At 43.2% G+C, this 144,179-nt stretch overlaps 2 protein-coding genes across 4 annotated transcripts; one reads left to right on the top strand and one right to left on the bottom strand.

Annotated features, from left to right (window-relative positions):
• Positions 1-1,801: 1,801 nt before the first annotated feature.
• On the bottom strand, positions 1,802-7,569 carry lman2 (lectin, mannose-binding 2). Its single transcript, XM_046406561.1, has 8 exons — positions 7,188-7,569; positions 6,216-6,334; positions 5,847-5,964; positions 5,399-5,481; positions 4,568-4,729; positions 4,332-4,446; positions 4,088-4,207; positions 1,802-3,429 (listed from the first exon to the last, which is right to left on the bottom strand). Exons 1-8 carry the CDS (start codon positions 7,321-7,323, stop codon positions 3,269-3,271), a joined length of 1,014 nt encoding a protein of 337 aa, XP_046262517.1. The 5' UTR covers positions 7,324-7,569; the 3' UTR covers positions 1,802-3,268.
• Positions 7,570-39,145: 31,576 nt separating this feature from the next.
• Positions 39,146-141,454, top strand: htr4 (5-hydroxytryptamine receptor 4). 3 transcript variants are annotated; one of them, XM_046405811.1, is made up of 8 exons: positions 39,146-39,472; positions 39,730-39,852; positions 73,046-73,124; positions 95,195-95,317; positions 101,143-101,343; positions 109,513-109,666; positions 113,843-114,414; positions 139,887-141,454. In XM_046405811.1, the coding sequence occupies exons 3-8, from the start codon at positions 73,069-73,071 to the stop codon at positions 139,972-139,974; spliced, it is 1,194 nt and encodes a 397-aa protein (XP_046261767.1). In that variant the 5' UTR covers positions 39,146-39,472; positions 39,730-39,852; positions 73,046-73,068; the 3' UTR covers positions 139,975-141,454. The 3 variants fall into 3 exon arrangements, with proteins under 3 accessions (XP_046261767.1, XP_046261769.1, XP_046261768.1); XM_046405812.1 differs by having other exon boundaries at positions 39,162-39,472; positions 95,204-95,317; XM_046405813.1 differs by lacking the exon at positions 73,046-73,124 and having other exon boundaries at positions 39,161-39,472; positions 95,204-95,317.
• The last annotated feature ends 2,725 nt before the right edge of the window (positions 141,455-144,179 follow it).

The following is a 144,179-nucleotide window of genomic DNA, read 5'->3' as shown; positions in this document are numbered from 1 at the left end:
GATGGTTGCGGCCCCTCTCACATCAAAGCCCCTGAGCTCGAACACAGCACCTTCAAGAACACGGAAAAACGAGCCTGTTGTCAGCGTGACCTTCCTCCTCCTCCTCAGTCTGTTGGCAGGGCTTTAGAAAAGAGTTCACACAGAAGCATGAAGTCCTGAGATGCATTGTGTTAAAGTGTCGTTTCTGGAGGTGTGAGACGTTGACTCTTGCCCAGCCGTCACATCTGCTGGGTTATAAAACCATCTGATAACAAAGTGCTGATCCTGAGAGGATTTTCTGTCCCTTCAAGGACACAGAATGAAGATTCAAAGCTGAGCACACGGCGTACAGAAACCTTTAAAGTGTGCAGTCCGGCTGCGTCCTGCCCCAACATCCTGTCCTACGGGTTCACGTCCACATTAACCCACAGCCCCTCTTCTCTAACCTCCGTCAGTTTCAGTAAGTTACTGCCCTGAATGTGATGCATACCTGCCTCACCTGTCAGCTCAGGTGTGCAGGAGGAAGCACACAGCATCAAACACACAGAACACCTATTCAGGTGGGCTGGATTGATTGTGTGTGTGTAACCTGTGGGCTGCCAGCTGCTCCGGCTTGAGCAGAATTTCAGTGTAGTGTGGGAAGTGATGGAGGATGCCGACAGACAGATTTTTACATGATCTGTTGGACTCAGCGCTGACGTGTGTTTCTGACAGGAGCTGGAGACCAGTTAATTGGGGACAGCCTGTCCACCCTGGGGACAAAAGTCACATTTCAAACCTGGGTCAGTGGTTAAGGTTGGGGTCAGGCAGCAGTGGTGACAGTTAAGCCTCCAGGAAATGAATGAATGCTCACCGTTAACGTTCTTCACCATGTCACGTTGGAATCCAAAACCATCGTCCATAAATCTCCTCATAGCCAATCATAACAACAGCCCAGCATAGCATCAGAAAGCTGCCTGTCCTCCACCATCCAGCAGCACCTGTCCCGAGTAGCGGCTCCCACCTGTACTGTAGATGAGACAAAGCTCAGAGGTGACACCTGCTGGACACTGTGGTGTCCTACAGATGCTGAGCTGGAGCAGCTTCACTACAACTCGGTGACTTACGGTGAGATGTTAAGGAGCATAAAGGGACAGTACGTGCAACATCGGGCCATGACCGGGAACGCAAACACACACACACACAGCTGTCCTCCTGCACTAAAACCTGACAGAGGACAGAAATCAATATGAAATGCACGACTTGAGCTCAACAGTTTACATGTAAACCACAATGACAAATGAACCCATTGTTCTGAGTTTCACCTGAAGAGGCCAGTCGAGACCAGCAGCTCACAGATGACAGGATGTATGTTTCGCCATCGTGTGAACCAACAGCAGGGGAGCATCACAACACACCTGTCAGACAACAACCTGAGGGCTAACGATTATCTTCGATGTCCATTAACTGATCTGACGATTACTTTCTCTATTCATTGATTAGTCGTTGGGTTTGTAACATGTCAGAAAAAGCTGATTAGCGTTTGCATAAATTTCAAGATGACAACCCAAAGTTAAAGAAGCCAAAACATATTCGCATGTAAGATGGAATCAGATTATTTCCAGATATTTCAGAGGGATTACTGTACGTAGACTGTAGCTGCCATGTAGACACAAACAGATCATCTCACTACTGAACCTTCATTGCAGACTGAATACGCCCCCTTGTGGCAGCAGCAGGACTTTTCACAGTATTTTTACCCGTACTGTCCGAGTACCTGGGAGGGATTTCCTGGGAATGCAGTTTAATTAAAAGGTGGTTAAAATTCGGCAACACACCACAGTTCACAGTCAAACAGTTTTTCACTTTAATACATCATCTCTGATGAGAGAAGCTGTTTCAAGTCTCATCACAAAACTGACTGACGTGGCAGAAATAAACAGAACAGTTTCGAGAACATGGGACAGGAGATAAAACTTAGAAATTAAAATAATAAGGACAACCTGCAGTTAAGTACACGTGTGTTATCAACTCCTTACGTTGTCATTACTGATCCATTATGGAGAGACACAACATTTAGAGAAGTTAAAGTCAGGGCTGTCGGTGTTCGTGGGCCTTCAGACAGTCCAACATCTCTTCTGGAATCTGAAAGAGCTTCATGATTCACTGCATTCATTTATCACACCCGTTTCACTCCAATATTCATTATACCACAGCACTAAAGTTGATCACAAGTTTTTACCACAATTTAGTTTTGTTGAGCCAAAAGAAAAACGCACTGAACGTTATGTTCAGGATGCAAAGCTCAAACTGCAGCTCACAAGAGCCTGCAGGGAAAAGCCAGAAGCTTGGACTTCGACATCCTGTCAGATGGTAAAGCTTTTCATCCTCTGCCACGTGCTGCGAAATATTTCTGTGTAATTAAACAAAGCGTTAGAGGATTGGCAGACGTGGTGCCACAGTTTTTGGAAGGATGAAAGTCAATCAGCTGACTAACTCAGATCTGAGGAGTTTTAATGTGTTAGTTAAACAGTTTGCATATACAGTGTCGACTTGGGCTTTGGGAAACTGTCATATTTTCTAAGATTTCTGACAATCTCTGGCTTCAATGATGTGAGAACGACACCTGATTAAACAGTCGTCAGTTTCAGGCTGAGTGAAAACCTTATCCTGGTACCCGTCTGAACTGAACCGAGGAACTGGGAGGAGGACAAAGCGTTAGCATGGCTGAGGAGTCCAAAGAAAGCAGCTACAACAACAAAACTCTGTCATCACAAAAGACAAAAAACAGAACAGGACTGACAGGAGACCAAATCAAAATCAGACAAGAAGACAAACTGCAGGATCATGAAGTACTCAGTACTGCTGTACGCATGAGTACGCTTCCATCGTGGTTCCTTCAGTGTGTACACGGCGTGAGGGAACTCGAAACTGAAAATGTTATCTTCTGAAAGTCAGAACAAAGTGAAGGTCAAATCAGCAGACACGACGCGACGCGTGACCGTGTGAGCAGCGAATGTCCTCTTCCAGTGAACAAACGCACAAAACAAGCCGGAAAGAAGAAAACAAAAATCTAAAATACCACCTGGTGCAGCAGAGAAAAGCTGAAAAGGCTGCAGACTCCAGTTTCACCAACTATCTGAAGACAGTAAGTCTACTTGTGCTCACAGAGACACGGAGGACAGGAACAGCATCGATCACACACGAGTTACCGCAACTTCCTCCAACGCAGTGCTTCAAACGTATAAACAATTTGTACAATCTTTAGAAAAGAATTCACAGTCCAGCACGCAGCTCGTCTCGTCCGTCCTCAGTAAAACCTCTTGTTCCTCTCCTGTCTCTTCTGGAAGACCACGGCTCCCACCACGGCGCACACCACGATGCCCAGCAGGGCGCACAGCAGCAGCAGGAAGACCTTCCAGCCGGTGAGGGGCGTCCCGCGGAAGTTTCCGGTGGGATCGTCAATGTTGTCTGCGAGGGAACAACAACAAAGTCAGGTCTCGTTTTGCTTGTGATGGAATTTAAGAAATGAACGAGAGCGAAACAAACATCACGACAACCGTCTGAGTTGTGTTCAAGTACGCATGACGTCTCCTTTAGTTACTTCTTATTTTAAGCTTTGTCTGTCTGTCAACCTGTCTGTCTGTCCCTCTGTCCGTCAACCTGTCTGTCTCCATCTGTCTGTTTGTCCCTGTCAGTCTGTCTGTCTGTCCCTGTCTGTCTGTCAACCTGTCGGTCTCCATCTGTCTGTCTGTTCATCCCTCTGTCCCTGTCTGTCTGTCAACCTGTCGGTCTCCATCTGTCTGTCTGTCCCTGTCTATCTGTCTGTCTACTGCAGTTGTCCACACACAGATCCTGGTCCTGATGAGGAGTGTCTTCAGCCTTTGGTCTTTGTAGGGGTTGGATGTGTGTGTTCATGTTTGGGCGATGGAGTGTGAACACACTGAAGTGAGATGTGGCCAAAACAACCTCCAGGGACGTTCTGTTGGTTCCACTGATTTTATTTTCAGCTCACTGATCTTTGGCGACTGTTTGTCTGTTCTTTGACGTCGTTTCTGAATCTTAAACATCTTCGCTGCGTGCTTCACGGTTTCCTGCTCGACTCGCCTTTCCTGGAACTTGAATCTACCTTTTGGGGACTTGAGGAGGCTGACGCTGGGCTCGATCTTGGTCCAGTCCAAGTTCTCCTCCTCGGGCGTGTGCTCCACCATCAGCTGGTACAGCTTCATGGAGATGATGTCGTGGTTATCTGGAAAACAAGGCAAAGAAAATATTTTGCGATCTAAGGCTGAGTTAAAGGGAGAAAACTGAATTCATTAGAAGAAAGAAATCATTTAGGTCACTCTGAAGTGGATCTCACGACTGTGCGTTACCAGAAAGATCTCCCGTAGCTGCTGAGGCTCCAAAGAAATATCCGGTGGGAAGACGAACTCCTCCGATGTCGATGCACTCCTTCCACTCATTCTTGTCATCCACATCGACCATCACCTGCAGCAGACACACTGGACCTCAGTGACTCAACACAGCACTGCAACAAGTGGGACCTGATTCATTGCAAAGGAAAGACGTCATTGAAAACCAGACAAGTGAAGCCAGTTTGTCTACACACGGTGAGTCTTCCTTTGGAGTAGCGGATGGCGAGGTACGTGTCATGCTCCCGGTTCCTGATCTCGGCCGAGCAGCCTCCCAGCTCTGACGACCGGCCGTCCTTGCCGTGGTCGTAACTCACCGAGCCGTTGTTGACCATTGCAGAGATGAAGGGGAAGGAGCGCTGGTGAAACAAGCGACAGGAAAGTTTTAAGAAGAAGGCTTTGAACACAGCTTCTCTCATAGAGACCGTGGACACAGTAACACTAAAAGTAAAATGCAACGAGCCCACATGTCAGCTGCCTTCACACCGCAGGCGTTTCCAGGATCACAACCGTTAATATGATGTATTCAACCTCTGGACTAAGTAGCTGAAACAAACTGATCTGTGCCTTTAAAAGTCAGCTGGCTCGATCAGACGACCGCGTAGGCCGAACTTTAGATTGGACACCATCCAGCTGCGGTGTGAAACAAGCCGAGATCACAAGACGGGTTGTGGTGAAATAAAAACAGGCTCCTTTTACAGAAGCGTCAAGCTCAACAACTCAAGGGTTCAATTTGCTTTAATACTGTAAAACAAGCGCATGAAACAAATGGGCGAAAATATGGCAAAATAAATTAACATGAGTAAGAACTTCTGACAACTTGGTGACTTAAAGCGAAGACAAAGAGAAACAAGTCGGCATGCGACGAGTAAAACCTGAGCCACCACTCACATCCGTCGCCTCATCGTTAGAGTAAGTATCTATAAACACAGCCAGCCCGTGGAAGAGTGCGTTGTTGGAAAACACAGGCCCTGCAAAGAAACAAGCGGTCAATCTCCTCCACACACACACACACACCGCACACTTACATCCATTCCATGGAGGTCATTGCGGAAGGTATCCAAAAAAACAGCCAGGCCAACAAACTGATCCTGGTTTCCAAACACAGGGCCTAGGATGGAGGCAGAGGTGGAGGTGAGACATGACATGATGAAGAAAGCTCACTGATGGAGGAAGAGTGGTGACAGCTCTGACAACTCTGAGCTTCAGATTTTGTGTTTAACACCTTCACGTGCTCTTAGTGACCCCGATTCGTTCTGTTCTACTGACACCTGAGAGGAAAGTGTCTTTAAATCTTTTTCAGCGCCCAAAACTGGAAATGAGAAGAAAAGGAAACGACTGCTGCACAAAGTCACATGAGCTGTTTTCCCTCAGGTGACAGCATGCAATATTGGAAAATGATGGCCGATGGTGATGGTTATGTTATAATTGAAATAAACAAAAGGCAGCAGGTGACAGGTGAGTTTCTTTCCTTACCTGGATGCAGCCTGTCCTTTGTGTACCAGATAGCGATGCCGTCGCCGTGGAGATTCTTTTTTCCCGACCCGTGAACTTTAAACTGCACGTGCATCTCCCAGTCTTTCAGGTGACATGGCTGGCAACCAGAAACACGACAAGTGTTGTCGTCAAACAAGTCTTTACGTCAGCATTGCGAAACAAGCACTTTACGCAGCACAAAGTCACTTCAGTGCAGCAACAAACGCACACTGAGGCGACTTTTGAAGTGTCAAAGTTCAACTTATTAGTTACAAAAAGTGCACTTCATCGTTCGGATCAAAACTCTGAGGCTGCAGACTGAGTGACTTCACATGGAAAACATGGGAGTCAGACCGGAGGTTCCCTCACCACTGTGTTCCAGATGGACCCCTGCTTGCTCCTCTCATCCGGAGTGAGTCGAACATACGAGCTCGTCACCAAAGTGCTTCCCCAGAAATCCCACTGACTTGTAGGGCTGCTGCCAACACCTACGAGACAAACAGGCGAGACATAACCAGACTGACCGCCGCGTATGTGGCGGAGACGAGAGGAAGCCGCAGTCAGTCTTGCTGTTTCCTCAGCTACGAAAGATTAAACATTTACAGGACGGAACTCACGTTGTTTTCTCGTGGAAACATTAACACGCAAAAGCACGTAAGAATTGAAGAATTTCCCTTCAGGTATAAATAAAGGAATTCTGATTCTGATTCTGAAGCAGAGAGACGCCACTCCATTCTGATTCCTTTTCCTCCACGCCCTGAACCGACGCCACCACTTCATATTCCCGCAGCAAACTATTTGTTGGACTGCAGGGATAAACTTGCTTAACACAGTCCTCAGTTTTCAGAGCTGTGTCGCTTTCTTTTTTAGAGGGTTATTTTACCCCATTTAAGGTATGGTCCTTTATTGTACCAACATTTAAAGGAGTCCATTCATTTCTGTGCTTTGCTTGTGTAATCCTTCACAGTGACCCGCATCCCGTTTTCATTATATCACTGTAATGGATTACACACCGGAAAACTAGTCTGAACATCCTGCCAACAGAATATCACCTTACACGGAAACTGGCAGTTAAATCCCGTGCGGCACTGTGTTTTCTGTGTTTTGGGCTAGAAAGAAACTTAACTAAGTTTTCATGCAGCACAGCCCTGACTGTGCACACTGCATGTGTTTTAGGACGCGGAGTTATACAGCAGGTTCATATAAGTGACCCACAGTCACTTACATTAATCACACAAACTGTAGCACAGGTCGTCAAATAACGCGTGCAACGCAGCGAAAGGTGGAAGAGTGGACGAAGGGAAGCGCGGCGAAGCTAACGAGCTAGCCGAGCCACCTTACCCTGGTACGGTTTCATTAACGAGTGCTCCCTCTTCAGATGTTCTGTGTTCCCGTCTGTTATGTCGCAGCACACCAGACACGACTCGAATATCAGGAACACCAGTGTTGTGCTCACAAACGCTCTCAAGTGTCCCATTTTGCTCAAACCGCCTCGGAGAGAAACTCTCACAACAAATACGTTCGTCGAAACTCCATAAATCGAGCAGTCCGTTCTCTATTAACTTCCGGTAAGAAACCACACAGGTGCCACACGTCCTAAGCCGGCAGGGCGTATTTTTCACTTGAGTATTTCTAAAAACATACTTGTTTAAATACCAAATTTGTTGCGCTACAAAAACATTGATTGTAGTTGTACATTTAAACTGTGATGATACAGAGGAAGCGTTAAACAATGTGTGTTTCCACACGGAAGACTTTTGTAAACGATACTAGCCAATCAGAGACAAGCACATCGCAAATTAAGCCAATCAGGGAACACTTGCTGTGCACCTGTCAGCCACTAGATGGCGACAGAAAGCAATAAATGGAAAAAAACAGGTACTGTGTAGTTTTCAGTCGTGGCTCACACTGTCGCCTCACAGCAAGAGGGTAGCAGGTTCGAATCCCGGTCTAAGCCCTTCTGTTTGCATGTTCTCCGTGTGTCTGTGTGGGTTTTGGCTGAAACCAACCAACCCCCTCTCACCTCTCACCTGGTGGGAGATGCTCCACCACCCACCCCCAGTATAACACATTTTATATAAATAACAAATGTGTGTCATAGGAGGACATGATCTTTTGATTGGCTTTTTGTTTTAAGTCGTTCTGTTTATTTCACATACAACAGCCACATGGCCAGAGGACAGAATCTTTTAAAGCTAATGTTTTAATAGTCATTCATAAGTTTTGTATAGTGCATGCAAAACAAGCAATATATGAATAACTTTAAAGTCAACTGTCCAAATAAATGCTACAAAAGTTACAGTATCCTGCTCTGAAGTCCGGTGTGGGTATCATGGGATAATGATGCTGGTTTTGTGTCCAGTGGTGCCAGTAGTATAAACCAGCAGCATTTGTTGACGTGGATGGTGCATAAGAACGATTCTTTTAGTGCTCAAATTGCAGAATACTGACCTCAACCACGAATACTGATGGGTACTGGACCAAGAACAAAGAGCCGAGAGTTTGTGTGTCTGCAGTTACCCTCAAACAGAACAACTGGACCAGTTGTTCTGGAGAGAGACCAGTTCCTCATGTGTTCTCAGCAGTTCAGTAAAGTATCTATGTATTTATTTATCTGTCTATATAATCAGAGCTTCTCGGTTGGTCGGCTGTGCTTGTGCAGCTGCCACAGTGCAGCCACCCCCTCTTCTCTTCGCACAAGCTGCTGACTGACAGGTGTGCCTGCAAACATGAAAATCTCCTGACCGTACTGGTCAGAGCACATGCACAGTCTCCCAGGTTACATTTGAGTGTTCCAGCTTAACTATAAAGGTACGAACACACAGTTTTCCTCACAGTATCTCCATGCTTTGAATGCAGCACTAAGCACACGTCAGGTGAACAGCAGCCACTGCTACATGTTGCCATCCATTTTAATTTCTGTATGTAGAGCCCCTGTGGCTTTTCAAAATTGTCAGAAATCCTGGTTGTGGTTCAGAGAATCTGGACTCACCTGTACAGGCTTCACACTCGTCAGCTCTCCGTCCAGCTCTCAGATGACTGAGCTGTTGACAACCGAGTGTTATTTAGACGAGATCACTCATGACTGAGTTTACAAAAGGGCCTTCAACAAACTGTTGCCACAAAGTTGGAAGCATAGCATTGTCCAAAATGTCTTGGTATGCTGAAGCATTAAGATTTCCCTTCACTGGAGGTCAGGGGCCGAGAACAAACCCTGAAGAACAGCTCCATAAAGAGGGATGTCTGGATATTTTTGTCTATACAGTGTTTTTTAGTGTTTATGTATTATTAATTTAAGTGGAATTCGGTGGAGAATTAGGCCATGACCTGAGGAACAGGTAATGAGGTTTTGTAACCAGTATTTCTGGCTGTTAGAGGGACAGTTGGGGAGACGGAGTTTCCACTGTTTCATTTGAACTTTACCGTACAGTTAAACCTGAATTAACGTGCTGCTATTTCATTTCTGCAAGATCACAGTGAAAACATGAAAATGTTAGTCTGAAATGAGTGTAAACTGAACATCACTCCTTTAGTCTGAAGCTGCTTCTTTATTTACACCTGAGCTTGTCTTCCTGTTGTTCAGGATTCATCTGTGATTTGTTTCTCATCTGCTGTCTTTGTTTTTCTGTGATCACCACCTCCAATCCTCTTCTGTTTGCAGCACTTTGTCGCAGCAGTTTGTTTTCAGTTTGTCTCTCCATCGTCCAGATTTTCTTCTCCCAGTGGATCTGGGAATTTAAGTCCTGACCTTCCAGTCACAAGCTGGCATCTGTGTCCCCGAGGCGACTGCTGCTCTGCTGTGTTTCCCTGTGAAATGAGCCGACATGTTGTTTGGGTTCCTCATCTGATTTGGACCCTTGTACATATGTCTAAATGCACTGGATTGGTCGGCTCTGATGTGGATCAGATGGAGCCAGATGGCTTTGTGGTTCAGTGGCTTTAGAGGTGTCCTAGCTGGCCTTACGGGAACGACTGTCATAGCTATCTGACAGGCCGATACGTGTTGTCTTTACAATGATAAAAACAGCTGCTGTTGTCTTTTCGTATGACGACTTATTGCACACACATTGCTGAAGTCCTGCAGTGATGGAGCCATCTCGCACAGATTTAGATTTATTCATTCAGTGGATTCCTCCTCCCTCTGTTCAGTCTGTAGACGCACACATGCAGAGCACATGAGCACACAAATCAATGTGTGGATGTAAGCGCCCTGAAGGCTGTCACAGCGGAAAGCGTCTGTGGAACCGATTGATGCGCTGACCTATCAGTGGGAATATCGATCAGGGCCCACAGGATTAGAGAGTGGTGTAAATCTGATGGGATCACAGACTAATAATTCTGCCTCAATAATCCATCCATCCATTGATCATAAAGCCATTACATAAAGAAATCTGATCAATTAATGCAGTGCTCTTCTGACTAAATGCCTTTGGGGTCGACCTTAACACTCTCATAGTCACCCTTCCCCATCGTCCTCCCTGTCACATCGTCGTGTTTGATTTTAATATTTTAATTTTATGCTGTCAGTCATTTAAAAATAGCTGCCGACCTCTTTTTGTCACAGTGTACGTCTTATTTCAGAGCAAGTCCCTCTGTGAGTAATGACAATCCAGTGTTTGATAATTACAAACACCTACTGTTATCTGCTGCTGTCACTGTTCAGGTCAGCTGATAAAACCACACAATGGGAGCATTTAGGTTCATATTCCTGCTGCATTCATGCGTCTGTCTGGATGTTTGAGCTCACCTGAGTGTATCCTGGTCAATTTTATAGTTGCTATTATAATAACAACGCAAAACATGTTCCACATCCAGCTGTTACATGAGCTCCTTTCTGTCCTGTTGGCTACTTTCTCCAGCAGTGCATCGGATTCTTTAAGGTCATCTGGGGAGTCAGCAGAACCCTCACCAGATTCTACCTGTTTGAGTACTGAACACCTGCAGGAAAGAGAAAAAAAACAGCCACTGGAAATGCAGTGCGGTCTGATTGCCACAGGAGACATTAAATCTCTGCTCATGATGAAGGCAGCTAGCTGTTAAATTACCACTACAAAAGCACATTTTGGATGACTTTTAAAACATCACAGCATGTCACCTTGTCCACGTTAGTTTACTTTCAGACACGCCTGAAAAACTCCTGTAATACCTCATTCAGACTGACATGGGTCAGTGCTAAGGAGTGTTTCCAAATGTGGACCTCACATCTAGAAGCCAATGGCAGCAGAGCAGGTTGCCCCTTAGGTTCACTAGACTAGAGTGTATGTATTTTTTAGCAGGTTTGAAAATGTTCATGTTAATGTAATCTTTTCTACCAGGTAAAAAACTAGCTGAAATACTTCAACTAAACTAACAATAAGCTCTTTAAATAAGTGTAAGCACGCTTTCCTTATAGAAGACTTGGTAAACTGAGTGACATTTACCTGTTGTTCACCTCGTGATCATCACAACCCAAGCAAAAAAAAAGCTTTAAAGTCTTGGTTCAGTATAAATTGCTTGTTAAGTGCCTTCTGTCAGACCTTGGATCTTTATATTATCTGAACTTCCAGGATCACATTTCATTCTTACCTGAAGCAGTCATGTTATGAAGGTGTGACAGCCAGCATGAACCATGGAAGAAAAAGTGGGTTCAGTCCCACAGAAGCTGCTCACTGAGTGAGTACAAGGTTCTGTGTTGGGGTCCTACTCTGTCGATTTGAGAACAGACGTGTTGGACTTCCTGTTCCCTTCCTGCATGCAGGAATGGGATGAAATAACTTATTCATGCAGCTCCTCCAGGCTTGAACATTACACATCGAATTCTGATCAGACTCATTTTGAGAAAACGCTTCTTGACTGTTTCACAGCTGCTCCTTTTCTAATGATTGTGTTTGACAAAAGTGCTTCCTGTGCATCACCTGATTTTGGTGGTCACCTCACAGCACAGCGAAGCTCTTGTTGAAGCAGTTCCTTCCTTTGTTATTTTCACCTCTTTCCTCATCTGCCTCTTTGTGAGCTCCATTCACCTGCAGAGCTTTGATAACGGTTGACTCTCGGACTGAATGAAGTGATTTAAACCCCTGTGCACTTTGAAGCTGAAGCCAGCTGAGTCCTGGCTGCCTGAGATACAACAGCAATGGATGACGGCACACATGAAAACTGGAACATGACACTACAAAAGCATGTAAACACGGTTAAATAAAGCTTAATTATTCCAAACGAGGCTGCTGATGTGACAGGGTGTGCGTGGTTTCATCTTCTCTTCAAACAGGGTCTGAACAGTGAGCTTTTGTCAGTGAACTACTGGTTAAGAGAACATATATCCAAATACTGCACCAGTGTCAGACTTTTTAAATGTTTATGCCTTAATGCAGTTTTGATCACAAGATGGCCTACAGTAAATAAAATATGAGTGATCAGTAAGTGAAGAGCAACCAGTTTTTCATAAAATACGTTTTAAGGTTCTCCGAATCATTACATTCTTACTGCAGTGCTGCCAACAGACACAATGTCAGTACTGTCTTCTGTAAGTAGGACGCCATTTTAGAAAGTTAACAGTTTTACGGACAGCCAGGTGCTGGTTGTTAATCCACAAATTTCCTCTGACTGTCGCCTCATAGCAAAGTCAGTCCAAGATCACACAGCTTAGTGACCAGCCTGGAGGGGACTTTGGTATTGAATACTGAGCTGTAGTTCACAAACAGTACTCTCACATAGTTCCCCATCCTAGTGTCAATAACACCGCACTGTAGAAATACTCTCTTACAAGGAAAAATTCTGCATTCAAAACCTTACTTCAGTGTAAGAAAGTATTCGAAGAACTCAGTATGCAGTAAAGCGTCCGCTGTTGTCCTGTTAGGGTGGCCTGACCTCAGATCAGCTGGTGATTATTTGCTCCATTTATGGGTTCAGTGCAAACCTCTGTACTGTTAAAAACAAAGTTGAATAACTCAAAGGAAGAGTAGCAAACCTTCACTTTCGAGCAGCCAAAACCATGAAATGTGTTTATATGAAAAATGACTTGAATGATTGATGAGAGATAATTGATTTTCGATCAGCTTATTGATGGACGCATTGTTTCATCTGTGCTTGGGTGCTTTTCATGTTCTATGTGCAAAAATATGAATCTCTAAAATAAATAAAACTGTAAGTTAGAGCAGCAAATATTTAGACTAGAATAGAATAGTAGAATACTGATTTCCCTCCCTGAGATGAAGTGGAGTGACAAGACGAAAACACTTGTTATATTTCACCACTGAAGCAAACAAGGATTTTGCTTATCAAAAACACAGTTTAATTTCACTTAGACAATCCTCAATGAGTCTCAGAATAAAGTTTCTTGTTACCATAGACGATAAGTCCAGAAGATCATGGGTTACTTCATGGCTTTTCTTCTATCTGCCCTTTGCTTCTTTTCCTTATTAGCCTGCAGCTTGGTTTGGCTTCTCAATAAAGGCTCATTTCCTCTCCCAGAGGATGACGATAAGCCCTTTAATCTTCCTCACTTCTCTTGGCCTTATTTTTATAAGGATTCCTGCAATTTAGACACCCATGCACATCCAATTTCAAGTCCAGTGTCTGTAGTCATAGTGATGGACCCATGAGTACACCCAACCCCCAACCTTCAGACAGAATTCAGCCCACTTCACTTTGGCAGAAGTCTCCTCTGAGCCTTGGGAACCTGGATATTTTCTCTGATCCTCAGTCATTTAGTGAGCTCTGACCTCTCAGGACTTTTGGTCCAGTCACACTTCAGTGTTTTTTGGTTTCATATTCTTGATTTAATCTTCATCTGAGTCTTGGATCACAAGTGCTCGGAGCTGGTTTGTAGTCACCTTCTCCCTGTCGCTAAGAACTTCATCCTCCTTCATCACATGGACCGTGTCAGCCAGGTGATCAGTCCTACCTGACATTTTTCACTCCTGACGTTCAGACCAACAAGTGCCACGGGCTTCTGTTGTTTATCAGTGGTTTGTCACGCTGACTGATGGGCAAATGGACATTTTTTAAATCATGCCTTAAAAACTGTACATATGTAGATAACACCAGCACCTTACCATTACAAACAAACTCCCCATGACTTACCTGATGACGAAGAAAAGAAGAACACAAAAAGGACAAGTTCACTGGTTCCTCCTCCTCCTCTCAGTCTGCTGCCTCAGATGATAATCGGTCAAATCATGTGGCCCACAGGAGACTGTGACTATGTGGAGTCTACTATTTCAGTCGGACAGACAACATATTTCCAGCTAGGTGTGTCTTTTACATATTCAGATTTCTAATGACTCCCCATGCACAGGCCCCTCTCCCTGTCTTCTGAGTAGGACAAACCTCAGCAGGTGGAAGGAGGGGTAATGAGGTGCAACAGGGTTCACTCTGTGAAGCCAAAAAACAGTGTGAACTCCAACTCTTTGCGTTTCAGACGGCAGGCTGCTGCTGCTGAAGACCGACGTGTCCTCGTTTGTCTGTCTGCAGGCCTACGGCACCAGAAAAAAGTTTTAATGTGAAAGTTAGACCAGCATAAATTATAAAGTGTCCTCTCCTCAGCAGGGATGAAGTTTGAGATGCGTTTGTAGGCACCTGTGACCTTTGAATTTCTTTCAAGTAGAGTTGGCGTCGCGGGCGGCACGGTGGTGCAGTGGTTAGCACTGTCGCCTCATAGCAAGAGGGTTCCAGGTTCGAATCCCGGTCTGGGCCCTTCTGTGTGGAGTTTGCATGTTCTCCCTGTGCCTGCGTGGGTTTTCTCCGGGTTCTCCGGCTTCCTCCCACAATACCAAAAACATGCACATTAGGTTAATTGGCTGCTCTACATTGCCTCCTAGGTGTGAGTGTGAGAGTGTGTGGTTGTCTGTCTTTGTGTGTTGGCCCTGCGATTGACTGGCGACCAGTCCAGGGTGAACCCCGCCTCTCGCCCGTAGTCAGCTGGGATAGGCTCCAGCTCCCCCACGACCCTGACGGATAAGCGGTATAGAAAATGGATGGATGGATCCACATCCAGAAAATGAGCATTGAAACTCAGTCCCGTTCAGTCCAGTCAAACTGTACGATGCAATAGAAATTAGTTATCGGGTTAAACTCTTCTCCACTCTGTCTGACTTGTGTGTGACATTTTGAACAAATAAACTTGAGTTTGCAGCAGAGATTAGGAGGCAAAACAATCAAAGAAAACGGTTTTCTTTTGCTGAAGTGTTCTGACTGCTGAGTCACATGTTTGATAGGTGCTTTTAACCTTCACTGGGTTCTAATGTGAGACAGAATGAACTGCTGTGGTGTGTATAAAGCTCTGTCACAGTGTGTCCTCAGGCGGCAGGAGGTGAAAGCAGCATTCATATGAAATAATCATCTGTTGTGGCCTGCCTCTTGTTTTCTGCTGTGTGAATAGAGACTGACAACTGATGCTAAGAGTAACAGCTAAGCTTCTGTGCAGACCTGTGAGCTCATTTGAAAGGTAATTGTCACCTCATTTTGATGTGTCATTCAATGACTTTCACCCTCGTCGCCTGTCCTTTCTTCCCTCACTTGACTGACATACAATGACTTCTATTGGTTTCCTTCTTTAACGGCCTCTTTTAGAACTTAAACTCAAGGTTCAGCTTAGCCGTAGCTGCAGCCACAACATCCTTTTAAAATAGAAATCAAACTTGAACCTCCAACCTTCTGCACTTGTAGAGGCTTGTGTTGTATCAAAGTGCTTTGCAAAAGGAGGAAGACAAAGCAAGTCCTCAGTTCAACAACATGAAAATATGCTGTTTGTCTCGGAAAGACACACAGAAACTATGCCACTGTTGTATGATGCGACAATAATGTAGCTAAGGTTAAATGTGCAGAGATGAGTAACTGAGGTATCAATGTAAGTTTTTATCTTCAGTCAGCGTATGGAACCATGGAGGAAAACCTTTTACTCCATGTTTCATGTTATTATCTATCTATCTGTATCTTACAGTGACTGACGCTGCTGGCGAGCAGCTTATCATGATGCTGGAGCCAAAGTGCAGCAGCAGGTGTGGAAAGTCTCAGGCACTACAATGGAAATATCTTCAGATGGGATTTCCCATTGCTGTTGCTTAATTGACTGTAACTGTCTTGCATCTGTCTTCTCTGTGGACAGCTGATCCTCGTGGATCTGTGCTGCCATGTGTAATAAAGTCCTGATTAAACCACACCAGTCTGCTGCAGAGCTGAACATCTGGATGCACTAAACCAGGGACACCAGTGAAGAAAATCTACACTTTAAACTTTGGCAGCAACAGCAGCTCAGGGAAACAACACTTGGCCTCAGTCCACCCATGATTTTACTTTCCACTACTTATGCCATTAACATGTTTCACTGTCGAAGCCAGCTGGGCATACCTACCTCATTTACACAACAAAGATGTTTTCCACTGTTATCTAATATTTCCTCAACACCTCGTCAAACCTGCAAATCCACAACATGTCACATGAGGGACTGGGCTCCATTTATTGTTCATGTGCTGCTGTTGCTATGAAACCTAAAATCCGAATCAGAATTGTCTTTATTGCCACGTAAGTGAAGAGGTTTCACTTGCTATGAATTTGTCTTGGTGATTGGTGCGTACATAAAACGTAAGAACGAGTAACACATAATAATAAAATAAAATAAAATAAGACAAAATAGAAAAAAGTAAAACAAAATAAAATAAGATAAGTAAAATAAATTGTGAGGTAGTGCAGAGTGGGTGAGGTAAGCAGCGCAAAGCTTGCATTCAGACTGATGTAGTCTTTCAAGGCCAGTGGAACCAAATCTCAGAAGGTCCAAGCACTGAAATGTTTGATGTGCTGGTGGTGAAAGAGGCACTGATTATTTCTTTGGTGAAACAAAACATTCAAATGAGTTTCTGTAGAGTTACTGAAATAATAAATTTGTTTAATTTCACACAAAATAAGAAAAAAAGCTTGAAAGATGTGAAGACTTACTTATGTTCAACTGGTGGTATTTAAGATGCAGTCACATTCATTTACTGCTCTCTGCTCAGTGATTCAGAACAGGATGGGAACACCCGCTCTGATGTCTTTACCAAAATAAAAGCTCAGAGCTCGTTCTGCTGCAGAAACTGCGCCTGCTTGCCAAACCTCACCGACTGTCCAGACCAAACCCTCCATGTGCAGGTGCAATCTGTTCTGTGCTAAAAATCTGCCCTCCCTGCTCTGGCTTTCCTCTTGTTTTTGGACAGAGGAAATTTGTTGTGTAATGAGAGAACCGCAGCACAGCTAATAAAATAGTGTGGCCCGAGAAAAAAAGGCTTCCTGTCTTTAACACCACAGATTGCAGAGTAAGACGCTTGTGGATCTTAAAATTAATTTTTTTCCCATATAACCCCAGTCTGTAACACATAATCTGCAGATAACACATCATCTGCTGTGATGCGGATGCTGTAGTGGTCTGCTGTGGCAAATAGAGAGCTGAGCTCAAAGGCGAAGCTCTCGATTTACCAGTCGACCTACGTTCCAACCGTCATTGGTCATGAGCTGTGGGTAGTGAGTGAAAGACCAAGACTGCAAATACAAGCAGCTGAAATAAGTTTCCTCTGCAGGGTGGCTGAGCTCAGCCTCAGAGACAGAACGAGGAGCTCCATAATTTTAATGCATACTGTGGACATTGTCATTTAGGACAGCATCCTGTTATTGTCCCTTACAGGAACCAGACACCCACATGTCAGCTATCATAATCAGAAAAAGAATGCATGTGAATGTTTATGTCTATAACACAATGAAGAAGGAAGGCATTGGGTAAGGCAGAAAGCAGAGAGACGACAGAGTGTACTAGTCACAGCAGCTGCAGTCAGGGATGAAGACAAACAGTTCCTCTAATGTCCACAGTTCAGAGGACGAAGTTGGACAAAAAAAACAAACAAACCATCTGAGGTTCAGAGTGATCCTCTGTCCATGGAGAAACAAACCAACCTGTCCTCTCATTTATCTCAGAGGACTGAAACAGACCGGACAGGACAGCAACATGTGACTTTCCATCTGGGCAGCTGAGGAATGAAGATGATGTGAAAGCACACAATTAAAAGTTTTCAGTGTTCAAGTGCTGCATCTGCACAAACTCAGTACTTGAAAAATGTCTGCATGTGCAGCAGCTCCTCCACACTTTTACAGTGGCTGACAGCCTTCAAACAGATCAAACTGCTGGACCAGTTTACGTTACGGAGCAGCAGCACTTACTGGAAGACGCCAACGTCATGCGATGTGTTCCTGCACTGCAGCAGACTCGGCCCATTGACTGCAAAAGATTTAATGAGGCAGTATGTCTCAGGCAGCAGGTCTGACCAGGTCAACCGCTCAGAGAATGAAAACCATGTAGATGTAGGAACACAGAAGTTTCACAGAAATACTGTTCCTCTACCCCTGTACTACTAATACTGCAGTATTAAATAGATAGACTGATGCACTGAGAGAAGTGGTTGGTTCTGTTTCACCTGGAGTGATGATCATCATCAACACCAAGTGAGAGTAAGAGAGTAAGAACTTCACTCAGCACGCTGAGTCAAAAGCTGCCCTGCAGCTGGCACAGGATGAGTTTTTCTCAGTCACAACAGAGCAGTTGTTTGCTGTCAACAGCTTCAATCTGACCTCAGGTCTGTGGTCACTGCACATCACTGCTGCTTTTCATACCAAAAATCTAATCTAATCACACAAAACACTGAGCTCAGAACAAAAGCGTTTCACAAGGATTTTATGCTGAACCACTTCAGCTAAGTTAGTCTCAACTCTGAGGTTGACAAACACGTGGAGAAGAAAGAAATATGCCATCCATCACAGTGCAAAAATATAAAGAGACTCAGAATGTGCAGTCTGTACAGCAGATAACAGCCTCTATCCTCAGTTCAGACAAGAAAAAACAAGAGTGACAGGGAACAAAGTAGGAAACGACCAGGAGAGGAGCAGAGGAGGACAGACAGACTGTAATCAGCCGTGTGACAGATGACCAAAAGCCACAGTATGTACAAAGAAACATGTAGACTGTAAAACATATGTGAGACTATCGATCCAGGAGGACCCTGAGCAACTTCAGGTGTCAGCAGACTGGTTGAAGCCGAGTCACATGACCTCCTCTTCACCACGGAGACCTAGAAAGAGGACAGAAGACAGAAACAGAATACAAAACGAACAGAATACTTAGTTTATGTTCCAAATGTTCAGTATTTAAAATCCACAAGATAAAGAAAATCTTAATTCAGTGTTAACTTGTTTTTAAATGTAAACTCATTAACACCATCATGTCCTTTCTGACAAGGCTGCACAGGCTGCAGAAAGAATTAAGCTGACACACTCTGGGACTAATTAATGTTTCCCGAAAGCCTGCCAGCCTCTTACAACGACTGGCAAACAGCCACACAGCATCATTCATCCTGTCTGTGGTGCTGATGTGAGGAGACACAGCTGGCAGAGACATCTTTAAGTTTTGTAACAGTTCAGTCTCAGAGCACCAGCTGAACTGTTTGATCAAATCATAAATCCAGTTAGAATGGACAAAAGCTTCAACAAGTTTGTTTTTCCGAATAACGAACAATGTGAGCATAAAATCCCATTAACTGAGGTCTGAACTGTGGTTCTGTAGAACTAAAGTTCTAGCACTGCAATGTGCTGTGAAACTGCAGGATCATGCTGAAGCTGGAACTGGAAAGCTCGGTTCTTGTTGTGCGGAAAAGCTCTCGGCTTCGTCTTGTGGGAGAACTGAGTCTGACAACATTATTAATGAACACTGAACAGCTCTAAGGAGTCTGACAGGAGGAGGGGAGGACGTAGGCTGGAGGGGAAAAGTGATGGGAGACTGGAAATGTGACGATAACTCTGGTGGGTTGGTTTACTGTGGAGTGCAAGATGCATGCGTGTTTTTAGTTTCCGTAGAAATCACTTGTGGCAGGATTTGTCTTCCTTATCGTACAGTTTTAGGACTCTCTTTATAGGACTGAATATTTACTATTCAGCCTCAGTGACTTTGTCAGGGTAGGGTATTCCACCCATTTTTTAATAAACTTGAGCGAATAACAAGACATAGATCAAAAAAAGTAAAAATTTGATACCTTAAAGAAGGAGATATACTCATTTTTAGTGCTCTCCTCCATGCCCCCAAGTGGCCAAACTGTGTCATTACAACTTCAAGTGAAGCACACTCTCTCCCAAAGACTTTTGACCATAGGTTTACATGTAAAAGAAATGGGTGGCTTGTGCCACAAACTGTTTCACAATCAGAGTTTGATGCATTCAAGCCAATGACATTTAGAGAGTCCAGAAGAGCTACTTGATTAAATAATTTTAGCAAGTTAGCAAAGGCCTAAAGCAGAAATTAGCTGCTCAGCTGGCAGAAGTCTGCACATGCTCAGTGGGCTCCACAGTGTGGAAACTCCATGTGGAAAATCCAGGAAGTCAAGCTTTTTTGGCTTCATGAGGATTCATAACGTCAAATGGTTTCAAAGGAGAAGAAGACAATCATGTCATCTGTCTCTGGCTGTTATGTCTCATTTACTTCTACAGTGGACACATCATGTGTCTGCCTTCTCCTTTTCCATGAGTCCAGTTTGAACCTGTCAGACTCATCAAATCTCAGAAATCCTTTGGGGATTATGTAAGAAAAGTCCAAGTGTTTGGGTAAGAAAGGGTTGCATTTAGCATTGGCATTTACAGAGGTTTTTAACCTGACAACAGCGTGAATGTACATGTGGTGTGTGTGTGTGTGTGTGTGTGTGAGAGAGAGAGACCAGTCAAAGCAGGATCAGAAGTCAATGTTAATTTAAAGGACTTGAATCAAACAGACATTTAACAGATCACAGCAGAATGACTGACGTCTGACCTCTGAGTTCCCTTGTTCAGGGAGACGTTTGGACCATTCAAACTGCCTCTGTCCTCTGAAGGTGTGTGTGTGTGTGTGTGTGTGCGTGAGTGTGTGTGTGTGTGTGAGAGAGAGTCACTTCTGTTAAATGTCATAGCTGAGATTGGCTGATCAAAGCGTTGCTGTCTGTCTGTGCCTCAGCAGTCTCAACACAACCTTTAACATTATATGTTCTTTGTTCTTTTATATGTTGTCTTAACATACAATTCAGTTCAATTCAAGTTATTTATACAGCACCAAATCACAACAAAAGTTATCTCATGACTCAGTGATTTAGTTTTTAGTACAGAGAGAACCAGTGTTGAGGGTGAGGGGGGATGATCTATGGGTGCCCACGCGTACCACCTGTTGTCTGCCACTAAGGAAGCTGTGGATCCACCTGCACAGGGAGGAGTTCAGTCCAAGATCACACAGCTTAGTGACCAGCCTGGAGGGGACTATGGTATTGAATGCTGAGCTGTAGTCCACAAACAGCACTCTCACATAGTTCCCCATCCTAGTGTCTACGTGGGAAAGTGTCTTGTGCAGCAGGAAGGTTATGGCGTCGTCTGTGGATCTGTCTGGGCGGTATGCAAACTGTAGGGGGTCCAGGGTGGGCGACAGAGAGGAGGTGATGAATGTTTTGACCAGCTTCTCAAAACATTTCATCACCACAGATGTGACGGCTATGGGGCGATAGTCATTGGGGTTACTGAGCTGGGCTGTCTTTGGGACGTGGGCTACAACAGACTCAAATCAAACACTCAGAGGGAGAGGTTGAATACCGTTGTAAACACCGGTGCGAGCTGTTCAGCGCAGGCTTTGAGGACCCGACCGATAATGCCGTCAGGCCCTGCTGCTTTCCTGGTGTTCACACTTCTACACATCCTCCTCACCTCCAGCTCCGTCACAGTGAGCGTCACCTCTTCACCGGCTGGGAGCGCAGCTTCTTGCCTGCTGTCCGACTCGAAGCGTGCAAAGAAGTTGTGGAGCTCATCAGCCAGAGAAGCGTCGACTCTCATCGCGGGTGGATGTGTAGCTTTGTAGTCCGTGATGGTGCGTAGCCCCTGCCACAGCGCCCTGGAGTTGCTCCCCTCCATCTGCAGCTCCAGTCTTGTGGCGTAGCGGCGTTTAGCCTCCTTCACCGTCCTACGGACAGCGTAGGTGGCTGCCCTGTACAGCGTCATGTCTCCGGTGGCGAGTCCCGAGTTGTAGGCAGCGGTGCGGACCCTCAGCGCGTCGCGGACAGTTTTGTCCACCCACGGCTTCTGGTTGGGAAAAGTTCTGATGGTGGCTGTTGGTGTTATGTCTTCCACCATTTTCCCGATAAATCCCACAACCGCTTCCGTGAACTCGTTGAAGTCACCGCCCGAGCTGCACCGAAACATCTCCCAGTCCGCTGAATCCAGTGCGCCCTGCAGAGCGGCCTCTGATTGGTCAGTCCACCGTGTTACTTCTCTGACTGCAGGAGATTCCTGCTTCAGCCGTTGTTTATATTTCGGCATGAGAAGGACTGCACTGTGGTCCGAAAGGCCAAACGGAGGCAGAGACTTGGCCTTGTAACCATCCTTGAAAGGAGAGTAACAGTGATCCAGAGTCCTCTCTCCTCTGGTGGGGCAGTCGATGTGTTGTTTAAACTCCGGTATCACCTTCCTCAGGTTAGCACGGTTAAAGTCCCCGGCCACGATGAGGGCTGCATCAGGCTGGTTAGCTTGATAGGTGGATATAGCCTCATGTAGCTCGGTGAGAGCAGTGTCCGTGTTCGTCTGAGGTGGGATGTAAACAGCGCTGATGATGACCGAAGTAAACTCGCGGGGCAGGTAGAAAGGACGGCACTGGATGGTCAGGAGCTCCAGGTCAGGGGAACATGAGTGTCTGAGAGACACAACGTTCCTGTTGTCACACCAGTTGGTGTTCACCATCAGACACACACCACCTCCCTTTGATTTACCAGACTCGCCCGTCCTGTCCTTGCGGTGAACTGAGAAGAACTCCGCTGGTTGAACGGCGTGGTCTGGAGTCAGGGGGGTCAGCCATGTCTCAGTGAGGCAGATGACATTACAGTCTCGTATATCCATATTGTATATCTCGTATATCCATGGGAACCTGTGAGACAAGAAAGCACAAGGACTCCAGGGAAGAAGTTGGGTTAGTGATATGCATTAATGGGACATAAATGTGTGCAGAAGAAGAGAGAGAGGAAGAAAGAGCTCAGTGCGTCATGGGAGGGCCCCCGGTAGTCTAAGCCCATAGCAGCATAACTAGGGGCCGGCCTAGGCCAGCCCTAACTATAAGCTTTATCAAACAGAAAGGTTTTTAGTCTACTCTTAAATATAAAAAGAGAGTCCGCATCCCGGAGCGAAACTGGAAGATGGTTCCACAGTAGAGGAGCTTAATAACTAAAGGCTCTGGTTCCTTATCTGCTTTTGAAGACTCTAGGAACCACAAGTAACCCTGCATCCTGGGAACAAAGAGTTCTGGTTGGTTAATAAGGTTCTATGAGCTCTTTGAGATCAGATGGCGCCTGTCTGTTCAGGGCTTTGTATGTGAGCAGGAGAATTTTAAAGTCAATTCTGAATTTTACAGGCAGCCAGTGTGGAGAAGCCAATACAGGAGAAATATGTTCTCTAAGTTTATGTGAGTCCGTGTGCAGCAGCATTCTGGATTAGCTGGAGAGTCTTTAGGGACTTACTGGGGCAGCCTGATAACAGTGAGTTGGATTATAAGGAACAAATGCGTGGACTAATTTTTTTGCATCTTTCTGAGACAGGATTTTGTGATGTGATGTTTGATGTGGTGCAGGTGAAAGAAGGCAGTCCTTCAAATTTGTGTTGTGTGTGAGTTTAAGAACATCCAAGACTTGAGACAAAACAATATCCTTAGGAATGTGTTTCTGTTGGATGCTTCTGCAATGTGTGTGTAGAGCTCAGGGTGGTGAATGTGCAGACCAACAACCTCCACTTACTTCTCAATTAAAACAGTAACCACAGTCTGTTCTCTGACAGGAAATGCATTTAAAACGCTGGAGTTTGATTTAAGTTCTGCAGAATACTTTTTGCATATTGTCGCTGGGGTAATGCAGTGGAAACACTCAGATTAAGATTAATAATGATTTATTTTCTCAGTATTTAAGCGAAAGCTTTCCTTGTAAACTTTGACACCACATGATGCAGGCTCATTTACTTTGCTGTACTGAGGAGCCACATATCACTTCATCACTTCACCTGGACAGGTGTGTCTGTTCACCCAGTCCTGAATAAACACTGTTTTCTTTAGTGTTATGTGAATAGGTTGGAATGGATTTTTTTTATTAAGTCTTCCACTTCAGTTCTCTCCAGCTTCCACAGTTTTTTAACTTTTGCGTGTTTTCAGATTCCATTATTACAAATGTACCCTCACTGCTTACTGGCAGTTCTTATCTTTCATGTTCATGGCCACTCTGTCACAGATTTCATACATCACAATGTTTGTGCACAAAAACACACAATGCTGCAGGCTGCTTTAATGTGGCATCATAAACAAAGGTTATAGAAAGATTTGAATTACTCAGTGATTTCCAGTTTTTTTGCTTTTGATTGACTGTTTTGTTCAGTTACTTTCCAAAACAATATTAAACTCATTCCTGCGGGCAACTACATTTTCTCTCCTAATCTGTTCAACTGAAGCAGAAGTCCAGAGAGAAGCTGCAGGCGTCTTGAGAAAAGTCTTTTATCAAACTCCTTGAAGTTGCACAGACCAGTTTTTGATATTAGATGTGCACCAGATGTAACAGGAAGTGCACGTAGTGAGAAATATCTAACGTCTCGACAGCTTGGTGTTCTGATGGTACAGCTTGCAGGTGGTTAGGCTCAGTCTGACCTCTGATCAGTAAAGCTTTCGCACAGACAGAACAACCACATATGTACCAGACTGTGGACAGGGCGACCACACTCTGAACAGCGTTACTGCTGCCACAGGGTGTCATTCAGTTAACAGATTGTTCTGTACATCGGGAACTTGTGTAACTCCTCGCTGCTTATGAAAACATTGACATATTAAACTAAAAACGCATGAAACAATCTCCCTCACACAGGAAAAACACACACTCCTCTTTCCACAGAAGTACAGTAAATATTTTCTCTCCTGGGGGATGAAGGTTCACCCTGGAGACGTCACATTGTTTCCCTTGGGTCAGGAGATGCTACCTGCCTCCAGCACATCCTTCACTGCCGACACTGACTGGAGAAAATGAAGAAATAACAAAGATCCGTCCTGCCTGCCTGCTGGAGCGAGGCAGAGGAAGACTGACAAAGAAAATGCTCCGAAGGCATTTGTGATTTTAAAAGCGATAAACTGTAAACTATTTGCTTTAAATGAATTTAATTATCTGTGTGAATGTGTTAGAGAGACTGAATTAAAGAGGTATTCACAGTGAATAAGAGTGGTTGAGAGTAAAATGTTAAAATGAGTCCCTGGGCTGCTATTTACCCAGACGTTATGAGAAGACTGCTTGGCTTTAAAGAGCAGCCAACAAGTCTGTCCCAGTGGACTGCTGGGGAGAACATATATTAAACCCTGACATTCAGCTGTATTAGCACGCCATATTAAACTGCTCTTTTCACATCAACTCAGCACCAATGAGAAGAGACAGGAGATCCAACAAGGGGCTGACAGGCCGCTGCAGCTCCTTTAAATGCCATTTGTAAGATGTTCGGATTCTTACAAAGCTGTGACAGGCTGCAGACAGAGACTGTCTGCGGAGTCCAAACAAGATTTTTGAAAGGATTTATGAAACTGTAAGTTTTTTAATTTTCTCTGCTGATGACAAAGTAATTATGTGTTGGGGAGATTTTCTCTGCTTGCTTCCTGCTTCTTGTGTAGTAGTGAAGTCCAGAAGGGAGGGCTGGGGAGCCCCATCGATCTTTTTCTGCTGTCCTTACTGTTCACTGCTGTCTGTCCCTGTCATGTTTCATGACTGATCTAAATCAGACTGTAATAGCACACTCAATAAAACACTCCAATCTGTACAGGCAAAGCAGCCTCGCAGTTCCTGCTTTGCTCCAATTCTTCAGTGTTTCGACCACAGGCTTTACAGACTGTAGGTTTTGCCAGTGTGTTGGAATAAGATGAACCAAGCAATGAATGGATTCTGTGAGCCAGGTTTCAGTGAAACAAAGTCCTTGTTCATGCCACTGAGGAGAAGCAGCTCATCATTTTGTTGGGCAAGAAACGGAGATTCGCCAGGTGAACTGATGGAAGCAAAGTTCAAAATCTTGGTGAATGGATCTTCACCAGTGCGTCTATTCCATGTCTCACAGAGAGCTGCTGTTCCTCCAATTAAGACCTCCTGAAAACTTGGAGTAAAACTATCTGGAGTTAACTGCCTGCTGTTCCACAGTTCTTCTGTATTGAATGCTAGCAGACTTGAGAAACCAAACACACACAGAATGAATTAAAAATTCAATTCAATTCAGTTCAGTTTATTTATATAGCGCCAATTCACAATAAATGTTATCTCATGATACTTTCCAATTATAGCAGGTTTAGATCAAACTCTTTAATTAAATTGTAATACAGAGAGCCCAACATTCCCCCTCGAGCAGCACTTGGCGACAGTGGAGAGGAAAAACTGCCTTTTAGAAGGCAGAAACCTCGGAGCAGACCCCGGCTCAAGATGGGCGGCCATCTGCCTTGACCAGTTGGGTTGAGAGAGAGAGAGAGAGAGAGAGAGAGAGGGAGAGAGAGAGAGAGAGCAAGGGAGAGAGGCAGAGGGGGTGGGGTGTGAGAGAAGGAGCACACAAGCAGAGATGCATAGCAGCAGTAATAATACCAGAAGTATTGGAACTGTAGATAATGATACTGATAATGAAGTATACAGAAGGTACTATGGTGATTATGATAGCAGTATTAGTAACAGTAATAATGGTAGTAACTGTACAGAGCAGTAACAGAATTAAAACAGATTATGCCTAAACAGTAGTAATCGCAGTAAGTTTTGAGCAGGACCGCAACAGGAGGTCCAACCACGATCCATGAGAACCTGAGAGACGAGAAAGCATAAGGACTCCAAGGAAGAAGTTGGGTTAGTGATATGCATTTGTGGGACATAAATGTGTGCAGAAGAGTTAGAGGAGGAGAGAGAAGCTCAGTGCATCATGGGAGGGCCCCCAGTAGTCTAAGCCTATAGCAGCATAACTAGGGGCCGGCCTAGGCCAGCCCTAACTATAAGCTTTATCAAACAGGAAGATTTTTAGTCTACTTAAATGTAGAGAGGGTGTCCGCCTCCCGAACAACAAAACACACAAACAAAACAAAGCAAGAACTAGAGAGTGCAGTACCGCGGCTGCCATCTGCTGTGCCATATTGGTCATAATAAAGTATATACCTGCAAAAACAAAATGATGGTTTGAAAAGCATGTGCAGCAAGCATGGGCTCTTTGACAGCAACATCTACACAGGAGCAGCAGAACATTTAGAGTTTACCCAGTCCTAAGGACCGGCAGGGGTCGAGACGTTAATCCAGTGTGTCAGTACCTTTCAAAGGCACATCATAAAACAATGTGGAGGTTAGTGTATAGGAGCAGTAAACAGCTGACTGCCTCAGGGATAGAATAAAGAGCAACATGAGGCCCAGGTCACAGATCTGACTTCCATGCCCTGAAGCAGCAGCTGATTCATGGCCATTGTTGTCACTACACACTACAAACACTGTATATAGACAAAAAGACTTGTGTACAGATACAGGGACCTCGACCCTGACTGCTCTGCCACAATGAAAACATTAATGCATTATGGGTTCCTCCAAGCAGCAGCTATTCATAGTGCCTCCTGTCAAATGTCACTGGTACACGGTTATTGACATTATTATATCAGAGAGTCCCACAGCAGTTCCTTAAAGCTCAAGAAACCAGAAAGCATCCAACCGAAGAAATCCCTCCTCCTCCCTCCACACACATGAACCGTGGAAACACATGAACCTTCACCTCCTGATCTGCAGTTTTAGCTGAAAGCAACCCAGCGAATTCGACACAATCCACAAACTGTCCCAGGTTTTTCAGTCTAATAAACACAAACATGAACAACTCGGCTAAATCATCACCAGATTTGACGAGGCCATAAGAATAATACTCACTAGATCATAAATTAGACATGTTTATGCACCATAAGTCAGCAGCTCTGTCATATATAATTGCTGTGTGTAATAACACAGAAGCAGCTTTGGCTCTGGTACAGAACATTACAGGTCTTTTTAAAGGAAAACTCCACTTTAATTCAACCTGTGGTTCCCACAAATGTGCTCACTGCGGCTCTATGGGTCGTACTGCCTTTGCCCTTGAAGCATCATTGTAGAGATTCAGAGAATGGAGGTCTTGTTTATTTCCAAACAATCATTTTTCAAACTCTTGTGAAACAAGGACAAAATAAGTTGAAGAAGAGCTTTTCATTTCATTTTCTGTTCTTCTGTGCCTGAAGGCCACGATGTGTTCCTCTGATTTATCATTTTGTAATGTGACCAATTAATAGATGAAAGATGAACCACAGACATCCACAAGGACAAAATGTGCTGCTGTTGCATTTTTTGTAGACTTTTATTCCTCCGACTCTCAGCACTTTATACTGATTAAGTAGAATAGAAACAGAGCGGTAGCAGGTAGGTAGAGCGAGGCTGAAACAGCCTGAGATAAAGAGTGTGAAAAGGTTCAGCGAACAATGTCTGTGAGAGGCGTCACGCTGTGTCCTGTATGTAAATCTGAGTCATCAGACGTCTCAATCATCTTCTCCTGAATAGAAAAACGGGAAAATTAGAAATGCAACAATTCATTTTCCTGCCTCTTGCCACCTACGCAGCACAGATGGTGTTTGTGAAGACATTCAGCCACCAAAATACTCACGGAGCAATCAGAAAGTCTTGAGAACTTTGGGAGTTCAGCTGCTGAGGCCTCCGACTGGAAGTCCCTCTTTCTGATGCTCAATCAAATGTGAAACTCTGGCCTTTGTCAAACTCTCGTACCTTCCTCCAGCACTGGGGAAAATGATCTCTCTAAAGTATGAAAATATTTGTGTAACTGGGAAAAGTGGGGGAAATGAAATGGTGGGAGTGTAATGGGTGAAACAGCAGCTGTGGTCAGGAGTGGTGAAATTACTCGGAGGAAAGGTAAAGAAAAATGTCGGTGAGCAAAATGAGAAGAAATAACAAAGTCTGTAGCAATGGAGACAGCAGCCATCCTTTTGGTGAACTTAAATGCAACACAGAGGAGCGAATGAGTGCAGTTTGCTCTGTCTGCATGTTTCGTTTGTTTTGCTAATGAAATGGGTTCCATTTAAAGAAAAGACGTCTCCTCAAACAAAGTCTGTCTGCAGAGGGAGCATCTGGAGGACGTGATGACAGCAGGACGCTCCTCTTGCTGCTCCTGTGTGTCCACTCAGAGCAGCCATCAACACTGTTAGCTTCAGACAAAGCTGGTCTGGATCATTTGAAAACTTCTGTCCCTGGCTGCTACACTGTGGCCTGGCTCTTTTGTTGGCAATAACAGAGGTGCGATTTTGGTTGGATTTGCACCCTAAACGTTGATTTGAGTCATGAGTGAAGAACAGTGGTCATTTTGTCCATCAAATCACTTTCTTTTTCTGCATTTGTGTGCAGCAGGCAGCAAAACGTTTTACCTTCTTTAACCAGCCATCCCTCTCATAGCCATAACCGATAGCATCTTGGTGCAGCAGCCCAGGAAACTAACAGACTAATTACATGTCTTGTAAATGTAACTCAGTCAATCAAATCTGTGCGCTTTCCCCTGTGGATTGCAGGCAGAAAGGAGAGAACAGAGGACAGACAACAGACTGAGAAGCAAGTGAATCAGAACAAAATAATTTCACATGGTCTGCTCTAAGAAGACAGTGAAAACAGATTTTAATCAACATTTGTCAAAGAAAACCCAATACAAAACACAAGTACTATTTGTTTAAACCCAACCAATCTGTGGGAGGAGAAGCGGAATACAAATCACATCACTCTGCCTCCACTGGGGATAAAATGCAAAGGAAAACAAGAGAAAGAAAGAGAGGAAGTGTGAGACAAAGAGGCCCGTGAAAAATGTGAAGACCAAAAAATGACAAAGACGAGAGCAAGAAGGGAAAAATGGACGGATGAAGGAAAGATTAAAACAGGAAGTAGACAGAGAAAAAAACAAGAAAAGTTTGTCACTTTCTTGGTTTGTAATTTAGATTTGTAATACAGACAGGAATTGGACGCGAGTACAGAAGAAGAAGGGGAACAGGAAGAGGAATCATCACTCAGCCAGCAGAACGTGCAAAATAACATTTAACAAATCATTTGAAGGCATTGCAGGATCTTGTTTGTCTGCTTCTTGTGTTTTGTTTTGTTTGTAGAGTAACTACACTGAATTGTGTCCAGACTAGAATAAATGAAAAGATGAACTTTCTCAGAACTTTGATCTTCCATTTAATGAAAAACCTGAAACAACTGAAGCAGAACCCTGAAACTGGACAAAGCAAGTCAAAGTGCGGGAGCTTTTAAAGCAAAGCTCGTTCACTCCCAGGAGCCAAACAAACACCAACATCACTGCAGACACACACTGAAAACACCAGGTGAGCTGAAACCTGCTCCTGGCTGGCTTTTATAGCTTCTCTGCCCAGGTGCCTCTTCAGGATTGGAGGGAGGGAGAAGTAGTGGGCGGAGCCTCCAAAGGAGAAGCCAGTCACACACCTGGATCAACATGTAAGACAAACCCTTCCAGAGGGTTGAAGTCAGCAGTTACTTTCTGTGTCTTCTGAAGCTTTCACAGTCGACCTGATCTGAGACTTTCATTCTTCACCTGTTCTCATTAACATTCATATGTGCAGAGAGAGGCAACATCCATCCATCCATCCATTTTCTATACCGCTTATCCGTCAGGGTCGTGGGGGAGCTGGAGCCTATCCCAGCTGACTACGGGCGAGAGGCGGGGTTCACCCTGGACTGGTTGCCAGTCAATCGCAGGGCCAACACACAAAGACAAACAACCAAGTCGACAACAAAGACAACAGACAACCACACACTCACACCTAGGGGGCAGTGTAGAGCAGCCAGTTAACCTAATGTGCATGTTTTTGGGATTGTGGGAGGAAGCCGGAGAACCCGGAGAAAACCCACGCAGGCACAGGGAGAACATGCAAACTCCACATAGAAGGGCCCAGACCGGGATTCGAACCTGGAACCCTCTTGCTATGAGGCGACAGCACTAACCACTGCACCACCGTGCCGAGAGGCAACATTAAGGTAAAAATAGAAAGAAGAGTAAAATGGTGTATGAAGTAACTACAGAGCACCAAACGGGAACCGTTTCAGACACAGCTGAAAACCTGCTTTCCGTGTTTATTAAATTACTCACTTCTGTTCCTGCTGTCCTGATGGGCTGTTATCATTTTACGATACATTTACTGAATGTAAAACCACACTTCAGAGCCTGCACTTTATTTGGTAAAAGAAGAAAACATTTGAGCAAAAGCAAAGAAAAGCAAGGATGGGATGTGCGTGTGTATGCGTGTGTTTAATTACAGCCCACAAATTAGGCAGGCAATAACGTATGTACAGTGAAAGCCTTCTGTGAAACTGAGCCTAACCCTAACCCCATGAAACCACAACAAGAGGAGAAAGAAAGCGTTAAAGAGAAAGGTTATAAATGAAGAGAAAAATAAGAACAAAACCAAGAAAGGAGGATAAAGAGAGGGCGTCAGCTGGAGAAGGCGATATGGACCTCCGCTGGTCAGACACTCATTATCTGCCAGCACTCACTCACAGCATTACAAATGGTAGAAAAACAGCCAGACTGAGACAGAAAGAAAGACTAGCCAGGGTCACAAGGCTGATGGGATGAAATAATGTCAACACACAACAACAGTGTGTTTCTATGGCTGCTCAGGATCCCCGCCAAAGCTGTAACTGAGAGTGTGTCTTATTTCCTGCTTCAGAATAACTAAACAATCTGTTCGGCCATCGGCGTACAACATCCTCCAACCCAGTCGCCAAACCACACCACATGCTGACGTGGCACATTTCTGCAGACCACTGATACGTTGCCACTTTACCTTTCAGTCATGTGTTGTGATGGTGCGTCGCCTGAGGTGTGCTCCTGCAGATGTTCTACCGGTCTGTCATCGCCGGCATTCTCTTCTTTGCTGTAGTGTGTTGGGAGGTAGCAAGAAGAGGGACGTCACAAGGTTGGACAAGCTGGTAAAGAAAGCTAGCATTGTGGTGGGCACAGAGTTGGAGTCTCTCAAGTCAGAGGACCCCAGAGAGACTGCTGGCCATCATGGACGATTCCCATCACCCTCTGCACAGCACAATCTCCAAGCAGAGAAGTGTGTCCAGTGGCAGACTGCTGTCTCTGTCCTGTTCAACAGAGAGACTGAGGAAGTCCGTTGTCCCCAAGGCCATACGGTTACTCAACTCCTCCCAGCAATGGAAAGATGAAAGTGACTTTTGGGCTCGATGCTCTGCGGTGCCATCCATGCTCACTTATTTACAATAAATCTTGTGGCTGCTAGACTGATCCAGGATCCAGTCGTTGTACTAATAGTCATGTACTGGCACTGCATTTACCGTACTGTGTCTGAGCGACAGCACTGTCTAACGCCTCAGGAGGTTGACTTATCACTCACTCACTCAAGCTTCTGTGCCATAACTTTTCTCAGGTTTTTATAATGTTTTTTATTTACTTGATTCTGTATATTTGATATACAATTTTATCCCTCTTTTCCTGGACTTTAAATATCTGTCAAGTGTGTTTTGCTTTGCGTTGGTGTTCTCCCTGTATGTCATATGGAGCTGCTGAAAGCCTTAAATTTCCTTCAGGATCAATAAAGTATCTATTTCTCCATCTCTCTATCTCTATTTGGTTCGGGGTTAAGATACCTGGTTTTGTTGCCACAGTGTGACCCGGTTTTGTCTGTTCAAATGACAGGTGATCTCGCCGAATTGTCACGCCAACACCATCCCCTCCTCTGAACATAATATGATCTGTATTACCTGATGGATTTCATTCATGGTTCCCACTCTTTCATTTCTCAGGACTTTGGTGAACCCCTCTGGCACGGCTGTGAGGTCTACATTTGTGTTTTTTTAAATAAATATCTGTAGAATCTGTCGAATAGAATGTGTGTGTCTTTGTGTGTCACTCAGTCCAGGGTGAATCCGCCTCTCACCTGTAGTCAGCTGGGATTGGCTCCACCCCCCCCCCCCATGACCCTCACAGATAAAGCGGGTATAGAAAATGGATGGATGCTTTGAAATGAGGCACAATTCAACTAATGGCACTTAGACGTGACCGAGTCTGAAAGCTGCAGTCAGATCGCAGAGATGTTCAGGATCTCCGTCAGCTGAAAGTCTGTTTCAGAGCAAGTCACAGCCGAGTCACAAATTTGAAATTTGTTTTCAACAGGAACGTGATGACTGAGTGGATGGACCCAGAGTCTCTGGACTGTGGAAAAGGAGCATTGGCAAGCAGAGAAGTACAAAAATAAGCAAATGTTTGAATGAGCGGTGAGTGATGCATAACATTTTACCTAAATACATGCACAGTTTTTATCTTGTGGTAACACGTCAGCAAACTGAAATAGGAAACTTCTGATCAGCTGAAATACCGTGAGCAACACGTACTGTTTCTATAGCAGCTCTCTCTCTCTCTATATATACATATATATATACACATATGTATATATATATACATATATAGGTCACATATTGATTCATTGGCTTTAATCAATATTCGCGTGTCAAAGCTGAACTTGCCATTAGAAAACCTCTCACTTGATTATGCTAACACTTTGTCCACTGACCTCTGCGTGACAGGCTGAACATGTGACTGTTTGACTGTGGATGCTTTCACTCTCCGACTCAGCAGATTACAAATGACACTCAGAGATGTTCAAGTACCAGTACCAGTTTATGTTCTTTGTTTGGCTTCCATGCTTGCACACAACCTGACAGAAATGAATGAGTGACTAAGTCCTGTATGTGAAAGCATTTATTTTTTCTCATGGCGTTAAATATGCATGAAGTAGAGAGACAAATTGTATCATAAATAAGATAAGAAATTCACTTGCCATGGCGGCTCAGTACAGTACAAACAACAGAAAGTGTGCAAAACAGTTTCAATAACACAAAGTTTTAAGTTAACAGTTTTAAAGTAAACACTGTACAATACACTGCTATACAGGCTGTACACATATCAAACTATTCTAATTCTGTGGCACTGAAACTCGTTTTTCTGTAAGTCGCTTTGGATGAAAGTGTCTGCTGAATGAAGTGTAATGTAATGTAATGCAAACAAAGAAATGCATTAAAGAGTCTTGTAATTTAATCATATTTATTAGACAGAAAGAGGGCAATATTTCTTTGAGGTTGTAGCTCAGTATTTGTCCTTCAAATGGTCTTCAAGACTTTGATTTTTAGCTGATGGTAATTTGATTTGAGTGCAGGTTATCATGCTGGGTTGACACTACACGCTGTTTCTGTAGCAAAGCTCACTGTGTTAGATATGATGATGTTAAACTTTCTCTTGTAGAATTAGAATACATGTTGGTCCCGTGGGCTATAATCATATTATATCATATCATATAACATTTAGCACTGCAGATACGAGAACATCACAGCATAGTCTGGGTGGATTCTGAAAATACATTGATAAAGAGAACAGTGAAATGAGACAATGAGAAACCTTCAGAACTTGTGTGAACAGATTTTGATCTGCAGACTCTACTGGGGGGATAACTAATAATCTACTGCATGAAAAGTAAGAAATGCTGGAGAAGAACTGATATCAACCAAGAAGGTGGAGATCATTCATTGCATTAATGTTTCAGGACTGTTGGCAACATTCAGAGAATCAAAAAGCAGCAGAGATTCTGCAGGTCCAAACCCAAAGGACTGTGACTGTTTGATTGTGATTGATACTGTGATTAGCTGGCTAGAAAGAAAGTAAAAAGAAAGTGACATATTTTGTCATTGGAGGGAACTCACTCCAACGAAATTTGTGCTCTGCATTTAACCCACCCAAGTGACGTGCACACACACACAGCAAACCCGGGGCAGTGGGCGACCGCGTGCAGCGCCCGGGGAGCAGTGGGGGTTAGGTACCTTGCTCAAGGGTACCTCAGCCATGGACACCGGTACGGGGAATCGAACCAGCGATCCACCGGTTACGGGTCCGACACCCTAACCGCTGATCCACGACTGCCCACACTGGCTAGTGTCAGAATGATGCGGCGTCATTGACGCAGAGGACTGAACCCTGATGTAGAGTCCAAAAATGGGCAGGCAGGCGGAGGTCCAAAATAATATTCTTTTATTTAAATTAAAGAACTAAGAACAGGCACACACTGTGGCATGATCAACAAAAAAAACTGTGGCAAAAAAATCCTGGCATGGCAAACAATTCCTGACGAGAAGACAAAACAAACAACCTGACAAAGAGTGACGGGGAGGACGAGGGCTAAATAGACAACATAACGAGAGACAGGTGAAACACATTAAGGGAGGAGAAAGCAATCAGGATAAACCAAAGTAACGTTACATGGAACAGACACATAGGGGAAGTAACGCTTTCAAAATAAAACAGGACATGACAAAAACCTTGAACATAACACATGGAACAAATGCACATGACAAGACAACATGAAACATGGCACATGGACCAGAAACCAAAGGACAAAACATAACCAAAACACAAGGTGTGACAGCTAGATATTTACATTATGGACATAAAATCAGACTCAAACATGATCACATTCAAACAAACAGCACAAAAACACTGAGCAACCAAGGCTGCAAAGCTATTTTTAGAAACACAACCTTTAGAAATGATTGTCCTTACTAGACTTGAAATTCACTTATGTAGGAGTCAGTCTGCTTTGATGAAGTCTGCTTCCTGACTGAATTATCAAAGTAACTCACTCAAAAAGAATTGTCGATAGCTTTTGGAAGCTATTTGAGAGCTTGTTAATGGCTGATTAGGGTGAGTTATGTAGAAATGATCTGCAGCGTCTGACCTGGAACACGAGTCAAGAGATGCTCTCAGGATGGAGGCAACTTGACTTCATTCTTCTTCTGTCTGGTGTCCACATTTGGCTTTACAGTAAGCTGTAACTGTGAGTTTAATGGTCATTTTTTTAAATTTAGATGTGTTTTTTTCCTTTGATGTGAGACCACTGAGGAGGCTTGTGTCTGCTTTTTATAGTTTTGATGCTTTGCTGCCTTCATTCCATATTAAAATATATCTTACTCTTATTCTTGCTTTTATATCTCATGTGAGAATCAAATGTCTTTGGCAATAACAATTCATTTAAGTTTCATGTAATTTTACTATTTGTGACCCCATCTGGTGCAGTTTCTCCAGCTATTAAACTCACACTGACAGGTCTGCCATTTTGTCAGAACAAGACTGTCAGTAAGCAAAAATCAAAGTGTATTTCTTCCACTCTCTCAGTGTTGGGGTATCCATAGTTACCATTAAAACTGGTCCCATGTACAAGCACAAAGCTGTTGGGTTTCTCTCCACCTGACAACAGAGAGAAACCGGTGGATGGTGCTCAGAGAAGTCTTCTTGGGTTTGGAGACTGACGGTGGCTCCGAGTTTATAAGATCCTGTTGTAAATGGTGGAGTGCTTGTTTTGAGAGCAGCTTTCAGCACAAGCGAGAAGCCCAGGAGCCTTCAGAGCCAGACAGCATGTAGCATGAAGGGTGAAGCCAGCTGGAGACCTGGCTTTGTATCCTGTCTTTTCTTTTTATTATTAGTCTATAGTCTTGTATGGTATATTATATATATATTTTTCTATTTGTCTATTTATTTATATATTTTAGTCTGTTTTACGACTACTGCTTGGTACTTTCTTTCTTTTCTTCTCAGTTTTTATATTATGCTTTACTTTTGATATTCTACCTTTCATTTCTGTTTTTACTGACTGTTTTGGTCTTTTTTTGCTATTCTGCATTTTAAATTGTTGTCCCTCCTCTGGCTTTCCTCTGTTTTACTGGGTCCCTTATTTATAACATAGCATGCTGTTGGTCAGTGTGTGTAGATATATGTGTGTGTGTGTGTGTTGTTTTATTGATTTTCAGTTGAGGTTGGTTTGGTTCAGGCAGCAGAACTACTGGGTTGGGTTTAGGAAAACACCAGTGAGCTGCACTACAGCCATGAGCTACAGCTCATCTTCCCCATGAAATGCTGTTGGTTGAATCCAGGCCCGTTAGTGTTTCACACTGCTTTCAGTTAACACTTCTTTTACTAATTCCTCTCTGGAGCCTTTTGGCTGTCCACCTACAGGCTTAGTGAGAACAATATACTGTGCAGGGTTAGATACTGTGGACTGCACTCGGACTGATAAATCTCCCTTTTACTGATTTCCAAATGCCAGTTAAAATTCTGAACCAGACTGTGATTCAGAGTGAGAGGAGGTTCACTCTTCACTGTTCTGGTGCTTCTTCTCCTCAGTGTCTGCTGAATGAACCGTGGGTGGGAGAATCGATGGACCTCAGGCCATCTGTCCAGCTCTCATGCAGCAGACACCACTGATCATATTTTGACAACACTTGAGGGAATACTACGAATTTTATCACTCTTAAAATGACAGTTTGGCCCAGAAGATATTAATTTGTCATGCTAAATATCCTTGAGACCACTGTGTGGTCAACATGAAAGAACGATGCGAGTCGTTGCTCCTCTGCAGCCTTTGGTCCGAACAACATTCAGTCACTGAAAGTGTTAATAGACTTGGATTAATATATAAAACTTTTCATGTTAACCAAATGTGCTTTACAGCACCACATTAACACACACTTTCTTACTCGTACTCTACCTCCTGAGCCACAGAAAAATGTAATTTTCAGAGATCACATTGTCAGCATTGCCAGCTGTATTAGTTCATTCTTCCATGAGTTGCACTGGACGTCTCACATGCCACTGACTAATCCAAACCCCCAAACCCAAAAAGCCCTGGTAAACGATGCATGTTTCTGTTGCAGTCAAGCATTAGTAACGGCACTGAGAACGGTCAACGGCAGAATTATGGTTGTGTGGCTCATGTATGGAGATTCATGGGAAGAAACACACTGAAATCAGATCAGCTTAGAAGATAGATGTGATGGATGGACAAAAGAGCAAAGGCTGAAAGAAAGGAGGCACGTCATTGGACGGTTCAGGCAGAGATGAGAATGGGAGAGCCGGAGCTCTAATTATGAGTGGGTGTAAACGGCCTGCTCACCTACGTTCCCAACTTGTGGCAGTGACACTTTTATCTGCTTGCTGATACACAGAAAACGGAGCTCATGGAACTGTTACTATCAGGCTTTACATGTTCACCGTATACAGAGACAAAGAAGCATCGTTTTATTGATGTGCTTTTTGTAACATGCCCTCTGCAAAGTAAAAATGTTATAAAATAATTGGATGTTAGACACAGTGGTGCTCAGTGTTCAGATAGAAACTAATTGAACTCAACAAGTTCCCAAGACTATAAAACGCAGAATGAAACAAGCCTGAAGGCATCAGAATAAGAATCAGAATTCCTATTTATTCCTGAGGGGAAATTCTTTAAAGAATCACTGAAGGGCCAGTCAAAGGTGTCCATTTATGTGCTACCCTAATAGAACCATAACTTTCTAGCAATCAAGGCTGATGGCTGCTCATGTCGAGCCAGGGTCTGCTCAGAGGTTTCCGCCTTGTACAAGGCAGTTTTCTCTGCCCACTGTTGCCAGGTGTTTGCTCATGGGGGAATGTTGGGTGTCTGTGTAGGCTAAACTAAAGCAGGTGAGTTTGGTCTACACCTGCTCTAACTGAAAAGTGTCATGAGATACCCTTTGTTGTGATCTGGAGTTATATGACTAAACTGAACTGAATTATTCATCATGCAGTATTGTGCTCGTTCTCAACACTACGCTTTAAGTGTCACTTAATATTTAGGACAAGTACAGCCAAAAGCTACTGAATAATGCAATTTGTAGATAACATGTTCACCATTAATAGTTAATAGTAGTATAAATAGATGAATTTTTAAAGATGTAATTTTATTATTTATTTTTGTATGCATTTGTGTTTTGATTTCCCCCTCAGCCTTTCTGGTGGGTGCTTAGGCCCCGGAGCCTATGAACCCAGTCCACCAGTTTAAATGTTGGCACTGTAAAGTTTTGCAAACCAGGGCTTGTGTTCAAACTGTCTGGAAACTTTCTGGACCTGGTACCTGTCCCTCAAAATATGGCTTCGTGTTCTCAGCCCAGTGAAAACACGAGTCAGCTGTGAATCAGCATAGAGACTGCCTGCATTCAAGATCACATTTAGCAAGTTCCATTCAGTTCAGGGTTCAAAAGAACATAACAGTAGGAAATGAGCCTCTGCATGGGCACATCGCTGCTGTCACTCCAGCAACGACATGAATCGTGTGGGCCAGAGGAGGGAGGGTGGATGCTTCCTCCGCAGCAGGGTTGAAGAGGAGGGACCAGCCCACCGCGGAGAGCGCGTAGCTCGACATCTCTCCGCTCAGACTCCGCGCTGCCCCCTCCGGGTTCTTCACCAGCCTGCTCCTCCCCCTCTCGCCTTCGGTTCTCTCTCTCTCTCTCTCTCTCTCTCTCTCTGTCTCTCTCCACAGTATCTCCCGGTGTCTCCAGGTGCGCACCGGGCGTCTCTCCTCGCTGCTCTTTGCGCACGGACGCTTCAGACTCCCGAGCGTCCTCCTCTTTCTCTCTCCTGGTTCACTGATTTGTTTCGGACTGAAGAACAATACGACCGTGGCTCATGGGGATTTAGTGCCGTGACACGCTTTCAGGACCCGGTGTCTGAACGAAGGCATGGTGAGTTCAGTTCTGCTTTATTCCGACAGGATCAGCCGTTTGGCTCCGTGTGACCTCCGCAGAACTCAGGACATCAAATCAAACTGTGCTTTTTAATGTTCTGCGTGTTCCTGCTGTCATTTGCGAGTATGAAGTCACCTTTTTCTTTTTCTGTCTGAGTAAATTATAGAAATGATGCTGACAGTTTTCACCTCCCCACGTGTCTAAACTCTCATTTCTCCGCTTCGTATCGACTTGTTTTTATGTGGACCGCGTAGTTTTCCGTACATGGGAGTCCGGGGGTGTGAAGCTCCTGATCAGCATCAATCACGAGGGCGACACGAGTGACTGTCAGCTGTGCGCGAAGCGGGAGGCTACAGGGACCGTCACGGCTGCATCCTGTAAGTGAACCGTCACTACTGCGAATGTCACTTTAGAGAATTGATTCCTCACTTTTTCGTGGCAGTGACGTTTTGAACGAGGCTCTGCTCTCTTCTCTGTGAAAGATGCTCCTCAGCGTGTGTCTTAAAGTTTACGTTTTTTATTTGAACTTCCTTTAGTTTTCTGCTAAATGAGTCAGCACCTTCTTTTACAGGAAAAACCTACCTACTTAACTTACAAATTTCTGTTTTTGAGACAGAAATACATACAATTCTTAACAGCTTTCTGGCTGCTTTTCACATTTGATGATATTTGTGTCTACACTGGTGTAAATTTAAACTGATGTGAGTCGTTCTGAACTGAAATGTCTTCAGTGAAACACTTGTTCCTTGAAGGCTTTGACTGCTGAGGTTATGTAATATTTATGATGCAGGACTTAGTGTGGCTCGATCAAAGGTGCAGGTACAGCGAGCGTATTGACTGATATGGTGATCAGAGGATCACAGCTGTATCAGCCACAGTTCACACTCTGCTCAGCTCGCCCACAAACACTCAGAGCCACATGAGCTGGACTGGAGCGCAGCCAGTCAATGCAAATGACTTCTCCTTGTCAGTGTGGATGCCAGACTGACCCTGAAACGCTGACTTAAAAACACGGCTAAACTCGGTTTGTGAACGCAAGATGTCTACTTTTAGAGGAGATAAATGAGAGATGGTTGCTGAGCAGCAGCTCGACTGGTGGACATGAACATCCTTCTCCCACTCTGTCAAGGGGAAGCTCTTTTGTGATCGTGTCCAATTATATTGCTTTGCTCTCCTGCAGAGCTCCAATGGTGCTGCTGCATTTTATTTGAAGGTTTGTGTGTGATATTAACGAGTGGATCCAGGATCCCCAAGAAGCTGCCTGACTGTGTGACCCACACAGCGGTGAAGAGGAAGAAACCGCACAGACAGAAAAATGTTAATATAGTGATAATAACTGTGTTAGTTCCACTTTTCATTATGTGCCGAATGAGGTCACCATCCCACAGTTAAATATGTTGCAGAGCTTATAAATCAGCGTTACATGGAATCGTGGACAGTATTAGACTTTTATTTCACCCAGTCAGCTTTTTAATGATTAACTGATTGATTGATTGATTGATTGGCTAATTTTTGTTCACAAGAGCGCAGAATGTAGACTTTACAACAGACTCACAGCGGCAAACCTTGACTGGACCAACTTGCATATTTGGAGCCAGTCAATGTGTTCATACTGTACAGAGCAGTCAATACAGGAAGCGGTTGTAGTATTGATATCACCCAGGCTGGTACATGAGGTACAGAACATCAGGACATGCAGGATTGTACGTCACTTTGTCGTTCAGCTGCAGTGAACTGATCCACCATGGGGTACATGGGATGAAGAAAAGAACAAAATAGAAGAGATGACATTGTTAATGAACAGCCACATGGAAGTCGGAGCTGAAGATTACACTGAGAGATGTTAAGCCTCAAAATAAAGGCTGATTCATGTGCAGCAGATCATTTCTAATATTCCAAAATAGTCTTAATCTTTGTGACTTTGGGTTGCAGAAAACAGACTTGTGCTGTTATGGTCTGCAATCCTGCTGCAATGCTGACCCTCAGGGTTCAGTGACTGAAGCCAGTGGTGGGACGTGCGTGTCCTCCTGGGAAAAGTGATGATGCTGTATCTGACTGGACTCACTCTAAGGCTGGTTTTGTTGTTTAATGATCATTGCCTTGAATGTTTGCCATGAATGGATATTGTCTGATGTCTGAGCAGGAACACACTCTTTGATGGCATATTTATTGGTTTTGATCAGTTCCCACTTCAGAGTGTGAATTGATCACATGACTTCATTCAAGATTCAAGATTCAAGAGTCTTTATTGTCATTATGCAAGCATAACGAAATTTTGTGCAGACTCTCGGCTTAAAAGCACACCTATAAATAGCAAATTCATTGTGACTTTACTGTGAGCAGTAGGACATCCTGATGGATCCTGCATTATTTCTGGCATTAAATCATAAGTCATCAGTCATGCTTTAGTTAATCAGTATGTGATGTTTTACTACTGCAGCACAAGCTCAATCTGAATTACTTGACAGTGACGATGAGGAGACCTCATCGGATAGTTCAGCTCAGCCCACTGCCCTCCTGATGTCCCACGTCCACTGACATGACCTATACTCTGTGATGTGAGGTTATCTGTACTCGCTCACTGAGGCAGAGCTTTTCCAGCTGAGCTGTGTGCACAAAAATGACATCCATCCATCCATTTTCTATACCGCTTATCCGTCAGGGTCGCGGGGGAGCTGGAGCCTATCCCAGCTGACTACGGGCGAGAGGCGGGGTTCACCCTGGACTGGTCACCAGTCAATCACAGGGCCGACACACAAAGACAAACAACCACACACTCTCACACTCACACCTAGGGGGTAATGTAGAGTAGCCAATTAACCTAATGTGCATGTTTTTGGTATTGTGGGAGGAAGCCGGAGAACCCGGAGAAAACCCACGCAGGCACAGGGAGAACATGCAAACTCCACATAGAAGGGCCCAGACCGGGATTCGAACCTGGAACCCTCTGGCTGTGAGGCGACAGTGCTAACCACTGCACACAAAAATGACATAATGTTACTAAAAATTCAGCTTTTGGATCTGTACAGTGGCTGACCAGGTGTTGACCAGGTGTTTCCTCAGGTTGCTGCCCTGGACAGCTTCACATCCACATTACAGATATTTCGACCAGTGTTGTCTGAGTGAAGTTTTTGGGTGAAGCTGATTCTGCTTGCAGGTATTGAAATCTGTTACCAGTTGATCTGCTGTGGCAGCTCTTGACTTTCCATGCAGTAGTGTTTTGCACAGAGAAGCAAACACAGAAGCACACGCCAACTAATTCAAACGTGAGAATAGACTGTCAGGGGCAGAAGATGTGATTTGCATTTTCTTCAGCAGTGTCAGCATCTCTTCTCAGACTGTGGTGGACGTCACAGCTGCTGAACGGTGGTGATTAGCTCCAGTGCTCGATGCGCTCTGCTGTCAGATCTACTTCAGCTAAACACAGCCAGGCTCTGATATGATGCCAGCCTTTGCAGGATTCAGGCTGGTGAGAGCTGACAGTGTAGAGGGAATCTCCTGAGGTGATGAGGACTTTACAGAAAAAAACAGAAACGGAAAAAGCACAGAATTTTTGGTCTGGGAACGGAGACCAATACATTCAGACTACGACTCAACACACAAGTTTCATGACAGCATGTTAGAAAATGTCAAAACTCCATTCACAGGAGGCTTTTGTCACATTTAAAGCACATTTCTGCTGCTGTGTATTTGTCTTTGCTTGCGTGTGTGTTTTTGAACGTCGACGTCTGGACTAACTAATTGGACACCTTGTCCACACTGTAAAAGAGAGGCTGTCAAGTGGGAGATGAAGACTGAACCGCAGTGGACATGCGTCCTCACTTCTCCAGAGGGAAGTTAACTCAACACCAGCTGAAAGTCTGGTTGTTTCACTGCTCACCTGGCTGCAGTGAAGCACACCTTTGCTGCAGGCACTGCTGACATCACTGTTGGGTGTGGTTACAGATGCATTATCTCTAACCACACGCCATCACACTTGGCTGTTAGCTTGTGGGTTACTAGCAAAGCGTGTATGTTAGTCAGAGCTGCGTGTACATGGTTGAGGTGTAATTTATTCATTTCTTCCTCCTCCTCCTCCTCCTCCTCATCAGTGTGAGTGAGGCAGGCCAACATTCTTCTGAGCTCCATATTGTGTCCACTGTCCTTTGAATGATCAGCATTTGGAAATCTGAAACTCTGGTCATCTGTCCTTCAGTTTGAACAGCTCCATGTATGTGATTGGACACCACAACATGAACACGGCTTGTAATCTGTGTGTGTTTGTGTGTGTGTGTTTGTACATCCCTAACAGGCTGCGATGATGAATCCAACAGAGCTTAACTTGACTTCGGGAAGCAGATTAATTGCATCTTGCTGCGTAAATGTTTTCCAGCTCTCATCTGGCAGAGATACTTTTTCCTTTAAAGCAGTTTTTAGACTCTGCACAGAGATTTGGTTTAGTAATGCACATGTATTTGAGAGGCTGCACTGGAAGTAGAAAATAACCTCACTGCCTTTACTCTACTTTGTTCTGCAATTTACCTGCAAATGTTAAAAAAGGTACCGACAACACATCAAACATCTTCAGGCTGACGTCTGACAGGTCAAATCTGGTTCTGTTATCCATCTATGATTGGTAGCAATGTTTGTATTTGTGATATAGAATGTAAAGGGGTTGTGGGACAGTCAAAATCAGGTTCAGACTGGAACAACCAAAGCCAGTATGAGCATGGTCTTATATCGTGGTACCTGGTACTGTTGTGGTGAACTGATACAGACTATTGATTATTGTAGTAAGAGGTTCAGTTTAGCCTAGCTTAAAATTAAGCCTTTCTAGGCTGAGGCTTTCAGTGTAAATGAATATCAATGCAGTCATGTACATTTTGATGCTACTAGTGCCAGTTTGACAGTAAGTTAAGTTACTCTGAACCACTGTGGTTGTGTTTCAGGGCAACGATGTGTTAAAGCTTCCTAGTTAGCATGCAGAAGATCGCAATGTGATTGGCACACATAGTAGATTCTTGTTTCCATTTCCCGTGACAGTGATGGGATATAAAAGAGCAGTGAAGACGAAAGTGCTGTCTGAGCCACCCGTCCACTGCCTTCAGTCCCAGTGAGCTGGCATTTACATACTTATATATGATTCTTGACTCGTGTAATTACAAAATTAACACATTTTTTTTCAAGTAAAATCATGGCTTTTCCTGAACCTAACCAAGTAGTTTTTCTCCCTAAACCTCAGTCTAAGTTTTAGTGCCAGCGCATCACCAAAGCTTTGCTGTCATTGGTCATTCTCGACTTATACAGGAATATTATTCTCAGTTTGGTATCAAACTTCGTGAACTCACGTGTTTACACATTTGTTTTCCTGTAAAGTTGGCATGTTGAATTCATTCATTCATTCTGTCTAAGTCACTCAGAAAAACGATAAATTCCCAAAATGTGAGCAAGCAGATGTATTGCAGTTATTTATGCATGTTGAAGTCTGCTTTCATCTCAAATAAGACTTGGGACTTGAGACTTGCTTTCTTCAAGCTGAAACGAGGAGAAACAATGAGCGCTTAGGTCTTTGTGTTCGCTCTTCCCTCACTTAATCCTCTTTCCTTTAACTGAGTTCTTTCCAGTTTGGAGCTATGAGACGAGAGTCTGTAGTCCGAGCACTTGGTACAGGAAGCTGTCCACTAATGATTTATTTAAAAAAGTCCAACGGTCACATGGGGACGTGACCACAAAGGTGCTTGTGTTCAGGGTTTTAATTTATTCCCTTATTTGTTATTGTGATCTTGGTTTGATCATTGATGCTTCAAACAGCCTCCAGTGTCACAGTAAGTAAGCTTTAATAGAGCCAGAGCAGGATGGAGGCAAAGAGGCTTTACTGACTTGATCTGTGATCGAGTCTGTCTGTCTAAACCTGCCTTTTTATTGACGAGATGAAGAGGATGGACTGAATTTGTTTGTGGCTGATGAACAACAAACCCAGACTGCTGCTGCTGACCTTCTGTCTCTCCCATTTAGACACATATGCAAGCACACACATTTCTGTTCTGCTGTCTTCTCACTTACTTTTTACCCATTTAGCAATTGTTTAGCAAATGCTGTAAGGTATTTGGTTACTTCTAAACGGCTGTGACTCTGAAGTGAGCAGTTTTCATTTATAGTAAATGTTACACACTTTTATGGCCTAAGAAACGACCTGTGATCCCCACTTCATTTCACCATTTCATGTTCATCCAGAAGAGCAGACGTCGAGGTACACTTTGATTTTAACAAGCTTCGAACATCAAACCCAAAAGCCATGCAGAAGAGAACGAAGCTGCAGAGGAAGTAGACTGAAACATGGCAGCAAGAAAAATACAAACTGCCACAGGAGGGAAGATTTCCAACAATAACAAACAGTCATGTTTTTTCTTTACTCTTCAGTCTCATGAAATCTTCACACAGGAAGAATGAAGAAGCTGCAAGTTGTAGAGATGTTTTCTCTCACAGGCATAATTACAGTTCACAGCGAAGCATTATCTCTGCCTTTTGTTGGTCTGTTGGCGTGTCGGATTGTCCACCGCTGTGGTCCGGACTGTGTGTGGAGAAGCCAGAGCCCTCGGGCCAAATGAAATATCACTGCAATTCTAAATTGTGTTTCTCAGTTGCTCTTCATCAAAGCTCACTTCAAAGAGACTGAAGAGTGTGTGAACATTATTCAGGCTGCCCACCTGCAATCAGAACACACACACACAAACACACACGCACACACATGCAAACACTGGGATACTAGTGTGATACTAAGAATTGCAGGATTTACTTTTTCGTCCTGATGACCCCCGATATGATATCAGAATCCAGCTGCGAGCCATGAACTGATGCTGTGATCTTTGCCAAGAAACAACTCAGACGTTCATCACACACAACTGAGAGTGAAGTCTGCAGGAGGGTCAGCACAATGCAGCTCAGAGCGCCTGTCACTAGAGCAATAACAAATGTAAAATATGGAAAATCTGCTTAATGCTGCCCCCTCAGCGATGTGCTTTAGCTCTGAAACCTGTCACCTGTTCACAGAGTTCAGGGTGTTGTCTGACAGTCTGTAGTGGAGCCATTGTTCCCTCAGTCTCTCTGGGAAAGTTTATGCGAGAGTGCTGGAAAGGAGAGTCAGTCTGTTAGGCGAACACTCAGAATCAAGAGGAACAGTACGGTTTTCGCCCTCACTGTGGAACACTGGACCAATTTTACAGCCTCGCAAGGGTGCTGGAGGGGTCATGGGAGTTCACCCAACCAGTTCACATATGTTTTGTGGACTTGAAAAAGGTCCCTTGGAGTATCCTGTGGGGGCTTCTCTGGGAAAATGGGGTGGAGATCTTAAATCTCTGTATTGTTGGAGTGAGAGCTTGGTTCGCATTGTCGACTTGTTCCCCACCAGGGTTGGACTCCGCCAGGGCTGTTCTAGAGAAATGGAAACAATGATTTGACTTTGGATGCAACTTGTGTTTTTTCTTTCAGAAGACAAACCCCTTTATCAATTTTCATGGATTCTTCTGTGAATTATCACAGTATCTAAAACAACAACAATATAGCGCCATTAAGCTGTTAGTTTTTGGGTAACTCCTAGTGAACTGAAAAGATGAAGTAAGTTTTAAAACATTGTCAAAATCATTTGATTAAAAAAATGTCTCATTCTAAACAGGCAGCACAGACGGGTGATTTAAAGGACATAAAGGTGACAAAACAAAATGACGTCTTTGACAGTCTGATTAAGGGAAGGGAAATGATGAATCATTCAACCCACAGGGCAAATCATGGTGACGTCAAGCTGAAATGTCTCCTAACCTCTGACAAATCAAATCAGTTTGATAGACTGTGTTTCCTGGTCACTGAGCTCTACAACTGAAACATGCCGCATCTTTAAGGTCCATTTGGTGGCTCCTAAGTTTGTTATCACATGATGAGGCTTTTCCAGTTCTCATGGGATTGCAGATGCGCATTTACATTTTTCTGAGCATTTCGGGGACTTTGTGGATGCAACACTTGCAGCCAGCCAGGTTTTTCTGGCGAGTTTCAGCTTCTTAAACCCTGCTGTCCTGGAACCAGAATCAGATATGATATGATCATGTTTTTAAGGACTCCTAGCTTATCAGTGAATCTTGAACATACGAAGCCAGTCTTTATTTTTGTTCCTAGCCTCTTTACATTTGCTGTTAGTGATTATTTAAAATGAGGGGAAAGTCACTGCACAAGTTGTTCATAACAGAGAATATTATCTAATATGTTGATCTGGTGTGGAGCTTCACAAAAACTGGAATCATCTAACAACAAACAATAAAATGACTCCCAACCTGGGAGACCTTCTGAATTTCTATCTTTACATGAGTGCTGGTGTCCGGCCAGTGACTGGCCGGATGTGGAGGATGAACCAAATTGTCTCTAATCTTCCATTTTCAGGCGGAGAAGCTACAAAACAAAGTGGCTTCCTGCAATCTTTTAGTTTTACAGGTATTTTGTCATGAATTAAAATATTTACCGAATTAAAAGTTTGACCTGAAGACGACATCAGATTTTGGCTCATGAAAAAGAATCATATCCCAAATATAATTCATGCATTTATCCTGCAAAGAATGCTTAGCATCATCAGAGAAGTAGATCTTAATGTCAGCAGTCTCTCTACTGGACGTTTTTATGACGACCAGCTGAAAGCATACTGTTGACTTTTGCAAACAGCTGCTCTCAAAGTGCAGCAGCAGGTAGAAAAGCAGTAAGTGGGGCTCTTCATCCTCTTCATCTTCATCTCGTCTCACTGTCCTCGAGCTGTCACGTCATGATGGGAGATGTTGGAGAAAGAATAACTAGAATGAACATGAAACACTGACACAGGATATCTATAAATGTCATAATGAAAACTTAATTAGATTCCTTACAGATGTTCTTTGCTGCCTGTTTAGCGTAACAAACACCCTCCTTGTGTGCTCTGATGAATGACTTTCATTATCTCTGTCCAGCAAGGTGACCGACACTAACTGTGCTTGAATCATCAGCTCTCCAGGTGAACATTGACAGCCTGGTGTAGTGAAATCAGCTTTTAATTATAAGGTGTACAATTCTGAGAGATAAAGGTGGACAAACGGCTTCAACAAGTAGATTTTAAAACTTTCAAGGACCCATGGAAACCCAAGCTTTTTTAAGCCAACCTCTCAGTCATTTTTGGACTTTATATTTGAACATTTTAGCATTTGGATTTGTCACTTCCTGTGGATGTGTCGACAATAATTTGATACAAGTCAGCAGTGAAGAGTAAAATTCCTCCCTCATGTGAAGACAAACCTATGCAGGATTTATGTAGCGGGAAACTCCTTAAGCAGATTCAAACAGCTGTACACATACTGAATACATGCCAAACTCCTGGTTTGGATAGGCTCAGTCCTGTGCCACCTTGCTTCACTCCTCATCAGTCCTCCAACTGTTCTGTCCCTGCTGAATACAGACCCTTTCCAACTGTTTGCTTTTCTGTGTCTATGTGAAGGAAAAGTGGTTTCAAACAGAGCAGCTAAAGAGAGACAGCTATTTTATCATAGAGATGTTAGTCTGATTTGTCTTGTGTATCGCAGATGACCTACTTGTTCCTCTGATTGTGTCTCTCTTTTCGTGGCTCCCTTCTTCAGTTCAACTTCAAGTGAGCGTTCATGCACACCACAGGCAATGTACAGGGAGCAGATGGAAGGAGAAGGAAAAAGGAAGAGAGGGGGGTGTTGAGAGAAGCTGAATCAGTTCGAGGAGAGTTAGCCCGAGGAGAGCTCGTCTCTGCTCTGCAGGTCCCTGAAAAGGAGACAGAAAGAGAGCACAACATGGAGCTGACACTGGTCATCAAACACCTGTATGCAAACTGCCCTGATATTTACCTTCAGCTGTGAGGTTGGTGAGAACTCATCAGTTTGTTCTGGCAGGGCTGTCTCAGCGCTCAGTAACTGCAGACTGCGGAGAGGGCAGCAATAAGACCTCGGGACCTGGTTGCCTGAAAAACCACACTGCCTGAAATCACAACATGTCTTTGGTTTTTAGCTTGAACTCTCACTATTCAGGAGTGTAGCAGTCAGAGGATCACCAGCATTCAAAGGGACCTAACAGTGTAAGGCTTAAGATCACAGTGAGGAAGGCACTATGAAGAATTGTTACACAGATTACCTACAGATACCTTTTTTAAAAAGGTCAACGGGCAACTAACTAACCAAGTGACTGACTGACTGATTGACCAACCAACCAACCGACTGACCAACCAACCAAGCAAACAACCAACCACCAACTGACCGACCCACCAGCCAACCAACTGACTGACCAAACAACCATCCAACCAATGGACATACTGGCTAACCAATCAACAACTTGCTGACAATTATCCACTTAAATTTACTTTATCATCCTTTCTTATATCCTGGAAAGCTGATCAGAACCAAATATCAGTCTGGACCGATGCACAGAACCTCCCACATTCGCTGTTGAACTTCTACTTTTGAACTTACATGAATGAAGAGTACATGGCAGAGTCCTGTGTTCTGTAAGAAGTTGTAGTTATTCATAGTAAATAAATATTTTTCCTCGACTAGCAGTGAACCAGACTGAGGTGCTGTGCGGGAGGACTTTATTTTTATTGGAGATGATTAAAGAGGACATGGTTCCCATCACACATGGTTCCCTGGGAAAGCTCGCTGTCGTCTGCTAATGTATTAGTAAATTAGTCTTCTGATTTAAGAGTGGGATATTTGTGACCTAAGAGCCAGTTATGTTATAAATAATAAAAAATGATCCATTTTATGCATTTTTTTTAATCATTACTGGTGAGAAACTGAAAGGAGGGAACTTCTTTTGTTGTTTTGATCCTGTGAAGCCATTTCCTTTCTAAACTTAGGTTTTATTATCCCCTCAGTGAGGAACCCATGCAGTTGTGCATTGATTTATTTCTATTGATTTATGGGCTTGTGAAGAGTGCAACTTGCATGCAGAGGCCATGAAACATTTTGTCTGGAAAAACATGCTGGACACACAGGACTGAGTGCTGCTAACTGGCTTTCAGAAGTAAACAGTTTTTACAGAAAGTATAAGAAAGTCATTCCCTGAAAAAACAAAACAAAACAGTATTGAATGGTCAGTATTGCTTTCGGCTGGAGACACTAAATTAAGTGTATTTATTAGCACAAAGTAAAATAAAATTAAAAGATAAAATTAAAATGTTTATATTTTAATTGATTTCTGTTAAACCGTACTCATTTTCTCTCTCTTCAAAATATTGCATTAATCTCTTCTCGGCATCAGTGCTTTCCTCTTCATAGGACGTGTTAATCAAATAAAAACGTGTTGGTTTAATGTGGCTTCATTCATGTGCCCTTATAAATTTTGAGCTGCACCGATTGAGTGAGGAAATGGCATCAGGTTTTTAAATGTGAATGAATTCTGATTCTATGTTCAAACATTTCAGAACATTTCCACCCCATCTCTCAAAAACCATGCAGAAAACAACGTTTTAATAAGATTTTCAAAATGTATTTGTGTAAAACATCACAAACATCACATAAATGTGATTTTAATCACAGAGAGAATTCTAACAGCAGAACAAGCAGCTGAAGATATTCAATGTGCTGCATTTACAAGAAGCTGATATTAAACAAACAAAAAACAAAACAAAATGACTCATCACTTCATCTAACTTTGTTAATTTACCGGATTCATTTATTGGTCATTGATCACTGATTAAGGTTTATAACACAAAAGCCGGTCAGCTATATTCAGTTGCAGTTTGTGTGATTTGATGAAACAACTCAGGAAATTTCAGGAAATGTGACATTTTGGAAGACCCAATAATAAGAACATGGACTTGGACCTGACCTCTCCTGTCTTCTTTCTTTTTTCAGAGAGGTGATCAGATATTGATCCGACTGTTCAGAGCACGCAGAGCAGCACATGTTCTTTCAGTGCCTCTGTTAAAAAAATCCATTTCAGTATAATATCTCAGTGGAAATAACCCTAACTTTTGAATGTGATATGCGTGGCTTCTGCTTTTTTTTTTCTTTTTATCATGTCACAAAGACAAGAGAACTGGTGCCAGGCTTCCACCAGACTGGATGATCAGTCAGCCTGATTTTCCTGGAGAGCTCATACCCAGAGGCAAACAGAACAGCAGGGTGACAGGGAGGTTAATAGAGAACAGATCTAAATGCTGGTGGTGTCATTACTCTATTTACACTGTGTAGTCAACATTTACTTTCTAATGATATGTTAAAGTGAGACGTTTAAATGAGCTGGCCCGGTGCAAGTCCATTATACGATTCAGCTAAATTAGAGGCCAAACCTTTTTGTGTTTGTCCTTGTATCGCTCTTTCTCATTTGGTCAATACTGTACTTGAGTTCTTCACCTTGGTGGAAAACAGAAAGCTTGACGCAGACTCTCTGATGTAGAGATGTAGATTACTGATAAATGGAGTTGATTCCTGGAATGTGTTGAACATAACAGTGTGAGAGTGGCCGATATAGTGCTGATATTTACTTTAAATGTGCAGGATGGAGTTTTAGTCATGCAAACTTTGCTCTGAGGCAGAGCTGCTGTGCAGGCACGATGATCTCTTTGGTGCAAATGAACTTCAATGTGTGGACAATAAGATATAACCTTTCTTGTTTAGAGACATGAGAGTGAAGACTGATAAAAGAGGTATCTGTTGGAGTCGGGTTGCATCCTTATGTCTTAGCTTTGCTGAGTGCACGTTTGAGTCGTGTCTCATTACTGACCTGCTGGAATGAGTCAGCCTGCCAACCCAACCAGTGCACTTGTGATGAGCTAAATTAATGGATCCTGTTTTTAGCTGAGCCCCCACTGTGTTGAGCACTCGAAAGCCGTTCCTTCCTACAAACATGTGAGCTTGTGCAGTTCAGTACAAGTAAACATGTATTAAACTAGAAAACTAGAAAAGTGCAGTATAACAAAAACAACAGAATTTATCTGTTTTGGACTGATTATTAAATGTACATAAGCTTATGTCAAAGTCAACTAAAGTCAACTCTTGAAAAGCGTGTCATGGGACACAACACTTTCTAAATGACAAAAGTATCCAGACACCCCTCTCTATAGGGCTGTTTTTCAGGGTTTGGGCTCGGCCCCTGACTTCCAGTGAAGGGAAATCTTAATGCTTCAGCACACCAAGACATTTTGGACAATGCTATGCTTCCAACTTTGTGGCAACAGTTTGTTGAAGGTCCTTTTCTATTCCAGCATGACTGTGCCCCAGTGCACAAAGCAAAGCTCCATAAAGACATGGTTGGATGAGTTTGGTGTGGAAGAACTTGACTGGCCCACACAGAGCCCTGACCTCAACCCCATCCAACACCTTTGGGATGAACTAGAACGGAGACTGTGAGCCAGGCCTTTTGGTCCAACATCAGTGTGTGACCTCACAAATGCTCTACTGCATGAATGGGCACAAATTCCCACAGAAACACTCCAACATGTTGTTGTACTGTGATAATTCACAGAAAAATCCATGAAAATTGATAAAGCGTCTGCAGGGGTTTGTCTTCTGAAAGAAAAAACACAAGTTGCATCCAAAGTCAAATCATTGTTTCCATTTCTCTAGAACTATGCCTCCACCCAATTCTAAAAAAGTTATTAAGAAGTCTGTTTTTGACCTCGCCTCTACCTACCTCTACCATTTTCCACTGCTCATCCAGGTCCGGGTCATGGGGGGGCAGCAGTCAGGTGTCCCAGTACTTTTGTCTACATAGTGTATCATACACCATGTATCTACATAGCAACTATCTGCTATTTGCTGAATGAGATCTTTGTTCTGCTGAGAGCTGGAGACTTGGTACAATAAAAATATAAAAACATAAATGTTCTGCACACTCCTAACCTTTGGCAGGAAAGTTTCAGTTACAGGACCTCTGACTGAGTCTGAAAGCTACGGCTTGTCATAATGTTCAGTTGATCATCAACTGAGGACAAACCCTGACCTAACAGGTTGCTCAAAGACAACCAGCAAAGTCAATCAGACAAGTGAAGGCTTCCAGCTCTTAAAATGATGAAGGCCTACTTTTAAACAACATGACAGTGGAGATTAAGCTTAAAACGTGCATTTTTAATCATCTTGAGACCTTAAATGAACTTGAGATGAGATTCAGACAGTTTTATTTTTTGTTCTAACTTAAACATGTTCTCAATATCATTTAGTGAGACAGACAAACCCAACATGACAAGCGTAAAACAATGCAGAGTTAGTTAGTAAGTAAGTTAGTAAGTTAGGCTAATGTGCTATCAACAAGCTGACGTTCACTTGGTTCACCAGCTAATCACCGAGTTTGTCTGCTGCTTGTTGGACTGACTGGAGGTTGAATACTACACTTTGTGACAACCAGATAACCCCGAACCCTAAAAACACACAACAAACTACTGCTTGGTGATAATTCATGATAAATCACGATACACTATTTGGACACTTGACCTTTACACCAACAGGGACTTTAATGACGTCTCATTGTAAACACACAGACAGCTTTGCAGCTCTAACAGCTTCCACTCTTCTGTGAAGGCTTTCCACAACATGTTGGAGTGTTTCTGTGGGAATTTGTGCCCATTCATGCAGTAGAGCATTTGTGAGGTCACACACTGATGTTGGACCAAAAGGCCTGGCTCACAATCTCCGTTCCAGTTCATCCCAAAGGTGTTGGATGGGGTTGAGGTCCACTGACTGGCCCACACAGAGCCCTGTGTGGGCCAGTCAACTTCTTCTTCACCTGGATTCAATAATAAAGAGGTCTGTCCCAATACTTTTGTTCATATAGTGTAGTTTCTGTGACACGGCTGTGCACTCACTCTGAGCGCCCAGTCACCTCACCAACCCTGTGCTGCCACTGTGCCAGGAACTGCTTGTTTAAGATTACCATGATTCTAGCACCACCATAAAAGGTGTACACACACACACAACACACACACACAGCACTGCATGCCAATAAACTGATCATCATGCACTGGAACGTGTGGTGACTTTTTCAGGTAAACTGGAAGTTGAAGTGTTCCCACTGGGTGAGTTGAGAAATGTTGAAACCAAGTCTGTTTGTTTCAAGTGTTTTTTTGCCCAGTTTTAACGTTGGCTGCTTATTCATTTAATGTCATATTGAATGTCAGTTAAGTACTCAAGATACCTTTGGATGCCCCACTCTTTTAAAAATAATTTTAGGGTGGAAGACCTCTGAAATCGTATTATGTGACACTAAAACAAAGTTTTCCCTTTATGGGGAAGGTGACCACCACACATCACCTCTTAACTGAAACATTTACAGAACCATTTGTTCCTTTTTTATTTTTTGAGCTTGGTAACAAGTATAATCCAGCGTACCACACTGTTAGAGTGTGGATAATGAGTGAATGTGTATCATTTGCACAGCAGGAGTTTCCGCTGCTGTGTTTGCTGTCAGGTTGTATTTTAGCAGTTTCCACTGCTGGTAATGAGCTTCTGCAGGACTGATGTTCAGCCACGTCTGTGACCTACATGCTAGCAGCTCCTGTCATCAATGCCGCCTGACAGGAACAACCATTAAGGCTAATGGGAGTAGGTTTGTGTGCTGGCTGCTGTTCAGCTGTGTCTCCACGGGTTCACTTTGTGTTCAGAGGACTTCATGTCATTTTTAATGGCCACGTTTGACAAAGTTTTTATTGGGTTTCCAGTTAACTGACACATCCCCCGAGACAAACTTCATCACACTGGTTGGGCTCAGTGTTCGAGGGCGGAGCTGAAAAATCAGTACGTTTGATCTTTAACAATATTTTGATCATTCAAGAAGAAAATTGTCAGACATCAGTTGCTTCCACCTTCTTAAAAGTTATGGTTTCCTGTTTCCACTGATGGAGTGTTGTGGTAGATTCACATAAGTTGTCATGGTGTTTGATTTTTTTTGTTGTTGTGATTTTTTTACTGCATTAGATTTCTCCTGCTCAATTTGCCACATTAAAAGAGAAGAGGAAGTCAGGCTGTTTGGAGTCACAGGTGATGATGATGACAGGGCTGAACACTGTTTCCTGAATATTCACGTCTGGTGCTGTCAGGGGATTCTGTGAACTTATGACTTTGACAGTTTAGTGCCATCAAAGTGAAAGTGTATAAAACTGTTCATAAGCACACAGGGGCTGTTTAAGCTGTTCGTGAGCTCCAGTATTACAAAGGGAAAGCTGCTCTGTCCTTGGACTTTGGCCCAGACAACCTAAATGAGAGGAAGTAGGGCCGGCAGCTAAATCATTGGGGGTGTGATGTTGTAAAAACATGACTCATGTTAAATAATACAACAACAAGAGGCTGCATTGTTCACGGGTGAGAGAGAAATAAAGTTGCGTGTCGTTATTTGAAGGTGGTGACCTGACTGGGAGTCGTTGCTTTAGGGTGTAATCATTCTGCTTTAAAATGCTTTAGTATAGTTTAGTACAGTATTTAGTGTACAGTAGTTTTATCACTGTTACCTTTGAAAGTCCACTGAGGCCCACTGATGATTTTTCAACATGAAGTGATTCTTCATCAACTTTGTGGTTAGATCAATTTTAAACTGACTTTATTGATTTTGCTGTGAATCAAACGTGTGATAATCTCGGGCCGTCACGACTTCCTCGTGGTATTAAAAATCATAGAAGACTTTAAAGGCACAGTGTGGTGAATTAGCTCTGAGGTTGACAGTCAGTTTTTATCTCACTGTGATTAATTGTCTGAAGCTTTGACTTTAGGAAACAGAGCTCAGCCTTTCAGTAATTTGATCTGAAAATATGTCTTGTCTATTATGTGATATCAGAACTACTTACAGAGTTAACTGAGATTTGATTATCCAAATAAAGATAAGATAAGATAAGATAAGATAAACTTTATTGATCCTGCAGGAAATTCTTGTGCCAGGGTTGCAATACAGAGAGGTAAACAAAAGTATCAAGTAATCATACAAAATATAAAATAACAAAGTAGTATCAAAATAACTGATACATGACATAGATAACGGCAGATAAGGTGCAGAATGGAACTGATAGGGTGCAGATACAATCTTAAAGTGTTGATAGTAGTGCAGGATAAATTATTATTGTCCTATATGGGGAAAAGTGATGAGTTGAAGAGTTTGATAGCCACAGGGAGGAAGGACTTCCTGTGGCGTTCTGTGGAGCACCTCGGTGGTCTCAGTCTACGACTGAAGGTGCTGCGGTAGGATTCCAGTGTGGCCTGCAGGGGGTGGGACTTGTTGTTTAGGATTCTGAGCAGTTTCCTCAGCATCCTCTGCTCAGACACCTCTGCCAGAGACTGCAGTTCCAGTCCCAGGACAGAGCCAGCTCTCCTGATGAGCTTATCGAGCCTGTTGGCATCAGCTGTCTTCATCCTGCTGCCCCAGCACACCACAGCGTAGAACATGACACTGGAGACCACCACAAGTGATAAAACGGTTGGTTCAGGTCCTGACAAGATGACGTGCTACAAGACTTTAGTGTGAAGCCTTGTTAATACAAGGTGTGTCTGTTTTGTTGTCAGCTTTTATTGTGAAACATTAGCAGGAACATAGCTAACTGATATGTCCTTAAAATGGAGCTGCTGCCATCTTTTCTTGAGCTGCACTTGACCGAAGTCTCATTTTTGTATTATTGCATTGTTAAAGTTCTCTTGTCAGTCTGGACCTGGTCCCACCTTTGGTAGAACAGACACAGTATGATCATCAGGGTGTGGGGTTACTGTTGCGCCCCCTGCAGGCCTGACTCCTGCAGAAACCACATGATTCATTTTTGCTGTTTTCCTTCAGGGAGGAAGCAGTCGAGGCACAGTGAGGTGACTGTAAAACTGTGTGTGTTTGCATTTGAACTCAAAGAGACTTATTGCATAATGGAGACTTTCAGAAGTGCTCTATTAAATTATCATCATTTGTGCTGTTTTCTTCTTCTTCTTCTTCGTCTTCTTCTCCTCCTTTCTATTCCTCATTAAATTCTGTACCAACTTTGCTTTTAAGCAGTTCTCGTTCCTGACGTTTATAACTTTGGCCTGGTGTTTTAGTAGTGATGTGTGTGTGTGTGTGTGTGTGTGTGTGTGTGTGTATCTTATACAGTTATGACTCACTTTCTCTTCAGTTGCTCTTTGGACAGTCCAGTGGGTTTTATGGCTTTTGCTGCTGAATCACTGAGCTCAGAAAGTTCAAACAGACAGACTGACAGACAGGCAGACAAACAGACAGTCAGTCAGCACTGAGAGGTCACTTTGTGATGAGTTCGGGGACCACTCCTGATTGACTGTTATTGAGTGTTGTGACATTCACTGTCTGAGCGAAATAGCAGCTGACGTTTAACGTGATCAGCTGTTAGGCTGACTTACGTTTTTCTAGAATAATATCTGATTATTTTCATGGTTCTGCTTTCATTAACCTTTCATTAACCATTAACCTGATTATTTTTTCAGTTCAGTGACAATTAACCTTCAGGCAATATCATGTAACAACTATGTGACTTCTCCGTGTATCAAAATGCTTTTGTTCAACCAACAGATGTCAAAGAAATTTACTGCTTCAGCATGTTTAGAAATTGTTCATTATTTCTCTTGAAGTCATGTCTATATAAATGTCATGTGTCATGTCAAGTCGTGTGTATATATATAAATATACACACACACACACACACACACACATACACTGTTGCTCATAAAGTTTGAATAAAATATTGTTTACCTCTTTCCATGAAATGATTGTGACAACGTGATTTATTCTTGACAGATAAAGTGAGATTTCATGCATATGAATGTCCAGTATTACTCTTTCAAATGTCATACAGTCACTAATATCGAGTATGGCTACCCCTGACACGAGGCGTTGTGGCATACTGTCCACAAGCCTGTCGATGTTGTCACTGGGCAGGGCGTCCCACTCTTCGGTCAGAGCCTGGGCCAACTCCTGTAGAGTTTGAGGAATATTGTCCCTCTCTTTGATAGCTCGGCCTAAGGCATCCCAGGCATGCTCAATAGTGTTCATATCAGGGGAGCAAGCAGGCCATGGCATCTGCTGCACCTCCCCTGCATCAAGATACTCTCTCACTGCGGCTGCCCTATGTGCTCTAGCGTTATCGTCTTGCAAACGAAAGTTTCCCGTAAACCTGTCTTGCATATGGGAGGCAATGGTTCTCCAGGATGTCCCTGTACATTGACGTTTCCATCCAGCACCACCAATGGTGTCTTTCCTCCAATAATGAATGTCAGCCCATACCATCACTGAGCCGCCACCAGCTTGAGTGGTTTCCTGGATGCAGTCATCGCAAAGGTTTTTGCCACGTAATCGTCGAACCCTTTGTCTTCCATCTGTCTGGTTAAGGATATAGCGGCTCTCGTCCATAAAGATAACATGTCGCCAGTGCCGGAGCTGTAATCTTCTGTGCTCCCGAGCCCAGCGAAGTCGAGCAACTCTCTGTTGAACAGTTAGGCGTGGACGCTTGGTCATTCGTCTTGCTCGGTAACCATGCTGAAGCAACCTTCGATTTACAGTTTGGCGGGAAACGTTGATTCCATGGTGTCTTCTCCACGAACGACGAAGGCGGCTTGCTGGCATTTTCCGGTTTCTACGCCACAGATTAAGCAGTTGCCGATCATCTCTTCTGGTAGTCATTCGTGGTCGTCCTGGAGATTTTCGTGGCCTCAAATGACCCTCCTCTCAATGAACTTTGAGGATTTTACAGACCGTGCCCTGGGATATTCCAAGCAAATCAGCAATATCGGCCTGTTTGTGTCCATCCTGTCGGAGTGCGAGCACTCTTTGGTGTATTGCCAGTGGCGTCGGACGAGGCATAGCCAAGGGAAGTTCTGTGTCAAATCTGGTTGAAAATTATTTCAGACAATTCTGAAAATGTGGACCTATTGAATACAGGCTTTAAGCAGGAAATGGACAACACAGCAAATGTTTTGTCTTTTATAGTACCAAACAAATGCTATGCATGAATTCATTTCACCTGGGTAATTGGGACACATGATGTATCATTGCACCTGGTCAAAAGTGATTACTGATGCATTTAAATGGGAATAAACAGAGGATTGTGTCTGAAAACAAAATTATTCCAACTTTATGGGCAACAGTGTATATTATATTGCCAAAGGTCCCAAAAGACATCCCATTCTCAATCCATTTGGTTTAATATGATGTCGGCCCAGCTATAACAGCTTCAACTCATCTGTGAAGGCTTTCCACAAGGTTTTGGACAAGAAGGCCTGGCTCGCAGTCGCATTTGCTCATATTCATCCCAAAGGTGTTCTGTCGGGTTGAGGTCAGGACTCTGTTCAGGCCTGTTGAGCTAATCTGAAGGCCACATGGAGTTTGGAGGTCTGTAGCGATTGACTGCAGGAAGCTGGCAACCTCTGTGCACTGCGCCTCAGCATCCGCTGACCCCCTCTGTCTTGTTATATGGCCTACCACTTCGTGGATGAGTTGCTGTCGTTCTCAATCACTTCCACTTTGTTATAAAACCACTGACAGTTGACTGTGGAATATTTAGTAGCGAGGAGATTTCATGACTGGACTTGTTGCACAGGTGGCATCCTATTACAGCACCATGCTGGAATTCACTATATTCTTTCACAAATATTTGTATAAGCAGTCTGCATGCCTAGGTGCTTGATTTTATACACCTGTGGCCATGGATGGAAGTAATTGGAACACCTGAATTCAATTATTTGGATGGGTGAGTGAATACTTTTGGCAATATAATGTATATAGCTCAGGAGGGAGGGCCAACCAAATTTGGTTGTACGGTAAGTATAATTACAATTAAGTTTGTGTTCTGTTCTATCCTATTCTATTTTATTCTAATAGTGATTAAAATGGTTCATCAATAATGTAAAAAGTTATTGATTGTGTTTCTGTCAGTGATGGATTTTAATTTGTCGTCTATGTACAGTGAAAACTGTGGCCTCTGATCACATGAAACAATCTGCTAAAAGGCCACAGGACAGATGAAAACCCCTTTTTTGTTCTGCTGATTTTGGGATTTTATTTTATATTGTTTAATTTGCTGTCTTCCTAAACAGAATGAAAGCTTTTTAAATAAATATGAACTTGGAAAGTTCTAAGCACACATGTCATGTTAATTTATCCTGTTTCAGCACAGGAACTTTGACTGCAAAAATCCTCTATCTGATGTTCATATTCTTACTTTAATTTAGACTACAGCTGCTCTGTACTGTGGTGCTCGCAGTGGTTGATCAGTTAATTTAGTGATAAGGATCCCCAGTCATCCTGCCTCCTTACTGTGATGCACTGAAACAGGATGTTGAGGGAGGAGCAGAACTTTGGGGGGGAATCATTAAAGGTTTAATCAGCTTATGAAATCAGTGATGAGGAAGTGAAAATGAAGACCCAAACTGGCTATTCTCAAACATCCAAAACATCTGTTTGATCCTGGCAGTCGTGGATCAGCGGTTAGGGTGTCGGACCCGTAACCGGTGGATCGTTGGTTCGATTCCCCATACTGGTGTCCATGGCTGAGGTACTCTTGAGCAAGGTACCTAACCCCCACTGCTCCCTGGGCGCTGCACGCGGTCGCCCACTGCCCCGGGTTTGCTGTGTGTGTGTGCACGTCACTTGGGTGGGTTAAATGCAGAGCACAAATTTCGTTGGAGTGAGTTCCCTCCAATGACAAAATATGTCACTTTCATCTTTCTTTTCAAGGCTACTTCCTGATTTATCTTGGACACATCATATTAACTGCATGTGCAAGCAGGTACATCAGGACACATCACTCCTGCTGGTCTGTAAACACAAACACAGTTCGCTTTCTTGGATTAAACTTGTGAATAGTCTGAAGTTCACCTGGTGCTTGTTGGACTTGTTGGATTGTGTCACCACATCTGCACAGGTGAGTAAAATATTTCCATAAGTGAGAGGGAAAAAGTCAAGATCCATGTGGTTAACAAACAGAACAGAATGAGAGAATTCACCCGATTGGTTCCTTTGATTCCTTCGGGTTTTTATTTCAGGGGTTGTTTTCAGTCAGAAGCCCCAAACCGAGGACATTCAACAGGGCAAAGAGGAATCAATGAGAGACAGAGTCAATTAACTACCTCTAAATTTCTTTCTTTCTGTCTGCCTTGTGTTGTTTCATTCTTGTTCCTTTTGCTTTCCAAATCTTTTTACTCTTTGATGTTTATTTACTTTTATTGTCTTTGCTCCTTCTCTCTTTATGCTCCTGATTTCCTTTATTTCTTTTGCCCTCTTTGTCCCTTATTGTCTTGTTGTCGCTCTCCATCATTATGACACACGTGAGTGATTCAAAGCGTCCTCCCATGTCTGGATCGATACCTTAACGCCTTAACGCAGAATAGCAGCAGTTTGGGTGGTGTATGCAAATGAAAATGGTGGAGAGTAAACAGACTATCTTAACTGCACAGCACTCTGACCACAGGATGTTCATTACTATCAATTCAGCAAATTGGCCATAGCTCTCTGGTTGCTGGATTATCTGAGCCCTCCATGAATAGGAGCCACAGTGAAACCAACAGGAGTTTAAATACAATACAGGAACTAAAGGAGAGGCATCTGTCTTGCTGTTGAGAGAAGAGCCCCAAGACTGCCATTAAACTCAAATTAGCATGTAAATAAAACTGGAAAATTCATCAAGAGCTACAGAAGTGCGTGCCCTGGTCTGCTGGCACAGCAGAATGTCAACAGTTCTCCCTCGCAAGAATTTCCCTGCCTGGAGATCCACACAGACAGACAAATTTGATTACTGCTGTCAAATCAAACCAAACAGAGTCATCTGTGTGCATGCACTTGGAAGGAAACTCAGGAGCAAGTCTGTCCAGATTGTCTAAAGGGTAATTTCTGTTGCTCTGTACCACACAGGGAAGGGGGGAACGTTATGACTAATGAGGGTTTGGTTTGGAGGGGCCCTCACAACACAGAATCAGACAGAGAAATTAAACAGATGAGAGGAATTCCAGGTAGGCCGGCAGCTGGTGTAAAGATAGAGGCTGGCACAGCTTGTGAGTGGAAAGAGTGAAGTGAAGAGTGAAATCAGTGTGTCCTAAATGAAGGACATACATTTACCCCCTAACCCCTGGATGGGAATCAAATAGAAAATAGAAATGACTTGTCCTCAGGTGTAATGAAGCAGGACAACCAGTTTATTGCTTCAAGGTTTCAGATCCATGTGCTGGGTGGTACAGCAGTACTGCTAATGTACTGCAGAAGTCTAGAAAGTGTAGTGGAACCGATCAGCATGTTTCTAAACTGCTTACACAGGATTTTGGTGGAGTCCTTGGGCATAATTAAAGCAGGGCGCTGCAAAAGACAAAACACCTTCAGTGATTTATGTAAATGATGGCAGCCGGAACAAGGATGCAGGCCTGTGTCTGAATGGACTCAGGTATAAATGAAGTCTCCATTTATACTCTCCAAGTGCAGCCTGCTCCTTCAGTTGTATATTTATGATATATTTTCAGTTAAATTAGCAGTTGGAGGCAGTTTGAAGTTGAGTTCAGGTGTGTTTTCCGTCTGCTCCCTGTTCAGAGAGCTCTCATCCAGTAGGGCCTCCAGGGGCCAAGTTCACAGTGTGGGGATTGTTTTCACTGTCAGGGGTCTGGTTCAGTGGGTCAGTGACCCCCGACAGGTGGCCTCCCTCAGCAGTGCACTCTGGAGCAAGGTTTAATGGGCCTTTAAAGAGGGGAGATGGGCAACAGATGGTATGAGGAAAAACTCCGCAGCCAGTTCGTTAGAAGCACACTGCACTCACACACACATCTGGATTATACTGAGGAAGAAGTTTTAATTGGGGTTAATTTTCCATAAACTATTTATATGTTGATGGTGAAACAGCTTCTTGTTGTATCGAAAGGTAAAGGTTGACTGTTCCAGCGTCCAGCAGACACACAGCAACATCCTGTTTATTTATACACTATACAGACAATAGTATTACATTACCACCAACCGGGACTTATGACATTGCATTCTAAGTGCATGGACATTGGTGTGGATTTGGCCTCTCTTTAGCTATAACAGCTTCCACTCCTCTGGAAAAGTTTTCCACAAGATTTTGGCGTGTTATACCAGCTAGTCACTAACCTTCTGCTGCGAGACTCTACAGACTCCCCAGCCAGGGAACCAAACCATGAAGAGTAAAACCTGTTGTTGTTGATTGACAGACTCGGTTCAACATGAGAGGTCTTTTCACATCACATCAAGTTATTTCAATATATCAAATCAATCATCATCAGCTCACAGAGGTACTGACGGACATCTTCAACACCTCTCTCCAACAAGCGACGGTCCCCACCTGTCTGAAGACCGCTACAATCATCCCCATTCCCAAAACCTCCACAGTGACGAGCCTGAATGACTATCGGCCAGTAGCCCTCACTCCGATAGTCATGAAGTGCTTTGAGAGACTGGTCATGGCCCGTATCAAAGACTGCATCGACGTCACTGTGGATCCACACCAATACGCATATAGGAAGAACCGATCCACAGAGGATGCCATATCTTCTGTGGTCCACACAACTCTCACCCACCTAGAGAATAAAGACTCCTATGCCTCCTTCTCTTTGTGGATTTCACATCTGCCTTTAATACGATCATTCCGCAGACACTGATCCACAAGCTCAGTGCTCTCGGTTTGAGCTCCACCCTCTGCAATTGGGTCCTGGACTTCCTGACGGACAGGCCGCAAACAGTGAAGATCCATGACATCTCCTCCTCCCCCATCACCCTCAGTACCGGCTCTCCCCAGGGCTGTGTGCTGAGCCCCCTCCTGTTCACCCTGCTAACACACGACTGCTCAGCGCAACATCCGAGCCGCCTCATCGTGAAGTTTGCGGATGATACAGCTGTGGTTGGATGCATCGCCAACAGCGACGAGGCCGACTACAGGCAGGAGGTGGAACGCCTGGAGGGTTGGTGCAGAGAGAACAACCTCTGCATCAACGTGAAGAAGACCAAGGAGATGATCATGGACTTCAGAAGGGGCAGACATCTCCCCCTTCCTCCCCTGTACATCGGAGGGACAGCGGTGGAAGTGTTCTCCAGCTTCAGGTACCTGGGCGTCCACATAACGGACGACCTCACCTGGAGCAACAACACTTTCTGCCTCATCTACTTCCTCAGGAGGCTGAGGCGTGCCGGACTGGGGAGCTCAGTCCTGACATCCTTCTACAGATGTGTGGTGGAGAGCGTCCTGTGCTCCTGCATCACTGTGTGGCACAGCAGCTGCTCTGCAGCAGAGAAGAAGGCTCTGCAGAGGGTGGTGAAAGCTGCACAGAAGACTGTGGGACGCAGCCTATCCACCACCACAGACATTTACACCTCCAGGTGCAGGAAAAGGGCCTCCTGCATCATGAAGGACTCCACCCACCCCTCACACAAACTGTTTGCCCCTCTCCCCTCAGGCAGGAGGCTGCGGAGCATCAAGAGCAGGACCACCAGGCTGAGGAGCAGCTTCTTCCCAGAAGCTGTGAGACTGTTGAACTCTGGAGGTCCTCTGTAGCCCCTGCTGCCAAACTCACACCTCACACACCAACACACAAACAACCACCCATGGAACATTTTGCACAATGCAGCATTTGCACAGAACTCAAACTACTCATGTTCATTGCACTACGGTCATTTTGCACTACCCTGTCAGTCATTTGCACTACTGTTTATACTGTTTACACTGGTGTTTATATCATCTACTGTTTTCACTTAAATTCCACTGTTTTTATATTATATAGCATTGTTTATATTTATATTTATTTTGTTAGGAAACTGGGCTTATACTGGGACCGGGGAAACTGATTTCGTTACACTCATGTTTTACGTGTGTGAAATGACAGGAACAGAATACACAGGATTTATTTCATCCTCAGATGTAGAAGTAGAAGTAGAAGAACCTCAGATGAACGACAGAGCACTGTACCCCTACAGCACTGCAGAACACAGCAGAACCAGAGATATTGGACTTCTTATTCCTCACGTTTTTCTACATTGCCCATAATGTAGCTCAGCAGCTCAGTCAGGGTCTGGATTGCATTGGGATACTAATGGCTGCTGTAACCTGCAGCAGAGAAGAGGATCAGTTCCAGAAGTCTGACAAACCAACAGATTTGTTTCACACATGCAATTAGACTCCCCAGCACCTGTAATCACAACCTGAACTTAGCTGACCTTAAAGTGCTTAAGGTCTCCCCAGTGTTTTCACCTCTCTCTAGAGCGCCTGCTGTTCAGCCTTAGTGCAGCTGGAGAACCAGCTCTCCGCTGGAGAACAGTGCAGAAGTCAGCACGCTTCCCATTACACAGTGATGTAAGTTCACCAAAAGTTTCTGAGGAAGATTAGTTCTACTCAGCTTCCTCAGATAGTAGAGATGCTGCTGGGCCCTCCTATGGCTGAGGCAGTGTTAGTGCCCCAGGTCTGATCGCCTGTCGCAGTTACACCCAGGAACTTAAAGCTATTGAGCCTCTCTACCGCCTCACTTCCAACGTAAAGTGGAGGGCGAATGAGCTGTCCAGAGTTTTGTAGGTCCCCTTTGTGCTGCCAAAACAGCTCTGACCTGTCTGCTGTACATCTCACAGAGCAAAAAATAGGAAGATTGAGTTTATTGTGGTTTCAGGTTTCAGGGTTTTTTTTTCTCCAGAACACTTGGGACATCATTGAGAAGATCCTGTCTCTGCTGTTGGTTAATTCATCCTGATGCGGCTGGATGATAAGTCTCTCTGGAACAACACTTCAGTCCTGCTATCATTCAGTTCATTTCCTGTGTTTCCTACAAATCTTAACCTGAGGAATTCATGAGAAACTCATGTCTTTTCATGTGTGTCCTCGATGTCCACCCAGTAATTATGTGATCTGTTTGTTCTGTTTCTGTGGTCCTCAGTAAATGTCTCGGGAACCCATGTGCAGATTTCTTTTGTTTATTGTGGAGGATGTTTTCCCCACATCATGTGTTGTCCTCTGAGACAAACCTTCTTACAATAAATAAACTTTTGATTTGGTAGAAACTTGTGGTCCAAGGAATAAGGAGGATTGTGCAGTCATGGCAGATCATTGACTGAGTGGTGTGTGTGTGTGTGTGTGTGTGTGTGTGTGTGTGTGTGTGTGGTCTGTGCTAATTTGGTCCAGTCTGTCTGAAGAGTGTCTTCCTGTTCCCCCTCCTCAGGGCCAAGACTTGGTTTTAGGGCTCAACTGTCATTTTCATTATTGATTATTGCTTTAACAGACAATGTCTCTAAATGTCTCGTTTTGTTGGACGAGCTGTCCTAAACCTAAGGACATCCAGGTAACTCTGAAGCACAGCTGACCCTCTAATTAGTGTAACATGAGCAATTTTTCATGGTAACATATTTAAAAGTTTATTTTATGTCTGCTGATTAACTAATCAACTTATGACTTCAGCTGTACTCAGTGTTCGGGTTGACGTGAGGTAACTTGTGGTTCTCAGTGTGTGTGTGTGTGTGTGTGTGTGTGTGTGTGTGTGGTAAAACCATTAGTTCATGTCACATCCATATAAAAACCCTGAGTGCACTCCATGTGTTTGTGTGTTTCCCATGTGGACTGAAAGGTCGACTGTGTTATTTGAGAAGACGGAGCACACGACAGGTCTGAACAGTTTGGTGTTAAACTTTAATCAAATCTTAATCTCACTGTGTATTCCTGAATTTTAATGTAGAGGTCATACCTGCTTAAATGTGCCTACACGGTACGTATCAATTAATAATGATGTTGTTTCAGAGCTGACCAGTTCACTGGCACAGCACCCTGATGGTTTCAGAGCTGGAGCGCACAGATATATAAAAAAGAACTCCTTATTTGCGTTTTCATGTGGTCAGTTTATATCCTTTGGTTGGCCTTGAAGAAATTCTGGCAAACTGTCCGGCGACTCAGGAAGAAGCAGCACTAGAGTGGGGATGGGGAGCTGCTGGCCTCAACTGAGGAGATAGTCAGACGGTGGAAGGAATGCATTGTGGATCTCCTTAATCCCACCAATACATATTGCGTGGAGGAAACAGAGCCAGAGGACTTGGGGATGGGGGCAGAAATTGCTGAGAGGGTTAAACAGCTCTGCAGTGACGGCCCCAGGGGTGGATGAGATCCATCCTGAGTTCCTCAAGGCTCTGAATGTTGTAGGGCTGTCATGGCTGACACGCCTCTGCAACATAGTGTGGTCATCATCAGTGCCTTCTGTCTTTATGGACAGAATTTCTAGGTGCAGCCAAGTGGTGGATGATGTCAGGTTTGGTGATGTTAGGGTTCCGTCTCTGCTTTTTGCGGATGATGTGGCCCATTAATGTCATTAAACATTGACCTCCAGCTCACTTTAGGGCAGTTTGCAGCCAAGTGTGAAGTGGCTGGGATGAAGTTCAGCACCTCTCATTCATTGTGTTTAATGCTGCTGCTGCACTTTAATTTTCCAACCTGGGATCAATAAAGTATATCTATCTATCTAGCCAGCTAGCTAGCTAGTCCGAGACCATGGTTCTCAGCTGGAAAAGGGTGGATTGTCCACTCTGGGTTGGGGGAGAGTTGCTGCCCCAAGTGGAGGAGTTCAAGGATCTTGGGGTCTTGTGAACAAATGAGGGAAAAATGGAGCTGGAGCAGATGCTTCGCTGATCCACCTGGCACACCGACAAGTGGATCAGGAAAGCATCTGCTGTGATGTATGCTGTGTGTGTGCTGAGAGTGCTGATCCAAAAGGTGAGCCTCTCAATTTACTCGTCAGTTTATGTTCCAGCCCTTACCTGTGGTAGTGAGCTGTGGGTAGTGAGAGAAAGACCAGGATCACAAATACAAGTGGCCCGAAATGAGTTCTCTCCGCAGGATGGCTGGGCTCAGTCTTGGCTCAAAGTAGAGTTGGTGCTTCTCCACATCGAGAGGAACCAGTTGAGGTGGTTTGAGCATCTGATTAGGATGTCGCCTGGACATCTCCCTGGGATGGTGTTTCGGGAATGTTCATCTAGGAGGAGGCCTTGGGGCTGACTCAGGACAAGATGGAGAATCTGTCTCTTGTATGGACTGGGAACACCTCAGTGTTGATGAACTGGAAGTATCCGGGGAGAGGACAGTCTGGGCTTCCCTGCAGACAACGGATGGCAGCTAACAGCCAGTGGCTGAGCTGCCAGCTGGTCATGTGACACAGTGTGACCTTCAAATACTTTTTTTACACACTGGCACTAACAAATAATCAATCAAGCTCAAGTTTTAATCAAGTCAACCCATGGTTTGGTGTTTTAGTTTATTTGTCTTGTTCTGTATTTTGTGAGTTTTAAATCTCCTGATGTCACGTTATGCTTGTTACAAAGAGTAAGAACAGTTTACAAAGCAACATTACCATTAAAACAGTGCTATTTGGCAACTTCATTGAGGAGAGTGGGACACAACCAAACACAGATGCACATGCTCTCGACACCTCTGTTCTTAGTTAAGTTTTTACAGACAGTCAGCAGGTAGAGTAGAGTGGAGTGGCTGGGAACATCATGCCATGACTCATTCAGACACCTCTCCAAAAGTGGCTGAACATTAAATATTTCATGAGATTCAGCCAAGAATGTTCGGTCAGCTGCTGTCTTAAAGACTACAGACGCAGAGTAAACAGAATTTAGCTCCACTGGTACTAGTTTCACTCCGTAGATGTAAACATAATTAACATGTTCTAATTATCAGGACAGCACTGATAAACCCTGCAGCTTCATGTTGCTATGAATAAACCACTTAACAGAATTTTGTGGCTTTTCTGTTTTTGTTGGTTGATCAGGATGTAGTATTAATTCTGTCAGATTCCAAAATTTTAGTTTTGTTTCCATGCTACAGCAGAAGAACAAGAAGAATCCACTTGTACTATGGTGTACCCAGAGTACAAGTCTTCTCTTATGCTTTCATTGACCTAAAATCAATTTCTCTGAATCGCCACATTAAAAAACTGTCAGTGCATGAAATGTATCATGTCTGACTCGATTTCTCAGTCTTCCTCTTTTTTTTCCTCTTTCTTTTGCTTTGCTCCGTTGGTTTCTCCTACTCCCATCGTTTTCCTTGTGGTTCTCCTTCGCTTTGCTCCATGTGATTGTATGAGAGCTGACAGAGCGCAGTAAACCCTCTCAGCAGCCTTACCCATTAGCTCGGTCATGCGTTCAACTCGCCTCACCTCTCCGACTGCGTCTATTATAGAACAAAATCAGCAGGCCTGCCGTGAGCTGAACACTGTGCCAAGGAGACTTCAGACTGGTGTCCAGTCAGTCTTTTGGCGATATAATAATCTGTTCTGGATTAATGAATGCACTGTCATTCTGACATTGTCCTTGTACAGAAGAAGGAGGTGAATTCTGCATTAGCATGCAATTATGTGAGCACATATATTCATATGCATTCATGCTCTTGGTGATTACATTTTTTATTGCTGTAGTTGATAAGGTGTTCCAGAGAACAGCAACATGAAACATGAGAAGAATCACAAGTCATTTCCTATATCTGTGTCCAGACCAGTGGCAGGTCCCGGATCTGTTCACTCCTGTGGGTGAAATGAACAATTCTTTCATTGTAGTCACTGATTCATGTGACTTTAATGACAGTTAATGGACACTGGTATGATTTGGCCTCTCCTCTGGAAAGGCTTTCCGTGAGATTTTGATTTCGTCAGCCCTGGTTTGCTTTCAACCAACACCTGAGAAAAATATCTTTTCATAACTAGCTGTTCTCTAACTTTCTGCTTGCATAAACACACAGACAGCTTTGCAACTGTAACAGCTTCCACATTTCAGTCAAGTCATAACTGCTAATTTCTGCTGAAAGCAGAGAAATGCTCGACCGGTAAAGCTTCCGTCCTGTAATCACTTGGTTTCGTTCAGACTTGGAGGATGTGTGACCTGTGCATAGCTGCTGACATTAATCCAGCTGTGGATGGGCAGTAAAGCACAGGCTGGATGCTTGTTAAATGTCTTGATTTGTTTGGTGTAGTACATGTTTGTGCAGGATTTGGTGCTGAGGCACCTTCTGACAGCACTGGGCTCAATACCTGAGGGCTTTTTTCTGATTCCAAGCAATTAGAAAAGGTAATGTAGTTTTTGTTTTAGGAATTTCTTTTCTCACTGGTACCAAAACATTCCACTTGCCAACAAATGACTAAATGAGTGCTATTAGAACACCAGAACGCGTTAAGTTTGGCTCCTGGCAAATAGACAGTTGATCTTATTATTCAGAAAACACCATCATGGATTTATTGCAGTGTTTTGTGGTGGAGTCTGCACAGTTCATCAGTGTGTTGCATCATGTGTTGTGCAAGGAGCCAAATGTAACATTTAGATCCCATTGCAACAGTGAGCACCAGGTAGGTCCAGATAGCTTGTATACAGTATCAGTTGTTTCCTAAGGTCACAAGTCAGTCCGAAGGCAAGGCAAGTTTACTTCTATAATGCTCATAAGCCCAAATGACATTTTAACATGTAGAAGTAAAAAGGACTGCAGTGGGTCCTTAGATTTATAGGCTTTACTGTGATTTGCTTTTAATTCCAAATCCAAGTAGGCTAATGTGGGAGTGCAGCCCAACATAATACAAGCCTGAAGGCAAGCTTAATGCGTACGTGTGTGCCTTTAGTTTGCATGTGAATGGAATCTGTGCTGTTTTTATGCAAAGAACCTCACAGTTATTTATGAATCCATGTGCATAAGTGCATACAAACGTGCGTGTGTTTGTGTGTGAGGACTTTCATATGCGATGACATGAACCCACACAGACCTGTACTCTGACGGCATGTGTTCATGTGACCCTCTGCTCTTCACTGCGAGCATACGTGTATGTGAGGATAAATCTTCCTGACAGCCACACACATACACGTGTACATGAACGTTATTCATCAGTACACGTTCATTTGTCACTGTGTTCAGAGGGTCTGAACAGCTGACCTTTAACCTCTGGGTCTCCTCTCTTCATATTTGTTATTATTATTATATTGTTGAGCCATGGAAACATGGTTTCTGTGGCACTGCCATACGACTTAGACTGAGTGTTCTGTCATCATTTTCAGTCCTGTTCTCTTTATTTTTCTGCGACTCATATTAATTCAAATATATTATCAATAGATGACGTTAATTGACGTTACCTGCTTAATTATGAATAAGAAAGAAACCCAATGATGAGATAATGAAATGTCATTACTATTTGTCCAAATGTCCTGACCCAAAAAGGTGTGATATCTTCTGGTAAACGTTTGTGGTTTGAGTGAAGGACATGTCTGACATTAAGATGGCCGATGTGGTTCCACTTCCGAGAGGTGATGTCATTTGGAGCCAGACTCTGTGCAGTAGTGATCAGGAGGTAGAGCCTCCGTGTTGAGTTCCTGCCCATACACCCATCCGGGCCAATCAGGAGCAGTGCTCAGCTGTTAGTCATCATGTTTCAGTCTGTTTTAATAGCATCAGATAACTAATTAAAACCAAACTGATCAGAGAAATGAACACTTGAACAAGAACTACCTAAAATGACAGAAACCATCTTTGGAGGGGGAGGGGCTTACGAGCTGTACTGCAGAAAGCCACCAGGGCTTCACTTCACAACATCACAAATGCTTTGCCCTCAGCATTTGTACTATAAAGCAGGCAATATGAGGATGCTGTTGAATTTGTTGAGAGACTTTCAATGTCCACATCCTGAACTGGTTGAAACATGTTTGCCTGACCTACTTGTTAGTCTGACCGTCACTGTCCTCTGTCTCTGCATCCTGCCTGCAGGCCGCAAACAAGAATGAAATCTGATTTATTTTTCAAACCAAGTTGACAGCACTTACATCATGACATGATGCATGATTTCCTATGACTGATTACCTGCAATTGTCTCCATTATAGGAATGTGTTGATATTTTACTAAGCACAAAAGAGTTATTGACTATTGAGATATCTTAGGTCAGAGTAATGTGTTTTCTCTTGGAAAGCAAAAGTTCTGACATTACACAATACTCCAGGCACTTTTCCAAAATTGTCCGAGTTATTAAATTTGAGGTGTAAGAAAGTATTCCGGTTCAGGGAGAAATGACCAGATAAACAGATTTTGAATTTGCCAGATTAATTTTAAGGAGCTTTAACTCTTCCCATTGAAGCTTGTTTTTCCACTTCACCTGTTGTTGACATTACCACCACTTTATAACTGTGTGGTTATTGAAGATGACCTCCAGCTAGTGAACTGAAATCTGTTTCTTGTTTGTTTATTTATTGATTACCTACATGTAGTAACAAATTGAGCAAGGCCCACCGCCCACATTGGGTCGGGATCTACTCTGAGGTTTCTGCCTGCTAAAAGGCAGTTTTTCCTCTCCGCTGTTGCCACGTGTTTGCTCGTGGGGGAATGTTGGGTGTCTCTGTATGAAAGACTACATGAAAGAATTTGGTCTTGACAAGCTCTGTTGAAAAGTGTCCTAAAAGTTTCCTAAATCCAACATTTGTACTGATGCGGCACACAATGCTGGTCACTTGTCACAGAAAATTGTTGCATTTGCATATTTCTGATTTTGTTTAATAAGTTTATGTTAATGTAATCTACTGAGTCTGTTGACTGCATGAATTGTTTCATATTTGTTATTGAAAGTTACGCCTATGATAACATAAACAATTATGTTAATGTGTTAATTGTGATCCTGTGTCTGCAGGGACTCTCTGCATTTATGGTTACATGAATGTCAGCGCTGCAGGCCAGATGCCGGTGATGGAGGAGCTTGTCAGTGAGAGGTGAGTCTTAATCAACTTTAAGATTGAATAATCACAACAAAACATCCACTTTATTGATGAGATATTATCAGTTGTTTGGTTTTAAAATAATAGCAGTTGTGGCTGCTGCATGGTGTCCTGAAATCGTTCAGATTAAAAACTGGACGGAACGTGTGCTTCAGAAACAGTGGACAGTGAGGGGTTGGTCCTGCCTCAGGCTTGTTGCTTTGATTAAAACAGGGCTCTGTTGAAACTGTTGGGTGGTCTTTTTTCACTGCATTGGAATGTAAAGAGAAGTTTTATAGCTCCCTCCACTTGCCTAACGTCCTTTAACCCTGAGATCATCATGCAGTTTGACCACTGTTTTTCACAGACCGATAAGATAAGAAAAAGACACAGAAACAGATTAACCAGAAGGAGCGACAGGGACATCACATGAGCTGTATGTCTCTGTTTTTGTGTTTCTTCGCAATTCATCTTCACAGCAATGAAAAAAGTTTCTGGACATTTTTCTCTTCCTCACTTTCTGTCCGAGGCTTATTTAATGTCAGAACTTTCTGTTTGTTTGTTTTGTTATCATTCAGTGTTACCTTGGCAACACCAAGCCTCTTCACACGGAAAATATAAAAGAGATGAGAGCTGTAGCCCAGTAGGAGAGGATCAGCATCCCCAACAAATCAGTCCTGTCATTTAGACTCAGTTTGTTATGACTCTTTGATTCTGTTGTTAGCTTTTATATATTTTATTATCATCAATCAGTCTGCTCATTCACAGTGGGCCCGTCCCTGTGGAGGATTTACACTTACTGATACAGCATAAGCACTATATCGACAAAAGTATCCAGACACCCCCGTTCATGGGGCTATTTCAGGGTTTGGTGTATGTTAAAAATAAATGTATTATTTTATAAAGTATATACACCACGGTCGTCCATATAAGGACAGACTGGAAGGCTGAGGTCTTCACAGTGTGGTAAGACAAGCCTGTTGACGCTACGTGACCCACTTTGTGCTGTGATCTCATGAATGGGGTCCATATCTGCTTGATGGCAGCAATGTGGAGCCTCCAGCAGCCTTGAGAGAAATTTGTTGGCTCTAGCCAGCGAGTGTGATGTACCATGGCATCTCGTACGGGCCCATGCGGCACCCTACATACTGTACATATATCCTGGTGTCACGTATGTTCAGTGGTCTCATGTCTGGAGATGGACACATCTCCACCTGAAGATGAGGTGGTTGCCCTAATGAAACAGAACCACAAGTGCATGCGTACATTCATTAATTTAATTTAATTTAATGTTAACTTACCTTTTAATCCCAAGCTGGGAAATTACTTCTCTGCATTTAACCCATCACTGATTGAAACACACACACATGCAACATGCAGTGAAACACACAGGAGCAGTGGGCTGCACCAAGTGCCCGGGGAGCATATTGGGGGTTAAGTGCCTTGCTCAAGGGAACATCAGCCGGCTAATGGGGGGTGGGGACATTATCACTCCACCACACTCAAATTTTTCCTGCCCGTCCTGTGGGGCAATTGAACCAGCGACCTTCCGATCACAAGCCGCTTCTCCAACCTCGTTCTTCGTTTTTAAGTTCTCCATAAAAACAAGTTTAACATGCAGAATTTTTTCAGTGTGAAGTGCCTTTCAGAATCAGTTTTTGTAAACCTCCACAGTGACTTCTAATGCATAACCTGGCTCTTCCACAACTGCTGAAAATTTTTGATTGATGGAGAACATTCAATTATGCTTTGTGTTTGCTTGTCAAGGGAGCGTGAGACAGGATTCAAGTCGCACAGATTTTATGTAATGATGTTACATAGAAATGTGCAGATGGCTTGCAGTCATTTCTCATCTGATATCTGATTGGTACTTGATTTCATTACACCAAACAGGTCAGCAAAATGTGGAAACTGATCCCTCTTTTCATGAATATCAGGATTCAGTCCACTGTTTCTGTTTGTTTTTCTGGAACAGATTGTGATGCAAATCAAATATTAAATCTGTATTAGTAATCATAGGATGCGCATATTTGTCTGCAGTGCTGCGGTGTGGCACTCAGTGTGACTGCAATACATCAGAAAGAACTGACTGTATTGTTAGTGTGGTGACCTGCAGTTGTAGCACAAACTTTGCTTCCATCATGGAGTATCTAAAATCGATCTTTCTTGAGTTTGGTCATATTCTCTTTTTTATTTAGTTTATCTCATAGTACAAGTTTGATGTGAGCTGAACATTATGAAGCTGCTTTAGCTTCATGTTCAGATAATCAAAACACAACCTTTGAGCACATCTTGTGTATAAAATCTAAATGTGGGATTTGCGCTGCAAATGGTGGTCATTGTACACAGTCTGTAACATCAGTCAGTGGTCAAACTCTTTGACAAAGGTGAGAACAGGTTCAGCTCCTCCACTGGGATGTGGAACAATGATAAAAGACAATGTGCAAGTTCCAACAGTAGAAGTCATCATGGTAGCAACGAAGCGACTCTGACAGCAAACGCTGACAGAGAAGATGGTCCCAACACCTAACATCTCACATGCCAAACACATCCTGCAGTGTGGTGGCTCATCTCAGGGACTCTCAGGGACTATGCAACCACTGAGTGTGACCATGACAGAAGAGGCCCATAGGTCAGTATGGTGCAGTCAATGAGACTCAGGGTAACCAGATGGCAGCAGACGTCTCTTTCCTTTCCTTGAATCAGCTGTCCCACTCCTCAGGTGACACATCCTGTTTTCTGGATGACTGCTTTCAACAGGAGAGTTTGTAGTCAGACAGCATGAAACCAAACACATGGATGAGAGAGCAGTGAGAGAGAGAGCCCACACAGTCCATTGTTTGCTCATTCATTCTCCTTTTTACTCAGTTATTCACGTCATCCTGCTGTTTGCCTCCAGGTAATAGTAATGATACAAATTTTTACTAGTGGAAAGAAAACTGAGAAAACTCTCAGAATATCCTTGTCCAGAAGACTTGCACTGATTCTTCAGTGCCTCGTTGGTATCAGCGCTCAGTGTAATCTGTTCTCCTGTTTTCTATCCTTGTGTTTTCTATCCCTCCTTTTGAGCCCCCACTCGTACTGTTTGGTGGCTGTGCTGCAGAGTGCTGACTTGGCAGCAATTGCACCACACCGTCTTTTTCAGATGAGACTGAATAATTCATTCACCAACTGCTTGCGTAATATCAATAAGAAATCCTCCTTTCATACAAAAAGCATTTACTGATGCCTGAAGCCGAGTGTTCACACACTCACACACAGATCATATCTGAATTGAAGCATGCTAGAGATGTCATCAGAATCTTCAGACATCTGCCAAGCCTGTTCTGCTCCCAGATGGACATGAGTCGACAGAAGGGGCAGAGTGTGTGTTGGGTGCATTGAACACTGCATTATAGAGTGTTTTCATTCAAGCCTGACGAGGTGATTTATCCCACCTGTGACTGATAGCACTTCCAGGCTCAGCCACCTATTGATGCTCTCCGATCAGAAGACGATGCAGATCTCAGGTCAGCCAGTTCTTTCACAGCGGACATCATGGCAGAGACATTCTGCATGTGTGGCAGAAAGGTTGTGTCCTCTGGACACTAAAAGAAAAAGTTTTTTAAAGGCTAAATAGACTAAACAGACTAAATTTCATTGAAGCGGCACTGATTGATCCCTTCACTGTGGTCGCTCAGAGAATTATGCTACAACTGTGCAGTTTTCTACAGAGTTGTGGAGTGTTTCGATGTCCCTGAGCTCATTGTTTTGGTTGTGTGGCCATTTCACTTTACTCTCACCACTCCCATTGACTGTCTTCAGCTCCAGTAAACCCACTGTCAAAACTAGTGTCCAGCTGGTGAGAGAAGTGGAGGACAGCATGATATTTATCTCAGGACTTGTTGGAGTTGAACAAGCAGCAAAGATGAGAGTAAATGTTTAATTAACTTTGGCATTTGTTCAGTTCAGATCAAAGACTCTGAGGTTCGTTCACTTTCATTTGCAACTCAGCCATCACATCAAGAAGAAAAATGTGGACATTTACTGTATACATACTGTGTGATAATGTGGCCATCAGTCACCAGTCAGGGGAGCTCCACCACTGAAAGCTTCTGTTTCTTTCCCTCTTGACTCAGTCAGTTCAGTTCAGAAACATCAGGTCAATGAACTGTGGCATTCTGACTTCAGAGTTCTTGACATGTTGGTCCTCCCTCAGAGGTGACCACTGCCCAGATTCACAGGACATCAGACTATCATGTGCTCACTTAGCTGTAGAAGTGGGGGAGAGCAAGGGAAAGACATTTTATATTTTGAAGTTGATATCATCCTTGAGAGAATTCTCCTATTGGTCAGATTAAAATGAAAAACTAGTCTGGAAATATACCAAAGTGTCCAGGATGCTACTTGTATTCTACAAGTAGTGTAGCCCGTAGCTTTCTGTATCAACCAGGCTTCGTTGTGCTTTCAGTTGAAGAACGCCGTCACTATATTCAGTATGCAGTAAAAACAGTGACACAGCGGCACTCTGAAAGGAATCTGATTGTAATAAATAAAAATCCTTTAATTAAACCAACATGTTTTGACTCATCTTCATTAGAGTTGAGAGTCTTCATTAGAGTTCAAAGATGGTATCAAGTGGTCATGTGACCAGTCATTTCAAAAGATGTCATAAAGACATAACAGGATCAAAGTCTATGTTCAGTCACAAATGAGTATAGTCACTCCAGTCAGAGTGAAAACCATCATAAGTGAACTGGACTGTCTTTGATTTTCACTTTGCTACCAACAGACAGTGCAGAGATCTGTATTCACAGGTCTCCGTCTCGTATTGACTTTCTGAATGAAATCTGTTTGGCTGTGTGGAATATTTAATTTCTCTGCTTTCATCCCTCACTAAGCTCAGGGCTCTTGACTTGTTTATCAATGGGAGGAGCTGAATGCTCATTCTGCTGCAATAATACTAGACAGGAGCAGGATACATGATGGAAGTCACTCCTGCTTTGGATGCAGAGAAGATCTAACACATGCACGAGGGAAAGTGAAGTAAACCCGACAGAGGTGGTGGAACAGGGGGGAAGAATTCTTTGGCAACTTCTCCACTAAAACTAATATTTTATATTTGATGTTGACGTTCAGGACTGACAAATGGCTCTGAGCTGGTGTCGTTCACCAGTGCTGAAACCACAGTTCAGACATTTGATCGTGGAAAAGGGGCTGCATTCAGAAGTGGGGATAGAGACAGCTACAAAGAGGCCAAGTACAGGTTTAGCAAGGAGGTGAGAAGCGCTAAATCACTGTACTCTGAGAAACTTCAACAGCAATTCTCAGCTAATGACTCAGCCTCTGTGTGGAAAGGGCTTCGGCAAATCACCAACTACAAGCCCAAAGCCCCCCACTCTACTGAAGACCTGCGACTAGCCAACAGTCTGAATGAGTTCTACTGTCGCTTTGATGGACTATCTGCCGGCCCTGACACCCCCACTCACCCCGTCAACACGGCCATTCACTCCCCCCACACCCCTGAAGTCATTCCACCAGTATCTACCTCGGACCCATCCTCCTCCACCACAGCCCTCTTTATCCAGGAGGAGGATGTTAACAAGCTGTTTAGGAAACTGAACCCTCACAAGGCTCCTGGACCAGACGGTGTGTCCCCCTCCACCCTGAGACACTGTGCGGACGAGCTGACTCCAGTGTTCACAGACATCTTCAACACCTCTCTGGAGTCATGCCATGTGCCAGTCTGCTTCAAAGCCTCCACCATAGTCCCAGTCCCCAAGAAGTCAAGGATCACTGGACTTAATGACTACAGACCTGTGGCACTGACATCTGTAGTCATGAAGTCATTTGAGCGGCTGGTTCTGTCCCACCTTAAGTCCATCACAACCCCCCTCCTGGATCCCCTGCAGTTCGCCTACAGAACCAATAGGTCTGTCTCGGACACCGGCACCATCAGCACCGGTACCCCCCAGGGCTGTGTACTTTCCCCTCTGCTCTTCTCCATCTACACCAACTGCTGCACCTCTGGCCACCAGTCTGTCAAGCTGATTAAGTTTGCAGACGACACCACCCTCATCGGTCTCATGAGCGGGGATGAGTCCGCCTACAGGAGGGAGGTGGACCGTCTGGTGTCCTGGTGCGGCAACAACCACCTGGAGCTGAACGCCCAGAAGACGGTGGAGATGATCATTGGCTTTCGGAAAGCGCCAGCTCCATTGCTCCCCCTCACCCTGACAGACACCCCCGTCACTACGGTGGACTCCTTCTGCTTCCTGGGTACCACCATCACCGGGGACCTCAAGTGGGAGCTGACCATCGGCTCCCTCATCAAAAGGGCCCAGCAGAGGATGTTCTTCCTGCGGCAGCTGAGGAAACTCAAGGTGCCAACCAAGATGATGGTTCAGTTCTACACGGCCATCATTGAGTCCATCCTCACCTCACTTTATCTACCTCATTTTGTATTTTGTATTTTATATTTTTATATTTTTTCTTAAGTGTGCAATTTTAATTTTCTGCTGGCTATTTATAAGTGTGTTTTTAAGCCGAGAATCTGCACAAAATTTCGTTATGCTTGCATAATGACAATAAAGACTCTTGAATCTTGAATCTTGAATCTTGAATCTCCTCCATCACTGTGTGGTATGCTGGGTACAAGCACAGACTGCAGCGTGCTGTGCGCTCTACTGAGAAGGTGATCGACTGCAGCCTTGCATCCCTCTGAGACCTGTACACCTCCAGGACTCTGAGGCGTGCAGGTTGGATCACAGCTGACCCTTCTCACCCTGGACATGGACTCTTTGAGAAACTCCCTTCAGGCAGGAGGTTACGGTCCATTCAGACCAAAACCTCACGCCACAAGAACAGTTTCTTCCCCTGTGCTGTTGGACTGTTGAACACCAACTGACTAACATGCTGCCCTGCACCTTAGTAACTAATTTTTGCTCATGTCATTGTCCACCTGCTGTTCATTTGCACTTTACCTCACCCACTTGCACGATACTCCACCCTGCACTACCTCACTTTTGGACTACCTCCAGAAAAATATTTATTTTACTTTTCTTATTTTATTTTGTTTTTACCTTATTCTATTCTATTTTATTTTATTTTATTCTTCTATTATATGTTACTCGTTACGTTCTATGTGTGCACCAATCACCAAGACAAATTCCTAGTAATGTGAAACCTCTTCACTTACAATGGCAATAAAGTCTTTTCTGATTCTGATTTCTGACAAAGAGCAACCATGCAGTCACAGTCAGGAGTGTGTTTTAACAATGTGGAGGAAAACGGGGAAACACTGCTGTCTGCTTTGAGCTCCTGTGTTGTGGTTTTGCTTGTCGCTGCCTCCAGCAGTGCTGACTAAAGTCACACCAGCTGCTTCTCTGTGTGGAAGGATTAGAGCATCAGCGCACAGCAACTGTTAAACTAAATACAAAAAGGGACATCCTACACATAGTCAGTTTTTCTCCCCTGAATCCATTTGTCAGATGGAGCTTTAAAATGATTCATCTTCTCCTGTTTGGTATTCCTAAACCAGAACTATGTAGAGTGTAGAACTCAGTTTGCTTGGGAATTACAGCTTCCTCATCCTTTCTGTACTACACAACGTAGACAAAAGTATCCAGACACCCCTCTCTATGGGGCTGTTTGTCAGGGTTTGTTCTCGGCCCTTGACTTCCAGTGAAGGGAAATCTTAATGCTTCAGCATACCAAGACATTTTGGACAATGCTATGCTTCCAACTTTGTGGCAACAGTTTGCTGAAGGCCCTTTTCTATTCCAGCATGACTGTGCCCCAGTGCACAAAGCAAAGCTCCATAAAGACATGGTTGGATGAGTTTGGTGTGGAAGAACTCCCAGAGGCTGGACTGAGTTCACCACACAACACAGCATTGCACATTGCCACACTTCATACGTGATATTAATTACAATATTTGCTTTAGCTGCACTTGATGGTTGTCTCACACACACAGAGCCACGTTTTGGTCGATGCTGCTCCCTTTCTTGTGTTTATTGTTTTCTCTTGCACTATGCATAGTAGTTGTGCATTATGAATGTTTTTTTGCCGTGTGTACAGTTTTGTACAGGTTTTTATTATGTACACTTTTATATTAGTATAGCATGTATAAACATCTACATACACAGTGTTGTGTTGACCTTTTGTGTAGCGTAGCATGGCACCTGTTTGTCTTTTTCACTGTTCACTGTACTACTGTAAACAGCTGAAATGATCATAAAGAATCACTTGACTTGAACTTTTACTACTCACTGAGGAATTAGCTGCAGAAGGTTGACAGTTTCTCTGGAAGGCCTAATCCACTCTAGTTCAGACTGAACTTCATCTGTGCATCACTTTGCACAAAACCTTTAAATTAGACATGAAGCCAATGGATGCAAAGTGTGTCCAAATTCACACTCTTTCTTCTCTGTTGAATTACTGCAGAATTGCTGCAGCAAGATGGCCTGTATATCACCTGAAACGGCACTACCTGAGTTTTTGAACGATACCTGGTGCTTGTGTGTGTGTGTTCTGTGTGTTTAGGTCTTTACCTCAAATTTCATCACAGTCACAGTCTGCATACAGCTCTGTGTTCATCTGCACACCCATTACTCTTGTTTGTATTACATGCGAATCCTTGATCGCACAGATGAAGCACACATACCAGGTGAAAGAGCAGAAATGGAGCGCTACAGTGATACCAAACACAGGTAAGAAGAAAGGTTAACCAGCTGTACACACACACACACACACACACACACAGACAGACCAAGTGAACACTCAGGGACAAAACAGGAAAGGTGGGAAAGGGAAAAGAAAACTCTAAAGACATAAGAGAATGAGCATATTGATTTTCTTCTGATGATTATCAGGTAGATATAACAGACATGTTCAGTCCAGCTGTGAAAACGCAAATCTCACCTTCAGGGTGCAGTGACAGCAAATAGACACAAATGAGATGTGCAGAAAGCTAACAAGCGCTGCATGTGGCATACATATCAGCACTGCTGATACCTGTAAGGTGACGAAACAGGCAATTTTGGTTAATTACTCAGTTTCTATCAAATCTGTGACTTTTCAGCATTTTTCTGCAGGAGTAGCATCACCAGTTTTGTCAAGTGGAGGACAGTGAGGTATTGCGTTTCCTGAAGACATCCCAGTCAGGAAAAGAATACCTGCTCTTTTATTACATTAGCTGTGATGAAACTGTAGTGAGGCGCCAGCTCCTCTCTGGTCACATGACACAACAGCTGACCATATCATTGGTTCAACCTCTCAACCATTCATGGGTCCTCTTGGCATTATGTACTTGTAGTTGTCCATTGAAGACAGTGCTGAGAGCTTCTTGTGGTTCAGAAGTCCAAACAGTTATGATCTCTCTCCTCAGCTTTCATTTCCTTCTTTAATTCATGTCCTCACTCCCCTTTCATAGACACTCTGAGATATTAAGAGGACAGTTTTAGAAAGGAGCCAATCTGAGAGGCAGATTTTATCTCCTCTGTGGTGAAAACAGCTACCTGGTTATTGACCCAAAATTATGGCTCATCATCCAGATCTGTTGAACAGTTGGACCATCTGATTAGAATCTGCTGAAGTGTTGAGGTCCTAAAGTCTCACAGCCCGCCCCGACACAGACTGCCTCTGACTTTGGACCCATCCTGAAAGAGATTATTCATCTTATTTGTTTGACTTTACGTGGTGCAGACGGCTGAAGTCACTGCAGACATTCAGGATGTAGCTGTGTTAATCACTGCACAGCTGCATTGTTTTTGGGAATAATTAAATACACAGTCTGTCTGTCAGTCTGGTCAGTAGGCTTCACAGCATCATATAAAGTGGAGTCATGTTGATGTGAAATTTTCCTGTATGTTTTGGATGGAAAATGAAAATGCATGAAAAAGCAGTTGATAACACTTGACTACTGATGAGTGGCTTTTGAAAGTGACATATTTTGTCATTGGAGGGAACTCACTCCAACGAAATTCGTGCTCTGCATTTAACCCACCCAAGTGACGTGCACACACACACAGCAAACCCGGGGCAGTGGGCGACCGCGTGCAGCGCCCGGGGAGCAGTGGGGGTTAGGTACCTTGCTCAAGGGTACCTAACCCCCAGTCAAAACCCACAACTGTCAGTGCGTTAAATTAGTTCCAACAGCAGACAGAGATCATGGATTTTATGGATCCTGATTCGCATTTTTATTTTACTTGCAGTTAATGCAAATGTAATGATTCATTTTAATGTCAAGTTAGTTGTGAATTAAAGGATTACAAAAGCTCATTAGAATGTCCATCAGCGCTTTGGAAGCAGCCAAAGCAGATCCTTTTGTAAAGCTGCTCTGAAGCTTTCTGGCCCTTTTTGTGGGTTGGTATAATGACACAAAGGAAAAAATATGACAACGTGGAGCCAAAACATGTTGAACAGGGCAGGACTCTCCTCCGTCTCTGACACCTGGTTATCAGTTAATTGAACTGTTATCTCCAAAGTGCCTGAGAACAGAAAAAACGAAAGTGCATGAAAAGCAGTTGATAACACTTGACTACTGATGAGTGGTTTTGTGACCAGATGTTGGCTTTGTGATATTATGTCCAGATAATTTTCAGCATCTCTGATGAACCTTTGAAAGAAAAAAAATCTTCAGCAGCTCAAACATCACAAAAGGTTTGGTGACGATCCCCCCCGAGCTCAGCCACCCTACGGAAAAACTCATTTCAGCCACTTTAATCCATGATCTCATATCATTCAGTCGCTACCCAAAGCTCGTGAATGCAGGTGAGGGTTGGAAGGACTAATAAATTTAAGAGCAGCTCCGGTCCCTCTTCACCACAATGGTCTGGTACTGCTGATGCTTCAGCAAACCATTTGTCAATTGAGCTTGAGGCTCAATTTTCCCATCACTTGTGAGCAAGACCAAAGATGCTTAAACTCCTTTGCTTGGGTGATTATAAGGTCGATTTGTTACATCGTGTTACACAGATTTGGTATTCCCTGAATCTACCCCCCCTGCAGTTTCTCTATCAGAGGACTCAGGAGTTGCGTGGCTCAGCAGCAGGGATATGTGGTCTCTGGAGGTGGTGCAGCTTACATTGATTACTGTGGCAAAGCTCAGCTGCTGCATCCAGCGGCTCAGTGTGTTTTGTTTCTGAAGCATCCCGATGCGGCTCCCCAACATTCAGCAACTGCCATCGTCCGTAAACTTCACTGAAACACAGACGGATGATCAGCTGAGCCTCCGTCACTGCACCAAGAACGTTCAGTTGGTTAATATTATCACAGCATCTCTGCATTTCATCATTTTGGGGAAAAGGTATAATTAGTCAATATTTTATCACTCATATTTGAAAAGGGTTCTGAAGGAATAGTAAACATTTAGGGAAATATGATCATTCCCTTTCTTTAGAATTAGATGAGAAGATCACTTTAATGTTTGTGTAAAGTACAGACCAGGAGTCATGAGGTGATTAGCTTAGCTTAGTATAAAAACTGTAATCATGGAGAAACAGGGAGCCTGGTTTGTCCACAATCCCCAAATTTCTGTATGGCACTTCATCACGTAGTCTTACATGTTGGGCCACTCATAAGGAACTGTATCTTGTTTTATCTACCAGCTCTACCCCTCATCCCTCTTAAAAAATGAAAAGTTGCCATATGTGTCACAAATATGTCAAGGTTCATTCCTATTATATCAACTTTCTACATATAACTCTCTCATCAGGAGTAGGATGCTCAACCTTTGTGGGCTGGCCTTTGTTCGGTGGTTGATTTTCCTGACTGTCCAGTAAAAGAGTTCATTTCGTTGTGCCTTATCAGTGTCTGCAGAAAGGCCCAAATTTTAACAGGTAGCTTATGCCACAGATGGTTCAGACAGAGAATCTTTACTTTAGCTTTTAGTTCCTCATAAAGCAAATGATACAGGCAGCCATGGCTACCATCTACACTATATAGACAAAAGTATTGGGACAGACTGATCATTACACAAATAGGAAATTTGATGACATCACATTATAAGTGTATGGATATTGATGTGGCAGCGTCCACTCTTCTGTGAAGGCTTTCCACAACATGTTGGAGTTTTTCTGTGGGAATTTGTGCCCATTCATGCAGTAGAGCATTTGTGAGGTCACACACTGATGTTGGACCAAAAGGCCTGACTCACAACCTCAAAGTTGGAAGCATAGCATTGTCCAAAATGTCTTGGTGTGCTGAAGCATTAAGATTTCCCTTCACTGGAAGTCAGGGGCCGAGCCCAAACCCTGAAGAACAGCCCCATACCACACCTGATTTATATAGTGTAGCATTATTAAAAACAAATAAACAGAAATGAATCTAAAAGTGATATAATTTTGTTGAAGGTTAATTTCTTTAACCTTACTGCAGAAGACTGGAGGTCTCCCTGCTGAGCAGTACAGGAAAAGGAGTTCTTTCACATCAGTCTGACAGGGATTCTTCTTGCCTGAAGTGAAATTTGAAGCTGTTTGAGCTCAGCAAATTTAATGACTTAGAGTGACGGATTTATGTGGGTCAGTCATACCGAGGTGAGATTTGGATGGAGATCTTGGCTGTTTCACTCAGACAGCAGTCCTCTGGTTTCTTTTTCTTTACTCTTCGTCTGCTTGTCTCTACTGCCCTGTTAACCCTCTCAGTGTCCCTGACTCTTTGACATGCACTTACTTCGCTGAGCTCAGTGAAACCAGTGCTGGAATCCCTTCAGCAATATATGCACTCAAGATTGCACTCATACCAGATCTTAAGAGTGTTATTGGACATCCATCCCCCAACAAGAGACTCCCTCCAACACATGGCTGTCTCCCAAAGTCCTAAAATATACAACCCAGATCCAACAGGAGGGAGGAGAGCAACATAACATACTGTGGCTTCCACTGATGCTGTGTTTTTAGTTTCACATCACACTCTGTTTACTGATGTATTATAAAGAAATCAGATCAAATAAAGGCTAATGTTGACTGTTGAGGCACATGCCTCACAGTTTGTGAGGCATGTGCTGTTTACAATGGACGGAAATTCTTCTAATTGGACCCAGTAGTACTTCTATGAATAACTGATGACTGTGACACAAGATGACATCTTTTCAAACACTTTAAGATGTCAGTTTGAAAATAAGACTCTCTGAAGAGAGTGAAAGGGTTTAATTTCCAAACTCTTTTTCTACTGCTTTCGCAAGAGGAATCCACGATAAAAAAAAAAAAAACATTTAGCAGAATTTCAATTAATCAGATTGTAAATAATGTAATTTGTAAATAATGAGTTGATTGAGTTGACTGCAAACATGAGAAATTTTGAGCTATTTTTCAGTTTGACCATCTGACTGCCTGTAGCACCAGAACAAGACAGAGGATAAATACCACCTCTACAATAACTAGCACCATAGTTATTCTCAGCAAACGTATGACAAAAAAAACCTCCTCTGATGCTTAATGTTTCATATAAACATCAGTGACATAACTCACTCTACACAGTCAGATTTCTCCATTGAATTTTGCGCCTGAAAGTCTTGTGGTGTTTGCTGTGTGACGCTAATCAGCAGGCTGGTCTGAGCATCTCTGAGCTGGTGTGATGGGGACCAAACAAAACCTCAGTCATTTACACTTGGTCAAAACTTGTTGCCAGGCAACCCAAACCGTCGTCACCATGAATTTCCCCCAGGAGCCTTCAGAAGATGAATACGTTGTTTTATTAAAACCTAAATTTTTCCTGTCAGTCCATCAGGATGTGAATAACACTGCGTGGCCTCTGAAACTCTAACTGGGTGTGAGCTTCAGTTCAATGGTAAAACTAACGTAAGTCAATCTGACATGGAATAAAAAGAAAAGTTTCCTGTCGTCTGGGTTTCATGTGTGTGTGAGTGATAATAGTGTGATAATAATACTACAGCTGACTAATATGGCATCACAAGGGGATTTGTGCCACACATGCATTTGTACTTCCATATTTATGATCACCTGAATGTGCTTATTGAGTATGTCATTCAAAAACCACAGCCAATAGTATACTGGCAGGGAAGGCTGCTGGGATTTCTTCCCATTTAGTCTCATTCATGGTCTTCCGATGATGATGATGTATCCTAATTGTGACCCAAATGCAGACTCCAGAGGCACAGCTCGTGAATTGCAGTGATTTCACTCACAGAAAAAGGTACAGAAGCTTACCGAACGATGCGGCAGGTGAAGGTCAAATGCAGAAAAACAATCCAACAAAGCATTTCAGGAGCAGGCAAAAATCAAAAGTCTAAATAGGCAACCGTAAAAGCAAGAAGCAAAGTTCAGTGATCTTCGTGTCCTTTGTTGATTGAATGGGAAAAAAACTGTTGATCCTTTGGCTTTTCACCCATCATCTGTTCAAAATAGAATTTGACCAACACAACCACATATTAACATGCTAACAAGCTGAGCTCTGCTAAACATTTTAGCCTGCTGACCTCAGTGCATCCTCACAGAGCTGCTGGCACACTCTTTAGTTTGTCAGACTGTTCTGAAACTTGCTGTTTCGTGGATGTAACTTCTAAAAGTTCTTTCTGTGGGAGTCGTGATGTGGCAAAGGGTGAACAGCGAGCATTGGAAACTCACAGTCCTGACCAGCTGGTTTGAAATAGAAGAGCAAAGTGACATGCTCCCCATTCAACCTCATGGAGAACAAATCACACAATTCAGATGTTAAAATGACAGAATAATTTCCATGTAAAAAGATGTCAGTCATGTCTTCCACAGGAGGTGGTTATTTGGTAATTTAGCTTCACCTCTGAAGCATGTCCTGGTCTAATGGGGCAGGTGGTGCAGGTGGTAATGGAGTGGGTCACATGTGTTAACACCATCTCAACACCACCTCAATCAGAGTGAGGCCCAGGTGCAACTCATTTCAGATTTCCCGGGCTGCATAGACAACATGAATAGACAAATAATTGATAATTGGAGGAGAAACTGATGTACCACCAGAGAAAGCTCATGCTGAGCTCTTGCGCGTTTCTTCATGTGTGGGAAGCTGCCAGGATTACCCCTTGTGCCTGCCTGAAACTGTTACAAGGACAATTAGCCTCCAATGACTCGTGGCTCTGCTTATGCCACATTAACACTAACGCTGCCTGGTGCCTTAAATCACACAAGTCAGTAACTCTGGGAAAAGAAGAAATAAGCTACCTGTTTCTTCTGACTCAGTTCAGAACTGTGGCTTGTTTGTTTTCACTCCATCGAGGGTTAAGACCAAATTATTTCTCACATTTTTAAAGGTGCAATAATGTGTGACCTATACTGACCTCTAGAAGCAAATGGTGTTTATAAAACCCACGGCATGTCCTCCTCCAGCCAACATTAGGATTGAATACATCACCATGTTAGACGTTGAAGCTGTTTTCTCCTTTTCTTTGTGTCTTCAAACAAAGACTTTTAGAAGCAGAGACCGAGCTGAGACTGAGCTCTTAATTGATTGTTGTCACTGTATTCCTGTTCTTGATTATAACACCATTTAGCTGCTTCTTGAGCTTGATTAGTACTGACACTCATATGTTGAATTGTATTCAATGCTGAATCAGGATCTTCATCTTCATCCAGTGAAATTTTAAAGGGATCTCCTTGAGATAGTGATGTGTGCAGGAGGTAGATAATGGCATCCTCCACTCCAATTCCTGGCTGGTAGGCAAACCGCAGCGGGTTCATCGATGATCTCACCAGCTGGCGCAGGTGGGTGAGGATGAGTCTCTCCAGAGTCTTCATCAGGTGAGACATCAGTGCCACTGGCCTGTAACTGCTGAGCTCCTTCTGATGGGGGGTCTTTGACACTGGTACCAGGCCTGATGTCTTCCAGTCATGTCCAGGCATGATGTCTTGCCAGCGCCAGGCTCAGGTTGAACATGTGCTGGAAGATTCCACACAGCTGGTCAGCGCAGGATCTCAGGAGCCTGGGACTGATGCCATCTGGACCTGCTGCCTTCCTCACCTTCAGCTTCCTCAGCTGATTCCTCACCTGCGTGGCTGTGACAGACAAACTCGAGCAGAGAGGAGGGGTGCTGGGGACTGAAGAGGGGGAGCCCGTGTCTGCAGATGGGGTGTCAAGTTACTGAGGGCTGAATGTCTGGGGGAGGGCGGGTGAAGGGGGAGCAGTTCACAGCAGGAGAGGTGGGGGTTAGCAGCAGGGACTGAGTGGGCGGAGGTGCAGGCGCCACATCAAACCTGTTGAAAAACTGGTTCAACTCGTTTGCCCACACCTGCCCTGCCCCCCCCCAGTCGGAGTCTTGGGTTCCTTGTGGCCTGAGATGGACTTCAGGCCCTGCCAGACTCCGCTGATGTTCTTATTCTGCAGCTGGTCCTCCATCTTCTTCCTGTAACACCTTTTCCCCTTTCTGATCCTCCTCCTAAGCTGGCACTGCACAGACTTCTGTTCCTCTTGGTTCCCTGACAGGGAGGCCCTCTTCTTCTCCTTCACAAGAGCCTTGATGTCAGGGGTGATCCATGGTTTGTTGTTGGAGAAGCACCGTATGGTCCTGGTGGGTACAGTGTTCTCCACGCAGTAGTTGATGTAGTCTGTAACCGTGTGAGTCAGGCTGTCGACGTCCTCCCTGTGGGCATCACTGAAGACTTCCCACACAGTGGAGCTAAAACAGTCCTTTAAAGCCTCTTCAGCTTCATCAGACCATTTCTTCACTGTGCGGGTCACAGCTGGCTGCCTGTGCACAGTTTGCATTTCTCTGTGGAACGTTGAATCCTACTTCCTGTGTGTGTGTGAGATGGTGTGTCCTTACCGAAAAAAAGATGACGTTGTGTCATCAAGAAAAAAGCTGAATTACAGGGAGTGAATCGGTTTTGATTAGTATACAAATGAATCTTACAGTTTTAGGAGTCTGAATAGATCATGAGAACTGTGTGTGTGTGTGTGTGTGTGTGTGTGTGTGTGTGACTGAATGATTGCACTTTTGATGATGACGAGTGCCTCCTTTGTGCTTTCTGCAGTTCATCTTGTGCAGGTGGTGTTTTCTCCTCTCTGAGATCTCAGCTGTCTAATATTTCGTCTTTGTGTGAATTTCATCTCTTATTTCGTTGCGAGCTTTGTTCTCTTCACTGCAGCATTTGCTGCCACAGCTCTGCTTTTTGAAAAGATGTATTTGTGTTCATGGCTGGAGGCCACTCGTACTGCAGTGTGTTTGATTGACACAAGTGGAGGGACATATTTGCTTTTTCAGTAACGTTACGAGCTCTGGGAAAGTTGAGGGAGTTACACAAACGTGACATTTACAATCATAACGATGGGAGCACAGAGCAAACTTTAATAAGCTTCAATTAGCTGTGCAAACACTGGAAGAAACCACTGTCACAGCCACAGATATCCTGTTCAAGTATCCTGCTGAATGTCAGGTCAAGTCATGTTGTCACCTCTGCTTCACTTGTTGTGTGAAAAGTAGGTGAAAGTAGGTTGTATGTGTGGTATGTATGGGTACTTTCTGTATATAAATATTAACAGAAAGTGAAACAAAAATAAATACTATTTCATTCTTTTCTTGTCTCCCACAGTCCTCACCTCCCTGCCTGCCACACTGTTACCTGAGGTGTGAAATTGTCATCATTAGGGATAACAAAATAAATAAATAAATATCCTTTATTAAACAGAGAAAACACGCATACATCACCCTGGCAAATACAGCAGGTCAAAGCTGAAGATTCATACTAAAGAACTGTAGAAATTACTTATATCAGTTTGTGTAATCTGACTGTTTTCTCTGATTTCAACAGTTCAGTCGGTGAGTTCAGTGCTCTCATTACGTTACAAATAAAAGTGGGATTGTCACAGGGCATAGCGTCGCTGACGCAGAAAGGCTGAACCCCGATACAGAGTCAAAGCAGGGATGCGAGGCAGAGGTCCGAAAACAATAGTCTTTTATTGAATAACGAAAAACTCAAAAAAAAAGCACACACTTATTGTGGATAGGGATCAACAAAAAACTGTGGTGTAATTTCCTGGCATGGCAAGGCAACAAGATAAACAAAAGATTCCCTGGCATGAAAACAGACGACAAAGTAAACACGCTGACACAGGTGACTGGGAACACAAGGACTAAATAGACAAGACAACGAGACACAGGTGATACACATTAGGAGGGAGAAAGCAATCAGGAAAACCAAAAGCAAAGCTACATGAAAACGGGACACACAGGGGAAGTGACACCTTCAAAATAAAACAGGACATGACAAAAACCTTGAACATAATACATGGAAACACAAGACACATGGAACATGACACAAGGACTCAAAAACCAAAAGACAGAGAACCAGGACGTGACAGAAACTTTGAACATAAAACATGAAAACACATGAGAAGACAGACATGAAACATGGCACATGGACTCAAACATAAAACATGGAAACACAAGAAACATCACACATGGAATCAAAACCAAATGACAGAGACCCAGGGTGTGACAGGGATCCAGGCTGTATGAAAACAGACGTTCTTGCTCATTAGAGCTCTGTAGCTGCTCATCATCAGCCAAATAAAAAACAAAAGTAATGAAGCCACAATGTTCATCACACTGTGAGCTATGAAAGCAACAAGCAGCTTTAAATTGGAGTCGTGCAACCATCACAAACACTTAAGTGCTCTCTTCGACTGTGAACACTTCCAGACCAGATTGTGTTTCCAGCCTTTTTCGCTGCTTGTCTCTCTTCCATTGTAAACCCTGAGGTAAGGTAAACATGATGGAGCCCTAATTGGTCTGACCCCTCAGCAGCACATTGCAGGAACAGAAACCTCAGCTGCAGTCATTTACTCCAAGAGCTCTTGTGACAGCAAAGAAAATAATCTTCAGGGACTGGAAAAATGGAACTGAGGCAGACGGGCAGGTTAGAGGGGTGTGACTAAAATGTTACCTCAATGTCTTTTCATTCTGGAGCTGGTTGACATTTTTTAATCGTAAAATGTATTAAGCTTTAAAAATGCAGATGTTAAGTTGAGTGGTCTACACCCTGGTGTCCTGTGATGGTTTATTTGTGATGGTTTCAGTTGTGAGGTCACACACTGATGTTGGACCAAAAGGCCTGGCTCACAATCTCCGTTCTTCCACACCAAACTCATCCAACCATGTCTTTATGGAGCTTTGCTTTGTGCACAGCATAGCATTGTCCAAAATGTCTTGGTATGCTGAAGCATTAAGATTTCCCTTCACTGGAAGTCAGGGGCCGAGCCCAAACCCTGAGGAACAGTCCCCATACCACACCTGGATTCAATAATAAAGAGATTTGTCCCAATACTTTTGTCTGTAGTTTTTCTTTGGCTATCTCACTTGATAAAAACACCATAAATTACAGTGCTGTTCATTTAAACAGAAATAAAAAGGATGAATGCACTCTGCTTATTCTCACGAAATAAAAATGCCATCAATGAGGCTGCTCAGCCGAGTGCACTGATTTATTGTCCTTTGTCAAAATCTTACAGCAGTGTGAACCACCTGCTTTCATCATTTATTTTTACTCCCAAGCTTTCAAGCGTAATTATTCTCTTGTTTCGGCCACCACTTGTGGTTTGAGCCAGCAGGAGAATCGACCCACCCTCTGTGCCAACACATTTTTCTCTGTTCATGACGCTGTGAAGCAACATTTGATATCAGTTTGGACAGCAACCATCGCCTCTGGTGCTGCTCTGCATAATAGCAGGCTTGTGTTTGCCTGCTGAGAGGGAACGCCAGTGTCCAGACAGCTATTGTTTGTAATTAAGGATTCCCACCGAGACCGTCAGCACCAGCCAAAGTGTTGCTGTTTTTAATGTAAGAGACAATGTAAAGGCGAAAGCCTTCTCTGATGATAAGATGTTTACCCACACTTGGAGCCTGATGGACGTAACTAATACGGACATGTTTGTCTGAGCAGGAACAGAGAAAAACAGCTTGAATGATGGACAAAATGAGAAATGGCTCAGATCTGAGTTTATGTTCTCATTAAAGAAATCTGGTCCAGTAGGACCTGGACGTTGGTAACAGGATTTTAGTAACTGCTAATAAAAAAAAACAGTGGAAACTATAATAAAATATCGAATTTCTTTCACAGTACAGTAGCAAAGCTGGAGGATTTTTTTCAGGCATCAGCAAAAGTTAAAATGACAGTAATTTCTGTAGTAACAAGACTCAGCCTGATGAAAAATAAGAAAAATAGAAAAATGAAAGTATGTGGCTCTTTGATAAGAAGTTAATGACTGTTTAGAACTTTCTAGGGCAGAAAGGAGGAACTCAAGTCATGAGTCATAAGTCTCTGAACTCCACTGCTTGAATCATTTAGAAATCTCCTATTTGTGTTTGACTTTATTTAGTTTTCTCCTTGCAATAGTGCCTTAATGTGCTTGTTTATGTTGTTCTTATGTCCTATAATGTCTTCTTATATGAAGAGTCACCAGAGCAATTTTCTGCTAACAGCAGTTAAAGATGCTCTCTGTAGTATATGGTCCTAACTTTAGTTTTAAACATGAAAGAAGATGAAAGATGAAAGTGACATATTTTGTCACTGGAGGGAACTCACTCCAACGAAATTTGTGCTCTGCATTTAACCCACCCAAGTGACGTGCACACACACACAGCAAACCCGGGGCAGTGGGCGACCGCGTGCAGCGCCCGGGGAGCAGTGGGGGTTAGGTACCTTGCTCAAGGGTACCTCAGCCATGGACACCGGGACGGGGAATCGAACCAGCGATCCACCGGTTACGGGTCCGACACCCTAACTGCTGATCCACGACTCTCCCCTCATTGAGGGGAAAGGTTGACAAATTCAAGATGATATAAGATCAGTGTGGTACTACTGAGATGTTTATTTGATACCAATGCTTTGGGTTAAAACCTAACAGCGTTCCCATTTGATCTGATTAGTGTGTTGATCAAAGAACATGCCTCATTTGCACACTATTACTTTGCCTTTGAACCTCAGATGTTGGATGTAAAATAATTTGGCAGAGAGGGACTGCATGCAGTTTCTCACCACAGCAGTAAATCAGACAGCAAAGGTGTGTCTGTTAGCACATTAAACAACATAAAAGTCACACATAAAAAATACCCTGCAAACTTTGGATTTTCTAGAGACTCATAGGGCAAACCAAACTGATGAAGCCTCTTGGATGAGAGGTGAAACGTCTTCAAAGACAAATAACTAAGTCCAGTTGCTTTCGATTGAATTTCCTTGAGATAACCATGACCTGGATGAATCAGAATTCACAGGCTCATAGGGAAAACGTGGGAAAAGAGACGATCAACAGACCTCAACCTCAGGAGGATCACAGTGATGCATAGCCAATGTTAAACAAGCCGGAGACTGAACAAATTCGCTGTGCTGAAGCCAAACTATGTACTTATTTCTCTAGCCTTTTAACCTATCACACCAGCAGCTGCAGCTCTGGACCTAAAGATTCTGAAATGCTCTCCTCGCTGACCAAATGACTCCTGAAGGAAACTTGTTGTTTTCAGTGACCCTTTCCTTGATTGGGAATGCATTATCGCGGTACGTCTCTCACTCTAGATCTTGTATTTGAACAGGACCTTCCTGACTAAATGGAGGCTAAGTAAATCAATAAATGGTGTCTGATGTATTGGCAGGCTGGGACTTTCTGAGCTGACTTTCAGCAGGTGTTCAGCAGAGCTGCTGCATTGTTCTCTCTTTACAGCCTCTCTGATTTTTAGAAAAGGGCTTTTCTGCCTGCCTGATTGCAGTGATCCGGCAGGCTTCCTTGGAGATAGAGGAGATATAAATAACTCTCACTGGCACCTGAATGTTTTCAGTGACATTCAGAAAACCACAGAGACATACGACTTTCCACTACATCACACAGGTTCACCGCTATATGTTCAGGTTGTCATGTTGGATCAGAGTTTTGATGAGAAACAGAAAGGTAATTACACATGAATCTGTCTTTCCCTGGATGGAGCACCCAGTCTCAGTAAAAGGTTTTTACCTGAACAGTTTATGGGTGTAAAGACTTTAAGCTGGTGAAGAACTGCTTCTTGATTTTTACAGCAAAATCTTCTGTTATTGCAGGTGAACTACGTTCCTTTCTCTTCATCACTCTGTTCTGTAAAAGTTACATGCTGTAGTTTTGCATCTGAACTGATGTGTTGTTGTGTCTTTTTGCAGTTTCCACAGCGACAGCATGCCAAAGCGGATGGCTCTGATCTGCTTCCTGTCTCTGGTCATGTTGATGAGCATCCTGGGAAACCTGCTGGTCATGGTGGCCGTTTGCAAGGACAGACAACTCAGGTGAGATGCAGTTTATTTAATACAATGGCAAATCTGGCTTGGATTTATATGAGCATAAATTCAGTGTGTGTGTGTGTGTGTGTGTGTGTGCGTGTGTGATAAAGTGAAACAAAGATAGAAAGGATGGTTGGAGAGAGAACAAGCGGAGAAGTAGAGCGAGAAATCCACAGTGAAGTAATCCATTAACTGCTTCTAAAGTCTGTGGACTCCATCAACCACATGAGCACAGACTGTGAGAATGAAACGTAAGAAAATGATGAATATGTCACACAATATGTGAATATACACCATGTAGACAACAGGATGTACTGTGCAGAGGAAGAGTGTTGTGAGGCTAACAGTGCATCAGTTCATCCTGAAGACTGAGCTGCCATCATTCATTCTTCTTCTCTTCCTGTCCTCCACCTTTTCTTCTTTCCATGTGCTGTCTCTCTGTCTCTTCTTCTACCTGGTGACACCTGAGAGAGTGACCTTTGTCCAAGGATGACACAACGTGTGTGTATGTGTGTGTGTTTTAGATAGCTGTCACCACTGTGCCTCACCTCCCTGAGGAGACTACCATGACATGTCATATTTGTTTCTCAACACACACACCAGCTCTCTTTATTCCCAATACACGCTCGCATGTAAATATAAAGACATCCGCCACACACGCACACACACACACACACCTTCTCAGTGGGAGTGTCCCATGGGCAGCTGTTCGTGACAAAGCATAAAACACAACTGTGAGCACGTCATTAAAAATGAACATGCTGTGAAGTGTTGAGCCGGGCTGTTATTTCAGAGCGTCTGTTTTTGTGTCAGTCGTGTGTTAAAGTTTACTGTATTTGTCACATTAAACTGTCGGCTGAACACATCAGTGTGTCTCAGTGTCACAGGCTGAGCCTTCTTATTCCACTGACTCAATAGACCCACACAGATCACCTCTTCAACGTATTCATTCTTCTACACTGTCAGAACCTGAAGTCTACACTACCCACAATGCAATTGGAATGCCAGCACTTTTTTGCTGCCTTGAAAGGGGGTTTTTATGAGTCTATATGGTCAACTCCCTGACCTGTGACCTGTATTCATTTATTTTCCATATTGAGAGTATTGCAAACCTAACACAGCATGACCCAACCTGACATAAGACCAGCACCATGATACAGCATATTGTACTGTACATTTTATTTAACTTATACAGATGATGTAGTCCTATTGGCTTCATCAAACGATGACAACTCACACTGAGACGATTTACAGCTGAGTGTGAAGTGGCTGGGATGAAGATCAGCACCTCCAAGTCAGGGGCCATGGTTCTCAGCTGGAACGGGTTGATTGCCCACTCTGGGTTGGAGGAGAGTTGCTGCCCCAAGTGGAGGATTTCAAGTATCTCAGGGTCTTGTTCACAAACGACAGTAAAATGGAGTGGGAGATTGACAGGTGGATCAGGGTAGTGTCCGCTGTGATGCAGACGCTGCAGCAGTTTGTTGCTGAAGCTCTTAATCTACCAGTCGATCTACATTCTAACCTCCACCTGTGGTCACGAGCTGTGGGTTGTGACCAAAAGAACAAGGTACCAAACACGGCTGAAGTCGTATAAGTGGTACAAGTGGCCTTGGAGAGGAAGAGCTAGGTTTCCTTGCTGAGACTACTGTCCCTGTGAACTGGACCCAGATCAGTGAATGAAGACGAAGACCAAGAGATACACCACCTCTCCCTCCTGCACAGACAGGTCCTACAGTGATATTTATGTTCCATTTCAGTAATCCATGGGTCCAGTGGGCAGCCAGCCCTGTGGGTCACCTCATGTGACGTAGGGTGTCTTCTCTACAGGGGCACTGAGTAATCTTACAGCCACTTTCATGACTCCACTTAGATGTGTAGCATCGGTTGGTGGCCGTAATAGCTGGACTGTCCTTGTTATAACCTTATTATGAAACACAGCCAAACCATGCGTACAAAGTGATGAGACAGGTTTGCTGCAGCCGTGACCTAGAGGTTGGAGAAGCGGCTTGTGATCGGAGGGTCACCGGTTCGATTCCCCCACCGGACGGGCAGGAAAAATTTGGATGTGGTGGAGCGATTAATGCAAAAAATGCTCCCCCCCTCCATTAGCCGGCTGATGTGCCCTTGAGCAAGGCACTTAACCCCCCAATATGCTCCCCGGGCGCTTGATGCTGCCCACTGCTCCTGTGTGTGTTTCACTGCATGTAATTTGCCGGGTGTTGCATGTGTGTGTTCAACTAAGGATGGGTCAAATGCAGAAGACAAATTCAGTGTGTGTATGTAAAAATATATATACTGCTAATAAAGCTGATTCTTCTCTTCTTCTCTTTTCTGTATCACTGTAATTTCGTTGTGTGGACATTTTCTTCACATGGTAGTAAAATGTAAAGTTAAGTCAGTATTTCTAGCACGGAAGTGGAGAAAAGAACAGGCAATGACGAGTCAGTGATTTCACACTCTAACCACTTGAATGCTAAGCAAACTTCCCCCCACGAATCTCACCACTGCTAGCCTCAAGCAGCTATTAGGAACATTCTACATGGGTTAGGCTTTGAGGTTAGCTCCTGGTGAATTCACTCCTTTTAACCTCACTCCCAAAGCTACAAGAAGGCTACAGCTAACATCTGTACAGTGGCTGCTTTGGGACAGCACAGACTGCACTGACCGTCCATCAGATAAATTCATGCAGAGTTTCTGCGAGCACAGAGGGCTGATGGCCCAAGAGAGGAAAACACACCCACACACACACACACACACACACACACAGCTTGCATGCTGTCTATGCTGGACCCTGTGCAGTAGAGGTGATAAATGTGTGGTATTGCAGTTTTTGGTCACTCACTGAAGAGATTTAACAAATTGAACTTGTTTCAAATTAAATGTAGATTATACCAAACTAAACTCTCATTTGAAACCAAACAAGGGACACAAGACAGTTTTATAAGCTGCACAAAACAATATCAGTTCCACTGCCACCAACCTGGGCCCATATTTATATTTATTTCTGTGTCCTACATCTCACATAGTTTCAAAGACTCACTGATTCATTATTAATATTATTATTATCACTATCATTATTATGGTGAGTAACAATACAATCATTGTCTTGGTCTTGGTCTTCAACCGCTTATCAGGGTAATGAGAGCCATTCACAGCCTGAGGTAGCATCTTACTGCCTTCAGCTGGCAGCAGAAATGTTTTGTTCTTCCTCTCTGGGGTCATTTGATTTTCATGTTTTGAGGCCGAAATTTCTCCCAAACAGCCAAACAAAGACTGTGACAAACAAACTTAGTTTCAAAGCAAATTGGGTTCATGAGAATCAGCATCAGCTCCTCTTGTTAAAAATCAAAAATCTCCTCTTCTATTACTCAGCAGACAGAATGTAAATGGCAGCCTCACAGTAACACACTGCTTCACACACACAGCTCATCTTGACTAAACACAATGTGAATGGATTTTAAACTGATTTGCAGCCGACACTGCTGTGTGTGTGTGTGTGTGTGTTGAGGGTTGAGGGTGGGGGGGGGGCTGTTTGGGTTGCGACAGGCACCCTTGTGCTGAAGCTATTTATAGCCGGCTGAACAGGTCAGCTGGCTGAGCCTCTCTTTCTCTGATTGGCTGCTGTGCTTCTTCTGTGAATGCAGATGTTTAGTTGCCTGATAAGAAAAGGAAGCACTGCCAGGCCTCATCAGGCTCTGTCTGATTGGCTGCCTGTCAGGGTTTATCTCTCACCTGACAGACTGGTCAGCTGACGAGCCAAGGCATGACTGTCCATCACGGTGACTGGTGTTTATGTGTATCATATCAGGCTCACAGGGCTCAAACTAATGACTGTGTCAGTGAATGTGATACTAATTAGTAACTGATTGACTGGGAAGGTTACTTGTTAAAGTCAGTCGAACCTGATTTGAGTTGTCACAGTGGAAAAGCAGCAACCTGAGCTGCAGTTTAAAATGTCAGGCTGTAAAACTGAGTTTTGAAAACAAACATGACAAATTGCTGACTAGGTGTTGTGGACTGTGAGATCTCGGTGTGTGATTTTAGATCAGAAAAGGTGGGACAACAGATGTAGTTCAACAGCATCTGTTAAAATGGGTCACCCAACTACAGTCTGTGTAACAGTGCAAAATGTAAAAACATCATATCATTAAAAATGACCAACATCTAAAAAGTAATTTGAAGCAGTTAGAAAGACGTTGGCAGGAAATGTTTTAATGTCAACCAGCCAACAGCCAGCACTCTGTAGGTGCTGCCAGAGCCTGAGCAGAAGCCTAAGAAGTTTAATCATGTTTTAATCACCATGAATGGACAGTGTGTTGTGTAACTGAATATGAGACATGATTGAAGTCCTTGGCCTCAGGCAGAAGGAGACAAGTCGTACATCACGTGCAGTCCCAATGCAAAAAGTTCAAGGTTAATAACTTCAAAAATCATCGCTGAAAATGGACGTCAACCTTTGTGCACTCCTCCTATACCAGGCAGGGCCTCGCCCGACCTCTCATCAGATGCACCAAACTGGTCCTGAAGCAGGTGAAAATCTGCCTGACAGGAGCCATCTCTGTTCTTCAGGACTGCTTTGAGGGCTGACTGGCTGCTACCAACAGGGATCACACCAACTTTGAGGAGTATGCGCCATCAGTCGCTAGCTATATTAGCAAGTGCATTGATGACGTCACTGTATCCAAGACCATCACCACACGTGCCAACCAGAAGCCGTGAATGACTGCAGAAGTGCACACACTGCTGAGGACCCGAGACAGCGCCTTCAGAGCTGGTGACAAGGTGGCGAGAATCCACGGCCACTTCAAAGACAGTGGGGATACTTGGCGTCTGTGGCAGGGCATCCAAGCCATTACCAACTACAGGACGACAACGCCTGCCTGTGTCAGTGATGCCTCCCTCCCAGATGCGCAAAACGACTTCTACGCATGGTTCGAGGCACAGATCAACCCCTGCCGGCAGCAGGAAGGTCACCCCTCCTCCCGACGACCAGGTGCTACGTGTTGCTACAGCTGACGTGTGGAGGACTCTGAGGGAAGTAAATCCACGGAAGGCTGCTAGACTGGAAAACATTCCTGGTGCTCAGGGGATGTGCAGACCAGCTAGTGGATGTTCTCTCAGCCTTCTTTAACATCTCCCTGAGCTGTGCCATCATCTCAAAGTGCCTCAGAGAAGCTACCATCATTCTTGTACCCACAAAGTCACCAGCTTCTTGTCTCAGTAACTACCGACCCATCACACTCACGCCCATCATCAAGAACTGCTTCGAGAGGCTAGTCATGAAGACAATGCCATCACCTCTGTGCTCCACCTGGCTCTCACCTGGGCACACCTGGGCAATAAGGACACTTATGTTCAAATGCTGTTCATAGACTTCAGCTCAGCATGTATTTGTAAAGCTGAGCCTGCTGGGCCTGAACACCTCCCTCTGCAACCAGTTTCTATACTTTCTAACTGTGAGACCTCAGAAAGTCCAGATCGGCAGCAACATCTCCAGCCCCACCACACTGAGCCCCACAAGGCTGTGTGCTCAGCCCTCTGCTGTTCACCACTGTGATCTCAGGTCATAAAAACAACTACTGCTACTCTTTGTGTTTGGTTTCTATGATTTCAAAAAATTAAATAAATAAATTTTCAAACTAAACATTTTGGATATTCAGATCAGATTTTACTGAAATTTACTGAAAAACACTAGTAAACTACTTCTGTCACTTTGCATTTAAAGATCTTAAACAGTGATCATTGGTTATACATTCACTGATCACAGAAAGTGGTATCACACAACAATGATTACACACGTTTCCTCAAACTCACCACCTCTCTTTCACCAGGAAAATCAAGACCAACTACTTCATTGTGTCTCTGGCCTTTGCCGACTTGCTGGTGTCAGTGCTAGTGATGCCATTTGGTGCCATCGAGCTGGTCCACCCGCACTGGATCTACGGAGAGACCTTCTGTCTGGTCCGGACCTCGCTGGATGTCCTTCTGACCACAGCGTCCATACTGCACCTGTGCTGCATTGCCCTAGACAGGTGAGAACTTCTGCTCCCGGGGTGTCTGAGCACCTGTGAGTGCAGATTTGATTCATTGTGATTTCACAGGGATGTGGTGTTCACACTGTTGCTCAAGAGAGTCACTTCACTGACATTCACTGACACACGCTGTTCATGTGTAGCATTACAGTGTCAGCTGTGAGGCCTTGACACACAGCAGGGTCACTTTTTTAATGACTTAGAAAGGTGATCTAGTGATTCAGACTTCCTGGTGCACAGTTGATATATATAATGTATGTATACAGGATGAAAAGAATTTGATGTTATGTGATTCCATTAATGTCTTTTATTTATCAAAGTGTACCTGGCTAACAAGCCAGAAAGAAAAGAGCAGATCACAACTCTGGAGGATTCAGCAGCACACTTCTGTCAGTGTGGTCACCTCTCCGTCCATTCCCAACAGCATTTTCCAACAGTAACACATTACTGAGGGCTGCTTGTCCAAGTCAAAACAATACAACACTAAATACAGTGTTGTATTGTAAACTATGGAGGCAGGATCCAGAGGCATTCAGTCATGTAGGATCCTTGAAATTCAGTTCCAATCAGTGATGGTAACCAATCAGAGGTGGATTAAGGTGGTTCAGAATCAGTGAAACCCTGAGAAGAATGTTGCTCGAATCAGATAAGCTTTGGTAATAAAGAGTTGGTGTGTATTTTTCCCTCCTAAGAATACATCACCTGCTGCTAGTAAACAAACTGAGACTTGGATGGAATGTTTTTGTGAATTTATTTTTCTGTGCCTCTCTTAACATGGTTGGTAGCTATCTGTTGTGTTGGGGGTGGCAGTCTGTGATGTGAGAAAAGTGGAGCAGACAGGGTAAGCCTTATCATGCCGACAGCTGCACAATCCCCTAACTGAATCAGGTGCAAACAAAAAGTCTTATCGCTGGTTTTCACTTCTCAAGCTGGTGTGTGTTGAGTAACTTTTTAAACATCCTGAAATATTGTAAACTCTAAAAAGTAAGTGAATGGACACACGTGTTGTGCCGTATGATGAGAGGATGCTGTGCTGTGATCTTGTGATTTTCACTGTTCATCACGCAGCACTGATCTGTTCATACTAAAACGACAGAAAACATATCTGAGGACTGCAGGGAGGACCGTTGCACCTCTGACTGAGGTGGTGCAGTCATAACATAGGCTGAATGATCAATAGATATCTATTCTGAGCTGTTAATGTAGAAACTCACAGATGCACAAACACAATTCTCCAAATGAGACAAACCAAAGATGCAAAGCTCAGCAACAGTAGAGGAGGAAATGTTGACCTAATTTAATTAGGAGCTTTGTACTCGTCTATACAGACAGTTGCCTCCACATCCTGCAACTTTCACTTCCAGTTTGTAGTGAGGCCTCATCATGTTGTAGTGGATTTTGAAATGCAGGTTCTGATTCTTTTATCTTTTCAGGTGTCTGCTGCTTCTGTTCTTATTACGTACACAAAAAGATCCTGTTATGGATCCCGAGGATAGGATTATCTGTTTGTCAAATTCATTGCTAAGTAATGAACAGTTAAATATTACAAATCAGCATCTTCAAAAGGTGACTTTTTATTTTCAAGTATTAAGACTGATTCATCTAAAGATACTTAATTCATAATACAACTGAATGAAAGTATTGGCCAAAGTTTTTGTCCTCAGGAATAATTTATTAAGTTTCCATTTTAAAAAAATAATACATATTACACGCAGCTGTTCTAAGATGTGCAGAAATATGTGCTATTAAATCAGAGGTTTGACTGTGTTTATTTAATGAGGTGTCATTAGCAAGACCAACAACATCAACTCAGTGTTTGATTTCCATGTTTTGAGCAGGTTGTTAATGCTCAGGCTGTAACCCGTCAGCCTATTTTAGATTATGTCTGTGGTTGCATTTAAAGGAAGCGACAGGTTGATCGTGTCCACTGCTCAGTGAGAAGCGGTGGACTTTAATTGATAGGACCTAGTACTTGATAAATAATGTCTCACTCATATCTGTACTACAAGCAGCATGAGCCTATCCTGCATTGCTTTTGATTGCTGTTCATTTTAAGTTGAAATGTAGATTTTTCTTTATTCTGAAAACCTTTTGTGTTTGTGCATCTTTTTCTTGGCCCTCACAAAGTTCTTTTGATCAGAGGGTTGGGCCAACCAGTATGTCACTTTCATGACAAAACCCAGGGAGAAAAAATCCACACAACACTCACACAGTCTGCTGCTGTAAGCATACTGTAGTAATTAAAGCTGACAGAGATGAGCATTTCACCATTTCTATTAACTCAAAGCGTCTATTTGCCCAAGTCAGGGCAAAACATGCTAAATCAAGCTTTGGTTTTGTTCCATGTGAAGAATGGGGACAAAGCACCTTTTGAGAGGACACCTTGATCATATGGGAAGGGAAGCAAGCCTTGACCTTGACATACAAGTTAAGATTTGGGCCATCTAAAGAAAGATACATTTAAAGATGCAAACAGTTTTGTTACATAATCCTTTCTGTGTGCAGAATTCCTCCTTCAGATGAAATATTACAGTATGCAAGCACTGAACACCACGACAGCATAAATATTCCACAATGCAATGCAGTAATGCAGTAACATCAATAACACTTCATTAAATAGAAGGTTTTGCTTCAATAAGCATAATATATTTATATTCCTTTAGTTCATTGACAAGGAGGCTCACAGGAAGTCACGATGAACCCACAAACTGGGTATATGGTTCAAAATATGTGTTGTCTGTTAGCTCTTTAAACAACCCTTGGCTGCTGCAGTAGAACCTGACAGTTTGGTTTATTTTAACTGAGAAGAAAGTCTTCTTCTTCTCTGGCACTGCATGCAGTAAACACTGCAGAGTTCCAGACTCTCATTCACAAAGACAAGCATCTCCCACAGCCTCAGCAGCAAACAAAAATATCACATTGGCTGCAGAGGTCAGCTAAAGCAGGCAAGCCAAACTAGTTTAACTGTAACCAAAGTAAGAAGAGGAGAAGAGAACAGAGAAAGACACAAAGGGATAAAGATTTTGATTCTTAAGTATTTCTTCCTTTCTAGATAAACTTCTGTATGTGAGAAATGTCTCAGCTGTGTGGCCTTCCATCCACATTCGTGAAACCTTAATGATGGTGTTCCTCAAGGATGCCACCTGGGCTCTACAAATTCATTTCACCACCAACATGAAAACACATGAGGTTCCTTCTTTTCAATTTTCATTCCAACAGAGTGTCTGCCGTTTCTGGCAGCCTTGAGGTTAAAGAAGCTGTTCAGACAACAAAACGTTTGCCTGGAAGTGGAAAGAAACTTTCTCTCCCCCCCCAACTTAAAGATGCCTTCAGGTTTTAGTGTTTGACCTTTTGGGAAAGGCAGAGTGGAGATACGGAACAAAGAATCTCCCTCCTGCACTGACTACCTTCAAGATGCCCAGAAACAAGACAAAGACTGCCTGCTGACATCAGTGAATCGACTTCATGCTGCTTCCCATCAGCCCCGTGTTAGTGTCAGACAAGGTTCTCATCTGATGGAGCTTTGAAGCTTGACAGTCCAGTAAAACTTTCTTGGCCCCAGTGGATTGACAAATGCAGATTTTGGCCATGGTATGACATGCTGTCACCTCTGTGGAGCTGACAGAGCTGCAGTTCAAAGCCTGTTCATGTTCTGGCTGATGGACTGTGAATCAGCAGAGGTCCGACCTCACAGAGAAACAGACAAACACATTCAGACATCACTGAAGCACTGTGGGATCATGGGAGTTGTTCATTCTTCATTGTTGCGGATGAAAACCTGAGGATGAGGTCATATTTTAAAGGCTTCTTCACATTACATTCAGTCAGGACTTCCTTCCTCTCCTGGAAGTTACAGCAACAGGAAGGGAAAAGCTCTGTTAGCTTGAATAAAACTACAGACTTTTGTGGGTTTGAGCTTTGCTGGAAACATTTGAGATAATTTAAGGAAATAACTCAACTAAATATACAACAAAGGTCTCATGGGTTTGAGACATTTTGACGTGGAAATGTTCATGAGCCATGCTGTTATTTGAAAAATGTGTCATTTCCACCTGATTGAATCAGTTTCTTTCAGCGTGATAGAGACAGTGTTGTTATTTAATTTGATCTAACTTATTTGTGAGTTTGTTTTTTTTTTCATAAACAACCACTAATCAGATTTGGTACTGAACTGATACATGGCACAGCTTTAAATAAAATACCACTCCCATAATACCAACAGACCAAAAAGTAAGTGAACGGCTGATGAAAAAAATCACTTCCAACATGTTTATGCTTTTCAAAGAGAAGTTAGGAAAGCAGTTGTAGCTTCCAGCATCCTGAGACCAGAACAGAACAGGAACTAGAAATCGTATTCCCGATACATTATAAACCTCTAAAAGGAAGCATCTGTTCAGTGGGAGAAAAAAGATTAAACACAGAAGAAAACAATGAGAAACCTGAACATGAAAGTATGTAGAAGAAAGAAAAAGAAACATTTCTACCTGCGTATGAATACTGTCATCTCTCATTTTGCCGTTTTATTTATTTTTGTATGGCTGTCAAACATTTCCTGACCCAAAGAGGAAGGCTCTGTCGAGCTGTTGACGGAGTGTTACAGAAACACAGCATGGCATAAACAGGCAGTGGAAAGACAGTTTGTACAGGGACACACGAGCTCTGTCGTGCTTGTGTTGGTGGCAGCCATCGTCTTCCTTCAGAGCAGCATAATGATGAACCAGGGATCTTATCTGCCGAAAACTGGTGTACTAACAATCTTTGATAATTCATTAATCTGTACGGTTTTTTTTTTCTTATCAGTAAGACATCTGCTCGGGTGAATCTTGGCATGATGTTCCTGAGTATTTTCCTGTGGAGGAATCATTTACATTACATGGATTTTGACTGAGGTTACAGTTTTTTTCTTCTGTATCGTCTAAAAAAATACACTGCCAGTACCTTTAAAGTGACACTAATACTACCAGAACGCTTCATTCCATAGCTTGTTTTTTACTTACAAAAGGCAGTTGTAGCAGGGTTGCTAAATCGGGTAAAGTCAGCTGGAAATCCATCAGTTTAGGACTTGGACTTTACTTTAGAGTTGTCTTGTTCTCTTATTTTAGTGAAATAGTGTCTGGGGTTTCAGGAGGCAGCGCTGTGTGTTCAGACAGACTGTTGAGGGGAAATGAGCATCATAGGCACCAAAGTGAGCCATGACAGTGTAAAGTAAAGCACCTGTACAGAGTTCAGTCATCATACACCTGTGCTTTACCTGCTCTGAATTGTCAAAATGTCTATGCCAGGCTGCCATCTCCTCGTGTGAGTCTTAGTTTCTCGTTACTTTCTTTTCAAGAGACATCAACATAAAAACACTGAAAACACTAAACAGAAAAGAAACAACAAGCTGAAAGCAGAAGAAAAGATGCAACTTGAAATGTCACTTGATGCTGTTAGAAAAAGAAACATCTGTTGCCTCTACTGAATTTGTGATGTAAGAACTTGGCTGACAGACAAAACGAGCTTGTGTATATGAAAGAGAAAGAAAAGAGATATTGAGAGGAAGAGAAGGGGAAACGGAGAAGAAAAAAGAGGGAAAGTGAGAGAACAGCTGCAGCATAAAGCTTCTCATTCATCCATTGTAAACTGAAGAGGGTGGAATGGAAACGAATGAAGACTAAAAATACCAGAACCACCACAGGAGAAGGACGAGAGACATTTAGACACAAGGAATGTAGCCTTGTGTGAATCACCTGATTCATTCGTGCTTTGCCTTCATCAGATGAGCCAGCATCACCTTGATGAATTTGTCGTAACCGCTGACCTCAGTATTTTTGAAACGCTCGTGCCGCCTGCTTCAGCCTCCTCTGATGTGCTGGATCAGGTCTCAGCCTAAATCCTCATGCTGCTTGGAACTCCTACGTCAAAGAGCATAGACCTCTCAGACAAATCTGACGTTATGTTGCTATAAATGGACACTTTTTGTCTCTGAACAAAATTTTCTTTTCCTGACGCACATCCTTAAAGTGTATTCATGGTTATCAGCAAATGGAAAATAGAGAAAATGCTCAAATAATGTTGTTTAGATCCAACAAAAGCAGCAAGAATACATTGTTCTGAATTCGCAGAGTCGGGTTAGTCGGTTTTATTTTTGTAGCTCCAAATCTCATGAAGCGCAGGTGTAGACGGTACTCTGTGGGTTTTTGATGAATATTAACATGTCTTGTACATTTACACACTGCAGAAATGTCAGTTAGGCTGGCATACAGCAGCACATCCTGTCTTGTAATTGTGTGTTTTAATTTGTCTACAGCCTGTGTGCTCTCTGAACAAACTTGCTTTCTTTTCTTGTCTTTCCTGAGCCGTGGTGGATGTGTGGAGGGTCTGGACTGGTCCCTTGCTGGCTCCGGTCTGCTTGCGCCATGTGACAACAACATCCTTTTCTCAGAAACTGGTGTCCATCTAAATAATGTCTGAATAAAGATGTCAGAAACAAACAGAGAGAGAAATGTTTTGGAGATCAAACGGGGACCATTTAAAGCCCAGTCAACCACACCACCATCTGCTTCAAATCTACCAGCTTTGTGTGTGTGTGTGTGAGTGTGTGTGTGTGTATCTACGCAAAATACTGGGTCTCTGTATGTTTCGGGGGGGGGGGTAACTTTGTTCATTCAGACCTCCACATCCACACTTAAAGAATCCATTTGCACCCTTTCAACTGGACAATCTAAGCAGAAAGGCTCTCTTGACCTTTCTTAATGCCACAGCACACACAGACCACACACAGCATTCACAGCCTCTCCAAATTACTGATGGCTGTGAAATGCCACGCGCCGTGGCAGGTAATGAGGTAGGACCTGGCAGGGGAGACTGCTGCAAAATATCAACAGTGACTGACGATGGGATAAACTGGATTAGCTGTAATGCAGCTGCAGCAGTTCAGCCAAGCTGCTGAGGATCAGCAAAGGTTAGGAGAGGTGAAGACTCAGCCACTGCGGAGGGCTGGAGCACTGATTATTATACAACAGATTTGTCTTTCTTGTGATTTGAAGGCTGCATTATCATCTTTTGGAGCATTTTGGTAAACCATGTGATTCATCCAAGCAAAGCTAAAATAATAAATAATAAAGCTAAAAATAATTAAAACCATTTGTGCGAGTGTGCGGGGTCTTCAGGTATTTTCAGAAATCAACAAGTTAACAGTGTCCATGTGAATCTCTGTTCATACAGAAACCACTGAAAATAATTTTAAGAATATTCTTATTACAAGTTCTTCATTTTTATTCATGCTGCTATTTGACACACACACACAGTGAGCGGTCAGTGGCGTGACAGCTTATTTACTGTTTTACAAGTAAGACACAGGTGGCACGGTGCAGTGGTTAGTGCTGTCGCCTCATAGCAAGAGGGTTCCAGGTTCGAATCCCGGTCTGGGCCCTTCTATGTGGAGTTTGCATGTTCTCCCTGTGCCTGCGTGGGTTTTCTCCGGGTTCTCCGGCTTCCTCCCACAATACCAAAAACATGCACATTAGGTTAACTGGCTGCTCTACATTGCCCCCTAGGTGTGAGTGTGAGAGTGTGTGGTTGTCTGTCTTTGTGTGTTGGCCCTGCGACTGACTGGCGACCAGTCCAGGGTGAACCCCGCCTCTCGCCCACAGTCAGCTGGGATAGGCTCCAGCTCCCCTGCGAAAATGGATGGATGGACAAGTAAAACACTACTTAAAGGTGGACACTAAAGAAGAGAGAAAGCAGAAAGAAGGAGAAAATTAGGATAATTAACCCTCTGGAGTCATCTGTATAATTGTCCGTTTTTGAATACTTTTGATTTTACCTTTATATTTCAACTTAAGAAAGACAAAGGGGAAGAATGATGACACAGAGGGATGAAATGCTGAATGGAAAACACAGAGATGAAGGTACAGAAACATGTCAGAGGCAGAGAAGATGAGGAGAAAGTGGGGGACATTTTTGAAAACCTTCTTGTGCTCGTTGATATGAAATCACTGGCAGCTGACACCTTGTTCTGTGGCCAACAAAAGCTCATTTAAACTGGAAATAAATCCCCAGTATGGACCTTACTGTTGGCTGCTCACTCAGAACCATCCAAAGAAAACTACAGAGAATAAAAGGCAACCAGGAGGTGAACAAAAAGTTTTACGAAGGTCAGTGGGTAAGATTGTGGCTTGTTTGCAGGTACTACGCCATCTGCTGCCAGCCTCTGGTCTACCGCAACAAAATGACGCCCATGCGAGTGGCCCTGATGATCGGCGGCTGCTGGGTTATTCCCACCTTCATCTCTTTCCTGCCCATCATGCAGGGCTGGAACAGCATCGGCATCGACCACCTGGTGAGTGTGCGCAGTGTGTGTGTGTGTGTGTGTGTGTGTGTGGGGGGGTGGGGGGGGGGTTGTTTGGTTTGGACAGAGATGGAGCCAAATTGATTTTCCATCTCTACATGATCTATAAATTTATGATGCTAATCCAGTGCTATTCAACTGGAGCTGACTGATGGGGAGAAAGAGAACAAAAATTAAGAAACACTAAAACACAACATGTTTTACATCAACTTAAAAAAAAAAACAATTAGTGTCCCGGTGTTTGGAAGAAACAAATCTTCCTCCTGTTTACAAGGAGGAGGAGGAAACATGTCAGACAGCGAGACAGAGGGCAAGGCCACTGACTCCACAGACATGAGGTCCTTCATTTCACTCTGGAAATCTGAAGTATTTAACGGGTGAGTCAGCGCTCTGAGTGTCTTGTTTGTGAACTGAGGTTTGTTTAAACAAGATGGATGCTGAATCCAGAGCAGAAACGCACTGCTGTCGAAACATCACAGAAACAAAATGCAGAAGGGCTCAGTGTGATGGTATCTGAGTAACATTTTCCCAAGATCCCGAGTGCTTCAGCCACAACACGAACACCACTGACAGGTGGACTGAAGAACATTAATCATCTACAGTGCAATGTTTTGCAGGGGAACCTTTGGGTTCTGGCAGTCATGTGGATGTTTGACACACACCACCCACCTATACATTGCAGACCAAATAGATTCAAGCAACAGCCCCTCAAAATGTCTGTCCATGTCCACGTTAAAGCCAGAACTAGGATACTGAAGATATGAAGAAGTCATAAGCAGCTGCTACTTCCTCATAGTGAGTCAGCAGAAAGAAGAAAAGAAAGACAGCAAGAAAGAGGTTCTCCTTAGGTTCCTCTTCTTAGGTTCTGAGCTGAACATTTTTGTTTTTTTATTCCTGCTAAGACGCTAAGAACAATTTGTTAAAACGTTCAGTTTTTTAAGTCAGTCATTTGCCAGTATTTTGTCTTTAACACTACATTGCTATAATATAAAAACAAAACATGTTTGTCCAATGCTGACCCTCATCCACTGGCTGCTAAATACTTTTATTTTGAAGCGGTGTATAAATTCTAGTTTTGAATGTGCATCTTCACTTATAAGAATAAAATGGATCAAAAAATCAAAACGTGATATATAAAACTCAAACTGTTATTAAATATTTTTAAGACAGGATGAGTGCTGATGAATAAAATGAAAAAGGCAGAAAGAGGGGGAGACAGGCTGAGACACAGACAGGCTGAGACACAGACAGGTGAGGCAGAAAGGCTTCCCAGCCACTTTTATCCTCTCTCAACCTCTTCTTTACCTGAACACCAGTCAAAGTTTTTTCCAACCTGACTGTCACCTGGAGGTCTGACTTACTGGTTTTTTGCCAGCTTTGGGAACACACACACACATGTCCTCCAGGTGTGTCTCTCATACACACGCAGCAGTGTGAAGTCAGTGCTTTGCAGCAGAGGTGGCAGCATCCCTCTTTGGGCCTAATTAGAGCTGTTGAATATTTGGGTCACTTCTGCACCAAGTTCAGTTCCAAAACTCAATAAAACAACCACAACTCGTACATCAGCTATTTTAAATCTGTTTACTGGTTCCCACTGTCTTCAATATACATGATTTCACATTTGGACCATCTGGACCATCACTGTGAAGATTCATAACATGACACAGTGCAAAGTAACTCCAACTAATTTTGAGATACACTATATGGACAAACGTATTAGGACACACCTCTTTATTTCTGAATCCAGGTGTGGTATGGGGCTGTTCTTCAGGGTTTGGTCTTGGGTTTGGGAATGCTTCAGCATACCGAGACATTTTGGACAATGCTATGCTTCCAACTTTGTGGCAACAGTTTGTTGAAGGCCCTTTTCTATTCTTTCTATTTCTATCATGGTTGGATGAGTTTGGTGTGGAAGAACTTGACTGGCCCACACAGAGCCCTGACCTCAACCCCATCCAACACCTTTGGGATGAACTGGAACGGAGATTGTGAGCCAGGCCTTAGCTGTCCCAATACTTTTGTCCACATAGTGTATCGTCTATTGATAATCAATAATAATTTCAGATCAAGTCCATGTGTCAGTATCTTTCAGATCAGAAGATTTATGTGCACAGACTTCAGTCTTCTCTCATGATCATGTTGTTTTCCGACTGGACTAACTAAGCACATTCATTTTCACAGTCTGTCTGGATTTAAGTTCATGTAAAAGTTACTCTGTTAAACTGACACACACACACACAAAACTCATTTCAAACTTAAGCATAGCGAATGTGTCGAAATACCAAAAACAGCCTCATCATTATTAGCAGAGTAAGTTCTTTTTTAAAATGATTTCTGTCTGAACCCGTACAGAAATATGTATTGGCCACCCACATACTTTCAAATATATGTACATATCTGTTCATATATGCACACATATATTTACATATATATGCATAGCATATATAGCATATATGTAGACATATATGCGGGGGGACAATTTCAAATATGTGCACATATGTTGGAAAACATATATGTTTATATATTTTCTTTCTGTGTGAGAAGGTATAAAGTTATTACCCATAAATCAATTCTAAAATGACATCTTCTCTTGATGTTAATAAGGTGTAAAGATTCAATTCAATTCAATTCAATTCAGTTTATTTATATAACGCCAATTCTCAACAAAAGTTATCTCATGACACTTTCCAATTTGAGCAGGTCTAGACCAAACTCAGCACATGTAACATCTCAGAGATGATTCATACAAACAGCCATGTTCATAAGAAACCTGTGCATTTCAGCAAAGACCTGAGGAAGAACCCTAGCATGAAGTGCAAAATCTAAAAGAATCTAAATCTGTTTTGTCCTGTTACTTTTACTCTTATCACTGTGTGCAATTATGCAGCAGGTAACCTTAACGCTCATACTGAACCCTTCAGGACACCGACCCATTCATACAAACCAGATGGAGCCCACCTGGGAGCGATATGGACTGATGCGTGTTATTCATCTCGTAGCCCTGAGCCGTAGTTTCCCACAGAGATAAGATGATTGCAGATGAAGAACCGTCATGTGATTAATGGTGATGTGCAGAGCCTCCGCCTCCCACAGAACTCTCTGTGTTTCGCTACAGACTTGGATGAAGACAGGAGGAACTGGGATTCCAAATCCCAGCTTTACTATGCGTGTGTGCATGTGTGTGTGACTGAACCGAGTCATTTGTGCATATTTGTGATACTAATTTGCCCTGAGCAGGTGCATTTTAATTTAAATGTTATCAAAGCGTGAAATAAAACATTTTATTCCTGCATGTCTGAATGGGATGATGACGCTGCAGATGGCATGACAGTATTCAGATTACTTCCTGCCTCCCTGTACTAATAGTGTTCACTTATTACACTAAGTTAGAATCAGGCTGGAGCCAAAATACCACTGTAGCTTAGCAACAGCGATGTCTCTCCTCAATCCAAGTTTGAGTCCTCGTTCAAAATCTCATTCAGACCTTAGAAGAAGAAGCAGAACAATCCACTTCATTGGCAGCATATATATTTTTACATACACACACTGAATTCGTCTTCTGCATTTGACCCATCCTTAGTTGAACACACACATGCAACACTCAGCAAATTACATGCAGTGAAACACACACAGGAGCAGTGGACTGCCACTGTCAAGCGCCCCAGGGAGCAAATTGGGGGTTAAGTGCCTTGCTCAAGGACAGCCGGCTAATGGAGGGGGGGGCATTTTTTTTCGCATTAATCACTCCACCACACCCAAATTTTTCCTGCCCGTCCGGTGGGGGAATGAAACCGGTGACCCTCTGATCACAAGCCGCTTCTTCAATCTCTAGGCCCCTTTGAATGTGATGTTAACAAATTCCTCGCTGGTGTAATGGTTAGGTGTCTCAATATTTATGTCTATGTAGTGTTCTGTTCTTACATATTTACAAACCAACAAGTACCAACAATAGTTTCAACTGTTCTCTGGTGAACTCTTTGGTCCAGAATAAAGGCTGATATGTGGTCAGATACTTTTGCTCCCAATACAAGGAAATGTCAGCAAACTTTTTGATTGTTTTTTTGTGGCTAGAATATTCACAGCTCCATTGGAGTTGGACATGTGATGGTGAAAGTCTCGAATCTTGAGTTGTAGCTGTCCTGTCTCTGTTGTGAATTCTGTTGTCAGATTGAGCAGAGGCGTCATAATGAAGGCAGTAACTCCACATCCTGCGTATTCATGGTCAACAAACCATACGCCCTCACCTGCTCCGTGGTGGCCTTCTACATCCCTCTGGTTCTCATGGTTCTGGCCTACCAGAGGATCTACATCACAGCCCGTGCACACGCCCTGCAGATCAGCATGCTGCAGAGGGCAGGAGGAGCCAGCGTTGGTACGACTTCAGACTCTGCTGAACATCAACGCAACCACCGAATGCGAACAGAGACTAAAGCAGCAAAGACTCTGTGCATCATCATGGGCTGTTTCTGCCTGTGCTGGGCACCGTTCTTTATCACCAATGTAGTGGATCCCTTTATAGACTACACAGTACCAGGCATGCTTTGGGCAGCCTGCCTGTGGCTCGGCTACATCAACTCCATGCTGAACCCTATCTTGTACGCCTTCCTCAACAAGTCCTTCCGACGTGCCTTCCTCATCATCCTGTGCTGTGGGAGGAAGAGGTACCGCAGGCCGTCCATCCTGGGCTCCGGTGCTGCCTGCACAGCCACGCAGATCAATGGCTCCACCCATGTACTCAAGTAAGTCCTCTCCAAATCAGTTTAGTGTGCAGGTCATATAGATCCTTTTCTTAAAATGTGACCTCTTTATCATTAACATTTGAGCTTTAGATCCCAACAGTAGGCATATTGTTCTTAAACCATTTCAACTAATACATCTTTACTGTCTCTGTCGAACAATGACCTCCTCTTGACTTCCTCATTGTTTCTGTTGGAGTAGTAATCTCATAGAATACAGAGGGAACCCTGTGCTCCTCATTACTGCAGACATGCTCAGTAGGGTCAGGGGGACTTTATCTCAGTAAACACCCTCCCCAGTGGCTGCATAAGCCATTACGTTTCTAAAGAAAGAACACATGTTTCACAGTGATGATGATGTTCAACCTGTTCTGTACATTTAATCATCACATTTTACACCTTCTGCCTAGGGATGAGCCTATCTGTATGCAATAGTGATGAATATAGCACAGCAGCTCATTTTTCATAAAAGCCTTGTTTATTCTGCAAGGGTTAAATAATAATGCGTATGTCTGAAAATGTGTTCGCCTCTGTCCTCATCCTCTTTGTACTGCAGTGTATCCTCTGTAAATGATGTCAGTTCATTATTGTGACCTTCCCCTGCTGTCTGGAATTTGTTTTTCTGATAGTCGTGCCATTTCCAACAGTTTGTGAGATCTTCTGACTGTAAAAAGCGGAGTGTTGTAATGTTGTACATATCTTCTTTGTGCGAACTGACGTCGAGGATCGTTTGAGACTTGGATTTGGAACTGATTGAATTGACATCCTGGTTGTACATGTCTGACGAGAAATTGTTTGACTCTGTGTGGGAATCTGTGGAGGATGACATTGGCCTGCTGTTGTAATATCGGGGCAGAAAATGTGTGTAGTTTTTATCACTCAGAATGGTGCTGACATCCTGAGACATTACGGTGCTCATTGTAAGCATTCATCGAGTGTGTTTATACTGGCGCAGAAGCCCCGATCAGTTAATGTTCACTGTGCCAACAGTTTGCACAGCATTTTCTTTCCCTCTTTGTCTGAAAGCTGAGTCTGCCCATATCTTACGCATCTCTACAGTCTTTATTGTACAGGTCTTCATACCGGAACAGTACTACCAGGTGCCACCTGTGTCCTTAATGTTTTGACAAAACAATATTTAGATTTAACTAAAAACAGGGGATCTGATAAGTTCTGTCTCAGTGTCATTTCAATAACTGTACAACTTTTCTTTTAGTTTTTTGTTGCAAGATTTTTTTTTCATGCTCTTCCAGGGTAGATTATAGAGTTTTATTAACCCCAGAAACTTGCAGACCCCACTACTGTATGTGTAAAAATAAAGCCAATATGGTAATTTCACATTTGAATGTGAATGTGACAGTATAGAAACAATCATAAGGCATTGTTATAACATCTCATGAAAAAATACACCATATAGATAGTATTGGGCCACCTGACCTTCACACCAACAGGGACTTTAATGACGTCTCATTGTAAACACTCAGACAGCTTTGCAGCTCTAACAGCTTCCACTCTTCTGTGAAGGCTTTCCACAACATGTTGGAGTGTTTCTGTGGGAATTTGTGCCCATTCATGCAGTAGAGCATTTGTGAGGTCACACACTGATGTTGGACCAAAAGGCCTGGCTCACAATCTCCGTTCCAGTTCATCCCAAAGGTGTTGGATGGGGTTGAGGTCAGGGCTCTGTGTGGGCCAGTCAAGTTCTTCCACACCAAACTCATCCAACCATGTCTTTATGGAGCTTTGCTTTGTGCACTGGGGCACAGTCATGCTGGAATAATATTTGTTCTTTCCAACTGAGGAGAATGTTCAGTGTTTACACCACCCTTCAGCTGGGTTTACCTACTGACTGAACAGAGTTGTCTTGCCTCTTTGTTTAGCCTTTGAAACGCTTTCATATCTGACCCTCAGTGTCCACCTCATCTCAGTTTTAAGGAGATTTAGAGGGAGGAGAACAATCTCAGCTTCATTAAAATTAAAATTGACAGTTAGCTGGAGATAAACACTTCTCTGTTTTTAAGAGCTAATATCCATCCAGCCATTTTCTATACCGCTTATCCGTCAGGGTTGCGGGGGAGCTGGAGCCTATCCCAGCTGACTACGGGCGAGAGGCGGGGTTCACCCTGGACTGGTTGCCAGTCAATCACAATCAAGAAGGCATTGTTTGATGCTGTGAAAGGGGAAAAATGTTCTCATTCATCCACCTTCTACATTTATAGCCATTTCCACTCAGTAGAGCACATGCCATATTAGGCTTACACTAGTCTGTCATTTTTTTAGTGTTAACTTCACTCTTTGTGTTCCTTGTTGGGCTACAGTGAATTAATCATAAGAGACAGAGTATTTATATACAGAGTACTCTGCTTGTCTAACTGTTATAGCCGAAGTTCCAGATGAACTTCAACTCTGTCAGCTATGTGTCAAATTCAACTATGTCTCTTAACACACTAAAATAATGGGAAGTGATCGCTGAATGGTCACTTTGATCAGGGGGTGATCAAAGGAAGAAAAATTATGTTTCGGTGTTCAATTGGGAGCTTTTTAAAAAAAAGGCTGATCTCCTGAGTGACACATCAATAGGGGCAGCACAGAAATAGCACTTCACAGAGTTAACTAATTCTAACTAACATCATGGCTGCCTGGGAAATGGTCCAGTTATAGACCATTCACCACTCGCTCAAACCCAGTGTTTCAGAGCCAGTCTTTGGTTGTTGGATATCCCTCCTGGAGTGTAAATTTCATGACTCTGGAGAGGCAAAATGAGACACTAAAAACATTTCATGGCACAGGATAAAAATAGCTTTATTAATGAATCATACAGACCAGCTGTGGGTCTGCCTGTACAGAATGTCCAACACTGTGGAGACAAATCTGCTGCAAACTGCTTAAAAAGTTTCATCTAAGAGATTGCATAATGAGCCTGTTATCTCCAGGCTATACATCAACAAGATACAAGATACAAGATAGGTTTATTTGTCACCTACACAATCATACATGTGCAGTGAAATTCTTTTTGTCCCTGCTACCAAAAAATAGGTAAGTAAAATAGAAAGAGTAAAATTAAATATTGTAAAATAGAAACCTTATAAAAATAATAAAATTAAAAATGTGAAAATGTGCAGTGTTTACATGTACAGTATTTACATGTAGTGCATGTAGTGCAGGTGGGAGTGGGATTGTCCAGATTAACGCTCACTGTTGAGCAGACGGATGGCCTGGAGGAAGAAGCTTTTCCTCATCCTTTCCGTGTTGGTTCTCAGGCAGCAGAACCGACGGCCTGATGGCAACCTGACCTGCATCGTTTGGTGTAAATGTCCTGCGGGTCGGGTAGAGTTGTTCTGAACTCCGCTGGTTGAACGGCGTGGTCTGGAGTCAGGGGGGTCAGCCATGTCTCAGTGAGGCAGATGACGTTACAGTCCCGTATATCCCTCTGGAACTTTATTCTGGCCCTGAGTTCATCAAGCTTGTTTTCCAGTGACTGGACATTGGTGAGTAGGATGCTGAGTGGTGTGCTCTGCGTCTCAGTCTGTTCCTAACGCCGGCTCGTTTCCCTCGGGGCCTCCTCCGTGACCTGCGGCCTGTGCATCCATTATTGTTGTTGTTGTTGTAGCCTGCCCGTCGGATGTCGACGGGCCAGGTGGGTCTGGGATTAAGTTGATAGGAGCATAGTGTTCAAACTGTGCTCTTATCAACTTAAGTAGGGTCTGTCTGTCATATGTGTTACGACAGGCTTGACAAGTTAAAAATTACGCTAAAAACGACTATATACAAACAAATCTCTGGAGCAGGTACGACAGCAGCTGACCTCACCAGCGCCATCTTGGGATCGCATGTTGCTCTATTGATGGCAACCAGCTGCATCAATATTACTTTAAACCTAGTGGTGCTTATAAATAAGGAATAAATAACCCTATGAATAAACAACACATTCTTGATATGGTAAATGATTCAACATAAAACCACAATGTAGATACACACACGAGGACAGACATGTGGAGCCAGCAACTCAAATAAAACCTGACAGTTAAATAGAAACAGTTTTAACAGTTAAAAGCCAATTAAGACACAACGATAACATCAATAAAAAGGTGCAGCACTTGGTGGTGCATGGAGGGACAGAGGTTGAAGAAGACTGAAACACCACCAAAATGAAATGAGAGAGAAAGGAGAAAGCGAGCAAAGCTTCCTGGCTCTGTGTTTATACGGGATCTTTGCTCCTCCAGCTGACGTGATTTATGTCAGTGTTTTAAAGCTTCGACCTAAGAGGCTGTTTCCATCATGTGTGACATCCTGTTGGGCTCACACAGAGGGTCTGAACACTGAAGTTTGATCTGTTGATCTACAATAAAACACAGAGGTGGTTAAACACACAACAGTGAAGGGATTTCAACTGAACACTTTACAGCACTCAGCATTTGAAAGAAGGGGCTGAAATTTGTATAAAAAGCCAGCTTCAGGTAGTTATGATGTTAGATGATGTTAGGACTGCGCTTTTCCAATTTATTACACTATATAGAAAAGACACCCCTCTCTATGGTTCTGTTTCTCAAGCTCTGGGCTCGGCCCCTGACTTCCAGTGAAGGGAAATCTTAATGCTTCAGCATACCAAGACATTTTGGACAATGCTATGCTTCCAGCTTTGAGACTGTGAGCCAGGCCTTTTGGTCCAACATCAGTGTGTGACCTCACAAATGCTCTACTGCATGAATGGGCACAAATTCCCACAGAAACACTCCAACATGTTGTGGAAAGCCTTCACAGAAGAGTGGAAGCTGTTAGAGCTGCAAAGCTGTCTGTGTGTTTACAATGAGACACCATTAAAGTCCCTGTTGGTGTGATGGGCAGGTGTCCCAATATTTATGTCCATATAGCGCATCTGCTTGAAATGTAAATAGTGGGCAAAAATGAATGACTGTCACTTTAAATTTCCTTCACAGTGTAATTCTAAATTTATTTAATTGGTGCTTTGTACGCTCTTGAGCCTTGATATTTCCAAAAACTGTGAGTCCTAAAACAGCTTTTATTAACTGACTACACAGGGCCAGAGGTTGTTGTTTAGAGAGCCGATGGAGCGTTAGTAGCACCTTGTTGGCCCTTTAGTAGAGAGAGGGTTCTCTGCTGCTTTGTGTATTTCTGTATTTCTAACTGTGTGTGTGTGTGTGTGTGTGTGTGTGTGTGTGGTGTGTCCTTAGCAGAATACACTGTGTCTGTGTGTGACAGACTCATAAAACACTGAAACATTCTGTTTTTGAAATAAAACTTAGTTGTCTTTTCAGATGGAATCAACCATGTGTTGTGTCGGGAAGAAAACAAGCTTTGTTTCCATCTCATTATGAAGCAGATTATTTCATTTGATGAATGGATTTGATTGCTGCAGCTGAGTGTATTGGGTGTAATTTTCCACATTAGAGCAGAGTTTTGGAAATGAAGACGCGATGGTCTTCATTCATCACTGACCAGAAAGTGGGTTACTGTGACAAAGAACTGGGACCAGTGCTCATCACCAGTCATAGGGAAGAGACACAGGCACCAACCAATGAACTCCACCCACAGGAGAAGACAGTGAAGTAATTTAAACACTGTCTCCGTCCCACAATATGACGATGAGCTGTTGCTGATCTCTCTGGAAGTTTGAATCCCTTAGTTGGTCTGAGGTGTTTTTTAGGAACACTCAGCAGGTCAGGTTTGGACTGGCAGAACAGATGGTTGCCTGTCTTCATCATTCACTGACTTCTCTCCAGCTGGGAATATTACCTTTGGCCAGGTCACACAGAAAACTAGGAGTCCGATGCCAATACCACCTTCCCATCCGGAAGGTACCCGGCATCAGAAGCTTGAATGTGGAAAACATCCTGCTCAGTGCGATGTAGGTTTTACAAAGTAAGAGTCCCAACAGGTCGACTACAGGGTCACACACGTAACCTCCACTCAGGGCACCAGAGTTCAAAATCAGAATTACAATCAGAACTACTTTATTGATCCCTGGGGGAAATTGGGTTGTAACAGTTTGTTGCATACTTTAAGTCCAGGTTCCTCTCCTCTCTGGTTGGACAGCTCACATACTGAGTGAAATTGGGCCATGTTTTTGTTATTGCAACATGGTTGAAGTCACCTAAGATGATGACGAGGTCACTCAGGGATTGAGTCTATAGTTTAGCTATGGTGGTGTGATGAAGAGGTGTTGGATTGGCTACTGCTGCTAGGTCATCCATCTTGTTTGTCAGCCACCTTACGTTGCTCGTGACAAGTGAAGGGAGACACGGCTCGTATCTCCACTTCCCCCAAGCCTTTTTTCTCTTGTAGCTTTGTTTCTGCTCTGCATCCACAGTGTGTCACAGTGTGATCAGTTTGTCCCAGGAGTAAACAAAGTGGCCATGTTGTACCTGCATGAACGTAGCAAGATGGATAGAAAAGGAATGCAGGATTTGCATTCAAAAAGAATAAATACACAGGAAACAAGTACCTGCCCAGAGAAGAGTCTGCAGACCAAAGTTGATCAACCAGATGTTGAAAAAATAAATGAAAAACTACAGTCTGACCTGATTCGAGGTTATGTGACAAGACAGAACCTGGGAGTCTGGAGCTGTCGCTGGTGTCCACATGTCGCTCATCGTCGTGACAACAGAAATGTAACTGGACTGTGTCACACACACACACACACTCTGATGGGTCGTCTGTGTGTAAACTAACCTTGTGTTTCCCTTTTCTCTTTCCTTCCCTCTTCCTCTTGACTCCTTATCTTTTCATTATTTCCTTTATTTCCTTCTCACTCATTTCTTCTTCTCTTTAACTGCATGTTGTCTTTTCCATTGATTTTTACTTCCTAATCCCCTTCGTGCCTTTGCTTCCTCACTCTTTTCATTCCGTTTCATATCCATTTTTTCCTCATCCATTATTTCATTTCCTTGACTTCACATTTTATTTTTCTCTTTGTCACTTGAATTATGTCTTTCTACACTTGCCACATTTCTTCTTTGATTCTCTTTTTCTTTCTTTTGTTATTCATCTCCTGCTCTCGTGCTTTCCTCTATTTTCTTTCTGTTCCTTTTGTTTCCCTTCACCCCTGCTTCCACCCTCATTCCTTCACTCATTCTCCCTTTTATTGTTCTTATCATTTTGTCCTCCTGCTCCTGCTCCTCCTTCCATCTCTCCAGCGGCTGCTCCTCTGCCTCCAAGCTGCTGCTCTGGTTCTGCAACACCAGACCAGTTCCTGTCTAACTGCAGTGTGTGTGGAGCGTATCAAAGCTCAATCAAGTGAGTCTGCTGTCTCACACCCACACTCTCTCTCTCTCTCTCTCTCTCACACACACACACACACACACACACACAGGTGAGTTCAGATGTTCCAGCTGATACAGCAAAGCATCTCCTCCTCAGCAGAGTAAACTGGAGCAATGTTTTCTTAAAGGTAAATTCTATATTTGAACTCGCCCGTCCTGTACCAGCAGGCTGGAGGTTGCAGAGACCAATAAGAAAGAAAAACTGATGCTTAAATCACACTTAGGCTCATGGACCTTCTGAAGCCCACTTGTTTCTACTGAGGACGTTTGCCTTCAGATGCTCAGTGAAGCAGCTGACCGCTGAAGCTTTTGGAGTAAACATTTCTTGCTTCACATTCATGTGCATCTCACAGTAAGGATTTTGGCAGCAGGATGATGATGATGGTGTGTGTGTGTGTGTGTGTGTGTGTTTGTTTGTGTGTGTGTATAGGACTGTGTAACACACACACATGCATCAGTTTTGTTAAAGGCTATCAGTTGAAGTTCCACCTTCTCTTCTTTCTCCTCTCAAACCGACTCTTACTTTCTTCACTGTTCCTGCTCTTTTTGTTGTCGTGGCACATCTAAAGAGAAGAAAATGGATGTAAAGTTCTTTTCATTTGTTGCTTGGAAATCATAAACTTAAAGCAATCAAATTTTATTACATATGAAGGAAAGTTTAAGTAGCGGTAGTCTTAGTAAGTCAATGGTTTATCTTCAAGTGACATTTTAGAACAAATAAACATCAGGTTCAGCAGTGAAGCACAAAAGCAGGTCAGAATGAATTTATACAAAACCCTGAAGTGTCAGAGCAGAATGTGGGGCTGAGCGAACCACAAAGTTCGAAACAATTCATGTGAACTGATGGAGGGTGCGGTTTCGTATTGATTCCATTTATCAGTGTGTATGTAAACCATTAATGTAGTGATACTGTGGATCTGCATTCACAGTTTGCACTCTGTTTAGCCACTTGACTCTTTATCTCAGCAAATTATAAGAGGGACAAAACCTCATGAAGAAGACATGTGAGAGGAGAGCACTGATGCTGAACTGAGTCTTGCACATTTTATAGATCATCTTTGTTGGATTTGTACTGATTGTGATACGCTGCAGGTTTGGTGTTGGTTCCAGAACCTGAGAGTAGGTTCAGCAGATCTTTAATTTTCTTTATCCTCTCTGGTCCACTTGTTGAAGCTGGAAGGCTGTTCAGGACTAATCACACCACTCTTCAGCACTGGGGGGTTATTAATCTGCCAAATCCACCGGTGCGTACACACACATACACACACACACACACACACACACTTGCTTGATTATGACGGAGAGAGGGAGGGCAGATCATCCATTCAGAAGGTCATGATTGCTTCAACAAAGAGAAGTTAAAGAGCTGATGTTTCCCTGCCCACCGCAGCCTCAGACAAGCTGGTCACAAGTAACTGCTGACATCAAGCTTTCAAACCAGTGTCTCATTGAGGCTTTAACTAGACACCAGTTCTGCGTCGGGGGACGTGTGTGAGCAGATGGACCATTTGTTTCACTGTAATTGTCACAATCTGGCTTTTTGCTGATGTGCAGATCATGTGCTAATGTTTGTCGCTGACTTTCCGCTGCTCTGCTGTTGTTTTTCTTTCCACTCTGATGGCCTGACTTGACTCCAGACCTCTGGACAGAATAGAGAAACCTCAGGGCACTATCTGACTGGTGCTGAACTGTGGTTGCCAGTGTGTGTTTCTGACACACACATTTGGCGGCAATCAGCAGCAACTGTGTGTGTGTGTGTGTGTCTGTGTATTGATGGACAACCCAATGGCAAAGCAGCTTAGATGTCACCTTTCTCTGTTTGTTGCAGACGGCAGCGCCATTTTCAGAGCTATAAGTGAGAAAGTTGTCATAGCTCTTTAAATGGTACTGCTGTACGCACTCAACTGAGCAGCTGCCTCAAACTGAACAGTTCTGGTCATCTTATTCAGTCATAATGTTGACCAGCAGAATCAGGACGGATGAACAGACCAGATGACTTACATCATATGGACAAAAGTATTGGGATAATATGTTCATGAAGGTGAAGTTTGTGTGTGTGTGTTTATGATTACATTTGCAGGTTCTTGCAGTCTGTGTTTCCATGGTGACGCATGTTTTCACCATATGGCAGAAGCAGAGTTAACAACAAGCTGGTTGTGGAACATCTAGAGGCTGATCATTTTCTCAGGAGCTAAAGACAGAATGAGTATTGGACCTGTATTCACCAGAGGGAGAAAAATATGACTTCACTGTGATATGTCAAATATGCCTTGGATTACCACTTGTGATACCATATATGGATAAAACTATTGGGACAGCTGACCATCACACCAGCAGGGACTTTAATGACGTCTCATTGTAAACACACAGACAGCTTTGCAGCTCTAACAGCTTCCACTCTTCTGTGAAGGCTTTCCACAACATGTTGGAGTGTTTCTGTGGGATAAAAGTGTGGCAGTCTCTGTTCCAGTTCATCCCAAAGGTGTTGGATGGGGTTGAGGTCAGGGCTCTGTGTGGGCCAGTCAAGTTCTTCCACACCAAACTCATCCAACCATGTCTTTATGGAGCTTTGCTTTGTGCACTGGGGCACAGTCATGCTGGAATAATAATAATAAAGTTCCTATTATGTTCGTTGCTGTACACCACGAGTTGTGAATGGAGGTTTGGCGCTGTACATTCACAACTCGTGGTGTACAGCAACGAACATAATAGGAACTTTCTGCTCCCCCGACTTGGAATATCTAGCAGTGAAGTGCAGACCGTTTAAACTGGTTAGAGAACTCAGCTCGGTCATGATCATAGCGACCTACATTCCACCGAGGGCTAATGATAAGCTAGCGCTAGAGGAGCTATACTGCCTGATTAGCAGCCAAATGGACGCTAATCCAGAGGCGGCTGTGATCGTGGCTGGGGACTTTAACCATGTAGAATTAAAGGCTGTTCTCCCCAAATTCCACAAATCCATCACCTTTCCGACCAGAGACTGCAACATACTGGATCAGGTATACTGTAACATTCCAGGGGCATACAAGGCTGTAGCAGCTCCTCACTTGGGCATGTCAGATCACATCTCTGTGGAGCTGATCCCTGCCTACAGACCTCTGATTTGCAGGACCAAACCCACCACCAGAACCATCCAGGTATGGACTGAGGAGGCTTCCTCAGCCCTACAGGACTGCTTTGAGCACACAGACTGGGGAGTGTTCAAAGCAGACGCTGACCTGGACGAGTACACGTCAGCTGTGTTGTCCTATGTTCACTTCTGTACTGATGCTGTCCTACCCACAAAGACAATCACGGTTTTTCCTAATCAAAAACCATGGGTGGACGGCACAGTGTGGCCCCTGCTAAAAGCCCGGGATGCAGCCTATAGGTCAGGAGACAGGCTGGCTTACAGCAGGGCCCGGAAAGAACTGAAAAAGGGCATCCAGCTGGCTAAACACAGGCACAAGCAGCGCATTGAGGAGCACTTCAATGACAACGATCCACGTAACATGTGGAAAGGCATCAGGACCATCACGGACTACAAGCGGAATGACCAGCAGGTCAGCCATGACCCGACCCTACCTGACACCTTAAACAGCTTCTTTGCACGCTTCGACTCTCCGAGCAGCAGAAGAACTGCACACCTTCCTCAGCCAGAGGTGCAGCAGCAGCCTCACGTCCTGCAGCTGCACCAAGTGACCTCCGCTCTGAGGAGGATCAACACCAACAAGGCTGCAGGTCCAGATAAGGTGTCAGGGCGCACACTGAAGTCATGCGCTGACCAACTGGCAGGAGTCTTCCTGGACATCTTCAACCTGTCCATACAGCTGTCCATGGTCCCGGTGTGTCTGAAGTCCTCCATCATTGTGCCTGTTCCAAAGAAATCAACCATCACCTGTCTCAACGACTACCGACCTGTCGCTCTGACCCCGGTTATTATGAAGTGCTTCGAGAGGATCCTCCTGAGATACATCAAGGACGCCATCCCCGTTGGCCTGGACAGTCTGCAGTTCGCCTACAGGGAGAACCGTTCTACGGAGGATGCCGTCTCGACAGTACTTCACACGGCACTGACTCACCTGGAGCATCCTAACACCTACGTCAGGATGCTATTTGTGGACTTCAGCTCGGCTTTTAACACTGTCCCCCCGGACATGTTGGCCCTGAAACTCCACAACCTGGGTTTGTCAGACTCACTCTGCTCCTGGATCAGGGACTTCCTCACCAACAGGCCCCAGGTGGTGAGGATAGGGGAGTCTACATCAGCCCCACTGATCCTCAACACTGGCACGCCGCAGGGTTGTGTACTCAGCCCTGCCTTATTCACACTGTACACACACGACTGCTCTGCTATCCACCCCACAAACATGGTCGTCAAGTTCGCGGACGACACCACTGTGGTGGGTCTCATATCTAACAATGATGAGACCCACTACAGAGATGAGGTCCAGAACTTGACACAGTGGTGTTCCAGGAACAACCTCATCCTGAACATCAGCAAAACCAAGGAGGTCATAGTAGACTACAGGAGATCCAGGAAAACTGATCACGCTCCCGTCTGTATACTTGGGGAGGCGGTTGAGCGGGTAGACAGCATCAAGTTCCTGGGCATCCACATCTCCTCTGACCTCTCCTGGTCAGTGAACACCTCACACCTGGTGAAAAAGGCCCAACAGCGGCTTTTCTTTCTCAGGAAGTTGAAACGGACTGGACTGTCTACTCAGCTGCTCGTGAACTTTTACAGAGCCACGATCGAAAGCATCCTGTGTCTCAGTGTGACTGTGTGGTATGGCAGTTGCACAGCACAGGACAGGAAAGATTTAGCCCGGGTGGTGAGGACAGCACAGGGGATTGTGGGCTGCAGTCTACCAGATCTGGACTCAGTTTACACTGCCCGAGTCCAGAAGAAGGCAAGACGCATTGCCACAGACCCCACCCACCCGGGCAACAAACTGTTTGTACCGCTTCCATCAGGAAAGCGGTACAGGAACATTAGAACCAGCACCAACAGACTCAGGGACAGCTTCTTCCCCAGAGCTGTTAAAGCAATAACCCCCCTACAGTGAAACACTCATACACATAGTCTGGCACTAGTGCACTTTGTTTTATCTACCTCACTCTGTATTCTGCATTTTGTACTTTGTATTTTATATTTTTATATTTTCTTCTAAGGTGTGCAATTTTTTTTTTTTTATTTTCCTATTTATAAGTGTGTTTTGAAGCTGAGAATCTGCACAAAATTTCGTTATGCTTGCATAATGACAATAAAGACTCTTGAATCTTGAATCTTGAATCTTGAATAGAAAAGGGCCTTCAACAAACTGTTGCCACAAAGTTGGAAGCATAGCATTGTCCAAAATGTCTTGGTGTGCTGAAGCATTAAGATTTCCCTTCACTGGACGTCAGGGGCCGAGCCCAAACCCTGAGGAACAGCCCCATGAAGAGGGGTGTCTGGATGCTTTTGTCTGTATACTGAAGTATATGTCTACATGTTGTAATTATCGAACACATGATAAGAACTTTATTTTTTATTTATTTAATTTTATTTAATTTATTTTTTGGAACATAGATAAACAAAAGAAGAAAAAGAAGAAGAAAAACAATGAAACAAGACTGAACACTTATTTATGTTCAAAAAGAGTGAGAAGAAGCCAAAAATTTGTTGCTGCCTTTGTGGATAAATAAGCCATCAGAGTACGTTTCATGGAAGGACGTCATGAGACTCAAAAATATTCTATTCCGGCTTTTCTCAAGCGGTTGAGTGGTCTGTTTCAAACTGCCTGTTTCAAAGTGTGTCTGACCTGTCAGTATTTTGTGTGTGAGCGGAATGTATATGAATGCTTGAATTTCCCTCGGGATCAATAAAATATCTATCTATCTATCTATCTATCTATCTATGAGGGTGTGTGTGGCTGTGACAATCCTCAAACAAGCAGGTCATGTGTCAGTCAGGAGCTTCTTTTTCTTATTTTGAAAGGAAAGTGCTGAGTGCTTCACATCTTAATGCTGGATATCTGAAATATTCAGAACCATGGAAGAAGACTGACATTGTCCCCGGAGAGTCAGTGACTGTCACTGGACCTGTCAGTGCTGGGATCGCATGCAGTTCAGCCTGTTTAGGCTGCAGAAGTTAACGTAATCAAACATGAAACTGTAGTTTGACAGTGTAAAATGGGACTTCGTCATTGAAGTAAAGTTACAGTTTGATGATTATACACTATACTGAAAGATTCAAATATTTTAATCCAGGTTACAAAACCAAACGTTTTCCGACAAAAACTGAATCCTGAAAGCTGAATTCAGCTTTTACAGTCTTTATTTTTTAGTTATTCGACAGAGGATGTTGAACTGGTTGTGTTCTAGTATTTAAACTCTAGCATCACTGTATGCATATTTTTGCAGTAGTTTCTTTGGTCTTTGTGTTTGTTCATGTGGATTTCGCTATGTCTTTTTGTGCACACTTGCGTCTTTCGATGTAAGTATGTCTGTGTGGTTTATGTTTTCCAAAGGCCACCACCAGGGGCCTTTGATGAGGGTTACGCTATGAAGTGAGTTTGACATAGCCAGGCTTTGTTTGTGTGAACCTTAAACCCAATCAAAGATCGAACGAGTATCATGACAATGGTTATCTAATTCATTTGTTACTCAGACTTTATGCTTCAGGGTCTCATGCTGATGATGTTGGTGTTTTTGTTTAACCACTCAGTGCTGTCTTAATGTCCGGTTTGTTTCTGACAGCTGCACCCTGCAGAGCTCTGAAACTCTAAACTATACAGCACACTGAAACATCAGACTGAAGATCTGCATTCAGGTCTGACACTGTCCCGTACTGAGACGTGGACATCACTTCAGCTTTTGATCGAATCAAAGTGAAGTAATTTTTATTGATTGAATATGATCTGTGATAAACACCAACAGACTAATTAATGTGTAATCAACCTTTTAGCTGTACGAGCGCACATGTGAGATGGACACTAGCAGCAGTTCAGACCAGACAATAAAAACAAAGTGGTGTGTAGCTGCTGAGCCCTCACCAGTGTGTCAGTGTGAGGGTGATCTGCTGTGGAACATTTAAAGTGTTAATTCGACCTGATGATTTTCAGTTTGCTCTGCTGTAAGGAGACGAATTTGTTCTGTTAGACAGGAAGCAGACATTGCATATTATTTTTTTTAGTATTATTATTTATTTATATAGCACTTTATACAATAAAAATTATCTCTAGGTGCTTTACAGAGACCCAGAGCCTGAACCCCCGAGCAAGCAGACAGTAATGCCGTCCAGAGAGAATATTATCAGCTGTTCTAGTTCTAAGATGTTTGGGGCCAAAAACAATGACCTCAGTTTTGTCTGAGTTTAATAATATAAAACTGGAGGTCATCCAGTCCTTTAGGTCCATAAGACATGCCTGTCTGACTAACAGCTCTGTTTCTTCAGGCTTTATAGATAAGTACAGCTGAGTGTCATCAGCATAACAATGAAAGTTTATGCCATGTTTCTGAATAATATTTCCTAGAGGGAGCATGTATAAGGTGAACAGGATCAGCCCGAGCACTGAACCCTGTGGAACACCGAGGTTAACCTTTATATGCGAAGAGGAAACAATATCAACGTGAACAAAGTGAAATCTATCTGATAAATATGATTTAAACCAGCGTAGTGCTGTCCCTGTGATCCTAGTCTCATGTTCTAATCTGTGTAATAAAATGCTGTGATCTACAGTGTCAAAGGCAGTGCTGAGATCCAGTAGAACGAGTATGGAGACAAGCCCCCGGTCTGATGCCATGAGGAGGTCATTTGTGACTTTAACCAGTGCTGTTTCTGTGCTGTGATGGACTCTGAAAGCAGACTGAAACACTTCAAAGAGACTGTTCCTGTGTAGGTGATCAGTTTGATTTGCAACCACTCTTTCAAGTATTTTAGATAAAAACGGGAGGTTGGATATTGGTCTATAGTTTGCTAAGATGTCTGGGTCAAGTGAAGGTTTTTTAAGTAAAGGTCTGATAACAGCAGTTTTAAACGCCTGTGATACATAACCTGTTGTTAAAGACAAGTTGATCTGATCTAAGAACGAAACGCCAATCAAGGGAAAGACGTCCTTGAGGAGCTTAGTTGGGATGGGGTCTAAGAGACATGTAGTTGGGTTAGATTTGTTAATGCTGGAGGTCAGCTCAGGGAGGTCTATGGGCAGGAAGCTGTCCAGAGATGGATTAGGATTAAAAGAAGTTTCTGGCAGTATATCGGCTATTGTGGGGAGATCTTTATTGATTTTTTTCTCCAATGTTAGTGATTTTATTGGTGAAGAAACTCCTGAAGTCTTCACTACTAAGAGCTGCAGGGATACAAGGCTCAACAGAGCTGTGACTCTTTGTCAGCCTGACTACAGTGTTAAAGAGAAAACACAGATTGCTCTTGTTTTGATCTATTAGTGATGAATAATAAGCAGTTCTGGCTTTACGAAGGGTCTTTTTATATGTCAATAGACTGTCTTTCCAGGCCCTCTGGGATTCAACTGATTTGGAGGAGTACCACTTCCTCTCCATCCGTCTTGATGTTTGCTTCGGTGTTTGTATGTTTGAATTATACCAAGGAGCTAGCCTCCTATGATTTGTAATCTTCTTTCTCAGTGGACAAAGCAATCAATTTCTGTGGGAGTAATATTTAAATCAGTACGCTCTGCACTGTTCTCATCGTACACTAACTGGCAGCTGGATGCACCATCTTAAACACACTGGCAGTTACTGAGGCATTAGTAACTGACAACACAGCTTTAAAGGGCAACTTGAACATGTTTCAAGTTCAAGTTCTGGACTTTTCATTGAGGCATCTCTGACTCTGGCTAGAATAAAGCAGCTTCACCTCAGGTCATTTGGAGGCTCTGATCTATTGTGAGTTTTCTTCCTGAATGCTTCTGCTTCTTCTTTTTCATTCTCAAGCACACAAGCAGACTCACAGGAAGCCAACACACATTCAGTCTCTGAACTTTCATTCATGATTACCTCTCATCTCTGGCTGCAGGGATGTTTATTTTCTCCTTTCAGAGTATCATGAATAGGAAGATGTCATTCTCTCTTGGGACTACATGCTACACTAGTGAAGTTTTCCTGCCCTCCAGGTAGGAAACTTTTCATCCTTCCCATCATCGCCACTGGAGCAGCTCACGCAGATACCAGCGAGCCACGTATTGATGTGAAATTGTCCTACCTCTGCCAGTGCAGATCAGGATTCAACAAGTCATCACTCCTGACTGGCAGAATACATCAACTGATTCCAGTAAAGCACTGATTCCAACCAGCCCTCCTTCCTCAGACTTTAAGTGCAACAGCCTAAGGTTACTTCCTGCTTTGTCCCATAAGGACGACAGACAAGTAGCACTGGTTATCTGTTCAGACATTTTGATTCGGACTTATGATCAATAAATTAAATATTGAGACTTGTTATGGAGTTGAAATGTGTGGAAAGCAACAGCATCCCCACATCTCAGTTTCACAATAAGGCTGCTACAGATTGGCACTGGGTTAACCTTTAACTTATTTGTTTTCAGAAGATTTTTATTTGAAGTTTATGTAAAGCAATACCAAGACAAACAGCATGAGCACTCAAAGCAAGTTACGCTCAATTTGGACCGATAATGTTACAGTGTGTCGCCAGGACAGGAGGATTGGGGCCTGGTATGGAGTTAGTTGGTTCAGCCCCATCCATCAGTAACAGCAGATTAGTCATGAACCCCCTTTGTCTCTGGTGAAAGTTTGTAAAACAGCCAGTGTGAAACAGTCACTGTAGAGGAGAGTGTTTGTGGTGCTCTTCAGCTCTCCATCAGCACAGCTCTTGATGAAATCAATCCACCTCTTCTTCATCTCATAACCCTTAGGAAATTTAAATAAGACGACCGAGCTGTTCTGCAATTCTGGCATCCAAGGAAGATGTATTTTTGTGGGACGAAGGCATAGCTAGCTAGAGAAAATATGGACTGTATTCACTGTGTTAACTTGCTATCGAGCTGCAAAACCTCAGATGCAAATGAATTCTGCTTTTTGTTAGTGTTAGGGCCCATACTACAACATAGCAGTTTCTCTGATGGGCTGCATCATTCATACATTCTGGAAGTATGAGAATGTTGTGGAGTCCATCCAGAAATCTGAGAATATGGGCTGTATTGTGTGGTCCAAGGTTGGCATGATGGTGGAGAACACCATGTGTATTGAAGATGGCAGTGCACACAGTGATGTTCCCACCACGTTAACCAGGAACATCTATGATAGCTCATTGGCCACAGAGCCAATTCCCCTTCTTCTGGTTTTTGCTAGGTTGAACCCAGCCTCATCTATAAAGATGAACTAATGTGGGACTGCAGGAGCATCCATTTCCAGTATTCCCTGAAAACAAAGTACAAAAATCAGTCAGTATGGTGTTATCCAGTTAAATACGGTGTTGTCTTGGATAATGTGTCTTTGAATTTCTTGTAATCTGATTTCATTGTTTTCTCAAACCAAGTTTGCAATGGCAGCTTTCTGTACCCCGGAGAACATTTGGCCCCTTCCTCCACCATGGTTGCATCTCTTAGTCCTTTAGAAAAACAAAAATATAGGGCTTGCAGTGCAATGCAGCCTAAAGATATTTTCCCCACAGTAGAGTAGATTATACAGGAAACTTGCACAGTTAGTGTATGACATCAGCCATTCATGAAGTAAACACCCAACGAATGACAGAGGCGACAGCGAAATGGCTCAAGCTAGGCGCCACTTCCTGTCCAGCCTTTCACATGGTCAGCCCATGGTTGATGACATGATCAGCTAAGGTTGCTCTCAATTTCATTTGAAAATTGTTGTCTTCTTTGGCCATGAACTCCTAGCTCTATCCCTGTCTCTCACTCTTCCTCCCCCTCTCATTCTCTCCCTCCCTCTTCCTCTTGTTCTCTCTGGTGCTCTCTCTGTCTTCCATTGTTGTTGTGAAAACAAAAACAAAACTGTGCTCACCTGTGGTCTTTTTATAGTGCTTACTTCCTGAGTGATGTGGTAACAAAGTGCCATTTTGCATTGCAAAATGTGTGTAAAGCAGAAAATGTGTTAAGAGACTTTAGAGACTTGCTCTCTGTGTGTCAGTTTAAATAACGGTGCTATGCATGTCATTTTAGTGTGTTAGCAATTGGAAAAAAAATGTAAGGTTTCTTGGCCTTTGGTGGCTTCACATCACATTGAAAACCAGACACACAAAGCTGGCTGCATGACATACATCACTGCATTCAATTAAGACATTTAAAATGACTGGTCATAGTCTCTGGAAGGAGACGTTGTTGAGTTCTTAAGTCGCTCTCCAGCAGAAATGCTGTCTTAAAATGTTGAGGTTTTGCTGGTCTGAGTGGAGTGACGATGATCATCAAGCTGCAGTGTGTGAGCAGGGTATAAATGTGTGCTTCTGTCTTTGTGTGCATGTCCACTCATCAGAGGACAACAAGCTGCTGTCTTCATGTGTCTGTTCTAAGGTTTGACAGAGGAACTGATGGCTCATTTTGTCTGCAAAACAACAAACATTGGTTTTAAAACCTTCAGCATTCCTTCGCTACACTTGTCAATCACTGCACAGCAAAATATTACAATCAGTATTTTCTGATTGTTTTATGGCTTCATCCAACTACCCTGTTAACGACACTTTCAGATGGACAACAGACTTCAGGTGCGCTGAAACACACACTGGACCTTCAGGCGACAAACACTCACCTGCTGTGACAAACTGATGCTAAAGGGGATGTAAAGATGCACCTGCATGCTCAAATAAATTCAACCAAAATCTAGACACACACACACACACACACACACATTCCAGTCATGTAAGTAATTAGATGAGGAACAGTGAGTTGCAGGCATCGGTCGTGCAGGAATAATCAAACCTCTGATCTAGTGAGAGACAGCAGTAAACTGATCTCATCCCTAGCACACACACACACGCACGCACAAACACAAAGCCTTGTCCTGATGTTCTGAGACAAACAGAGCAAGAGGTTCAGCGCTTCTCAGCTCAGCCCTCTGAGAGTTCACTCAACAAAAAATGTTCAGAAATGGGGCTTTTTGGGCCACTCTTTACCACTCTGCAAAGAGAGGCCAGAGCTGAGAGAAATGGCACAGTGTGGAAAAATGTCTTAACATGGATTATATCCCTGTTGTTAAATTTTACCAAAAGTCCTGTAGTCACACACCAGGGGAAGAAGAGCTGCAGTGCGAGATGCATTGTGATTAATGGCAGTTTCTGAGCCTTGAACCAGAGGCTGCATAATAAATAGTGGATCGGGTCACCATGACGCCACCTATCACTTGGTTGTTGTGAAGCCTTAACATTAAAACATCCATAAAACCTTTGACATTATGGATGTTTTGACTTTCTGAAGTGAGAAGTAACCAGATTTGAATGAGGGGTGGAGTTGGGGAGGATCCCGATTGGATCAAACTTATAACCTGAGGACACACTGTGGTAGCCCAGCAATAAAACATTTCCTGCCTTATGGTCTCTGTACAGGGGGACATAATATACAATACGAATATCCTGCTGTAGTGAAGACCACAAACTCATCAAGAAATGTCATAAATCAGCTGAGAAGTCAGCTCATTTTTTCTTAAGCTCACATGCAATCAGACTTCTGTTTGTAACCAGCGAAGTCACTTCCTGCAGGACTTCAGAAATAATTTAAGTTTGGCTTCACTTTTCAGGTTTGATCCACAAAATAATTCTGTTGAAGAGAAAACAGAAAGTGGAGAGCTGAAGTCAGTCAGAGAAAAAAAGATATATTTCTGTGTAGGAGGGAACAGAATAGAGTGCCACCAGTCCCTACATATAACATTACGCCTTTCCTTTGAGCCAGTCATTTTGACTGTTAGCCTCCCTGTTGTTAGTAACAGATCCATTTCTGTTTAAATGATTTCTCAGAGAGATAGCCCAGGTCCATCACCCTTGTCGCACTCAGAAATCTGACCAAAGAGGAAGAATAAGAAGGGAAAAAAACTTAAAATAACAGGCTGATTCAAAGTATCCATTTTGAAACCCCTGCACTCTGGTATGAATGCAGAGAATCTTCACAGGGGTTATGATGGATGCCCTCCCTCTGCATCTTTCTCTCTGTCTCAGTCTGAAACTAAGCTTGAAAGCTTGCAGATGGTATCACTGTGACAGAAAAGGGAGGGATTTTTGTTTGCTGTGAGTGATGCTTTGCAAAGCCTGCTCTGCCATCTAATCCCATACAGCTCAGCAGGATCTGCTGGCTGTCAGTGGATCCTAATGATATATATATATATATCCTAATGATACATATATACATATATATCTGTATATATATATACAGATATATATGTATATACAGTGCATCTGGAAAGTATTCACACTGTTTTGCTTTTTCCACATTTTTTTATGTTACAGTCTCATTCCAAAATGGATTAAATTCATTTTTTTCCTTCAAAATTCAACACAAAATAACCCATCGGATGTGCCTTTCCAGATCACAGCCAATCAGCTGAATTTACCACAGGTGGACTCAACTCAGGTTGTAGAAACCTCTGAAGGATGATCAATGGAAACACGAGGCACCTGAGCTCAATTTTTCAACTTATGCACATGTTACATTTTGTTTTTCATTTTTAATAAATTTGCAAAAAATTCAAGCAAACTTGTTTCACTTTGTCATTATGTGGTATGTTGTGTAGAACTTTGAGGGAGAAGTTGAATTTAATCCATTTTGGAATGAGACTGTAACATAACAAAATGTGGAAAAAAGCGAAGGGGTGTGAATACTTTCTGGATGCGCTATATAGAGAGAGCGAGAGAGAGCGACCCTACAGTGCTGTAGAGGTCCTTAAAAGTTAGCTATTGAGCTAACTAACTAGTGAGGGCGCTAAAGACACGACCATCACCAAAAGACAAAACTTGACCATGACTGAAATTTGTGCACTCTTGGACTTTACAGGTTTTATGTACGATATGTAGCCAGTGGAAAGAGTCTCTCTGAGTGGCTGAAAACGTTTAGCAAGTCAGCTTGCTCAGTTTACAGGAGCACTTGAACTACACTATATAGACAAAAGTATTGAGACAGACCTCTTTGTGATCAACTTCAGGTGCGGTATGGGGCTGTTTCTCAAGGTTTGGGCTCGGCCCCTGAAGGAAAATCTTGCTTGCTTCAGCATACCAAGACATTTTGGAAAACTTTGTGGCAACAGTTTGTTGAAGGTCCTTTTCTATTCCAGCATGACTGTGCCGCAGTGCACAAAGCAAAGTTCCATAAAGACATGGTTGGATAAGTTTGGTGTGGAAGAACTTGACTGGCCTGCAAATATAGTGTACATAACAAATGTATGCTGATCCTGCCAAGATTTGCTGGTAAAGCTGAAAAAAGTCACTAAATTCAAACTTTAATTCTGTTTTTCAGCTGCTATGTGTTTTGATGCTTTTAGCTTTAGCTTACAAGGCTGCTTCAATAATCTTTGTGCAAATAAAACTTAGAGAATACTTTTCATTGTCCGCTTCTCACAAGGTACTCCTTCGTCCCCTCTGTTCTTCTGACCCTGTATGGAACGTTGGTGGTTTTCCATCACCATGGAAACAACACAGATGTGTGCAGCGGTATCATTTCAGCTTTTGATTTTTGTCTGGTGCAGATTGGGTTTCTGTAGCTAGCTAAAAAATCTCTCAGCACTCTCCAATGCTCTCTGACATGCCTTCAGACCAGGCTCTGGTCTGGAGAGGTTCTCTCCTCTTTTTGCCCTTTCTCCTCTTCTTCCATTACTCAGTGTCACTAAAATTGAGGTGAAGTCACCGCACCCTCTATAATTCATTTAACAGTGAAGACTCTGGATGCTTTTGCTTACCTGTGCACATCTTTAAGTTGTGGACAAGTCTTTCAAGGTCAGAGGACTGTAAAAAATTGTCATATATAGATATAACATGTTTCTCCTTTTTGGAAAGTCTCTTGCCAACATGCATATTCTTCTTTGTTTTTTGCTGAGCTACAAACAAATGTTCCTTGTGGGTGTAAATTCTGAATAACTTGCATAATTTTCTTCTTCCTTTCAGTATACTTAGCTCAATGCTATGTAATCTCTTTTCTTTTCAAGTTCAGGTCTATTGTACTTGTGTCATATCATCCTTCTTCCTGTCCTCCACCCCCTCCTATCCTGCTGCCTCCCTCTCATTTATCAGCATCACAGTGGGTCGAGTGGTTGTTTTTCTGTTGGGCGCTTTTGCCTCAAGTGTTGTGTGGTTGAAACAGGCTCCCTTGGTGTCCTGGTTGGTGGTGACCTGGATACAAACCCCTGACACAGCACAGAAGAAAAGAGAAAAGAAAAGAAGAAGAAGAAGAAGAAGAAGAAGAAGGAAAAAAAGACTTCCCGATCATGTTGATCATTTATTGTACTTCAGATAGGAAAAACTGAGTGGGATCATCAGGAGAAGTGGTGAGCGACGGAGAGCCTGAGTATGTGATCAGTGATTGGACAGGCTGAGAGGCTTCGAGTGGTCTTCACGGGAGGCGGAGGGTGATGGGGGTCGGGGGGTCGTTGTGGCTGTAGAAGTGGAAGATTGGATCACTTTTGGTGAAATGTGCTCACATTTTCTGCAAATATACATTTCTCCTCTATTCATGCAAAGAACAAATTCAGGGATTTCTTTTTGTAAACGAGAATTAACAGTTTGTATTTATGTTTGTTCAGTGTTTATCTCGAACAGAAATGAACCTGGTCATCAGAAGATGTGTTTCATCTTTATGTTGTAAAAGATTGAGGTATTGATCAACTGTATCATAAACCTGCCTGGTTTTGCCTCATGTGAGACAGAGAAAATGGGTCAGTGAGGCAGTTCAGCTCATCTTAGTTCGGTAAAGGAGAGTCCCGAAGGTGGACAGTTGGATTTTTCTTTTAAGTAAGTAAAACAAGTGTAAAAATCTTTAATTTCTGCACAAGCTGTGAGTTTGTTTTGTTGCCTTATTAGATTAAGCTCTAAGAGAGCTTGTGAAACTCAGCAAACTTGCTGCTGGTATTCATCATATTCATTCAGCTAAAACTGCAGGGGCCTCTAGAGGCACAAAGTAGTATTACCTACAGGACGAGCTATGGCTAGCTGGTTAGCATGCTAATTCCAGCAGATATCTCTCCTACACAACACAGAGTCTCTGACATAATGTCAACACTGTTGTTTCTCCGGTCTGTTGATGATGATAGCTGATTTTTTTGTTTTAAATTAAAAATGTTATTTCCTTGAGTGTGTCATTAATTTGAGAAAGTGGATGACATTCAGAGAACAATAAGAAACCAACATTATGGTCATTAAGGTCAATGAAATCCATATTTCAGTGTACTTTGTATTTATGAATATTGATTTCATTGAGAAATTTCTCCTTCCCACTCCTCCACAGGAACATCGCACTGTGTGCTACATCACACACCAAATCTTGCTAAAGGCATGTCAACAGCCAAAATATGTGGAAATGTTTAGTCTGCTTGTAATCCATGCCTTCTGTCTGTCTGTCTCCCCTGGCCTCATTAAACAAATCTCCATCCTGTCTCTTGCTCTGCCAGTTGGCTTGGTGGCTCAGCTGTGGACAAACTAACCACAAATAAACACAGAACGGATGCAGCCACATGTCCCGCTCCATATCTACATTTCATCCACTTATAAAGATGAGAAAATGAACACGCTGACAATCTGCACATACATTTCTGTATTTATCAGTGATTCTTCCAGCTTATTTTCACTTAGGGCATTTTACACATCACAAGACCTGAGTTTCATCCCTTCCCCACTCATTTATAAATTATTATGGCTGAAAATTAGAGATTCAAACTTCTGAAATATAAATTCATTTTCATGAAATAGGAAAAATAGCCTTGTTTTTTCTTTCAAGAATTTCCCTTCAGGGATAAATAAAGGAATTCTGATTCTGATTCTGATTCTGGTTTTAAGCTTTGTGACAGAGTTTTTCTTCACTGAAGCCACACAACAAAGCGTTTAATCCTTCAACTTGTCTGAATTCTGAAATTCTGAAAATCACAGACAACTGAGTTGACTGCAGCATGAACGTTGCTGAGATTTTTCTGTTTTTAAACCCCTCTCTTCCAGAAACACCATTTGTTGTGCTGTCGCATTGCTTTGCCGATGGCAGCATCATTTGGATTAATTTCAGTGTCGTAAAGCATGAAAGCATAGCTTTCAATCCATGAAGATCGGTGTGACCATGACTCACAGCTGATATTATGCAGTTCATCTGAACACACACAAGCTGATGTAGCTTCTGTCTGATAACTGAAAGCATGAGCCATCAATAAAAAGCTGTCAATAACTTCTTTACAAACATCTTGGACCCAGAGTGAGACCAGCTGAGGGTTTAACACTGCAATGTGGCAGCAGTTTAGGGTTCTGCTCTGATGAGAGTCTCTCTCTCTCCTTCTGAAGAGGTCTAAATGTCAGGAAGGTAATCTTCATGGCCGATTTGCAAGCAGGAAGTGTCTTTGGTTATGGTGTTTGTGTGAACAGCATGTAATGGTTTTAGTCTGCTGTGAGGCGTCTGTGCTGTCCTCATATACACACTGGTACATGCATGTGAACCACAGACATTCATCATCCTCAGTCAGACGCAGTGAAACCTATAGACTGTAGAAAAATGAGAGACATTTTGTCTATATAGATTATTTCGATCGAGCCGTGGTATCCTACTATCACTCCTTCCCCTGCGAATGTGTCGTAACAAAGTCAACCTGCTTTGACAATAGGTCTTGATCCCACTGTAACCCAGACTGTGTGATCACTGTTCCAGTAAGCAGGGATCGGACTGTGTCGAGAAATGACTCTCGTTCCATTAGGTGAATGTCAGGAGGCATCAACTGATTGTGTTATCCCTCTACGAAAGAACTGTCTGGCACTGAGCAGACTACATGAAGGCACTGGCTCTGACTGTTTCTAATCATGGAAAATAAGCATTGCCATTCACTTTGTATCTCAGTGCTGTCTGCTCCAGATTAGGTGGTTTGGAAGGCTGTTGGCTTTTTCAGATGTAGAATTAGTGATTGGACCCATTTTTCTTTCTCATCGGGCTGTGGCCTCTAAGACTAACAGTGACTAACAATGACATTATAGGTACAAAGTTTTCTCTTTGATTTAATTTCAGCTGCTTAAAGGTATTCAGCATACAGTGATAAATGCCTGACAGAAATAGTTTATGCCTCTCTCATATTTCCTCTCAGGTATTCTGCTCTTCACAACGGGAATCACATGGAGCAGGAGAAGAAGTCTCTGCATGCCAACATAGAGTCCCACGAGTCCTGCTTGTGACCAACAACGACTCCTCAGTCACATCTTAACAACCTCAACTTTCACACTGTTGCCACAGAGCTGACGAGGAGCCGCCACACAACCAGAGCCGAAATCCAGCGGAGACACTAGAGATTCAACAGAGCTCCAGAAACCAGATCCCTGATAGGACTTCAGGAGCCCAGCCGAGGATGCTTATGGTTTTAAAGATCAACTGAAACGCATTCTGTGGTCTTAAGAGGTGGCAGGAATCAAATGGACTAGATCCAAACTGGTCCACTGTTTTTCAGACACTGGTTCTCCTGTCTGAGACTGAGCTGCCCACAGTTCCCAACATGTGACCGTGGTCCCATCCCTACCGGCTGATGGCTATCTGTGAAGTTCAGCTTGTTTTGTGGAGAACCAGCAGCTTTGCTGAAATGTGTAGGAAGATTTGACAGCATGAGATGTGATTAATGACTGGGAGTCATAGAAGTGAATTATGTGGCCAAAGCTATTTGCTATTACACAAAGAAAACCTATTTCTGATTATATATGATGTTGTTTTCCAGATCAGAAAGACTGACCATAGGTTCTAGAAGGTTGTTTCCTGTAAAAGTAAAGTGTTGTGTGAATGTCCACGAAAACAGGCAGAGCTGAGAACAATGTCTTTTGGTGAACATCATGTGTCTTATTGGACACAAAGACCCTGGGTGTCTCTCCCAGGGTTGAAACTGTACAGCTCTGTTAAATCCTCACTAAGCCAAAAGAAAAATGTGGTTTTAAGACTGCATTAAAACCTAAACTGTTGAAGTGCATTACTGTAGAGGCTGCTCACATTCACTTCACGAGGCTCGTCTGAATCATCGTCTCTGACACAATGAGACTTTCGAGGACCACAGCGCCTATAAGTTCCTTATGAATGATTCATTTTGATCGTGTTTGAGGGATATGTGCATGGAGGTGGTGTTTGTGTGTGTGTTTATGACTACATTTGCAGGTTCCTGCAGTCTGTGTGCACGTTTCCATGGTGACGCATGAAAACATGCGTCACCATGGAAACAGGGCTGTGTGTCCTTTTTGTGTTACACATATGTCCTCAGGTGTGAAGCCTCTGCTCCATCCCAACACAACATTTGTTCCCTCTGTCTACACTTGGCTCAGTGGCCGTGTTAAAGAATGTAATGCAAGTTCACTGTTCACCTGGACCCACACTGCACCAAACAGCAGAAGCAGAGTTAACAACAAGCTGGTTGTTGAACATCTAGAGGCTGATCATTTTCTCAGGAGTTGGTGGTGACCAAACCAGAGCTAAAGGCAGAATGAGTATTGGACCTGTATTCACCAGGGGGAGAAAAATATGACTTCACTGTGATATGTCAAGTATGCCTTGGGTTACCATATATGGACAAAACTACTGGTACACCTGACCATCACACCAACAGGGACTTTAATGACGTCTCATTGTAAACACACAGACAGCTTTGCAGCTCTAACAGCTTCCACTCTTCTGTGAAGGCTTTCCACAACATGTTGGAGTGTTTCTGTGGGAATTTGTGCCCATTCATGCAGTAGAGCATTTGTGAGGTCACACACTGATGTTGGACCAAAAGGCCTGGCTCACAATCTCCGTTCCAGTTCATCCCAAAGGTGTTGGATGGGGTTGAGGTCAGGGCTCTGTGTGGGCCAGTCAAGTTCTTCCACACCAAACTCATCCAACCATGTCTTTATGGAGCTTTGCTTTGTGCACTGGGGCACAGTCATGCTGGAATAGAAAAGGGCCTTCAACAAACTGTTGCCACAAATGTCTTGGTATGCTGAAGCATCAAGATTTCCCTTCACTGGAAGTCAGGGGCCGAGCCCAAACCCTGAAGAACAGCCCCAAACCACATCTGGATTCAATAAATGAGGCCTGTCTTAATACTTTTGTCCATACAGTGTACTACACATAAAGAGCAGTGACAGAAAACTGGATTAAAATAAGATAAGATGAGATAAGATAAGATAACCCTTTATTAGTCCAACAGTATGGAAATTCTCAATGCCGCTGGTTTCAAGTTTTGGACATTTTGGTACAAAATGAAAATTGGTCACCACTGAAATCCCGGCTAAAGAATCGTTTTCCAAACTGCTGCCTGACCCTCAAACTGAATATTTGGGATGGAGAATCACTTTATGAGAATTCAGTGTTTTACTCTTGGGCACTTGGCGGCATGGTGAATGGTGCACAGTGGTGAAATGGCTGAGAAGGAGGGACTCAAATCACGTGTATTCAAATAGCATTTTCACAAACACACCGCGAATTAGCTTCGTATCATGCCACCAGTCATTAGTCCACAGTTCATGGTGTTACACACATTGAAATCATTTCATTTTAAGTCAGATAACATTCTTCAGCTCAGCGTTCTTGGCTTTTTCAGCCTGTTCAGTTTCTGAACATCTCTTGAATGTTCACTGTGACAGAAAATTATAAGGTCATGCAGTCATCAGTGAGAACAACCAACAGAGTAATTTGTGAAAACATTTGGTTTTTATACATACACATGTGTGCTGAAAATGTTCACAGATGAACATACATTTCTTTTTCTTTTTTTCTCAAACTGTGAACTCTTCTATAATTGAAGCACAAGCACTTTTTGGTGATTTAAGGAAAGGTCAGTGCAGCAGTCTGATGTACTGTTGTTTGGGCATATGAAGTAAGTCCTTACATTAATAATAGATTAAAATAAGTATGTTATTTATGTAACTTCACTTTATGCACATGATGTAAGTTGAAATAAGTCATTGATAACTTTTGGTTTCACTGGGGACACAAACAGTGGTCTCCAGGGTGAATATTATGGATCCCACTACTTATTTTGATAAGACCCATGCAGCCCCTCCTCTGATTGGTAGCCATCTTTGGTTGGGTTGATTTAGGTATGAGGGGTGATGAATGGTTCAAGTAAGCCAATGAGAGGGACAGGTGGGGCAGGTCTTACCAAGCATAAGCAGTGTAATCCATCATAAGCCTGCCCTCCTCCTGGTGTGGACTGTCACTCTTCATACTACGTCATCTGACTTCCTGCGTTGCTGCTGTAATAATTACTATGGCCACCAGAGGCACCCAACAATAAACAGAAATAATTCTTAATTTAAATATTATTTATTTTACTATATATATGTCCAGTATTACTAATATAATTATGATTCAGATGACCTACTTTAATCTTAAACTTTGTAAATTATGCATCAGGAGCAGATGCTCATTGATTTTGTTTGTCAGTGTTCATTTTTAAACTTTTCCACTGAGAAAGTTTTCCAGTTTGGAATGAAAATGAGAGTGAATGTTGTAAAACAAAATCTAATGCCATTTCCTTTTTCTTAGAAAAAAAACAACAATGATTTTAGTAAGAGGTGAAATCCAAATTGTGTCTATTTGTGTCAAATTACCTTAATTTATTAATTAAAGAGATGAAGAAATTTTATAAATGATGTCATTCAAAAGTAGAAATAAACAACTTGTGAGCCATAATTTTACACAGCTGACTTTAAATTACTTAAAATTTTGGATTCCCAGTAGTCAGTAATAAAAGTCAAAATGAATTATTGTAAATGTTTTTACATGGTTCATTTTCCTTTTTCTCTTTTCAACTTTTCAAATTAGAACAAGCTCAGAATATCAATATCAGTTTTGGCTTCCAGTAGCATTAACTCTACTTGGTGCAGTTTTGTGAAATTGACTTTGAGAATCTCTTGTGTACTTTCCTAAAATGACAACAAAAGACAAAGCTGAACATAAACCCATAGTTCCACTGAGACATTTTCAGTCTTTTTCTGTTAGTAGCTAAGTATAAAAGGAGGCAGAACTTGTGGCTTCATAATCACGAATGTTATTTCTATATTCAGCCTGTTTTTTCTTTGCTGTTCAGTAGACACCCTCTTCCATGACTGCAGTGAAATACACGAAGCTTAATGAGCCAAAAAGTGTAAGGAAGACCATTTCTGGAAATGCACCAAGCACATCACGAATTACAAACAAATCAGTGTGAGCACATTCCAGTTATGAACAATCAGACAGATTCAAGAGCTCGTGTAGTTAATTCAGATTGAATGAAACTGAGAAGAAAAATAGAAAAAAATCTGAAATTTAAAAATCCTTTTTTTCTCACAGCTTCAAAGAAACACAGCATCAGTCCAAGAGGGAAGGAATTTGGATTTGTGTTTTGGCTTGTTAGTGATATCTGAGCCTCATGTTTCATGTGATC

Source organism: Scatophagus argus, chromosome 12, assembly GCF_020382885.2.
Source record: "Scatophagus argus isolate fScaArg1 chromosome 12, fScaArg1.pri, whole genome shotgun sequence".
NCBI classification, from domain to species: domain Eukaryota; kingdom Metazoa; phylum Chordata; class Actinopteri; family Scatophagidae; genus Scatophagus; species Scatophagus argus.
The sequence above is the reverse complement of the archived record's forward strand: the minus strand, read 5'-3'. Positions and strand labels throughout refer to the sequence as shown.

Bases quoted from the DNA above. Each gene is read 5' to 3' on its own strand.
- lman2 (XM_046406561.1), bottom strand. From the start codon at position 7,323: ATGGGACACTTGAGAGCGTTTGTGAGCACAACACTGGTGTTCCTGATA. The intron at 4,208-4,331 runs GTAACGCACAGT...CTTGTTTTCCAG, and splicing joins AGCTACGGGAGATCTTTCTG to ATAACCACGACATCATCTCC. The intron at 3,430-4,087 runs GTAGATTCAAGT...GTTCCCTCGCAG, and splicing joins CCTCCTCAAGTCCCCAAAAG to ACAACATTGACGATCCCACC.
- htr4 (XM_046405811.1), top strand. From the start codon at position 73,069: ATGAATGTCAGCGCTGCAGGCCAGATGCCGGTGATGGAGGAGCTTGTC. The intron at 101,344-109,512 runs GTGAGAACTTCT...GCTTGTTTGCAG, and splicing joins TGCTGCATTGCCCTAGACAG to GTACTACGCCATCTGCTGCC. The intron at 109,667-113,842 runs GTGAGTGTGCGC...TTCTGTTGTCAG, and splicing joins GCATCGGCATCGACCACCTG to ATTGAGCAGAGGCGTCATAA.